Source organism: Bacillus rossius, chromosome 3 (assembly GCF_032445375.1).
Source record: "Bacillus rossius redtenbacheri isolate Brsri chromosome 3, Brsri_v3, whole genome shotgun sequence".
Classification (NCBI taxonomy): Eukaryota; Metazoa; Arthropoda; class Insecta; order Phasmatodea; family Bacillidae; genus Bacillus; species Bacillus rossius.
The window spans coordinates 31,644,269-31,769,960 of NC_086332.1; the positions used below are offsets into that span (position 1 = coordinate 31,644,269).

At 41.5% G+C, this 125,692-nt stretch overlaps 1 protein-coding gene across 1 annotated transcript; it reads left to right on the forward strand.

Moving 5' to 3' along the window:
- The first annotated feature begins 60,065 nt into the window (after positions 1–60,065).
- On the forward strand, positions 60,066–121,048 carry LOC134531260 (kinesin-like protein KIF26B). The gene is made up of 15 exons (XM_063366952.1): positions 60,066–60,104; positions 60,867–61,058; positions 76,982–77,075; positions 89,566–89,767; positions 102,359–102,573; positions 104,701–104,839; positions 105,268–105,430; positions 107,736–108,915; positions 109,038–109,297; positions 110,079–110,214; positions 111,798–112,925; positions 113,798–113,968; positions 115,310–115,530; positions 117,440–117,578; positions 119,940–121,048. Exons 1-13 carry the CDS (start codon positions 60,066–60,068, stop codon positions 115,462–115,464), a joined length of 4,074 nt encoding a protein of 1,357 aa, XP_063223022.1. The 3' UTR covers positions 115,465–115,530; positions 117,440–117,578; positions 119,940–121,048.
- The last annotated feature ends 4,644 nt before the right edge of the window (positions 121,049–125,692 follow it).

Sequence of the window (125,692 nt, forward strand, 5' to 3'; positions counted from 1 at the left end):
AATCCTGAGTCATGCATTCAGGGAATTATTGTTTGCTCAAGTAGTTTTGCAAACATCGTTTACATTTGTGTAACAATAATTTAATGGTTCTAACTTCATTATACCTATTATGTGAAATAATAAATAATTTAAAATTTGTGAATAATATTTCCTTGCCTAAATAAATGTTGGCTGGATGACGTATACTTCGTGTTATCTGCAAGTTTTCTTTAAATTCGCCTGTATTGTATTTTAATAAAATAAAACCGTGTAGTATTTATTGTAGAAAATATCCTAAATGCATTCCCACAGAATCTCAGTAGGGCTGCACACAAACTTAGAAAATTAAGGGCTTGTACGTAAGACGCATGATAAGAGTTCGTCTTGTGCATATGCACAGTATTTAATGAATCTGCATGTACCAATATAATCAAAAGCTATTGTAGCTCACTCTGTGCTCAGTAAGAAATAAAAGGTTATTTGGACGCAGTTGTGAATTAAGAAATCAAATGCAATTTTTTAAAATTTGTGAAAATATTGATGTGATCAAAAATATAGTTTTCAATTTTAAAATCATGTTTATGAAATTGGAAATAGCTAAAAAAATATATATATTTTTGTTTTTTTGTTTCTCATTTGTATGACTTCGTACAATTGTGTTTGTTCAACAAGAGCTCACCAAACATGTTGCGAGTTGTACTTTGCTGCCAGTGCTCCCGCAGTGCGAGAGCGCCAGCGAGAGGCAACTCTGTGTGCTGTGTGTGGAAGCAGAGAGGGCGAACAGAGCCCACCCCCTCCACCTGCCGCCCCCTCCCTCCTCCAGGCAGACTTATCACGGGGGATGAGCCCACCTGGTGCGGCGCGCGCCGTCCATCCATCTCGGTATGATTTCCGAGGGGGTCGGACGAACCCTGGGAGACACCGGCGCTATCGGCAATCCATCATGCCCCGCAGACGCAACCCCTGGTCGGGGCCCGATTGAAACAATCCCTCCCTCCACCCTTCCCCGGGAACTCCTCCTTCGAGCTGTTCTTCGGAGCCTTCTCGCGAGGCCCGACGACCGCCGGACATCCCAGCGGCAGTCCATTCAGGCCCGTCTCTGGCCGCAACACAGCCAAGCTTGCGCCCTGGCAACGGTTGCTCTTCTTGCGGGCTCTAGCCGCGTCGAAGGATTCGGTGCGACTATAACCCACAAGCCAGGCAACCTCAGAACATGGCCGCAAATAACCTACGATCCTTATTGCAACCTGACAAGTTGGTAGTGAATCAAGAAATCACCGTTTTGTTTAGTGTGCTACATTAATGAAGTCGGTTAAAAATTTGTTTCCATACCAATAAAATATTTTTATATTTTAATTTTTGTTAATAAAATGTTGACTAATATTGAATGTGAAAGTTTTATTAGTAGTTGGAAATGGGGGGTTCAAGCACAGGCGCAGGAGCCAGGAGCCCGCCATCTTGGATGACGTCATCGGCGGCCATCTTGGATGACGTCATCGGCGGCCATCTTGGATGACGTCATCGGCGGCCATCTTGGATGACGTCATCATGACCTTTGACCTTGACCTTGTCAATCTATGCTAATCCGCTAATCCGCAAATCCGCAAATTCGCAAATCCGCAAATTCGTAAATTCGCAAATCTGCTAATCCGGAGATCCGCAAATCCGCAAATTCACAAATCCGCAAATCCGCAAATCGCAAATCCGCAAATCCGCCATTTTGTATTTCTAGAAATTTCCACCAACTTCGAATCGTGACGTCATGATTCTGTGTCGTCTGCTGGAGGCCGCCATCTTGATTTTTCCTGGTCGCCATCTTGTTTCGTCTGCTGGAGGCTGCCATCTTGATTTTTCCTGGTCGCCATCTTGTTTCGTCTGCTGGAGGCTGCCATCTTGATTTTTCCTGGTCGCCATCTTGTTTCGTCTGCTGGAGGCCGCCATCTTGATTTTTCCTGGTCGCCATCTTGTTTCGTCTGCTGGAGGCAGCCATCTTGTGACGTCATATAGTTCTGTTGGTCGCCACCAGATAGCAGCAGGGATTATTTTATTTTTTTTCTTTAACTAAAATAATTTCAGTGCCGAGGCTGGGATTCGATCCATGGGACGTGAAAACGTCCAGGATGTCGTGGTTACGAGGCGGACACCTTGACCACTAGACCACGAGACCAATTGGGATATATTGGAATAAATAATCTATATATGCCACGTACTGACGTCAAGTTTTATGATAAAAGGGGGGAGGGTGTCTTTGCCTTCCCAAATGCATGAAATTCAAATTATTATTATACCATCGCCATCTTTAATTCCAGCACAGACTACCAGATGGCGCCAAATTCAAAATATTAGTTAGGGAGTCGGCAGGCAGGTGTCGCATGCCGCCATCTGGGTTCTCAAGTTGGCTGGTAGATGTCGCTAGTATCGCGCGCCAAATTCAAAAATTAGTTGCCAGAGGCGCCGCCATCTTGGTTCTCAAGTTGGCTGGTAGATGTCGCTAGTATCGCGCGCCAAATTCAAAAATTAGTTGCCAGAGGCGCCGCCATCTTGGTTCTCAAATTGGCTGGTAGATGTCGCTAGTATCGCGCGCCAAATTCAAAAATTAGTTGCCAGAGGCGCCGCCATCTTGGTTCTCAAGTTGGCTGGTAGATGGCGCCACCGTCGCCATATTTTAGTTCATACAATCGATACCAGATGACGCCACCATCGCCATCTTTAGTTCCTAGTGTTGCTACCAGAGTGTGCCACCGTCGCCATCTTTAATTCCTAAAGTTACCGCCGGAGCGCGCCACCATCGCCATCTTTAATTCATAAAGTCGCTACCGGATGGCACCACTGTCGGCCATCTTTAATTCAAGGTATTGTCGCCGGATGGTGCCAAGTTTGAATTTAAAAACCTACAAGTGTTATGCAATGTGTAACCAGTCGAGATAAGTTTGGAACCTGTAGCCATATTATTATTATTATTTATTAATGTATGTTTATTAAATATGATAGAGTATTTATAAAATATTGGTGTTGTGTAGAGTCTCTCTCTCTTCTCGTAGTGGCGGAAGACATCTCGAAGGTAGTGTTAGAATTTATGTATTAAAGCAATCACTCTAGCTGAGGAGACTAATAACTTATAGTTACAATTCAATAATAGCGGCAATTAAATGTTTTGAAAATAAAGCAAACAACGTAAATGTTAAACACATATTTATTTAAATCTTATTACAAACAGCAAGGGGTAAGAACAATCGATGATTTAAAAGAAGTAAATAACGAGTAATAAAATCACATAATATTCACACACTACACATCATAGTGACAAAGGCAACATTAACTCGAGACCCAATACCTAAATATTAAGCATAACTACAAGTTACATAGAGTATAATAAACTCTGAAATACATATTAAAGAGAAAATTGATATAAATAACATTATACTTTGCTCAATAGTCCCAGAAGTAATGAACGTACAGCTACACGGGCAATCTCAACAGTTCTTTCATCACTAGTGTTTTCTGTGGAACATACTTGAGTGGTGTCTTCACTGATCGGACCTAGATGACTGAGATCTCGGGTTCGACTCTTGCGAGATGTAGGAAGGCGAAGCTGACGCCGGCGTTTAGGCTGGACTGCTACTGATGTAGTAGGTGCTGGCGATGTAGCACCCATCTGGGTACAGGCAGTTGATGTCTGTACTGGCGAAGTCTGGCCACATGCAGATGCTGGTGGTGACCGAATAGCTGGTAGGTTGAATGCATGTGCGAAAACCTCTTCAGGTGTTGCAGGGAGAACTGTATCGTCTCTCATCATATTCTGCAGAGAAATAATGACATTTTTTTTGCCAGTACTCACGATAACTGATGTGTGAAGCTGTGCTAGCTCTGCAAGGCTGATGCTAGTTCTACAGGTATGACTGCAAGGCTGCAGTGCTGATGTTGTCTCTAGGATGCTGAATGTCAGACTGGTTGTAACAACCTTTGGTGTCGTAGTACACACAAATTTACAATTCGTCTTCATCACTATCCCCCAAGCCACTATCCGTTCCTTCATCCACATCTTCGTTCACCTCTTGCGCTTCCTTCGCGGCCTCGATGCAGGTCATAACAGCATGATATAAATAGGTAATAAATACCTCTTCTTCAGGGAACTCAGTGAGAATGTTGAGGGTGGAGGATGTAAGGTGGTAATGTATATCATTAAAGTCCATACCTATGTAGCGACGTACTACATCCATTACAAATTCCCGAACATCGTCCATCGTAACACTGTTTAAATTACAATCGCAAACACTCTCCGCGTAAACACTGGTGGAAGCCATGATGATGAGAGCGTGGTTAGAAGCAGACTACCACGTTAGCGGAGCGATGCTGTGAGGCCCCAGAACTCGCTCGAAATAACCTGCACAACACATTCCAAAAACATGACGTAGCCTATGGTTGACGGCACAAACACCCTGAGTGGCTCTGCGTGTTTCCTCCTGCCCGAACACGCGCTGCTGTGAAAGCCTCTTCCCAAGCACAGACGTCACCCCCGCAGCAGACAAAACAGGCGTATGCTACAGGAGCTAGAACAATTGAATAGCCAAATATATATTTAGACTACCCAACTTCATAAATGACATGAGATAATTCCTGTGCGATAATCATACTTTAAATGTTGTAATGTATGTATAAACAATAATCATGACTAAGTACTTGAAAAAAAAATGTAAGTGAGGTGTTATTCACCTTTAGCGCTTCTCGATTTCTGTATCTGCTACCCACGAATTAAATTGAGACGGGAAACCCCACAATTTCACAAAAGACCGACCATTTCTTCGTTTGAGAACTTTCTCCACCAAATATGTGTCCGGATACATCGTAGACTGGATCTCTTCAGCATAGAAGCCACCACGAATAGGCTTGTGGTCCAAGTCTTCGAGGTAGTAGGTCCTGGGTTCCGATTCACGAACGTGTGTCACACGGAAAAGTTCAGAACTCCAATTCGCCGTGAAACCTTTCTCAAAGACACCTTTCTGCTTGGAGATTCTCACAATGTCACCAACATTAGCTTTATGCTTGCGTGTATCTTTCTTCTTCGTGTTGGTGAATACAGCCCCAAGTAGACGATCATCCTTTACATCTTTAGGCTTCATTTTCGTGGTAGAATGCACTGTGGAATTATATTCACTTATAAGTTTCGACAAAAGATCCAACCAAAAACAACTCAAAGTCTTTTACAAACATAATATTTATTACTCAATTTCTATCCTACTACAGAATCACTTGCGAAAGCCAGCAATCTTATAAACATTTAGCCCTGCATAGACGTGCAACAACTACTTCTTAGCTCCAAATGGCTCCAAATGCTCCAAACGGCCTTCAAATGCTCCAACAGCTCCAAAAAAAGGCTCCAAATGCTTGACAGCTCCAAATGGCTCCAAATGCTCCAAACGGCTCCAAATGCTCCAAATGCCTCCAAATGGCTCCAAATGCTCCAAACGCTCCAAATGTCTCCAAAAGACTCCAAATGCTTCAAAAGACTCCAAATGCTCCAACAGCTCCAAAAAAAGGCTCCAAATGCTTAACACAGCTCCAAATGGCTCCAAATGCTCCAAATGGCTCCAACAGCTCCAAAAGGCTCCAAATGCTTGACAGCTCCAAATGCTCCAAATGGCTCCAAATGCTCCAAATGGCTCCAACAGCTCCAAAAGGCTCCAAATGCTTCAAAAGGCTCCAATTGTTCCAAGAGCTCCATCTTCAATTGGTTCCAACTGATTCCAATTACTTTTCTTATCGAACTTGGCATGATTACTAACATGTCTTTATTAGTATACATTTTGACTGGCAGTGGTAACGTATTTTGCACCTTTAAGTTATAAGTTTTATTTAGAAATCATATTTCGATAAATGGTAGATACCATTTGGAAAGAAAATATATTAATTTATCTTTAAGTTTATACACATACATTTAATTTAAGCCATTATTGTATGTAGCCAGCTTCCCTCAGTTCTTTGAGTATGAAGGATATTTCTTTAATGTTCGAATAGTTTCCTGCACAAAGCGATCCATGTAGTAGTCGTAGCCTGTCAACCAATATGTTAGGATCTCCCCATGAGGTATAATCAAACTCTTCTGCTGCGTTCATCATCCTTGCATGTTTATAATAAATATTATCTCTGGTGTCTATCGTTTTAACACCAACCTCAAGGTCACTTTCGTCATCGTGCCAGAAATTATCACAAGCTTGATCAGGATAATTTATTTTATTACGACGTTTCCATCGTTTTGGTCTCAAACCACCATCAGTCTTCACTCTTGCATGCTTTTGGTGCTTCAGCACAATACTCAATCATGTCAGCCTTAGATGTGTCAGCACAGTCTTCGTTCACGCCAGCTTCTGATGTGTCACCACAGTCTTCAATCATGTCAGCACCACAAACTTGATCAGGATAATTTATTTTATTACGTCGTTTCCATCGTTTTGGTCTCAGACCGCCATCACAGTCTTCGATCTTACCTGCTTTAGGTGCTTCAGTACAGTACTCAATCATGTCAGCCTCAGATGTGTCACCACATTCTTCAATCATGCACGCTTCAGATGATTCATCAAAGTCTTCGACCTTGTAAGCTTCAGATGGTTCTCCATCTTTCTCATTTTCATGGAGACGACTAGATATTGGAGTAAATATATTTTCATTTCTAATGTGGTTACAACTACCTTCGTTTGTTTTAAATTTTAAATTATTATCTTCATCTAGATCAGTAATTTTAGCATTAGCTTTTTCGCCTTCGTTCCTCTTCCGCGATGTTGTAGCCCAGTCTTCGTTATCTTTATTCATCTTAATTGTACAGGTCTTGTAATGTCTATCCAAGTAATATCTTCTACCAAAGGATTTCTGACACTGACTGCAATGAAACGGTTTTTGACAAGGACCCAAATTACACTCGCTTCTCTCATGTCGTTTAGCATTCTTTCTCAAGGTAAACACCTTGCTACAGTATCTACAGTGATGACGTTTCGTTACAGCGTCAGATCCTAAATCGGAATTCATATTAGTTACCGAGACTAATGCCAGATGCAAACTAAGAGTTTTAAATTAGATATATTACTTAAATAGAATTTTTTTAATTATATCATCAGCGAGAATTAATTTATCTCATTCAAAGGTACTTGTTGCAAGTAGTTCTGCTTTTCAACAACAGATGTCGACACGTATTGCTTGCAGGTAAATATTATTTCTTTCTTTCATGCGGGATGCAGGATTCTCACTAACGATCGCAATAGAGGGATGGCATCGCTATACTCCAAGGAGAAGGTAGTTTGTTCTTCCAGTTAGTGTTTCTCAGGGTATATATTATTATTTGACTGAATAATGATTTTTTTTTTAAATTCCACCTAATAAAAATAAAATAGAAGCACTCAGAGTAAACCATCAGGGATGATGTCGGTTATAAACATCATAAATTACCAATTTTTTTTTTAAAAAGTCCAAATTTAATCCTACTTAAGCAACATGAGAGTTCTAGCACAAGCCCGCTTGTGAACTCTTTGCTTAAGCAACATGAGAGTTCTAGCACAAGCGGGCTTGTGAACTCTTTGCTTAAGCAACACGAGAGTTCTAGCACAAGCGGGCTTGTGAACTCTTTGCTTAAGCAACATGAGAGTTCTAGCACAAGCGGGCTTGTGCTAGAACTCTCATGTTGCTTAAGTAGGATTAAATTTGGACTTTTTTAAAAAAAAAATTGGTAATTTATGATGTTTATAACCGACATCATCCCTGATGGTTTACTCTGAGTGCTTCTATTTTATTTAAATTGGTGGAATTTAAAAAAAAGTCATTATTCAGTCAAATAATAATATATACCCTGAGAAACACTAACTGGAAGAACAAACTACCTTCTCCTTGGAGTATAGCGATGCCATCCCTCTATTGCGATCGTTAGTGAGAATCCTGCATCCCGCATGAAAGAAAGAAATAATATTTACCTGCAAGCAATACGTGTCGACATCTGTTGTTGAAAAGCAGAACTACTTGCAACAAGTACCTTTGAATGAGATAAATTAATTCTCGCTGATGAAATAATTAAAAAAATTCTATTTAAGTAATATATCTAATTTAAAACTCTTAGTTTGCATCTGGCATTAGTCTCGGTAACTAATATGAATTCCGATTTAGGATCTGACGCTGTAACGAAACGTCATCACTGTAGATACTGTAGCAAGGTGTTTACCTTGAGAAAGAATGCTAAACGACATGAGAGAAGCGAGTGTAATTTGGGTCCTTGTCAAAAACCGTTTCATTGCAGTCAGTGTCAGAAATCCTTTGGTAGAAGATATTACTTGGATAGACATTACAAGACCTGTACAATTAAGATGAATAAAGATAACGAAGACTGGGCTACAACATCGCGGAAGAGGAACGAAGGCGAAAAAGCTAATGCTAAAATTACTGATCTAGATGAAGATAATAATTTAAAATTTAAAACAAACGAAGGTAGTTGTAACCACATTAGAAATGAAAATATATTTACTCCAATATCTAGTCGTCTCCATGAAAATGAGAAAGATGGAGAACCATCTGAAGCTTACAAGGTCGAAGACTTTGATGAATCATCTGAAGCGTGCATGATTGAAGAATGTGGTGACACATCTGAGGCTGACATGATTGAGTACTGTACTGAAGCACCTAAAGCAGGTAAGATCGAAGACTGTGATGGCGGTCTGAGACCAAAACGATGGAAACGACGTAATAAAATAAATTATCCTGATCAAGTTTGTGGTGCTGACATGATTGAAGACTGTGGTGACACATCAGAAGCTGGCGTGAACGAAGACTGTGCTGACACATCTAAGGCTGACATGATTGAGTATTGTGCTGAAGCACCAAAAGCATGCAAGAGTGAAGACTGTGATGGTGGTTTGAGACCAAAACGATGGAAACGTCGTAATAAAATAAATTATCCTGATCAAGCTTGTGATAATTTCTGGCACGATGACGAAAGTGACCTTGAGGTTGGTGTTAAAACGATAGACACCAGAGATAATATTTATTATAAACATGCAAGGATGATGAACGCAGCAGAAGAGTTTGATTATACCTCATGGGGAGATCCTAACATATTGGTTGACAGGCTACGACTACTACATGGATCGCTTTGTGCAGGAAACTATTCGAACATTAAAGAAATATCCTTCATACTCAAAGAACTGAGGGAAGCTGGCTACATACAATAATGGCTTAAATTAAATGTATGTGTATAAACTTAAAGATAAATTAATATATTTTCTTTCCAAATGGTATCTACCATTTATCGAAATATGATTTCTAAATAAAACTTATAACTTAAAGGTGCAAAATACGTTACCACTGCCAGTCAAAATGTATACTAATAAAGACATGTTAGTAATCATGCCAAGTTCGATAAGAAAAGTAATTGGAATCAGTTGGAACCAATTGAAGATGGAGCTCTTGGAACAATTGGAGCCTTTTGAAGCATTTGGAGCCTTTTGGAGCTGTTGGAGCCATTTGGAGCATTTGGAGCCATTTGGAGCATTTGGAGCTGTCAAGCATTTGGAGCCTTTTGGAGCTGTTGGAGCCATTTGGAGCATTTGGAGCCATTTGGAGCTGTGTTAAGCATTTGGAGCCTTTTTTTGGAGCTGTTGGAGCATTTGGAGTCTTTTGAAGCATTTGGAGGCTTTTGGAGACGTTTGGAGCATTTGGAGCCATTTGGAGGCATTTGGAGCATTTGGAGCCGTTTGGAGCATTTGGAGCCATTTGGAGCTGTCAAGCATTTGGAGCCTTTTTTTGGAGCTGTTGGAGCATTTGAAGGCCGTTTGGAGCATTTGGAGCCATTTGGAGCTAAGAAGTAGTTGTTGCACGTCTATGCAGGGCTAAATGTTTATAAGATTGCTGGCTTTCGCAAGTGATTCTGTAGTAGGATAGAAATTGAGTAATAAATATTATGTTTGTAAAAGACTTTGAGTTGTTTTTGGTTGGATCTTTTGTCGAAACTTATAAGTGAATATAATTCCACAGTGCATTCTACCACGAAAATGAAGCCTAAAGATGTAAAGGATGATCGTCTACTTGGGGCTGTATTCACCAACACGAAGAAGAAAGATACACGCAAGCATAAAGCTAATGTTGGTGACATTGTGAGAATCTCCAAGCAGAAAGGTGTCTTTGAGAAAGGTTTCACGGCGAATTGGAGTTCTGAACTTTTCCGTGTGACACACGTTCGTGAATCGGAACCCAGGACCTACTACCTCGAAGACTTGGACCACAAGCCTATTCGTGGTGGCTTCTATGCTGAAGAGATCCAGTCTACGATGTATCCGGACACATATTTGGTGGAGAAAGTTCTCAAACGAAGAAATGGTCGGTCTTTTGTGAAATGGTGGGGTTTCCCGTCTCAATTTAATTCGTGGGTAGCAGATACAGAAATCGAGAAGCGTTAAAGGTGAATAACACCTCACTTACATTTTTTTTTCAAGTACTTAGTCATGATTATTGTTTATACATACATTACAACATTTAAAGTATGATTATCGCACAGGAATTATCTCATGTCATTTATGAAGTTGGGTAGTCTAAATATATATTTGGCTATTCAATTGTTCTAGCTCCTGTAGCATACGCCTGTTTTGTCTGCTGCGGGGGTGACGTCTGTGCTTGGGAAGAGGCTTTCACAGCAGCGCGTGTTCGGGCAGGAGGAAACACGCAGAGCCACTCAGGGTGTTTGTGCCGTCAACCATAGGCTACGTCATGTTTTTGGAATGTGTTGTGCAGGTTATTTCGAGCGAGTTCTGGGGCCTCACAGCATCGCTCCGCTAACGTGGTAGTCTGCTTCTAACCACGCTCTCATCATCATGGCTTCCACCAGTGTTTACGCGGAGAGTGTTTGCGATTGTAATTTAAACAGTGTTACGATGGACGATGTTCGGGAATTTGTAATGGATGTAGTACGTCGCTACATAGGTATGGACTTTAATGATATACATTACCACCTTACATCCTCCACCCTCAACATTCTCACTGAGTTCCCTGAAGAAGAGGTATTTATTACCTATTTATATCATGCTGTTATGACCTGCATCGAGGCCGCAAAGGAAGCGCAAGAGGTGAACGAAGATGTGGATGAAGGAACGGATAGTGGCTTGGGGGATAGTGATGAAGACGAATTGTAAATTTGTGTGTACTACGACACCAAAGGTTGTTACAACCAGTCTGACATTCAGCATCCTAGAGACAACATCAGCACTGCAGCCTTGCAGTCATACCTGTAGAACTAGCATCAGCCTTGCAGAGCTAGCACAGCTTCACACATCAGTTATCGTGAGTACTGGCAAAAAAAAATGTCATTATTTCTCTGCAGAATATGATGAGAGACGATACAGTTCTCCCTGCAACACCTGAAGAGGTTTTCGCACATGCATTCAACCTACCAGCTATTCGGTCACCACCAGCATCTGCATGTGGCCAGACTTCGCCAGTACAGACATCAACTGCCTGTACCCAGATGGGTGCTACATCGCCAGCACCTACTACATCAGTAGCAGTCCAGCCTAAACGCCGGCGTCAGCTTCGCCTTCCTACATCTCGCAAGAGTCGAACCCGAGATCTCAGTCATCTAGGTCCGATCAGTGAAGACACCACTCAAGTATGTTCCACAGAAAACACTAGTGATGAAAGAACTGTTGAGATTGCCCGTGTAGCTGTACGTTCATTACTTCTGGGACTATTGAGCAAAGTATAATGTTATTTATATCAATTTTCTCTTTAATATGTATTTCAGAGTTTATTATACTCTATGTAACTTGTAGTTATGCTTAATATTTAGGTATTGGGTCTCGAGTTAATGTTGCCTTTGTCACTATGATGTGTAGTGTGTGAATATTATGTGATTTTATTACTCGTTATTTACTTCTTTTAAATCATCGATTGTTCTTACCCCTTGCTGTTTGTAATAAGATTTAAATAAATATGTGTTTAACATTTACGTTGTTTGCTTTATTTTCAAAACATTTAATTGCCGCTATTATTGAATTGTAACTATAAGTTATTAGTCTCCTCAGCTAGAGTGATTGCTTTAATACATAAATTCTAACACTACCTTCGAGATGTCTTCCGCCACTACGAGAAGAGAGAGAGACTCTACACAACACCAATATTTTATAAATACTCTATCATATTTAATAAACATACATTAATAAATAATAATAATAATATGGCTACAGGTTCCAAACTTATCTCGACTGGTTACACATTGCATAACACTTGTAGGTTTTTAAATTCAAACTTGGCACCATCCGGCGACAATACCTTGAATTAAAGATGGCCGACAGTGGTGCCATCCGGTAGCGACTTTATGAATTAAAGATGGCGATGGTGGCGCGCTCCGGCGGTAACTTTAGGAATTAAAGATGGCGACGGTGGCACACTCTGGTAGCAACACTAGGAACTAAAGATGGCGATGGTGGCGTCATCTGGTATCGATTGTATGAACTAAAATATGGCGACGGTGGCGCCATCTACCAGCCAACTTGAGAACCAAGATGGCGACGCCTCTGGCAACTAATTTTTGAATTTGGCGCGCGATACTAGCGACATCTACCAGCCAACTTGAGAACCAAGATGGCGGCGTCTCTGGTAACTAATTTTTGAATTTGGCGCGCGATACTAGCGACATCTACCAGCCAACTTGAGAACCAAGATGGCGGCATGCGACACCTGCCTGCCGACTCCCTAACTAATATTTGAATTTGGCGCCATCTGGTAGTCTGTGCTGGAATTAAAGATGGCGATGGTATAATAATAATTTGAATTTCATGCATTTGGGAAGGCAAAGACACCCTCCCCCCTTTTATCATAAAACTTGACGTCAGTACGTGGCATATATAGATTATTTATTCCACCATATCCCAATTGGTCTCGTGGTCTAGTGCTACCTCGACATCACGGCCTTCCCTACCGTGAAGAGGCGGGCGGCTGTGTGGCTGATGGCGAATTTGATAGCTTTTGTGCTCAAAACTCAAGTGCCATACTTCTTGCGGGACTTCATATCCCAGCTACGACGTGACAGATGGTCTATGGTAAAAAAACAATACGTTAAGAAGGAGGTTTGGACATTACCTTTTCATGTTTTGAAATTTGTACAGATGGTGTGGGACTTTGTTAATCCGCAGGGGCGAGGTATCAGTATCGTGTAACCCATTTGTGCTGACTGTAATCTGATGTGAGCTGTAATGTTATGTACATGCACCTGATATCACAATAAACTAATAAACTAATAAACTAAAAAAAAAAAAAAAAAAGTGGTCAAGGTGTCCGCCTCGTAACCACGACATCCTGGACGTTTTCACGTCCCATGGATCGAATCCCAGCCTCGTCACTGAAATTATTTTAGTTAAAGAAAAAAAATAAAATAATCCCTGCTGCTATCGGGTGGCGACCAACAGAACTATATGACGTCGCAAGATGGCTGCCTCCAGCAGACGGAAACAAGATGCCGGCCTGCAGCAGACGAAACAAGATGGCGGCCACCAGCAGACGAAAACAAGATGGCGGCCACCAGCAGACGAAGACAAGATGGCGGTTGATGTTTACATCGAATTTCAAAGTTCGAAAAAAAAAATTCAAATCCAAGATGGCGCCCGTGACACAAAGTGCAACGGTGACGTCATGATTCGAAGTTGGTGGAAATTTCTAGAAATACAAAATGGTGGATGGATTAGCATGGATTGGCATACAGATTAGCATGGATTAGCATAGATTAGCGTAGATTGGCATGGATTAGCATAGATTAGCATACGGATTGGCATAGATTGGCATAGATTAGCATAGATTAGCATAGATTGACAAGGTCAAGGTCAAAGGTCATGATGACGTCATCCAAGATGGTCGCCGATGACGTCATCCAAGATGGCGGGCTCCTGGCTCCTGCGCCTGTGCTTGAACCCCCCATTTCCAACTACTTTTATTATTTTTATTTTTGTGACGAAGTGGCAGTTCTACGTATGTTTGTCGTTGCGACGCATGTATGCAAGTCGCACTGGGAGGATGGACATGTTGAAATTTCCATCTGGCGAAGGGATGCCGAAATAGGTTTTGAGCAGTGTTTTCACAAATTTTAAATTAAAGTTGAATCGACTGTACAGGCGTATTTAGTTTGTGGGGTGAGATGATAGGTGTAGGGCTCTCTGGGACACAGAGCACGGTATCGTCTCTGGACTGAACCGTATACTGTCTTTACGTAAGCGCACTGAGCGCTACGCACTTTCGAGTTGTGACCTTAGCATTTTATGGCGTACAAATTAAGTAAAGTTGTGTAGATCGAATTCCGATAGAAAGCAAAATACGTCATTTGAGGACATGGTAGCTCACAATTTTTATCGTTTAGTATTGTAAAAAAGAGAGAACCAATTTATAAATTCACTGAGATTGTAAAAGTTTGGTGATACATGTCATAACTCTTAGAGTCGTTCTCAAAATAAACTTGATACTGGTGCCTTGTTATTTCACAAGATAAAGCTAGTTTTGTTGCAACCAATCGTAGTGAACTTATAGCAGTCCATGCAAATATTTTCTATGCCATGACTTTTTCCAATGTTCAGTCATGAGCAAATTGAAATTACCTAAAAATTTGCTCTCTAAATACGAATCGGTGTAATGTTAGTAACTGAAAATACAGGTTACTGTCAACACTAAGCTATGAAATGAGATTAAAGAGTGCGACTCACTGGAAGATTATTGAACTCAACTGATGAAACAATGACACTGAGTTAAAAAAAAGAAACATGCCGCATCAATACACAGATTAAAGTGGAGCAGTTCCAAATAATTTAAATTTTTTTAGTGTTTTTAGATTTTCACTTATCTTGACTAAAATTTGACAGTTCCCAAATATGGCGTCAGTGATGCCCATTTTTCCAAATTTCACTTGCAAAACATAATGTGATGTTTGTTCACAAAGTTAATTAAATTCTGTTAACAGGAATTTTTGACAGAACAGCAGTGGCAGAAGAATACGTATGCCATCGGTATTATTTTTAGAACTGTTAATTTTGGGATAAGCTACATGATACAGACTTAAATCCGATATGATATTATAGTTATTATTTGGCTGTTTCAATACCTGTCTTCCTTGCAAAGAGAGAGAGGCGAAAAAGATCACCTTCCCGCGCGGAAAGACGTGAAGTGTGCTGTGTGTTCCTCCCGGCGGCCCCTCCACAACCTGACGCGCTCGTCAGCGGAGAGTGTGCGACCACCCCCCGTGTCCCCCGCCCGGGGGGACGGAATCTATCAGCGGCGGCGCAACAATGGACACCTCGACAACAATGGCTCCCTGGTCATCGCGAAGAGATCTCTCGTCGCCGCAGGGGTGGGTGGGTGGGTGGAGGGTCGTTGTCCGCTCTTCAGGGGAGGTTCTGTCCGCACGCGAGAGACAGCGCCTTCTTAACAACACTTACCAACAACTGAGAATCAATCTTATGCCAAGAATAACATCGTGCAAAACATTCGAATGTTCCGGATCATTTTATGTTTTTGACATCATAGGAGCAGGCATTTCTGAAAAGAAAAGAAAATTGGGAGACCGTCTGAATTCATTTATATGAGAGAAAAGTACAATTACCTAAACTCGCGCTCTAATTCTAAAGAAAACGTTGATTAAATGATCTAAATCGTCCTACGAAGAGAGTTTCCGTAGATTTAAATCACTGATATTATATTTTCTCTTCATTACAAGGCATGACGAGGGACTGGAAAAAAAAAATCGCGTTTTCAATAACCGCAAGGATAGCCTCCGGCAAATGTTACCTGTCCACTGGCTGTTGTCTTGCAAGGCGCCTCAATTGGGTAGTCGGCGATTCGATACTGCTTTTATTAAGAGATTCTCAATGGCCCAGAGACCTCCGGTTGAACTATGGGCCAATAGCTGAATCGGCACGAAGATGCAAGCATTTTAATTTCAGCCTATCGCGAAATGAAACTGCGAATGTTTCCGATCTCTAGGCATTGCTAATTCAACTAATACTCCTACTGAAAGACAAAAAGTATTCGGTAGCTTGGGCAATCATGTAAGAACTGCTGTGCTTTCGCACTGATTTTCTATTAGATTAACTGCAATTTCGATCAATTGCGCTTCACTCATTCAATTCGTCTATTCACCTAGGAAGTGCAGCATGCGTTATGAAAATTACTTTTACAAAACTTAGCATGCTCAAACTTAAAAGCATTTATTCGTAATTTTATTGTTGGTAGATTTTGTGCAGCCGAAAGACGAACTCTTAAGTCGTTTCACCATGATGTTGATGCACTGTAAAATAATTAAAATAAACCTACATTTAATGGAACAGATTTTTTTAACGATTGCGATACCAGTCATAAAATAAAGCTGCATCATCTAGGAGGTGTTTCACAATCGGCTGGAGTCAGTTCAGTTACATATTTCCTCCCTTTCACTCCCCCGGGACCTCTTTTGGAACCTTTTATAGCATCATTACGACAGTCGTAAAACAGACTCAGTGTACTTTACGAAGCGAGATTCATAAACATTCACTCATGAAATAACATGTCATTTTAGTGTATTTAGTACTTTATCTTTATTGCGCGTAATTTATTTTGCGCTATGAAATCAGACGGTAGAAATGTTGCAGTTAATGATAGTTTGGTTACTGAGAACGTCGTTATGGTTTAGAGGAGATCTTCGTTCAATTTAGGAAATTTTTGAAGACTTAATAATCGATTAAAAAAGTACTTTATTTATCAGAACTAAAACATTGAATACATTTTTGTTTCAAGTTTCTTTTGTAGTGAAATTAAATCTTTTGCTGCGTCTTTTTTCAACTTTTTTCTTTCTTTCTATGGAAACATCATAAAGGTTCCTAAGAGTTTGCTCATATAAACCTAAATATTTTCAATTTGTGATTGATGAGAAGTTCAAAACCTTCTATATTAAATTATTTTTACTTATATGTAGTTAAATTACCAATATCTTAAATTTTTAATATTCTAAGTTTAATAACTTGACACGTAAGTAAATGAGCTACACACGCGTAAGTAATAAGTGGGATTTAACTGAGTTTATAGTGTACTTCCGTATTTATTTTACTAAGCCCTAACTTTTATTTGTGTGCATGGGTGAGAACCGCTTAGTTTTCCAATTATTAGTTTTTCTTGTGTGTGGAAGGTTAGGGTTTGGAAAAAAAAGGGGGGGGGGGAGGGGAGGTTCAAGGAATAAATGACAACAAATATTACGTAAGTGCCTCTTTGCTAACGCTTCAAAATAGAAGAATGGTTTACAACAAACTATGCACGTTAAGGCAACAAACATTACTAACAGTTAAATTATTAAAATAAACTGTTTATGTCACATCGAATAATATTTTATAATCTACAAGCTAAACCCGGCCACACTTCGCTGTGGCTCAGTCTGAAATGAAATGAATAGAAAAGTAAATCAAACTATTCTAGCGAACATAGATTCCCCGAGGAAACACATCATGCCTTTTAATACCCTTCTTTACGTTTCTGTGGCTGTGCTGTGGAATGAAAGGAAAGGAAGAAAAAATAATTTTTTCACTTAAAATAATTTTTTTTATTGAAAATCTAGATGATGGACTACATAAATTTCTTGATTGTCCGTTTCCTGCATAAACATGATCAGATGGTTTACCGACTCTTGAGCATGCTTCCCCCGAGAGAAGCGTTCGTTTTCTAAATTCAAACCGCACACTTGCATAGATTGCCCTTGAGCTTTATTGATAATCACAGCGAACGCAAAGCGTATTGGAAATTAAAACCGTTTTAACTCGAACTCTTAATTAGGTCGGAATGAGTGGTACTTGTGTAAGTAGTACGTCTTCAACTTTACGAGGTCCAATCGGAATTATTGCTTCAGTTGGATTGTTATCATTAAAATACTAATAGTGAGCTACTGCATAGCTGATTTCGGAGTAATAAGTATAATTGGCACTCCAATTTTCAAATTCAGATTGTGTGACGGTAATCCGGTAACATCGAGTGAATTAAGAAATTCCATTGGAAAATGGAACTACACTTGGTTTATCACGAAGTCAATGTATTTGTATGTCACTGTTTCACCTGCGATTCTGTTTAGAATGATGATGTTCATATCGTTAACGTCGACATTTTTAACCGCTGGAATGGCTCTTCCGTTTAACCATGGGTGATTTAGATAATTTGAGTTTATGCTTTAGAAAACCTTGTCTAATAATTCCTTTTTTGAATTCACGATATTACAAAAATTAAATGGGAAGGTGAAATTTTACCGGTTTTTGGATTTGTAGTCACAGTGCTGTTACGAACCACGAGTAATCATCTTGAAAATCTGTCAGCTGTTGGGTCGGTTTAAAGTTGATTGCTCATATTTTTTGTTGGATACATGTTTGTTTTTTTACTGTGCTCCAAAAAAGTTGAATATTTCAAAAAGGCATGCAATTCATCAGTTGGTGTTGAGCGAGGTATAACTGAAAGCGTTTGGCTGAAGTCATCGGATAGTACACAAATGCTCCACCAAATTTAACTTGAAAATTTTGCAAGTCTTTCAATGTATCCTATAATGCTTTTAATGACTTCTTGTGAGCCAACTCGTAAAACGCGTATTATGGCAAGCGAAAATAAAAGACGGCGTTAAAAGACTTTTTTTACGCTCGCATTCCAAGGAGAATATAGTATTACGTGAAGAGTCTAATCTCCTTTCTCGATAGACCTTCCAAAGTTATTAGGTTCTAAACTACGTATTAGCAGAATGTAAATAAAACGTATAAAAATTATATTAAAAACGTATATATTATTTTCTTTTCAAAAAACGCTAAGACCTGTATATGTTTATTTCTAACCGAACACCATAATGTCAAAATCATGTATCTTACTTTTAAAATGACGGACTTCCCGGAAAATTTCCTGTTTTTATTTTTTTTATTTTTACTATAAAAACACTAGCGTATTGAAATGCAACGTTGTTTAAACATTTAAAGTCAATCGATCGACTACTTTTCGAGTTTTGCGAGCACAAACATACGGAGGCTGAATTTATATTTATATATATTATATTTTATATTTAACTGATTACAAACAAATTTTAGAATTTTGATAAACCGGGAAAAAATATCTTGTTTGTAACTAAATGTCTCAAGCAAGAGAAAATGGATTTTGCATTTTCATCAAATATGGAATGTACGATTGAGTTGAGAAAACAATTTTTAGAGGTTAATCTTCATGAAAAGCGAATATTTGGTGTAATGAACATTGATGTGTTTGATTGGCTGCCCACAAGACTTGCTATCAGTGACGGCCACCCCTCGACGGGGGCTCGTCGGGGCTGATGGGAGCTATTTAGCGACGGCGCTATCGGGGCGTGGCGAGGAGCGAGAGAGGTCGCCCCGACCACCCCGCGCCCCCGACACCCCTGCTGGTGACAGGCGCGTTGATAAACTACCCTGGGGCCGTGGATTCGCCCCACGGCGGCTTGTTCGCCCGCCAGCAATTAGACAAGCCACCGCCGAGGCGACCTCTTCGCCGCTTCCCCTGACACTGTCGTGTGCTTGCGACGTGCCCGTAGTCCGTCAACACGCAATAAATCATTTTAAAGGTTTCTATTGAAAACGTTTTCATAAATTGGCTTCAGTCGAGTGTTGCTATAACGTATAGGGAATAATAACCTCGCACTTAACTTAACACGCAGTTGTGCTCTACAATGTGTAGTTAGGTTGAGTGTACTCAACTTTCTGCCCTTGGCTCTGCCTTTAATTCTCTGGGGGTCTTTGTTTCGTTAATGCGAAGTGGGGAAGTGTTTAAGGTTAAAAATGGAGTGATGGAGGGAAGTGGGGGTGGAAGAGATAAAATTTCTCTCCCCTTGCGAGCGAAGATTAATCTTTCAGCGCGGGCCGGAAGTTTAGGTAAAGTGTCTGACGCCCCGGTTCCTCCTGGCTGGCCATGAATTATTGCGCATGCGCGCCAGTGACTGGAGGCTGCGCCCGGCCTGCGCTCTGTCGGCGGCCGGGGGAAATGATGGATGTTCCGGGGACGAATTCCTGGGAGGGTGGCAGGTGAACTTAAAACCCAGAAGATGATTTTTAACCTCTCTCTCCGCCACTCCCTTCCACCAAGTTACCTCACGCAAAAGCGTGAAAACTTCTAGTTCATCAATTCAAATATCACCTTCATCTCTGGATAGCCTTTACGATTCGCTTCGCAAGTTTTTATTATTGGTTGGGGCTTGCGTAATCAAGTCATAATTATCTCTTTTTTTATTTTTTTGTGTTAAAACAGCAATAGTAAATCATTGCTCGCGGATTTAAAAAAAACAACTTGCAAATAAAATCTCCAGGAGTGTAAATGTGGATCAGCTGTCGGAATTCTTAACTTTATGAGAAGTTTAAACTATTTTTTTTTTTACTAATTTTATTGAAGTAGCCACGGAAATGTCTGTTTATCTTATTTATGATTCACAAAGTTACTGAAATTACCGTTTTAACGGAAATTTACGTAAAAACATTTTGAACGAGGTAAGTTAAATTGTTATGAAAATGACATCGCTCGCTCTGCTGTCTTAAAATTCGACAAGCGTTTTGCAAAGATTGGTTTTGCGCTACGTCAGCATTCGCAGTTCTGCCGGCTGGCTCCAGACAAGTGTAGCGGCGGAACGGAGCTAACACTTACCTCTTCCACGTCGCTGAGCGAGCGCCGGGCTGATTGGACGAGACAAGCGGCCGGGAGGCGGGGGGGGGGGGGGGGTCGCCGTGGAACGCCCCGGTGTTGGTTTAGGCGGGCGTGTTTAGGGAAGAGGGCGAACCAGCACTAGCTCGTCGGCCGCTGCCAGAAGCTCTCCTGCGGAAAGGCAACATTGATGGCCCCGCTCGCGCGTCCATGAAGGACAGGCGCGCACTTGTTCTCTAATCTAATCTGTCGACATTTCCCTTATTTAATCCACGGAATTCATCTTAAACGCTAGCTGCCCATGTTGTTTACCATTTCAAGATAGCAGCAATAAATAAAACGTCATTCAATTTATTACTATCTTGATACAGATTGTTCCAACATTCTCACGTTCCCCTCCCACATATGCGCCCTATCAGGGTAGGGTGGGAGAAATTTCCAGTTAGATTTATTTACATTCCAGAGCATAATTTAAACAGAACTGTTAAGGATCACTCCCTCTTGTTTGATCGGGAGGGTATTAGAGCTTCGGCAATGACCAGCGGCTAGGGCCACCAAGCCAGCATAGTCACCGCCTCAGCCCCGTACCTCGCTTAGCTGACCAAACAGTTGGCTGTGTCACGAGCCCTAAGACTTTATACAACAGTAATGTTTAGAGGCAGGCATTTATCGCGAGAAAAAAAAATCTGAACGCTTATTAGACTGCAGCAAGGTATACCCGCACCAGCGGTTTCTTCCTTGCGATTGGCGGCCGTCTGCGAGAGAAGTCGTTTGCCTTGTTTGACCGAGCCACTCAGGACGCGTTTCCTTCAGCACTGAATAACTGTTATTGGTGTTCTAACACTAGATATTTACCTCAAAGAAACTCACCCAATCACGAAAAAATATTTTATGCTACAGTGTTCTAACTTTCAGATAGACTCGGAATCTTTTTGCGAAATATGATGCCCCTAGTAATCTTCCATTAGTGTTATCCAGTTGATATGGAGTTGAGTGTTTAAGTTATGTCTCTCCGGAAACAGGATTAAATATGGACGTCAAATTGTGGGTCCGCACATCCTGGATGACGTAATTCCTGCCATATCCTTGATACGGTCGCCACGTAAGATGACGTCATCGCTTTAATTTTGAATGATTTTGACTCCGGTCGCCAGTTTGGTTGAAGTCACTGTCGCCACACTTAACCATTTTTTTTCAGACAAAACAATGATGCTAATGTGGTACCTGCCAATAAACCAGACAAGTGCGAGTTGGACGTTAGCACTCAGGGGTCCGTAGCGTGAACTTGGCAACTTACTGAATATTGTTGACGTATTTTTAGTTCAAGAACACCTGCAATGAACATGCATCTAAAACGCCTACCATGTCTTTTTTTTCACTCGTATCCATTATACAAAAACGATCTTGAAATTAGGCACATTTTAAAATTTTGCTACGTAGGCATCCAATAAGAACTTTTTTTACGAAAATCAGCTCAAGTATGTAAGGGACATGCGTATTTTGCGAAATTATTCCGAGACTAGCGGAAAGTTAAAACACTGTAGCATCGTCTGCGTTTCGTGATTGGGTGAGTTTGTTTCAGGTACATGTCAGGTATTACAACAGCAATCACAGTTAAGTCAGTGCGGAAACAAACGCGTCCTGAGTGGCTCGGTCAAACAAGGCAACGACTTCACTCTCAGACACGGTCGCCGATCACGAGGAGGAAACCGCTGGTGCGGGTGTACCTTGTTGCAGTCTAATAGGCGTTCAGATTTTTTTTCGCTAAAAATACCTGCCCCTACTTACATGTCTTGGCAGACGTGAAACTCGACAGGGATGTTCCTTGTATCACATAGCCATAAACGGAAAACTGTTTTTTTTTTTTTGACGTGGCAACGTTTAATAAATAGATGAACGCCGACTGCACGCACGAAAAAGTGTCCCATTACGCACATTGTCCCGTTACGTTGTGTCCCGTTACGCTCATTGTACGCTTGCGCCATATCTATCTCTCTTCCACTCGATTGGAACAACCATCGATTTGACTTTTTGGAGGCACATTAAACTTGAAACACTCCCATTCGTGTCCCACTTTTCCTATCATCGTCCTGTCCTTAACAGAATAACACAGATTGGAAGAAGTTAAATAGCAAACATGTATAAAGGTTATAGTTAAAATAATCTCTTACTTAAAGTAATAAACATATTTGAATTAATGAGTGCAAATAAAAGTAAATTTATCTATTAAATTGTAGATTTCATTTCACTCCTTCTTTGTATCCATACAAAATAGTGATAATTCAATAAAAAAAGGTTCAATTTTATTCATAAGAGTATGCAATAATTTCATCAATGTTTTGTTATGACGTCACGTTAAACTATCGTCCGTAAACCGAATTCACAGACAACCAATTTTTTTTTTCTTTCGGAAATCAGCTGGCAAGGGTGTTTCAGCCCGGGCAGCGCCGGGTACTTCAACTAGCGTGTGTCTGAACCACGTGACCCCTCCTCGCGGCTACTGGTATCACCTCGCGCCGTCCAGGCGACGAGCAAGGGTTGCAGCCGAGCCCTCCGCCGTCCAACGTGTCCTGGAAGGGCTCTGCCTCGTCGCTACATTATGAATGAGGTGAGAATGCTGCGTTGGGGGCCGTCAATTGGAGCCCGGGGTGTGAAGGGGGGGTGTGGGGTAGGAAGGGAGAGTCAAGGGAAGCTGGGCCGTAAATGTGATGTGACAGGTGGCGGCCCGTGGGGTACAGTCTGCTCCGCGGCAGACTGGAGCAGATCGTCCCGTAGTCGTAGAGGGCGGTGTCTCCTTGCCGCGCGATGCTGACGTCTACGTGTCACGAAACCTACTGTATAATAGTCTACTAGCAGGGGTGCAACAACTAAATTTCCAAAGGGGGGGGGTGGGCATTATACCTTTTTATAAAGGGGAAATTTGTATTTCAAGGTGGAAAATGGTGCTATTTAAGCAGTTTTACTATCTAAAAATTGATTACACAGCACTTTCTTTGCCCCTGTTTGCCCCCACTTCAAGCTTTCAGAGGGGGGGGCAATTACCCTTGCCCCCCCCCCCTTTTGTTGCGCCCCTGAATAATAGCATGTACAAGTAAGTCGTGATCAGGATTTAATTTATATTTATATATATGCATATTTTTTAATACTTCACTTGCATCATGAATAAGGTTAAATTAATGTTATGTTTTGAATGCAATATAAATTTTCATAAAAAAATTTGTTTAAATAATACACTGTAGGTAAAATTTAAATAAATAAACTTGTGCGTGTACTTAGATACGCACGTTAGAAGTTATACTTACTTGTTGTGATAAAAAAAAACTGAATTTAATTTTGTATGTAAATAATTAATAGAAATAAAATAAATGACTGGAGTTATATTATATATACGGTTGATAAAATATTAATTCAATATAAAAATTGAAATAAATACTTAGTATTCAATATTAATATAAACACTTTTATCAAGTTAATTTTTTAATTTAGTAAAATAATCAAGATAAATTTTAATTAACTATGAAAATTAATAAATATGCTACATTTCATTCTAATTTATTAATTGGAATGATTTAATAAATAATGATACGATAATTTATATTATATAATGAAAATAAATTATTTATACGGTAACATAACCTTACTTGCGTAAATACAATTATAAAAATCCACACAATTTCAATCAGAAATATTCACAATAAATAAATGGGTTTTTTATTATAGGGGCCAGTATTTAATGGAAATCACTAAAGAATATGATTTTAAAGAGCATGTATTTTTTTATGTAGCCTTTTATTGATACTGTCAATTATTGTTGCATGCTTGTACGTGCATCGTAAAAATTTAACGTCGTCATACCCGCCTTAAAACGTGTAACATTACCTCACTTACATAGATACATTTGAAATGGTTTATAAACATAATTTCTATTACTAATATTCACAATAAATAAATGTTTTTTAATTATATAAACGAATATCCCATGTCAAACAATAAAGTATAATATTTAAAAACACATATAATTTGTATTTGTATATAGCTGATAATTTACCTTTTATTTTCATCCTCTGAATATTTCATTTCATGGTGCGCGCGAATCTCATAAATTCACTGACGTCATTTTTCCATAACGCGCCTAAATACTATAACTTCACAAATTTATGCCAAACTTTGCAGGGAAATATTGAGAGTGATGCTGCGTGGTCGATATTATTTGTAATCTGACATTTAGAAGTTGATAAGTCGGGACCGACATGCAACCATGAAATAATTGCTTTCATTGGAAGCAGTGAAAAATAAAATTGAAGGTACGATGGAGGAAGGACAATCGCGAACGTATGTATCATCACTCAATGATGTTGACAATATTGGAAAAAGAAACAAGCATTGCCTGGTTTTCTCGTCGAATCAGAAGCATGTATTTAAAAATTATATATATGTCCCCTTTTAGAAAACATTTTTGGTATGACATAAATGCTGTGAAATTCAACGCGAGCTCTAACGTCATCAAAGGAAAGGTGAATACTACAACGACGAGTACATTTCCATGAGAATAAAAGGCAAAAACTGAAAGCAGAAAAATAGACGCGTCAGAAATTAACATGTGAATTAAAAATGCCAAGTGAAAAGAAGCAGCGCTTCGAGGGAAACAGCGCAATATTGTATTACTTTTTTTTTAGTCCTGTCCGTCTCCCACTCCACTTCCTTTTCGTTCCGGGACCAGCGAAGCATAGTCAAAGAGAGACGATACGATACCATCTGGTACAATTGGTTGGGAAGGAGGGGGGAAGGGAAAGAGAGAAAATCATATTCTCGCGCTTTTCATATTTCACGTTTGTATGAATGCATTGAGGGTGTCGGTAAGGCTTCCCGCCTGCGAACACACGGCTAAAAATAACTCAAATAATGGAATGTGCGTGTTTGAGATTCATAGCTCTCCTCATCCCGGATCTGCTGCTGCGCTGGTCAAACAGCCCGCCGTAATACTGCGAGGATTAATGTTTATTCCTGTATCTTTTACCAACGCTTTTACACGGCTTAAACACACACTGTGGAAAGTTCACGTTAGTCGAAAAAAATATTGAAGCAACTGTTTTAGGCTACTCTATCATTTCTATATTACGCATTACCTTATATATGTGTGTGTTTGTGTGTGTGTTTCCATACAGTGGGAAAATTCACTCGCGGTTTTTGCAGACTATAATAATGTTGTTTTTTTATTCTTACTGCATTCGCTGAAAACGTAGTGAACAAATCTTTTTCTTTTAGCACACATGCCTCATCAAATCCATTATTTTCTGGTGTGTAAATAGTCATTTGAGTCTCGTCTTGTACATGGGTGTTGTGACATTTTGAATTCGAAGGAAACTTTTCCTCCATTAGGAAAGTGAGGTGTGAGCTAGTTTCTAAGTTACATTAGTTTTAAATGTATATTGCTCAGATGAAAAATACATAGGGGGTACGAATTATTTTTTGAATTATATAAATGTCAATTTGCAAGTTAGTTTTACATTAAAATGTAAATGTTCGACCCATAGGATTCGATGTCTGCGTAGAGTTTGCAACATCAAAACTTGCGTATTTACAAGCTAACACTTAATTATGACTGTTTTGTGTAAATACTGTTCTAATTAATCGCGCTACTTTCTGCAGGTCTATATCATTTTAAATTGATAACATATGATTTAGCCGTTGACGTGATTCTTCCTAGCCGTTTGCAGTGCATTTTACAATGCTCTGTAAATATATAAAAATGATCGATTTTTAATGCTAATAGGCCTTTTTTTTTTAGTAAATGACACTTCCTTAAGTATTAAGAAAATATCTAGTTGTTGTAGAGCTAACTATTAACAATTAGTTAAATTCCAGTTTGGAAACCGCATAACAGCTATGACTATTATTTTTACTCTTGTTACGACGTAGTTAAACTGGGTATGCTGTAATTCTGACTACAGCAGCCAGAGGTTTGTTTCATAGATGTCCGTCGCGCTGAACCAGAATTTTGTGTATGAAATAAATAATAATATTTAACAAAGTTTATGTTGCTTTATTTGTTGAGGTGAATTCGATGAAAGTCTTACATGTACCTACTTGACGGTCGAGCGGCCACGCCAGAAAAATTGCGACACCAAACCGCGACATACTCGGCCCATCACTCACAACCATCGGCTAAACCGACTCCATACCAACATCAGAATCATCAGAGAGCATATCCACGTCCCGTTATCAAACAAGTTTCTGCATTCCCCGTCGCTTCTCGCGAGGCAGACGGCTGAGGCTCGCTCGAGCGGAAATTTCACGCCTCGTTCGGGGGCTCGTTTTGCCCCACTGGCTCATTTCTCTCGGCTACTTTTTGCCTCACTCGATACCTGCGGCACTTTTCTGCATTTTTAATTGCTTCTGCTGGGGCAATTTCGTGTTTTTCTTTCTTTTTTCTCTAACATAACCTATTTCGCTTAGGCATTTTGCGATTAATGGCTCCAATACCAAATTTAGTAATTTGACAGTTATTCTACTGGACTAGCGCCACTCATTGTTCACTCTTGAGCAACTTAAACTTTAAATCATGCAAATCGGTCTATTACTTTCGGAGTTACAGCTCTCAACGCTCAATACATCATCACTGCAAATGGGTGAGTCATACGTAACGACCACGTGCAAAGTCTGCTCTACTAATTTATAGTTACTTCAACTCTGTAGCTTTCATAGTTTACGAGTTTTAAGCTGTGTCGAATCTAAAGCCGAAGTGACACCCAACCTGAGAAAAACATTCATATTGCTGTTGGAAATTCATGTCAAAAAATCTTACTTAGGCTTTACTGTAGGTATTAATTCATGATATGTGATCTAAATGTTACACTCTTAGATGAAAATAAATTATACTCACTGAATATTTTCTAACTTATTCTCGTTCGACTGATGATGACAAATCGACGTAATGCTGTAAGACTCTGAGCCAGAAACACCGTGCATCCAAAGAAATCAGTCACCGAAAGCAGCCAACGGGATAAACGTGACTACATTTTGGAGACGTTTAAACTAGTTTCTACCGATGTTCGTGCCGCTTTTATAAGTAACCGTCAAACGATTAACTGCAGCAAATTGTAAGGGATAATTAATTTGAAGTGAGGGCTTATCAGACATATTACGGAAGTAAAATGATGACGTCGTCATAGTGAACACTCGAAGTTTGGAAAAAGCTTTCGTTTTACCAAACATTTTAATTTATATATTAAACAACTTCTTTGCCGTGTACATCGGGGAAGCGTTTCGACGGGGCTGACTAATGGACCGGCAGAAACGGGGGGGTTGATTTATGCAGTCACGGCAAGCCGTCAACGAAGGGGTGAAGGGTTGTGATATCCGTCGAAGACGGACGTGTGTGTGCGTGGTCGGAGGGTTGGTTGGATGGGGGGGAAAGGGATACCGTACTCAAGAGTGCTAGCCGCCAGTGAAGAGGCGCGGAGTGGCGGTATCGACGGACGAGCGGGTGACGCCACCCCCACCCTCCCCCCTCAACGTGGTAAAAGCAACGCGGCTGGCGTTCCGACACGACCGCCTCCGGAGTGTCGACGTGCTGAAATTCCAGCCCGTCACTCATCTCTCAGGACACCCCTCCCCTCCTTTCCCCGGAGCTACCACGCAGTCAACTGAGGGCCTCCTCGCGTCCATACCGGCATTTTTATCTCTTCCGCCGCCGAAGATCTCCCGTCCCACGCCCGAGTCGGTGACATGCAGCTTGTCTCAAAGTTTGACACTCCTCAACTGTTTGCCAACTGTCACCTCGCCAAGCAATCCCGCGATGTTTGCTACAAACATCGGTGGCAGGATACGCACGTTATTGGTGCCATTTTTGAGAACCGCCAGATTTGAGACGAGATACGTGGCACAAACCCGTGCATACTTTACGGTGGCGCTGCCTAGTAGCACAACTTTGTTGATCCCCAAACGTTTAAGTGTTCCTTGTGACACAATAAATTGTTTTGACAGTGCTTGCTTGTACACCATTTAAATTCGTTCATGATGCTACGTGATCTCTAGAAATAGTAAAAGGTTCGTTTGCAAGTTACGTCATGCTTAATGTAAACAGAAAGGAAAATAGCAAGTATTAACATCTTACCGATAAATATTTTTAAAAAAATTCATCTAAATTTCTGCGTTAATTCACCAATTGTATTGCTCTCAGATAAGTGTGTGTATATATATAATTTCATATGTTTACTACTCTGTTCTCGATACAATTTATTCTACAAGATGTGTATAAAAATATGGGTGCATACGCAGGACAAGAACAAGAGGCATACACAGGTCCGAAAATGCTTGTTTGTTGCCACATTTGTTACAGCGTACAATGAGATTTACGCTGGTTCGCTGTATGTGTGGGCTGTTATGTAGGTGATCGTGTGTACGGCACTTGACACACCGTGCGAGTGGTTGGTTGTGTATCTTGTAGGTATGGCATCCCACGTAATAATGATCCGGGTGTATATCATTGTACACGGTAACGGCCCTGGCGAAAAGAAAAGTAAGAGCTCAAAACAACAGCATTTCCGGGCTTCTGTTCATGTGTATGTTTGCCCCCCTCTACATTGTGCAGAATGTAACTATTAAATAGTTCAGTATGCACAAACCTGAAGAGTACTACAATGAACTGCGAGGCTGAACGGCGCGAGTGACTGTGTGGCTGTTATGTAGGATCCCTACGAGCCTGTGTTGTTGCAAGGGCCGGGATCGAAGGGGTATGTGTGGTCCCACTACAAGGGCTTCGCCCCTCTGTCAAAACAACGGCCCGCCATTGGCCAGGATCCTGCCTGCCCCTCGGGTACCAGAACCCTTCCCCCGGACTGGCCACGGTTCGAGATGCGGTGACCTCTGGCAAGTGACGTGTCCACTCTTGCCGCTCGCTACGTCTTCAGTTACTTCTTTTTGGCTTCTGGTTCGAGACCACGTCCGTTGTGGGCATGATCATCTGCGCCTCGACCTACAAGCCAACAAGTAGTTGGCGATTCTGGCCAAAAAAAAATATAGTTGGATGAGGCCTGCGCGTAAAACCAGTTCGTGTTTTTGATGAGTAAACATCTTAGCTCTCGGTGTACGGCTTTAGGTAGGAGAACATAATTTTGGGAATGTAACGGAAGTCGATGATGAATGGAAATGTGTGGCAAAGATGGTGGACACACGTGAACCCGCATATCGTCACTTTTGTAAAAAAAAAAAAAATATATATATATATATATTCTACGTACCAAACCTATTGGTGTACCAAATTAAACTTTATGATAGTGAAATTACCTTGGAATATTTTTTTAAACTGAAATAGCCAAAGTAAAATAATTCTAAGTTTAAAAATTCCTTAGAAAAATGTAATTACACTGTTGATAATATATAGTCTCCTTCATAACCAGAATTGTCCCGATAGCTTAGTGGTAGAACACGAGCTTGTTAAACTGAAGGGACGTGGCTCAAATATCGTCACTGAGTTTTTTTTTTTAATTTTTAAGGATTATTTAATATTATGAAAATGTTTAATTAGCTCAATGAGGTTAATATTTGTTTATAGGAAGTATTTACAGACTGATTTCAATCGTTTACGCAAAAACAAATTTACAAGCGTATACTTTGTGTTATAATTTGTGTTTTAAAATGTTTCAGGTCAATATTTTAGTAATGCCGTAGAAATATAACTTCAAACGACTGCGAAAACATTATAGTATTAACTATTTAGTGAATTTTAACAAGTTGGACAGTATTTTAATGAAATTTCTTGTCGTAAATCAAGTCGAAAGTCGGGATCTATTGGCCTGCAACTTTTAGTTTGAAAAATAGGTGATAGATGACGCCAAGTTTGTAATTCTTTAGAGAACCAATAAAATGTTAAATATCTCTGAAGCCATGTTCGTCTCAACATAATTTGCCTGGTTGGTAAATGATAAGTATTTTTAATTGCTGAACTATTTCTTTATGGTTTTCCCTAAAAATTTTACTTTGCCTATATTTATCACGCTCGGCGTTATTTTTAAGAATTCTACATTAAATTTGGTGTCCAAGTTTTGTATCATAAGTTATTTGTAGAGACCTGCAAAATTCGCGGATTCATTGACCTCTAGGATAGACTCCACAGTCCTTTAAATAATCGCGGAAATGACACCTGTTCATTGGCTACTGACGCGTGAGACGTCTCAACTAGGCTGTCCATAATTCGGCACTTTCTTGGTTTAGTGTTTCCCATTGGCTCACAGTTTCCCGGATAAAATGTGGGCCAATCGCAGAAGCGGTACGAAGGTATAGTTGTTTTGATGCTAGCCTATCGCGAAATCAATCCGCGAATTTTGCATGTCTCTAGTTATTTGCAACATAATAACACAAGAATTTGCTCGTTACCGAGGTTAAATGTTTACACACCACTGGGGAGTACTGAAAAACTCGCTCGATTTTTTTAAGTGTTACACTAGGATATATATTCAGGATATATATTTAAAAAAAATTAATGTTAAAAGTATTTTATTAGCCGTTTTCAAATGAAGTTCCACGTAACGATGAGTTCTGAAACGCAATCACAGTTCTGGTCTATATTACAGTTATGATGTCTTGAACTCCTACTAATTGTCAAGATTATAGCTTAATCTGTCTTGTTGGTATTCATTAAATTTAGCTAATGCTAGATTTATGTTGAAAAATATTTTACAAGTGGTACTGTAGACGTTCTTGTGCATTACCCAAGTTCTAGGAACATGGAAAATCACTTCTACCTTGAAGCAGTTAGTCAGATAAAAAGTATTGGTTATCAGCACGTGCCTGGCAAGTTTATTTCGTAAAAGAACGCAAATGTTGCTCACAACGAACGATTCCACCCGAGATGTCCTTCAACAAAAGTGAGAGTGAAACCAAACAGAGTCTCGGTCGTTTTTGACGGAGACTGTGCGGGGCGTATTTTCCTTCTTTACACCGCGCAGTCCCGCTTACTTCGAAACAAAAATCTTTCGATTTATGCTAACGAGTGTGGCGCGATCCTGGGGAAGTTTCCAGCCAGCCCAGCGGTTTAATGCCGAATAGGGATTCGGAAGATAAATAGTTTAAGACACGCCTTGTTGGATTTTATATTCCCGCGGTGCTCGAAGGAATGAGTCTGTGTTCGGGACTTGGCCCCGTGATAAGGAGGGGGGGGGGGGTACAAGGCGGTCGGAATGGCTTCTCGAGCCCAGCACAATGTGTGTGGGGGGGGGGGGGGGAGGGTCACAGTTGCGATAAGTAAGGGGTTTGATGGTGGAACGGGGGGGGGGGGGGGGGGCAGAGAGGACAGGGCGCCTCTTGATAAATCGTCATTCTCTCTCGAACCGTTCCTTCGCGCTTCCCTCTTTTGTTGCGCTGATCTTCTGTTAATGCTTCGTTTTTTTTTTCCCCTCCCCTTTCATCTTCCGCCTTTCTTGATCGCCTGCTAAATCCTACCGACTGCGAGCTATGGAGGTTTTCTCTTTTATTCCGGCTTTTTTTATTTTTATTTATGTGTTAACTCCTTAACACGAGTTCATGAAATATTAAGTTAATTATTGCGACTTTGCTAGCAGATACACCAAAGGCAATGTGAGAAGAAAACAATTTTAAAGTAGATAAAAAAATATTCATCACAATAGGTGTACTTAGTTTTAATATATATAAAATCTAGCTTTATTTTATATTTATTGTAAATTTTTGTGTACTTTTTTATTCTCCTGTTGAAAGAAAATACTGATTGAATTATATCAATGAATAATAACTAAAAACAAAATTATTATTAATCCTACTGTCTTTATGGAAGTGCACTGCGATTAATATTTTGTTTTATTTTATATTAATAAGATTATATCAAGGTTGTCAACCACATAAATTCATAGATAATCATATCATTTCAACATCATGACAATGGTTTTACCTGTGTGATTCGCGAGAAAAAATGTGGCAAATTCGAAGGAAAAAATCCTTTAACTTTTAAGGATAGTGCAAAAAACTACAAATAAAGATGTCTCGAATCTACTGAGGTTTCAGTGAGTGAGCGCTAATGGAGTATATATTTTTGTTCCCTTAGTCAATATTCTACTCAAGCAGAGTCAATATGTAACAGAGATAGGGTGTGGCAAAAGAAAAAAAAATTCATGGGCACGTTTTTTATCTGTTTATACAATCGCAGACAATATTAACCTTAATTCTGTACCTCAGAACCAAACGAGTCTATGTCCAAATTAATCTATTTTTGTCTTGAAATTTCGTTTCAAATCGAACCAAAATTATGTTACTTGAATATTTTAAAAACATTTTGTGAGAGTCATAAAAGTCCAAGTTCAAAGCTTTAGCCTATCCAAACTTAAGTTACATTGTATGTGTATGATTACCGGTGTCTGTTGGAAAGTCTATCATTTGGAAGAAACAGATCATTAGTTCATTCCTGCCGGCCACGTGCATAAGCACGGTATCACTGAGAGAGCAATTTTTATTCAACTCTCCTGTCAATTTTTCCAATTTGAGAAACTCTTTTGGTTCAGAGGTAGAGCATTGTTAGTATTAAAGTATTTAGGAGAAAATAGACAGAGTTATTTTTTGGCAGTGCCGATTTGGAGTTCGCGCGCCTCCGCCCGTGCGCGTGTCTAAAAGCGGAAATGCTAATGAGACGACTCCGACCGGGGGAAATAGCCGCAAGCAGGCGGGGGCGATCGATCCGAACGGCAGCCTCCACCCGGGGGGGGGGGGGGGGGGGGCGGTCCCTCCCCTCCCGCCGCGGCGCGCCGTCAGGTTGGCTGCACTGTCTGTCAGCTGTCAGATGTTGGCAGCCCGGTCACGCGACTTGGCGGCGGCGAGGGCTGCATCAATCCCCATTATCCCTCCCCCCCCCCCTCCCCCTCCCGCCCGGGCAAGTCCCTCCCTGCGAGGTGGTTCGCGCCGCAAGTCCGCAACTCACGAACTCCAGCTCCTGAAGACTCCTCCCCCCTCCCCTCCCAACATTTCCCCGCGCAGTAGAAAAAAAAATAAAAGAAAAAAAACGACGCCTTTAGTTGAATTTGTTCCTCCCGCGCGGGTGACAAAGTTCCCGGCGCGAGGCAGCAAAATAACGTTCTCCGCTATTTTTAACTTTTCTTAGCAACGTGGGGAAAAAAAATGCCCCATAATTTCGCTGGCTTGTTTCTTTATGACTGTTCAAGAACCACTCCGATGATTTAGTTTTATTTTTACTAATTTGAGATTATTATGAAAAAAATATATATATTTTACAAAAAAAAAAAAGAGGCATGAGCAGTTTTGTTCACGTTTCTGAATGGTGGAAACATAAGAAAATGAATACCTGCTGAGTCACTGTGACACAATTATTCAGGCAAAAATTGTAATATCAAAAAAAAATTCCTGACATTTTACAAAAAGCAGATAACATGATGTTGGTATTTATCTGGCGGGGAAAAAAAGCTACATAACATCAAATAATAAATGGTTAGACAGTGTAACATCCTTATAAACCTTGTAGAACACGTAGAAATGGTTTGAAATTGTAATAAGCAATAATGTCTTAAGCTACAACAACTAGCTATAGCCGAAAAATTCTCGGATTTATTTCACGATGGGTTAGAATTCCAATCATTGTACATCTAAGCTGCTTCTTCGATTTGCACACAGATAAGCTGGAGGACCGTGAGCCAATGAGAAATCACGACAATCCAGTTAATACCTCTTATAGGTAAATCAGGATCCAACGAACAAGGGACATTCGTCTCAGAGGACTTTGGAATCCATCCTGGAGGTCTTTGAACCCTCAAATTATTCCAGTCTCTAAAAATCGCGTTTTTTTACCGATGGGTTAATGTTCTGAATGGAGGTAGATGGCGCAGTGGTAAGACACTCTACTTTCTTCCAGAGGACACGAACTTGAATCTCCTGATTTCTGGTTTCCAAGATTTTCCCGAGTACAGTACAGGCAAATGCTCGGATGTTTCCCCGCTACAGAGCCATGACTTTCCCCGTCGCAACCGAACATCTTTGTTGTGTGCAGTGAGTTATCATCTGTAATGACTTCCATGCCGATGAGACATTAAACTAAAAACAACTCACATTATTGTGATGTGCAATTAGAAATAGGATCTTTAAATGATTTAGTCAATGGGGTATTTTGATTTAATACACTTCTTTGGACATACGCCATTGCAGTTTTGCACTGCTTGTCGTGGAAAAAATAATTCAAAGACTAACACAGTGTGCTAACAATGATGAGACAGTTTAAACAATAACAGTTAATGCAGACAAACAAGATCCTGGACAACACAGCAATCATACGAGCACAGAGATGAAAATAAACAGATATTATGGACAACACAACGATACAGCACCGACGAACACAGTAATCTTCCTATGACAAAACAGTTGCTATAATATACGTATATGAAATGTATATAATACCTATTCAGTTTCATCGTTGAGTCCATCCGTTCGCGGTGTTGTCCATCGTTTCTTATTTTTGTATTCTTGAATTTTTTTCCATGACAGACAGTGCAAAACTTCAATCGCTTATGTCCAAATAATTATATGAGATCAGTTATGAATATGTTACTGTTTACCGTTTTAGGTTAGCCACAATACATTCCACGTGGCACTTTGTGTTATTGTAATACGACAGCAACGTTCCTGCCATATGCCCGTGGAGGGAGTGGGGGAATTAATGGGTAACGGTTTATAAAATGACTTATCCTACACTCATATCACAGAAATTTAAACCTTGCACGTCCTGTAGACTACCGCGGAGACTAAAAAATAAAAGTTAAAATTAATAAAAAGTGTAATCTTGGATGAACTCACCATGACACTTCACCTTGGTCTAGGTCGAAATTTGGGCTTCAAAATTTTATATAATCCAATATGGCGGCCGTGGTGTCATCCACGATGGCAGTCTCACACCTATAACCCCATTTACGAAAATCCTATTTGATACTATAACGTGATTATATTCTTGTTGTTAGTCAACATGTAAATATTTTCTGAGCAAATGCTCATATATTCATTACACAACTATGAAATGAAAAAAAAAATCTTGTTCATCACTTACGAATGCTAATTTTGGCTTGCTCGATACTTTGAATCTCAAAAAGTCACTTATAATATGTTTGATATTAATTTATTGGTTACTAAATTATCATCACCGCTCTGTTGCAATGTTAAACGTGATTTTTCACTAATAACATGAACTTCAATAAGGAACTTTTCTCTCTCTCTCTTTCAGTGGTTTCTAATTGTTAAATGTCCCTCCTGGTGGCCTACTTGTTATTAGTTTCTGGCTGGCGCGTCGAAGCTCCTGGATTAAATTTCCGGTAGTGTCAGTGAATAAAATTAAAAAAAAAAAAGCGACCCTCCGCGGAAAAATATTTAAAAAAAAGCGTAGGAGTTCGGAAATTTTTACCGGAAAAATATTTACGAGCGATACTTCTGGTCGAGGCGTGCGATTCAACTTTGCGGCAAGGGTAAATTTCCCCCTCCTATTCCCCCCTCCCCATGGAATTTCCTCCCCTCCGGGGCTACTCGTTTCCCGTTCGCGGCGGCGCGAAAATTAAGTTTACCGCCTATTCGCGAGCAGGGTGTCGGTGGGGGAAGGGGGGGGGGGAAGTGTCGTGTAGCTGAGGGACTAGCTGGAGGGGTGTTGACCCGGCGCGGGGTGAAGAGGGCGGCGCGTTGTTTATTAACACGGGAAAGAGCCGGGGAGTGGGTTGGCGGAGGGGGTTACCACGTCAAGGGGATGGAGGGGGGGGGGGGCGTGATGTAATTATGGACCGCGCCCGGGCGCAGGGACCTATACCTCGTCCGCCCAGCGCAGCGCGGCGCCGGGCCAGGCCGTGCTGGGAGGGGACGGGGTGTGTTTTCCAGTCGGACGGTTCGCCGCGTTCGTTTAGGCCCGGTCTGCAGTGACGGATCTCCCGAAACATCTCACTATCGCGTCAGCCGCCTTCCACGGTTAACGGAAACGTTAACAAATGACAACCGATGAGATAGAATTTCATGGTTTCGAAAAAAAACGAAAAAAAACATTAAATTAAAAAAAAACATTCTCTTTCGAGAACATAACACGATCAGGATTTACATATATAGATATATAAATAAAAATTCAAATTTTAGTTCGTTCAAAATATTTTAATCTTCATAAGTACTTCACCGATTGCTTTGTATTTTTGACACAGCGTTGCATTCGAATACGCGCGTGTTTTTAAATACATTTGTAATACCTGTGACAGGTAAATGACGGATTAAAATATAGATAGGTAAAAACATTTCATTTAAAATTTTTCATTGCTACAGAGTGACATAAATAGAGGTATAGAGAGATACAGATAAATGTATATATATAGGAGAGACATATATAGAGATATATAGAGAAATAGACAGATTGCGAGATGACTAGAGATAGAGAGAGGATATATGTATGTTGATATAAAGTGATAGATTGAGAATTAGAGATAGATAGATTCTTTGAATATGTGTACCTACTTAAACAATTTACAAAAAAAAATTGAGGCATTGCAAATGAATGCCGAGCATTAGCCTAGTATAAAATAAAAGTAAACCCAAAGTTATGATAGATCACTATATGTGCTTGTTTTTGGAACCATTTTTTTTTACTTTGTTTAAAATGACTACCACCGCAGCTAAATGATCTGCTTCTGTTGGTCGCAAGGAATATCGTAAACAGAAGAGCTCAGGAGATACTCCCTTCTGCGCTCGTGTCACTGTACAGCGGGCCTCGGATCTGTTCCTCTTGACCACGGGACCTGTGGACACCCCTGCCCCTTGCGCCGCGGTTATCCCCCGCCTCCCTTGCCAAAGGACGGGACATTGTCCGCGCGGAATGGCGCGCGGGACAAAGGAAAAAGGCCCGTCGGCCAGATAGCGAGTGCTCCCTTGGGAGGGTCAAGCACGTGGATGACGAGGGGCGTAAGGGCGGGGCCGCGACCTCCCAGGTACATGATGTACGCCCTAATGGGATTTGGGACGCTGCCGTTATTTGCGTTCACAACGACGCCATCAGGTGAAACAACGTTCCTGGCCTTAGAGGAGGGGAGCGAGTTGGGGGGGGGGGGGGGTTGAGAGATGCGAAAAATACGCTTGTTTTCCTTTGTTCCGGGATGACTACTCTCGTTACGCGTTATTTACGACAAAGACTCGACGCCAACCATCCCCACCCCCTCCCCCCTCACTTTCCCGCTTCACCTACCCCGCTCCGAATGCTTTTTTTTTTGTTGGTGCACAGAACATTTTGCCGAACATTTGTACCTACTTGTGACGTTCCGACACGACAGAGCACGGGGGAAAAAAAAAGAGGGAGGATTAGCTATGGAATGAATGTTTTAGGATTTTGTTTGTTCAACAGCGGAACGATCTGCAATCGCTCCAAACTGTTTTCAACTGAAAACTCCCATCATTATGGGCACGGTATAATAACCAAGATAATTTCAAAAATGTAACTATGTATTTTTTTTAATTTACAATGTATTGAATCTTAATGGACATAGAATAAAATTTGTTAGGTAATCATAACGTGATGGATCGACGTTTTCTTATGGCTCTAGCCGTAAAATGGCAAAAGTCGAGCTTTTAAAGAAAATGCTGTTAAAAGTAGAAAACGTTCTTTATTTAAAATTAAATATTGCCATCTAAAACAGTTTTACAATTGTGAGGCGTAGCCCCTGGTAGAGGATGACGGAATAAATATTTCTCCTTTCCATTTCTAAGAAACTCCGTGGAATATAGATAGATGTTGCTTAAGTGCACTTAAAACACTTTTATTTAATTCGTTATCTTTATCCTATATTGTGCTAGGTTGTGATTAAAAAGTTATTTTTTAGGATTTCAAATAGAATTAAATCGGCATATGTATAAAACAACAATCTTCTCCCCGTTCTGTAATAAACTCCTGGCTAACGTCCCTGTTCAAGCCAAGAGAAACCTTTTTGTGTGGTATGGAACCCTCTGTCCGTGAGTTTGACTCGCTCTTAACCCATGTGCATCTACAAGCGTACTAGTACGCAGCTGTTTTTCTGGCCGATAACACCATAGGCATACTGGTACACAAAATGGCTAATCTGCCCGAAAAACTTGAAAAAATCCCTTTGGAATGAAAATAACCCCTCAGAGTAGCTAGTATTGTTATAACAAAGGTATATTATCGTGAAACTTAAACTATTTTTGAAATTTTATTTAAAGAATAAAAAAATTAATGAAAATAGAAATAACTTTAATAATAGTAATATATAAAAAAGTTTATGGATTCCATGGTATATCTAACATTAAAGTGAGTGGATGCAAAAGGGTTAAGCACTACTCTCTCTGTTATTATAGATTATGATATGGGTTTTCTCTAGGTGACATACACAGATGGAAGTAATACTCCACACCAAGAACTAATTCTTAATTAAAATTTTAATGTCGGCGAATCCTAATGACATGGTTGCGCAGCCACCTCGCCTGTTAGACGTGTACCTTCACAAATATTTGGGTGAAGGGGGGGAGGGGAAACCTTAACACGTATGCGAGTGCGTGAGAATGTGTGAAAACGGGTCCGAGTGCGGAAGTATGCGAGTGAGTAGTCGTGGAAGTGTGCTGTAGCGCAAACGCATCATCGAGCGCCCCCGTTCGCCAAGAACCCCTTGGTCGTCGGGAGCCAAACCCCTGGTTGCTTCGCTGTGCCCATGGCGGGTCGTCGCCTCGATCCCGTCCCCACCGCGCGAACACGCGAGAGGCTGTCGCCCCGCGCCACTCGGCGAGCGGCGATGACCCCTGGAGGAAGTCGCGGTGACCCGCGCGCACTAGTCAGCACTAGCCGGCACTAGCCGCCTGCGAGGCGAGCGGTGACATCCCCTGGAGGAAGTCGCGGTGACCCGCGCGCACTAGCCGGCACTAACCCACACTAGCCGGCACTAGCCAGCACTAGCCAGCACTAGCCGGCACTAGTCAGCACTAGTCAGCACTAGCCGGCACTAGCCCACACTAGCCGGCACTAGCCAGCACTAGTCAGCACTAGCCGGCACTAGCCGGCACTAGCCCACACTAGCCGGCACTAGCCCACACTAGCCGGCACTAGTCAGCACTAGTCAGCACTAGCCAGCACTAGCCGGCACTAGCCCACACTAGCCGGCACTAGCCAGCACTAGTCAGCACTAGCCGGCACTAGCCGCCCGCGAGGCGAGCGGTGACATCCCCTGGAGGAAGTCGCGGTGACCCGCGCGCACTAGACAGCACTAGCCCACACTAGCCAGCACTAGCCGGCACTAGTCAGCACTAGTCAGCACTAGCCGGCACTAGCCCACACTAGCCGGCACTAGCCAGCACTAGTCAGCACTCGCCGGCACTAGCCGGCACTAGCCCACACTAGCCGGCACTAGCCCACACTAGCCGGCACTAGTCAGCACTAGTCAGCACTAGCCAGCACTAGCCGGCACTAGCCCACACTAGCCGGCACTAGTCAGCACTAGTCAGCACTAGCCAGCACTAGCCGGCACTAGCCCACACTAGCCGGCACTAGCCAGCACTAGACAGCACTAGCCGGCACTAGCCGCCCGCGAGGCGAGCGGTGACAACCCCTGGAGGAAGTCGCGGTGACCCGCGCGCACTAGCCGGCACTAGCCCACACTAGCCGGCACTAGCCAGCACTAGACAGCACTAGCCGCCCGCGAGGCGAGCGGTGACATCCCCTGGAGGAAGTCGCGGTGACCCGCGCGCACTAGCCGGCACTAGCCCACACTAGCCGGCACTAGCCAGCACTAGCCAGCACTAGCAGGCACTAGCCCACACTAGCCAGCACTAGACAGCACTAGCAGGCACTAGCCGCCCGCGAGGCGAGCGGTGACATCCCCTGGAGGAAGTCGCGGTGACCCGCGCGCACTAGCCGGCACTAGCCCACACTAGCCGGCACTAGCCAGCACTAGTCAGCACTAGCCGGCACTAGCCGCCTGCGAGGCGAGCGGTGACATCCCCTGGAGGAAGTCGCGGTGAACCGCGCGCACTAGCCGGCACTAGCAAGCACTAGCCCACACTAGCCGGCACTAGCCAGCACTAGCCAGCACTAGCCGGCACTAGCCGCCCGCGAGGCGAGCGGTGACATCCCCTGAAGGAAGTCGCGGTGACCCGCGCGCACTAGACAGCACTAGCCGGCACTAGCCGCCCACGAGGCGAGCGGTGACATACCCTGGAGGAAGTCGCGGTGACCCGCGCGCACTAGACAGCACTAGCCGGCACTAGCCGCCCACGAGGCGAGCGGTGACATCCCCTGGAGGAATTCGCGGTGACCCGCGCGCACTAGACAGCACTAGCCGGCACTAGCCGCCCACGAGGCGAGCGGTGACATACCCTGGAGGAAGTCGCGGTGACCCGCGCGCACTAGCCGGCACTAGCCCACACTAGCCGGCACTAGCCAGCACTAGACAGCACTAGCCGGCACTAGCCGCCCGCGAGGCGAGCGGTGACATCCCCTGGAGGAAGTCGCGGTGACCCGCGCGCACTAGCCAGCACTAGCCGGCACTAGCCGCCCGCGAGGCGAGCGGTGACATCCCCTGGAGGAAGTCGCGGTGACCCGCGCGCACTAGACAGCACTAGCCGGCACTAGCCGCCCGCGAGGCGAGCGGTGACATACCCTGGAGGAAGTCGCGGTGACCCGCGCGAACTAGCCGGCACTAGCCCACACTAGCCGGCACTAGCCGGCACTAGCCAGCACTAGACAGCACTAGCCGGCACTAGCCGCCCGCGAGGTGAGCGGTGACATCCCCTGGAGGAAGTCGCGGTGACCCGCGCGCACTAGACAGCACTAGCCGGCACTAGCCGCCCGCGAGGCGAGCGGTGACATACCCTGGAGGAAGTCGCGGTGACCCGCGCGCACTAGACAGCACTAGCCCACACTAGCCGGCACTAGCCAGCACTAGCCAGCACTAGCCGCCCGCGAGGCGAGCGGTGACATCCCCTGGAGGAAGTCGCGGTGATCCGCGCGCACTAGCCAGCACTAGCCCACACTAGCCGGCACTAGCCAGCACTAGACAGCACTAGCCGGCACTAGCCGCCCGCGAGGCGAGCGGTGACATCCCCTGGAGGAAGTCGCGGTGACCCGCGCGCACTAGCCGGCACTAGCCCACACTAGCCGGCACTAGCCAGCACTAGACAGCACTAGCCGGCACTAGCCGCCCGCGAGGCGAGCGGTGACATCCCCTGGAGGAAGTCGCGGTGACCCGCGCGCACTAGCCGGCACTAGCCCACACTAGCCGGCACTAGCCAGCACTAGACAGCACTAGCCGGAACTAGCCGCCCGCGAGGCGAGCGGTGACATCCCCTGGAGGAAGTCGCGGTGACCCGCGCGCACTAGCCGGCACTAGCCCACACTAGCCGGCACTAGCCAGCACTAGCCAGCACTAGCCAGCACTAGCCGCCCGCGAGGCGAGCGGTGACATCCCCTGGAGGAGTCGCGGTGACCCGCGCGGCACTAGCCCACACTAGCCGGTACTAGCCGGTACTAGCCAGCACTAGCCAGCACTAGCCGCCCGCAAGGCGAGCGGTGACATCCCCTGGAGGAAGTCGCGGTGACCCGCGCGCACTAGCCGGCACTAGCCCACACAAGCCGGCACTAGCCAGCACTAGACAGCACTAGCCGGCACTAGCCGCCCGCGAGGCGAGCGGTGACATCCCCTGGAGGAAGTCGCGGTGACCCGCGCGCACTAGCCGGCACTAGCCCACACTAGCCGGCACTAGCCAGCACTAGACAGCACTAGCCGGCACTAGCCGCCCGCGAGGCGAGCGGTGACATCCCCTGGAGGAAGTCGCGGTGACCCGCGCGCACTAGCCGGCACTAGCCCACACTAGCCGGCACTAGCCAGCACTAGACAGCACTAGCCGGCACTAGCTGCCCGCGAGGCGAGCGGTGACATCCCCTGGAGGAAGTCGCGGTGACCCGCGCGCACTAGCCGGCACTAGCCCACACTAGCCGGCACTAGCCAGCACTAGACAGCACTAGCCGGCACTAGCCGCCCGCGAGGCGAGCGGTGACATCCCCTGGAGGAAGTCGCGGTGACCCGCGCGCACTAGCCGGCACTAGCCCACACTAGCCGGCACTAGCCAGCACTAGACAGCACTAGCCGGCACTAGCCGCCCGCGAGGCGAGCGGTGACATCCCCTGGAGGAAGTCGCGGTGACCCGCGCGCACTAGACAGCACTAGCCGGCACTAGCCGCCCGCGAGGCGAGCGGTGACATACCCTGGAGGAAGTCGCGGTGACCCTGGCGCACTAGACAGCACTAGCCCACACTAGCCGGCACTAGCCAGCACTAGCCAGCACTAGCCGCCCGCGAGGCGAGCGGTGACATCCCCTGGAGGAAGTCGCGGTGATCCGCGCGCACTAGCCGGCACTAGCCCACACTAGCCGGCACTAGCCAGCACTAGACAGCACTAGCCGGAATTGCCGCCCGCGAGGCGAGCGGTGACATCCCCTGGAGGAAGTCGCGGTGACCCGCGCGCACTAGCCGGCACTAGCCCACACTAGCCGGCACTAGCCAGCACTAGACAGCAATAGCCGCCCGCGATGCGAGCGGCGATGACCCCTAGTGGAGATGCCATGACCCGCGCGACACTAGCCGGCACTAGCCAGCACTAGCCAGCACTAGTCGCCCGCGAGGCGAGCGGTGACATCCCCTGGAGGAAGTCGCGGTGACCCGCGCGCACTAGCCGGCACTAGCCCACACTAGCCGGCACTAGCCAGCACTAGACAGCACTAGCCGGCACTAGCCGCCCGCGAGGCGAGCGGTGACATCCCCTGGATGAAGTCGCGGTGACCCGCGCGCACTAGCCGGCACTAGCCCACACTAGCCGGCACTAGCCAGCACTAGCCAGCACTAGCCGGCACTAGCCGCCCGCGAGGCGAGCGGTGACATCCCCTGGAGGAAGTCGCGGTAACTCGCGCGCACTAGACAGCACTAGCCGGCACTAGCCGCCCGCGAGGCGAGCGGTGACATCCCCTGGAGGAAGTCGCGGTGACCCGCGCGCACTAGACAGCACTAGCCGGCACTAGCCGCCCACGAGGCGAGCGGTGACATACCCTGGAGGAAGTCGCGGTGACCCGCGCGCACTAGACAGCACTAGCCGGCACTAGCCGCCCACGAGGCGAGCGGTGACATCCCCTGGAGGAAGTCGCGGTGACCCGCGCGCACTAGCCGGCACTAGCCCACACTAGCCGGCACTAGCCAGCACTAGACAGCACTAGCCGGAACTAGCCGCCCGCGAGGCGAGCGGTGACATCCCCTGGAGGAAGTCGCGGTGACCCGCGCGCACTTGCCGGCACTAGCCAGCACTAGCCAGCACTAGACAGCACTAGCCGGAACTAGCCGCCCGCGAGGCGAGCGGTGACATCCCCTGGAGGAAGTCGCGGTGACCCGCGCGCACTAGCCGGCACTAGCCCACACTAGCCGGCACTAGCCAGCACTAGCCAGCACTAGCCGGCACTAGCCGCCCGCGAGGCGAGCGGTGACATCCCCTGGAGGAAGTCGCGGTAACTCGCGCGCACTAGACAGCACTAGCCGGCACTAGCCGCCCGCGAGGCGAGCGGTGACATCCCCTGGAGGAAGTCGCGGTGACCCGCGCGCACTAGACAGCACTAGCCGGCACTAGCCGCCCACGAGGCGAGCGGTGACATACCCTGGAGGAAGTCGCGGTGACCCGCGCGCACTAGACAGCACTAGCCGGCACTAGCCGCCCACGAGGCGAGCGGTGACATCCCCTGGAGGAAGTCGCGGTGACCCGCGCGCACTAGCCGGCACTAGCCCACACTAGCCGGCACTAGCCAGCACTAGACAGCACTAGCCGGAACTAGCCGCCCGCGAGGCGAGCGGTGACATCCCCTGGAGGAAGTCGCGGTGACCCGCGCGCACTTGCCGGCACTAGCCAGCACTAGCCAGCACTAGACAGCACTAGCCGGAACTAGCCGCCCGCGAGGCGAGCGGTGACATCCCCTGGAGGAAGTCGCGGTGACCCGCGCGCACTAGCCGGCACTAGCCAGCACTAGCCAGCACTAGCCAGCACTAGACAGCACTAGCCGAAACTAGCCGCCCGCGAGGCGAGCGGTGACATCCCCTGGAGGAAGTCGCGGTGACCCGCGCGCACTAGCCGGCACTAGCCCACACTAGCCTTCACTAGCCGGCACTAGCCAGCACTTGCCAGCACTATCCGGCACTAGCCGCCCGCGAGGCGAGCGGTGACATCCCCTGGAGGAAGTCGCGGTGACCCGCGCGCACTATACAGCACTAGCCGGCACTAGCCGCCCGCGAGGCGAGCGGTGACATCCCCTGGAGGAAGTCGCGGTGACCCGCGCGCACTAGACAGCACTAGCCGGCACTAGCCGCCCGCGAGGCGAGCGGTGACATCCCCTGGAGGAAGTCGCGGTGAACCGCGCGCACTAGCCGGCACTAGCCCACACTAGCCGGCACTAGCCAGCACTAGACAGCACTAGCCGGAACTAGCCGCCCGCGAGGCGAGCGGTGACATCCCCTGGAGGAAGTCGCGGTGACCCGCGCGCACTAGCCGGCACTAGCCAGCACTAGCCGGCACTAGCCAGCACTAGACAGCACTAGACAGCACTAGCCGGAACTAGCCGCCCGCGAGGCGAGCGGTGACATCCCCTGGAGGAAGTCGCGGTGACCCGCGCGCACTAGCCGGCACTAGCCCACACTAGCCGGCACTAGCCAGCACTAGACAGCACTAGCCGGAACTAGCCGCCCGCGAGGCGAGCGGTGACATCCCCTGGAGGAAGTCGCGGTGACCCGCGCGCACTAGCCAACACTAGCCGGCACTAGCCGCCCGCGAGGCGAGCGGTGACATCCCCTGGAGGAAGTCGCGGTGACCCGCGCGCACTAGACAGCACTAGCCGGCACTAGCCGCCCGCGAGGCGAGCGGTGACATACCCTGGAGGAAGTCGCGGTGACCCGCGCGCACTAGCCGGCACTAGCCCACACTAGCCGGCACTAGCCAGCACTAGACAGCACTAGCCGGCACTAGCCGCCCGCGAGGCGAGCGGTGACATCCCCTGGAGGAAGTCGCGGTGACCCGCGCGCACTAGACAGCACTAGCCGGCACTAGCCGCCCGCGAGGCGAGCGGTGACATACCCTGGAGGAAGTCGCGGTGACCCGCGCGCACTAGACAGCACTAGCCCACACTAGCCGGCACTAGCCAGCACTAGCCAGCACTAGCCGCCCGCGAGGCGAGCGGTGACATCCCCTGGAGGAAGTCGCGGTGATCCGCGCGCACTAGCCGGCACTAGCCCACACTAGCCGGCACTAGCCAGCACTAGACAGCACTAGCCGGCACTAGCCGCCCGCGAGGCGAGCGGTGACATCCCCTGGAGGAAGTCGCGGTGACCCGCGCGCACTAGCCGGCACTAGCCCACACTAGCCGGCACTAGCCAGCACTAGACAGCATTAGCCGCCCGCGATGCGAGCGGCGATGACCCCTAGTGGAGATGCCATGACCCGCGCGACACTAGCCGGCACTAGCCAGCACTAGCCAGCACTAGTCGCCCGCGAGGCGAGCGGTGACATCCCCTGAAGGAAGTCGCGGTGACCCGCGCGCACTAGCCGGCACTAGCCCACACTAGCCGGCACTAGCCAGCACTAGACAGCACTAGCCGGCACTAGCCGCCCGCGAGGCGAGCGGTGACATCCCCTGGAGGAAGTCGCGGTGACCCGCGCGCACTAGCCGGCACTAGCCCACACTAGCCGGCACTAGCCAGCACTAGACAGCACTAGCCGGCACTAGCCGCCCGCGAGGCGAGCGGTGACATCCCCTGGAGGAAGTCGCGGTGACCCGCGCGCACTAGCCGGCACTAGCCCACACTAGCCGGCACTAGCCAGCACTAGACAGCACTAGCCGGAACTAGCCGCCCGCGCGGCGAGCGGTGACATCCCCTGGAGGAAGTCGCGGTGACCCGCGCGCACTAGCCGGCACTAGCCCACACTAGCCGGCACTAGCCAGCACTAGCCAGCACTAGCCAGCACTAGCCGCCCGCGAGGCGAGCGGTGACATCCCCTGGAGGAGTCGCGGTGACCCGCGCGGCACTAGCCCACACTAGCCGGTACTAGCCGGTACTAGCCAGCACTAGCCAGCACTAGCCGCCCGCGAGGCGAGCGGTGACATCCCCTGGAGGAAGTCGCGGTGACCCGCGCGCACTAGCCGGCACTAGCCCACACTAGCCGGCACTAGCCAGCACTAGACAGCACTAGCCGGCACTAGCCGCCCGCGAGGCGAGCGGTGACATCCCCTGGAGGAAGTCGCGGTGACCCGCGCGCACTAGCCGGCACTAGCCCACACTAGCCGGCACAAGCCAGCACTAGACAGCACTAGCCGGCACTAGCCGCCCGCGAGGCGAGCGGTGACATCCCCTGGAGGAAGTCGCGGTGACCCGCGCGCACTAGCCGGCACTAGCCCACACTAGCCGGCACTAGCCAGCACTAGACAGCACTAGCCGGCACTAGCTGCCCGCGAGGCGAGCGGTGACATATCCTGGAGGAAGTCGCGGTGATCCGCGCGCACTAGCCGGCACTAGCCCACACTAGCCGGCACTAGCCAGCACTAGACAGCACTAGCCGGCACTAGCCGCCCGCGAGGCGAGCGGTGACATCCCCTGGAGGAAGTCGCGGTGACCCGCGCGCACTAGCCGGCACTAGCCCACACTAGCCGGCACTAGCCAGCACTAGCCAGCACTAGCCAGCACTAGCCAGCACTAGCCGCCCGCGAGGCGAGCGGTGACATCCCCTGGAGGAGTCGCGGTGACCCGCGCGGCACTAGCCCACACTAGCCGGTACTAGCCAGCACTAGCCAGCACTAGCCAGCACTAGCCAGCACTAGCCGCCCGCGAGGCGAGCGGTGACATCCCCTGGAGGAGTCGCGGTGACCCGCGCGGCACTAGCCCACACTAGCCGGTACTAGCCAGCACTAGCCAGCACTAGCCGCCCGCGAGGCGAGCGAGGCGAGCCCGCGGCTCCGGGGCCGGAGTGATTGGATGAGCCGATACTTGGAGGAATCACGGGCCGCTGCGTCTGCCCCGTTGTTTGCTTTCCATTAACCTGGCACGGGGCGCCAGAGCGACGCAACCGCCGCGCGCTCCACGACGCCTCTGCTGCCCTCAGCTCGGGGTGTGCATCAGCTCCGATTATAGTCGTGTTGGAGGGGGGAGGAATGCCTAAAGTGGATATGGCGGCCGTTTCTATACAAACGTATCAGCTTTACCTGTATCGGAGTTTAATTCGGAGGAAAAAAAATATGTCAACTTAATTTGCATTACGAATATTCGTTTTGGACATTTAATATATAAATTTAAAAAAATATCAACCAGTAATATTTTGATCCAATTTTCTTCCGAGCAGGCTAGAACAGTTGAGACTAATATAAACAAACATCCGCCATAGTATGGTATGTGAAAAACCAGAAAAAATTTTCTATTTCTGCTCACACGTTACATGTTTATGTTCTAGGCAGGAGATTAACTTTCCAGTTAACTTTTCGCTTTCGGGTTACAGTAGTAGATTTTCAGATTGTATTAACGTAACAAATATAAATAAAATAACTGAAACTACGATTTAACTAATATGCGCACATTTGTAAACAAAATCTTACATTTATTTTTGTATTATTTTGTTACGTAATATTTAAGTACGTTAATTTAGTTTATGTATTTAAGTTTAGTTAGGCAATTGCTGTCAGTTTGGCTAAATAAGCTCGGTTTTAATTGGTAGTTTTATTAACGTATTGTAAAGCTGTTATAAAAATTTACATTTAAACTGCCGTTGTTCATAAAATACAGTTATAAACAAAAAAGGTTCATATATATATATATATATATATTTATATATATATATATTTCACTAGCTACCATATGAGTCTTCGTATGTGTTACTTGTCGCTATCATCACTCGATGGCCAATCATACAACGCCAGGTTGCCACACGGCGATGTGTACGATAAAGTGTGCACATTCTTGTCCGAACGTGGTACGCTTCAGAGCTGTTTGCTGGTGGGGGTGAAAACATTTTCGTACCTTCGTTAAGGCACTTACATTCAAACCCGTGGAAGTCATTTCGTTCTGTTCTACGAGTATTACTACTTTTAGGGTAAAACTTTGGGCTGGAGCCAGTCAAAACGGAAGGAAATTGAATAGACAGAATTTTTGGGCAAAAAATAAATGCGAATACCAACAATATATTCTGTAAAAATATATAACATTTGTTCACTAGGAAACTCAAATAAGTGCTAAGCAGGCGGATCCTTTATAACATTAAGTCATGTGTATACATATCCAAATGTATTTTGCTTAGGATTGGACCATAAACTTCAGTAGTAAAACGTTTGATACTAACCTTTAAATACTTAAATAATATCTACTGAACTTATCAGTGTATACTTTATTTGATATTCCGTTTGTATTTTACAACTTCTTGATAAACATCCACAACGTTGGTACTACAATCCTTTTCAGCAGAACTTAATAGGGTGTTAATTGTTGTTTACTGAAATGTTCTTCACCTGTAAATCTTCTGTATCCTGCTCGAACTTTCTATACTTGGTTGAGTTTTTTAGTCGAAATTATTACAATCCAATACCTAGTAATGTTGCTATTTTAGTTTGTGTTATCGGTTTGTACGTAATCACGCAATTGGTTGTCTTATCATCCGTGTTCATATATACTATTCAGTTTGTGTGCAGGCTTTGTTATGTAAATGTGTTATTTGCAGGATTGAAGCGATTGTTCTCATGTTTCTAACACGATGTTTAGGTTCATAAATGCCACAAAACGTACTAGAAATTTTGGGAATTGTTTTAATAATTGTCTAAAGGATATGTTTAGCGTCGCCTAGTACTTCAGGGTGAGTGTTCACGCTTAACACGGAAGTTCACCGCGTTGCCTATCCACGAAGGCTGTTCAATTGCTCCTGTTAGTGTAGCCAGCAGTTTTAGATTAGCGGCACGACGTTCACGACAAAAGTCAAAAACTGTGAAATAGTTTTAGGTTGCCAGTTTTATCAATATATTCCTCTTAAGCGTTACATTCTTAATTAATTTTAATGAACAAATTATTATTTTTTCTGTGAAATTATTAATTTTGCAGAAAATTGTTTCGTCATTATTCCGAATATTCAATTAAAATTATTAACGCCTATTAAGATTTTAGTAACGATTTCTATTTGTTTAGCTGGATAATACGCTGATGTTTCATAATATTTATAAATAACAGCATTTATTAAATAATTTTTGTTTTAAAAATTATGTTATTTGGATTTACTACCGTTAATATGTTAAAATTTGTAATGAAAATGAGTAAGTTTTGTTTAGTTTCAGCGAGAATTTAAATGATGCATGTGAACCTATATTTATTTTTATTCCGTGGCTATTGGAGGATTTACCAAGTTAAAAAAAAAGCTTATAGGTATCGCTTAAATCGTCACGTAAGACAAGGTTTTATAAAAGTGTGTGCATTTTATTTACTTTATCGTCTTGCAGCTAAACAGTGCAAATCTGAAGAGAATTTATTTGCAATCACCAGGAGATTTCTGTCCCATTTTCACTGTAGGATATTGGTTTGCGTATGATTTTCATACACTGTTGGAAATTACCGTTAATTAACGGATTTTTCAACAGAGTATCAACCTCAAATAAACGAAGAGTTCTCCGTAATTTCAAACAACCTAATCTTCTAGAAAAAAACACACGTTTTTTTATATTTCCTAGTTTTATGTTACGTTTTCTAAACAAAGCTAAACACACACGTGGGCAAAGTAAGAGTATCCTTAACACATATTTGAAAGTTTTTTTTTATGCCGAGAATATTATTTTGATATTCTTGCGAATTCGTGTTCAAAGAAAGTGAACTCAGTATCCGTAAATGTACGAGGATCCCTGGATAATTTGCAGCCAGTGTTCTTCGTGAGTTGAAGGCGAGAACTCGTGAGAGTGCGCGCGACGACAAAGGTCGCCGCGTGAGAAGGAACCCCGGGGAACACTCGGTGGGCCGTGGAGCGACTCGGCGACAGTAGGTGCCACTCGCAGCGGACGTCAGCAAGTCTGAGTAGTTCGCGGGTATAGCGTCCAGTCCCGCGGCGAGAGCATTTCACCTCCACGCGCCATCTTGGCGGTCTCATTATTGTGGGACTACCTCCGTCCAAACCACGTCTTTCGTTTGATATACCACTATAACGCTTTTAATTTCGTCCTTGCGTATTTTGTCACCAGGAATTTACTATAAACATCGTTTTATTTTATTTATTTTTAATTAATTACATCTCTCTGTTGACCCCTATACATGTATGTAATACAATTGGAGTATTGAGAACTTCAATAATTGCACATATAAATTATAACAAAGATTACAAATTGATAAAAACAAATACGACATATTAACAAATCATAATCACGATACAAACATGATACAAAAAAGACAACATTTGTTTGTGAGCTGCAAAATTTCATGCAATTAGAAAAAATGTTATTTCATGCTTTTGGTAAATATGTGTTAGTATACATAAACGCAAGAGAGCTATCGTTTTACGACTGCGAGATATCGATGGCAAAAGAAAATTAAACACCCAATGTGCCACGCGATACCGAAACTTCAGGTGTGGTGGTCTCCATCTTGAAAATGTATGTGAGGTTTTTTTTTCGTAATTTTGTGACAGGATTTTAGTTCACGTGGTTATGCACAGTGGCTTAAGGTGACGGAACCCCTTGATTTAAAATGGGCGTCCGAACCGCTTAGCTATTGTTTCGGTGCTCATACGTTTGAGTAATACTGAGGTGTTTGGATTGAACACACGACCCTTGCCACGCGGTTGCAAATGAACTACTTAAATAATCAAAATATTTCATCGCATTCTTAATTATTCAAAATATTATTTTCTTCTGTTATAACAGATTGATAAACTTCAATTTTTTCCCTTTTGCGTTAGAAAAAAATATTATTTTTTTCATTTGTTTACATACTTAACAAAACAAGTGCAATTAAATATTACTAATATTAGGAGGACAGTGGCAATGTCTTTCGGGCCCTGCAGCGACAAAAAAAAATGTTATGCTTAGCCAAAACACTAAGCAAGATTCTAAGATGGTTGCGACCATCATATGTTGGCCAACTTTGTTTTAGATTTTGTAGAAACTCTCCAAATTATTAATCTTGTTTAAAATCATATTAAACTGTCGTTAGCTTCTATGCATTTAATTTTTTTCTATGTGCCCTTTAAAGTCACTTTGCTTTTCACATTCCACGGTTTTTTTTTTATCAGCCTTCTTACTGAGAACAATGACGTCTATGATCTTAACCTAAGGTTACTTAACTAATTTTAAATGACGGTTTGTAAAATGTATCATTCAAGCATAAACTCTTAGTTAGGTCCATCGATTTGAATCGTTGACGTATCGTCCCTGTGACATTTTTAATGAGGATAAACTGTGAATATTGGAAAATTTCAGTAAAACACGCCTTAAATCATCATAAATTGCCGTTTAAGGCTTGGAGTTTAAGGGGTTGTACTCGTTAGTGCTTTGATAGAAAAAGAAGGTTGGCCGTTGTTTATTTGACTAGCTCAATATGAGCAAAACAAGCCTTTTCCTCCCATTAAAATACGAGAGTACCGCATTTTAGCAGTTTTCAAAAAATAACTGAGCTGGATTATTTTTTTCCCCTCTACCCTTATTAACAATGGAAAGTGTGCGATCTGATATCATTTTCTTTTTAACGAACGAGAAAAAAAAAGGCTGTATCGTGAATTAAGTCGCAGCGAATGAGCACAGCGCTGGGCCTCGGGGCTACAGTTTCAAAAACAGACGTAGAACCATCCGGGTGGGAGGGTGGGATGAATGAGGGGGTTAGGAACGGGCCGGGTAATCCTTTGTTTACGAGTTTAAAGTGAATCGGGCGCGGGAAATTTTTTTGGACATTCTTAATCCGCCCTTGATGGACGCGGTCGGCGGCGCCATTAAAGCAGATTACGCGATCGGACGTTTCCCAGCCGGTAATCAGATTATTCAATATTGTAGTCGACCGCGGGCGGGGCGGGGCGGGTTGCGGGCGTAAACCGCGCATGCGCAGTGCCGAGGGGCAAATAAAGACATTTTTTTAATAAAAGAAGAAACAAGCGCCTTTCGCTTTTTATTTTTCTAAAACCGTCGGCGTGGCTGAGTACCCGCAAGAAACTTGGCCGCCAGCAAAGCGAGATTAATCAAAGATTTTTTTTTCTTTTTCGTTTTTGTAAGAGTGGTTTGTGGAGGAAATGGGTTAAGTATCGGATTACGTAAGACTTAATCCCGCTGTGTTTTTAACGTTTTTAAAATCCACCTTTAAAATAATCCGTTGCTTGTGTCTATCGTGAGTTTTTATAAACGTGAAGTCCAATATGGTGAAATATAATAGTAGCGTTATTCGCTATGCGCACGTGAACAGACACATTAGACCCAGCTGCGACTATAAGCTCTGTATTTTATCCTAGCGAGATTGGTTTTTCCATTTTGAGCCTTTTTAAATGGATAATTTTCATGACATTAAAAAAATATATGACTGCATAATGTTTTGCAGGTGTTGAAGTGCCACTTACATATTGGGTACCTGCCGTAAAAAGAACTTAATGAAATTAAAAATTTGAGCATTTCAGGTCAAAAGTAATAGGCTATTTTTTAACATGATTACTTTTTGGCTTGAACATACATATTTTGAGAAACATTTTGATTTCATAATAAATCTAAAAATATTTTTCTCTGAGAAACAACGTAATTGTGACATTAAGAAACCAATAGCTTCCCCCCTCTCTTCTTTGGCCGAAACACGAATTCTGTAGGGTGTCATAGCTTGTCACCATGCTAGTTTTTGAAGTTATGCTTTCTTAGGGGCGTTGTTGGTAATGAAATGTTTAGCTGTCAACTACTCGTACGCATGCGCTAACGAAAGTGCTAGCTAATAGGATATACAGTATGTGAATACTTTTATTTGAATTGTCAAAATAACCTATATAGACTTGTGAGATAGACTTTATAAGTGTAATTTATGTTCGATTGAAGTGGTTTTTTTTTTTGTTCTTTTATTTTATTCAGTTGGAGATCGGGATTTGACATCACGACTAAAATTAATAAAAATACAAGCAAAAAAAGAGGTATTATCAAAGGCAACCAACGTGTGAATAAACCACTAAAATAGGGGCCAAAAAGTGCCAGTGAACGGATGCGGGGGAAAAAGGTATTATTTTTTAATTTGAGATCAAACCTGCACCCTTACTATTCTCAATTAATATCTCTTGTTCAGTAAAAAAAAAAATACTAATAATTTATATACATATCGATACCTAATAAGCAAGAAGTGTCACTTCTGTCGCGCATGGACTCCACGCACACATTTTAATTTTTATTATCAAACTTCACTCCTTTTACAGTTCTACTTTAATAAACTTTTAGCATGCGTGTTAACTCTCAGTTTGTTAATGATGCCAAATGTTTAACTTCTACCTCCCCCCCCCCCCCCCCCCCCGTAATGGTGGTTCGACGTCAGCCGACGCCGACGGTGGCGCAGCGAGGTGGTGACGGCCAGGCAGAGCGCCGCAGAAACCCGGAACCCGCTCGTGCGGTCTCGCGGCTAGCGCCCGCGGAGGCCGTGCGCACGTGACCGCGGGGGCCGGCGGCACGTTCCGGCGCTCGCCGCAGCGCGCGCCACCGTCGAGGCCGCTGGGGTCGCCCTGCTCCCCTTCCTCCCCTTCTCACCCCTTCCATCCCTTCCTCCCTTGCCTCCCAGGCCCACGCAGCCTCTGCGCGCCAGGCACCGAGTTGGAGTGCTGTCACCCTGCAACTACAAGCTGAAATACCCTAGATAAAGTTTCCCTGTTTGTCCTCGGGTTTATAATATTTCAAAACCTACAAATATCTGTAAAAGAACCCTCTTTAGCCTTTTTTTACTTTCCAAAAATAAAAGCATGTCAAATACGAAACAATGGGACGAAGTTTGCATAGACAAGCGCAATGGCTCTTGAAGTCTATTCGTAATGAGACACTTTCAAGAAATCTTCAACGGTTTTGTAAGTAGCGCGTTATCATCTGGAGCTCTGCCCCGTCCTAGTCAAGGTTGTATAGGCTAATTGTGTTGGTATGGCGGGATGATAAGTGCGATGCTCTCTGGCGCTTCTAGCGCGTTGTCGCCTTTGGTGACTGGCGCGCAGTCTTTACGCCGTGCATAAGGCAACTGTGAGATTTCAGTGGTGTCCGTAACATTTTGTGGTGGATAAATTCAGATTAAGGGTCTAATTCAAGTCCATTGGGTTCTTTCAAGAATCTGTAACGTGTGTTTCATGCCTTAAAATTACTCCGAAAACATTTTTTTTTAAGCCATTATCGCTCTCCTATGAATACAGTTGAAAAACGGAGTACGGAAACAAGATGTACTCATTCGCCCTCTGTGGTGTATTCCTAAGTGATTTCGTAAACAGGCGCCACGCAGATATCTTGAGCAGTTTTCAAACCTTACATGTGCCGTTATTTCTCAGCCGCGGCACGGCACCGAGATGAGACCAGGCTTGGAAAAAAAACTGGGCTTTTTAAAACCAAACATGTATTTTTGTTTAAAACAGCTTTTCTTATTACTTTAGTTTTTTTTTTTTTGTTCTCACCATGTTCATATTAAAGTCATACAACATCCCGCTTTCTGCAACTCATGTTGAACCAGAAAAGTTATACCATCAAAGAACTGAAGTCCAGAAAATCTAAAAATCTGACTGGGACTTGAACACAGAAAGGGTATTTCCCCATCAGGTACAGGTTTCTCCAAAGAATGGGTGTTTCCCAAAGAATGGGGATTTACAGTACAGTAGGGGATTTCCCACAGAATATACATAAACTATTTAATATTTTTAATTGTAGATGAATATTTAGCTAGGTATAATTTATAACTTATTCAGATAATTTAAACGATAAGATATTAATTAGTGTATAATTTTTTTTGTTCCTGTAAATCACAAGAAACATTTATGGGCAAATTTTTGTTGTTATTGGAGTGAAATCGGACATTTTGTTTTTAAAAAGTTAAGATATTCTGTTTTGAATACATTAAAAAAAACACCATTTGGTGGCTTTATAAGAACCACTTGGTTTAAACCGTGGTTTAAATCAGCCAACCCTGGAGGGGACTGTCGGTGGACGCGCGCTGCAACTCTGTCCTTGTCGCTGTTCTTCTCCATCCCTCCCCCTTCCCTTCTACACCACACCGTCATAGCCCTGTTTCCCTCGGTACTCGGCCGCAGCTGATTGTGGCTCAGTCGGCTTCTTGTGACTGCGCTGAATGCACGTCGCATCGTCAGTCAAAACCAGAAGCTGAATGTGTATTCAAAAAAAATTAATGGTTTTCATGTGCCAGTTTTATGCTAATTAGAACTTTGTATCAGATGTTCATTTTTAATCTGCATTTAAAAAAAAATTATCACAAAGTATTGACTTATTCATACAATTATTTTCTAAAAAAAAAGCTTATATGGAAATTTGATCGCATTGATCTGGAAAAGGTTACTAAATAAAACAAGAAATTAAAAAAATATTTGTGTCAAAATATCCTTTTCCACGCTCGTTTGAGCACATGTTTTGAATGCGACTTGGGAGAATGAGGTTCGCCCAAGAGTAATTGCACCACCTATGGAACTGATAGACTTATGAGTTAGGATGGAGCGAAATTTAGGGTTGGAGTTATTGGAGTATTCCGGGTAAACCTACCAGTTCGTTGCAAAGCCCTCCTCATTTGTCACTTGATGAAGTTCGGGCTAGAGTTGCTTAAAATCAAAATAGTCATTTTGACGATCTTGCCGCTGCTCCAGCGATTCTCCCAGAGAATAACTGTTAGGTAACATCTCAGTGAATGGTGGTTGAAGTCTAGGCGAAGTATAGCAGTGGGTTTTATAAAGTCAAAATTCTGAATTTGAAAACTAAATTTGAAAATCAAATATTCAAAGGACGTGGGCCCGATTCACCAACGTCTACATTTTAGAATCCGTGCAAAGTAACGATTTAACACGGAGATTTGCATCGGAAATTATTCATGAGATGTTTGCTTCCTTTCCATTTACGTGACGCGGGTGGCAAATGTTTACATTCGTCATGTCTACCTCGGGCACTTGGCATTCATGTCTTGTCATATTGAAACGCATTTGTTTTATTGACATCAGCGTATGTTTTCCGTGTTTATGGTTTCGTTTATTGTAACTTTTCTGTCACGGTTTCTTGAAAACTTGTCAAGATGTACAATGAGAAACTTATATTTAGCACACACTAACACACATATATATAAACATATATATGTAAGTATTACTGATGCTTCAGCAGTTGAAAAAGTTTTAGATACCTAATGATTAAACGTAAGAAGTAATTTGACTCAAATCTTTTGAAGACTTATCATCAGTAATTTTATTATGTGTGATATCTCAGACTGAAGACATGTTTTGGTATTATTTGCACTAATACATAAATGAAAAAAGAATATTTAAAAACAATTTTAATCAATCATGAGACATAGCATATTTTTTTGATATAGGTACAGAAAAAACGCCGCAGCAGTAAAACGCTGGACTTGCATTCTGGAGGACATGGATTCTAATTGAAGTCCAGGCGTCATCCTTAATTTTATCTCGGTTTCCTTAGATTGCGACCATGGTCGAGTCCTCGGTATTTTCTTCTCCAGTGACCTTGAAGGCCATTAAGTAAACAAATAAATAATAATCATGCCTTCTTTAAAATTTCAAATTGTCTCTGGGAGAAACTTTCGTTTTCTCTCAGACAGTAAGTAGGCTATTAAAGCTATTCAATGAGACAGTTTTGGACAGCTGCTGCAGAACTTACGAGCCCAACTTCGGAAACTGAAAATTATATCTGGATATTAAATAAAAGTCTTTATTGCTGGTGTAGGCGTCGACATCACCAAGTTTCCGGAATAAAACGAGACTTCCTTATCTGTCTTAAGTTGGCAATCACCACGCTACTTGCAGTGAGTTAAGCGTATAATTGAGTGATGTCTTTAGCAAACAAACAAAGGCTCAAAACAACTGTGTCATTTAATTTGTATGATATTTTTCTGCAGTTGTTTGTGTTTGAAACATTAACAGTACAGTGATTCCTGAATGAGCGTGAAAAGTCTGTTGTTCTGTTACTTTTTTATTATTCTTTTCACTTTCAGTATTAATTGGAATTTGTTAAAAAAGAACACTTACTTAGTATCTCTTAAATGCGTCTCTACTGATGAAAATTCTCAACAATGAATAAAGGAAACTGCGATGATGGGGTGCTCAAAGAATGAAGGGGGCTTTCCACTTGATTGAAATTTTCACTCTTTGATATGGATGGCTAAGCTAAAAACTTTTAATTCATTGTTAAGTTTATCACTGTTATTATAGGCCTATTATATTATTTTCATGCAAGGCATGCATTAAAGCATTTGATAATCAAATAAATAAAAATTACATTCAGTGGATAGTTATTGCAATTACTAAAGCTTTAATTAGGCCTAAAAATAAGGTGTAAAAATTAATGTGACACGAAAAATGTTTACCATTGTATATCCGTTATTCATTTTAAAGCATGAAGAAATATATATATTACATGATTTTAACATTTCGTATGAACTAAGGAATTATTTTTTTTTTGTGTATAAATCGAGTTTAATCCTGGGAAATGTTTCTTTCGAAGATATATGGTTACCCTTTTCGTAATCATCACATAGAAACCTATTTTTATAGCTGCTGAATGTTTATTTTTAAATAAGTCATTCATTACGTGCCACAAACTGTATCAGAGCCAAAAATAAAATGTTCATGTAACTTTCGATTTATTACAAGTAAGAAATTTATAGCATTAAATTCCAATAACGATTCTTACGTACTAATTGCATGCAGTGTACACTGAAACAAGTTCAAAGACAATTTCTAATTTTTTTTTCGTTTTGACGATTAAAGTAATGCGCGGTTTCATTTCCGCGCGAGGCCGTTCCCGCTATCTCTGCAGGCCTCTGCAGAGCTGTTCGATAAGCGGCGTTGTCAGATTTATATCTCTGGTCATGTCTGACCACTCACCGCCGGGCCAAACTCATGTTGTATATCAGTGGTCAATTTAGTTTTTTATCATACTTATTTTTTAAAATATTTCCTACCATAAAATATTTTTTGCAGTGAGACACGCATCTATTGCATAAAACTATCATTGTTTTGAAATTTTAAAAAAATTAACCCAGATACGGTAATAAAAATATTATTACCTTTTTTTATTCGTGTTGAAAAGCTGGCTTAAGCAACAAACAAAAAATTTGATACAATTGTTATTTCAATGCAAAAATTAAGTCAGTTTAATATTTTCTATAAAATAACGATTTGAATTTTAGATTGTAAATCATTCAAATAATCTGATATAACTTGTATTGAGTAAGTTCTATAGGTATTTTATTGATGTGTAAACATCTTAGCTCTCGGTATTTGCTGGAGTATTTTATTTTATAAATGGAACGGAAGTCGATGAACGGAAATGTGACACAGTGATCGTGGATCCGTATATAGTTACTTTCGTGAACATAGGTTACATACCATACGTATTGGTGTGCCAAATGAAACTCTATGAGTATGAAAATATCTGGAATACAAGTATATTAGGTAAACTAAAATATTTATGGTAAAAAGTAACATCAAGTTTTAAAATACCTAACAAAACTGGCATTACAATCATTATAATACATATTATACGTACAATATGTCAACGGGCTCGGTAGCACAGCGGCAGAGCACGCGCTTGTTTACTTCAAATCTCGTCACTGGAATTTTATTAATTTTTTTAATAACATTATAATATTATATTCATTGTCAAAAATCAGGTTCAAAGCCGGGGTTTACTTTTGGTCTTTTTCAAGTCTTTATTTTTTTCGCTTTTATCGGAGCCGTTTGTAATGATTTAAATTTCCGTTTGTTTCATGCTGCCATCCACCAGTGATGGTGGCAATCAACGTTTGCGATTCAGTCAGCGAATTCTAGCGGCGATCGCAGAAAGTACATGTGTGCTTCGCGTTTAGAAATTTTGGGTTGTACTTGAAAAGCGAATATTTTACAGATCAGTATATTAATCACGCTCGGCATTATTTAAAAAAAATTATACTTTAATTTTTGTGTCTTGAGTTTCGTATTATAAGTTTATTTGCAACATGAAGAACATGAGAACACATGAATTTGCTCATTACCGAGGTTAGATGTTTACACATCACTGGCGAGGACTGAAAGACTCACTCACATTTTATAATATAATTTTTTTTGCTGTCTAATAGGTAACATTTCCAATTCGGCGTATTTTAAATATATGTAAGTAATATAAGAAGGCAGAAAAAAGTTTTTTTTTAAAATTACCTTCGATACACCCCTAAACAGATTCACCCCATCTTGCCTAACTACATGCTATACGTGGTTGTGACAATCGCGTCGTACTGGCAAGTGAGCCACTGAGTAACACGTTGGACAAGAAGTGATTTTGTGGTTGTGTGTCATTGTGCTAGTGTGAAAGTGTAGAACTGTACATGTGTGCCAGAGCACAAATGTGCTATAGTGCACAAGCGTGCGAGTGTGCCAGAGCACAAATGTGCCAGAGTACAGTGTACGAGTGTGCCAATGTGCCAGAGTACATGTGCGCCAGTGTACGAGTGTGCCAATGTGCCAGAGTACATGTGCGCCAGTGTACAAGTGTGCCAATGTGCCAGAGTACATGTGCGCCAGTGTACAAGCGTGCCAGTGTGCCAGATCACAAATGTGCCAGAGTACATGTGCGCCAGTGCACAAGTGTGTCAGTGTTCCAGGGCGCAAGTGTGCCCGTGCACAAGAGTGCTAGTGTGTCATTGTGCCAGTGTGAAAATGTAGTACTGTACATATGTCCCAGTGTACAATTGTGGCAGAGCACAAGTGTTCCATAGCGCAAGTGTGCCCGTGCGCAAGCGTGCTAGTGTGTCATTGTGCCAGTGTGAAAGTGTAGTACTGTACATATATGTCCCAGTGTGCAAGTGTGGCAGAGCACAAGTGTGTCAGAGTGGCAGAGCACAATTGTGCCCGTACACAAGCGTGCTAGTGTATCATTGTGCCAGTGTGAAAGTGTAGCACTGTGCATGTGTCCCAGTGTGTCAGTGTGGCAGAGCACATGTAGCGTGCCAGTGCTCCAGTGTGGCCCCGTGCGAGGTGTTGACGGCCGTGGCTCCCGGTGCGCAGGTGAAGGTGATGCTGCGGGTGAGCGAGCACCTCGGGCCCGACTGCCCCGCCTCGCTGAGCGTGGACTCCCGCCGCCGCCAGGTGACGCTCGTCGACCCGTCCGTGCCCGCCGCCTCCGAGGACCGCCGCCTCGGCGTCGCCGCCCCCAAGATGTTCGCCTTCGACGCCGTCTTCACGCGGGACGAGTCGCAGGTCAGGCCTCTCTCCCTCTCCCTGCCTGTCCATACAGTTTCATTCGTGCATTTAAATACAGTCTTTTAAAAACAAAAACAAAAAACACCTGGCGACATTTGTATCGGGGAAATCGGCAATATTAACATTGGAAAAGTGGTAACTCCGGTTTCTTGGAAAAAATGGTTCTCTATCACATATATGGTAATTAAAATGATGTCTTTGTCAGGAAGAAGTCTTACATTTTGAGCATTTTTCTAAATGACCGTTTTAGACATTAACTGATTTGTCAAGTACTATTTTGTCTCACTGTCGGCAAAGAATTCCTGTTGATAGCGCACTTTATTCATGTAACCCCACGCCATGCAGTTTATCCTTTCTAATATGAACACTTTAAAATAAACGTTAGGGAAAAACGCTGGAAATAATTACAAAAATAATAATAATTGAGTAGCTTCATGTAATGTCACCTTGTTAAAAGTCTAAATAACGTACCAAACGGTCTCTGAAGGTGGTTTCTTTTGTTTTAGAGCAGTTATATGTAACAAATATAGCTGTAGTACTTGCCAATTTACGACGCTTATGCTTATATACAATATATAAAAGCGTGGGGTGCTTTTTAAGATATTATCGAAATGATAATCCTTCTACCCATATCTGTTAATAAAATATTTATAACTATTGACACCATGCACCCCACGCTTCTTTTAAATTAAATACATTATTTTGTTATTTACATTATTATTAATTTATATTTATAAAACAATTTACACTATTCTTAATTCAAATTTATTAAAATTTATTTTCTATTTTTTAGTTTGGTTTTCTATATAAAGCGTGTTTTTTTTTTTAGTTTTTTAAACTATTATTTATTTTACTTATTTTTTTAATATTACAAACATTACATACAACTACTCTGTAACCTTTTACCATGATTTTAGTTTGATACGTCATTATTTTATTTTTTAATTTAATTGTTAGATGTTGTGGGCATTGAGGTTATGTTACTTTTGCTTCACGTAAACTGTATAGAAGATAAAGTTGTCACAATTGTAATACTTTTGCCCTTATAATTTCACATTATCACCACAATCAACTTATATATATTAATTTAATGTGTGTATATGTGTATATACATATATAACGCATAGAGTAGGACAGTGAGGTTCTAAAAATCAGTATTGTAATCGAAAACTTTTACATAAGGCGAAATCTGGCATTAATAAAAATTGCATTATGTACATTTACATGTTTAATGACCAAATTACATATTGCAATATACATAGAAATAATTTAATTTTTATTTCTTAGAAGGATGTTTAAGTGGCAAATTCTATACATTTATTCTGTTTTTTAATTCAGCGGTGATTTTTTTATGGAGTCACATATTTTTAATGGCGAAGAGGAATCCTGCTAAGCAAAATAAATTTATTTACTTTGAAAAGTGTATACACATAATTCCAGTTTCCGTTTGGGTTTTAAATTTCTTCCACGGAAATTCTAGGCCTAAAGGAAAACGAACATTGTAAGCGAAGGTGACCTACATAAGAAGATTAACGCTTTAAATCTTACGTCCCAACAAAAATTGCAAGCAGATGTGGGTAGTATTTGGACTTTCTAATTACCAGTTCTCTCGCCACTTGCTACTTCTGGCTAAAATTGTATTGCGGTCCAGGTTCAAGAGAGAGTGAGAGAAAGAGATAGAAACGAATGTTCTTAGTTCCAGTTTTGTGTATTTTGAAGGGGGAAAAACCTCTTAGTTTGATTGTGGTGTTAAATTTTCAGGTACAGAGGTATTAGTGAATGTTAATTTTGCAACTGGTGTAAAACTTATAATGTAGGTACTACGTGCATTATCATAAACTCTATTTATTGGAAAAAAAATACAAAAGCTCTTAATATTAATGTAATTCCTTAAATTTTCTTTGTTTTCATATATTCCGTTTTTGTATTGATAAATAGATTAGTTCTACTTTTATTTTAGAGGTATTATTTAAGGGTCATTTTGGGTGTCCATCTAGTCGAATGCAAACGCATGCAAGGAAATTTGCTCAATTTTTCTGTAGCAAAATTCACAATATCCGTCCAAAATTTAGTCAAAAGTAGCATAAAAAGACTTTAAGGTTATACCAGTGTTTTCTGTTGTATTATCATAACGATAACGACTTAAGGAAACCAAAGAGCAATGTACCAGTCACTCACGTGAGTAATTTTGTTTTAAAAATAAACATTACTATTCAGGACATAAATACACGACAGAAGTTGAATAACATTTCTTATGAACTGCTTCACAGATTGCTTTTAAGCCTGGCTCTCGCATTGCCACGAAACAAAACAAATTGACGATTATTTGAAACTGCTGTTACAACAAACACCAAAACAATGGCTACTAAACATCCATCTGGTACCCAGGCGCTCATGGAATAAAAACAAAATATTTAACCATATGAATTATATCTTTGAAATCTGCTGGGTTCCAAAGTGTTATCACTAACATAATTTATAGGTACAATACTTACAGCGCCGTCTCAGTTGTTTTAAATAAAGTCTTAAAGTCTGTATTTATCAACTCGCCACTCCTTAGCAAACTACCCGTTTTAAGAACTGGTCGCAAAGTTTATGTTAACACGTCATTCATCTCAAATAGCATGTTTAGTCTCGTTATTCGTTTGATTTAAATTTTCAGCGTTCAGCGACAAACCGTCTCAACTCTATGACGGAGTACATATTAAATAGCTTCTCACACTCCGTGATTACTAAACCCCAGCGAGTGGTTGTTGGGTTTCAGGTGATTTTCTACTTGCCTTGAAGACGTAGCGCCTTTTCTGCTTGCTATTCGCCCAATGTCCTGCGAGGAACTCGCAGTGGAGTCTTTCCCTGCTCGTCCAGCGTCACGTAGTGGCGTTCGTCCTCTGAAGGGAACCCGCCGTCAGTAGAGACGACCGCCGGCTCATGAATGACTCCTTAGCACTCGCCCCGCGAGTGGCTCCGACGAGTGGGTCGGCGTCACGAGTACTCGCGTCTCCCATGAGCCAGGCCTTCGACCCGTGGCTCTCTGCCGATTGAACTCGGGCGGCGAATAGCACTCGCTCGGCGGACAACTCGCGTGTGGTGGACGTAACAGCCAGGATCACCGGGACACGTCGGCGATGGTCAGTCTCGAAAGGTTAGGCCCCCTGGTAGGGCGTTGCTGTCGGCCAACACACCCACTGACTGGCGTGGCGAACTTCCCGAGCTGCTGACGCCATCGACGATGACATGCTTCTGACGACAACGAGCAATGGCGATTTCTTCGGCAACTGACTACCGAATATAGAATGTCTCCTCTGCCGGTTACATACCCGCCCGACGTTCTGGAACCAACTCGCATGTCTGGTAAACTTTTCCCTTCTTCTTTTCGCCACGTTGCAAGCCAAATGCGGCCTTTACATGGCCAGACTCAAAGTCGCGTCCAATCAGCGCGCAGCGCTTGCTCTCAAGAGTCCATTCACTGGCTTGCACTACACGGCTCGAACGAGTTCGGGGGCTCAAAATACTCCCGTAACGCCAGCGTAAAACTTCTGAAGTCATTTTAAAATACATTGATATACTGTTTAAAAAAAATTAAAAAAAGAAATAAAAATAAAATTTAAGCATAGTTTTATGTAATTTATAATATTTGCTAGTAAAATAAATGTATATTGAAAAAATAATTTAGTTTAAATAGATTTTTTTTACCATGCCGAAGAAAAACATTCACGGAAATGCAAAAGTAAAGCAACATATTGTTACAAGTTTGGAAAGCAGGTGCGGAAGGATATCCTGGTATATTACAGTTTTATTTATTATTTAATATTACACTATTAATAAAATTATAACAATCTTATTATATTCATTAACAGATCGACCACACCTTCTTAAGTCCACATTTAACTCTTAGCGCGCATCTCGGTCCCGTCACACTGCTGCGCCGTGACTCTGTCCCCCGATGCACCAGTCCTCGATGATCCTATCTTCGCACACACTCGTCGACCGCTATCGCTCGCCAAGGGGTCGCTCACTCTCTTCACTTCGCTGCTCTCGTCTCTCAGAGAACTCGCCGGTGAGACCACCAGCCTCTGTCACTCTCACACACCAGCCGCAGGTCAGCGTACGTCTCTTATATTACCTGCCGAGGTCCCGACCTGGAAAGGTCTCGTAACCCTATGAAGTATCCCGTCGCTCAGGATCTCCGACTTGACACTCGAAGCTGTGAGAACAGTGGCGTCCTAGTTACGCCACTTCGCGCAGTAGGAGCTTTGGGAACGTGCTGTGCTCTCTCGAGAGATTTGGCGAGGCGCCGTGCTAGCGCCCCGCTGGCCAGCGCGCCGGACTGACTGGCCTGCCTCGTCACTAGCCGCGTCATAATAATATCAATACTGATTACACAGGATGTAGAGTTTTATTTTTTTTACGTAATATAAAACTTTTGTGTTAAAGAATAATAATTTAATCGCCCTGTAATTGTGGTCTGAAAGTTAAAATAAACGTTCTCTTATATTTACATTTCTGTAAGTAAAAAATAATTATTTTGGAGAGAAATTTTAATTTTTATCAAATATATACATGTTTTACTCAGAGGATGTTGTACTTGGTATACACGAAAGACATTTCACTCTGCCCCAACCTCCCAAGAATAATCATCTGTGTACGTGGCCAGCGAGTTGTCACGCGTTTTTAAGCCTACGCCTTGTGACGAGGATGCGTATAGTTTACAGATCTCGCGAAAGACTCCCGAGAATGAAAAAAAAAAAAAAGTAGAATAAAATAAAAGGTTCGTTTGAACGCCGGCCCCAAAGCCATATCTCCGAGGAACCTCCTGTGCGGCAATTTCTCCGTCTCCGTTCTTTGCTCTTTGTCCGTAGTATCCGCCCATCTCTCTGCACCAACAGTCGACACGCGGTCATAAAGTTGCCAGCCCTGGGAGGCGTCCTTCCCGTCCCCCCCCCCCCTTTACCTTCTTCTCACCCCGCTGTCACACGACAGGGCCCTGGCGTGCCGAATGGTTTAGGACGCGCCCCGCCAGGTGGACGGAAGTACACAATTCACGGACCCTCCCCTCCCCTCACCCTCCCGCGGGCGTCGCGAGGGCAGAGGGTGCGTGAGTTTTACCCCCCACCCCTCTTTTCCCCTCCGCAGCTCTTCTAACTTTTGTTTTTTGCCACCTGCGCCATTACCAGCGCCATCATTCAGGGGTTATATCTGCATGAGCACCTCTTCTCTGCCTCCCAGCCCTGATACTTCCCCGCCTCCAGTAGCCGCGTATGCTCGCGCGGTAACGAAACCAATTCCGTAGTCGCTGCAACAAGGGAGCATCGGAGCGCTGTGCCCTTCGCCGCGGGCCGTCGTCGAACTGTGCCCGCATCCCCGATGTAGAGCTGATCGCACCGTGCAAAAATCTGTTTTCATGATTTTGTGGTAACATTTCCTCGTTCCAAAACTGGACTCGCCGTGCCACCGGTATGGACAGACGCATTCGCGAAATTTGGGTGGTTCATTCCCTTAAGAAAATCCTGAGCGATCACCACCAATTCAGCTTTGCAAAACCATGTCTTCAAGATCTCAGGGATACCATCCATAATCGTGACCGATAATGGTTCCCAATTCCCGTAGAACCAGGGTCTCCTGTTAAGGGATGGACGTGAAACGTGGTGCAAGTCTCCATCAATATTTCATGTCTTATAACTTAAGGCCACACCTTTTTTTTCCTGCAAGACGAGACTTCGTTCAAAGTTAATAAACGGAAATGTAAATACTCTTCCACACAAAATCAAGTGACTTTCATTCGGATTTAAAATTATTATTTTTTTTACTTTTCTTTATAAACGTATATTTTTTCTTAAACAATGTTATAATTTAATTGTATTTAAATTAATTTCTCGTTTTAACTTCAAACTTAATAAAAACTAATGTAAGATTTCTTGAGTTTTTTTTTTTACTTTTTAATTTGTTGATTGTTACAATTTTTAAAATGTTTACATTAGTCAAAATACCGAACGTAGATTAAAGTGACTAGAAGCACACAAAAGCTTGTTTTATTGAATGATAAATTTTCCTGTTTAATTTAGTGATTTGTAGTCAAGTGGAGAAAAAAGGGAAAATAAAAAAATAAATTATCAGATTATCAGCCATTTTATCCGAGGAGTCTAATGCATTTTAAAAATTACGATTATTTCTCTTTGTTAGTATTAAATTTTATATAATGTATTCCAGATTGATTTTGCTATCACAAAAATTTATTTGGCACACCGATACGCTTGGTATGTCCCCCGATGTTCACGTTAGTGAACATATACAGGTTAATGCCGCCACACGCGGTCGGCTGTCTGGATGAATTCGGCTCGTGGATGCAGCAGAAACGCGCATGCGCATTAAGCCTCATCATGTTAAACTTCCTTCATTGCATTTCCGTTGCTTGCTACAATCTTACCCCTCAACAAGTCTAAAAAAGTGTAATTTAAAATAGCAGGAGGAACGCAAAACATAGCAAAAGTATGCTGCAGAGGTGACGGTGTTTGTCCTGTTCCCGCGGGATGTTCCAGAAACCTTAATGAGCGTAGTGATTTTCGTCTAATAGTTTTAATTAAAGCGTGGGTTGTGTGGTGAAGGGGTAGAATGTAGAGGGTGGAGTGTAGAGGGGGATGTCTCCACCCTTCCCCGCGCAGACACCCGAGGCGTGGCGCTGCTCTTCTGTAGCGCACCGTCGTTAACACGGAGAGCGAGGCAGCGCTTGGGGGGGGGGGGGGGGGGCGAAGGTAGGTATCACTTCCGAGCAGATGTTTGACTTGCAGCGGGTCCTTGGAATGTCGCGCAATATTCCCGCAGCCTCTTCCTGCTCCCCTCTCCCCCCCCTTCCCTGCTGATGCCGGAGTTTGATCACGTTCCGCGTCCCCCCTCCCCACCCCGCCCTTTTCCTCGAGCGCCACGGCCTCCGCCCGGCCCGACAATAAACCGCATCTGCCGGCGCCGCGTACTGCTGGGCGTCTTATCGCGCGCGGCGCGGGCTATCAAACAGTCGTTTCGCCGCCTCTCCCCCCCTCCTGCCCCTGCGGCCCCGCCCGCCGCTGACAGGAGAGCCTTCAGCCCGAGGTGCGCTCCCCTGGGTACGAGCTTCTGCAGCCAATTAAGGCGGGTCTCGCGCCGGCGTCCTCCGAAGGCTCTTCTTCCCCGACGATGGCGATGCTGATAAGATTAATTCGTTCGGGAGAGGAGACGAGCTCCTGACAAGAGGAGTAGGGGGGGAGGGGGTAGTTGGGGTGTTGCAGGGATTTGGGGGGTGAAAGATGCTTCCCCAATAAATTGCGGGATTATTCCTCGGGATTACCTCCTCTTTTCTGTCGCGCTCACGTAAACTGCGTCCTCGCCCTTCTTTGCTTTCCCCCCCCCCCCTTCCTTCATGTCACCTAGACGCAACGGGGAGTGCGGCGACGCGAGGCGGGTTGCGTGCCGTTACAGGCGCTCGCCCGAGTCTTGTGGAGTTATTGATGAGGAGATAGAAAAAAAAAATCGTGATCGTAAAAGAACTTGACAACTAACCAGCCCAACGTACCAATCAATAATTAATGTTGCTTCTTATCATTGCCTCGTGACGTACAACTTCACACCAGACTCTCCAATTGCGCCGCTTCTCCTAGTTATATGGATGGAACTAAATTTTGTGTTCAGTGGCTCTTTAATGGCTAAGGAGTTTTCCGCCATTTTGTGTTTGGAAATTGTGGTTGATTTTTTATTGATAGTGGCGGTGACAATTTCAGTGTTGGGTTCAACTTCTTTGTTGGCTAAGCTATATAATTGTGGACGTCGTAAAATTTCTTGTAGAGAATGCAGTAGTATATCAATAAAAGTATTTTATAACTTATTCATTAATTCAATCTACGTTTCGATAGTGCATTGCAAACATTCAATCGCGTTTCCATCACTGACATCATGTTATCATTTTTTACAATATTATTTTAGTTCTGAGTTTTTAATTCATCATTAAGTCATCATTATTTAAAATAAAACATAGTCCAATGTAACTCTTTAGTGATAATATGAGCTGGTTAGGAGAAATCTAGCTGACTTTTGTTGAAATTATTTTTAATGTGGTCTAAATTGTTTTGATAAGTTCTTCTAGACTTCCGTGAGGCTTGTAAGAAAAATTAACATGGACAAGTTTATGTATGTTACTTTTTTCTATGTGTGTGATGTATCACTTATGTTAGTAACTTGACATTTTTGACGTGACAACGTCTAATAAATCGATGAACGCCGGCTGCACGCACGAAAAAGTGTCCGGTTACGCACATTTTCCCATTACGCTGTGTCCCGTTACGCTCATTGTACGCTTGCACCGCATCTATCTCTCTTCCACTCGATTGGAACAACCATCGATTTGACTTTTTCGAGGCACATTAAACTTGAAACACTCCCATTCGTTTCCTACTTTTCCTATCATCGTCCTATCCTTAACAGAATAACACAGATTGGAATAAGTTAAATAGCAAACATGTATAAAAGTTATAGTTAAAATAATCTCTTCGTTAAAGTAATAAACTTATTTGAATTAATGAGTGTAAATAAAAGTAAATCTAGCAATTAAATTGTAGATTTCATTTCACTCCTTCTTTGTATCCATATAAAATAATGATAATTCAATAAAAATGATTCAATTTTATTCATAAAAGTATGCAATCATTTCATCAATGTTTTGTTATGACGTCACGTTAAACTATCGTCCGTAAACCGACTTTACAGACAACCAATTTTTTTGTTGTGCATATCGTACACAATCCTGTGAGCAACTCTGTGTTGTGGCGTGCGGTCGCGCTGGAGGACTCGTCAACTGGAGGTTGTCGCGAGCTCCGGCGAAGCCTCGCGGCTGTCCTGAACTCCTGAACCATTCCCGATATCCTGTGCGAAGGCTGCAGGTGCCAGGAAGAAGTGCGTGCGTGTGTTGGGGGTGGCGCGATGTGTCCGATATCCCCAGCGCCGTCGACGGTGTTATCTAGGCTCTTCCACCGCGCGAAGGAAACACTTCATGTCCTCTACAGCTATCAACACTCTGTGTGCCACATTTTATTTTAAACCGTATACGTAAGTTGGTCTAAACTATTATATACGACACGTTTTACAACATACAAAAAAAAACTAACCATGCATTTTAACAATCGGGAACAATTTTCTGTTGTTTATGATGAATCTGCATCTACAGAAATACCATTTTATGTTTTGCAACAATGTGTTATATTTTCGTGCAAATAAAATGTGCTTTGGCCACTTGTAAAACAAAATCCCTTTCGGTTCAGCCTACAGGCGTACGTATATTTCGAATTACCTATTTATTATGGGAATGTTTTGGAAACTTCTGTAAACTCCTATGACATTTTAGGAACCTAATTATACTATAAGTTTGTCAGTATAAAGAATATATTAAACATTTTCTCATATTCCATGCAGCCAAATATATATATATATATATAAATTAATGCATCCAGCATTGAATGTCTTAACGATTTTCATATTATGCCTTATAAGGTAATCGTGAAATAATTATTCTCCCTTTACACACCACTTTTCATCCCATTCACTATTACGTGGTCGTATAAAATTATTTTGACAAATGTTTCAGGTAATATTAAGATGAGTAAAATAAATTCTGACGTAAATAATACTAAGGAAGTTTTAATTTTTTTTTTATTTCAAACACTTTTTTTCTGTAATAGTTCTTTTCACCAAAAATTGTTTCAACAATGGTTACAGATAATTTTACAATAAATTATAACGTATTTGATAGTATATCTATTGTAAAAATCTAATGACCGTTTTGTGTTGCTATTCTTGTATTTTCACCCCTTGCAGTAATGATTTATTACATAAAATTTACTTTAGACAAAAGTTTCCAACAATAGTTAAAAATTTAAACAAAAATTAAAATTTATTCGATAGAGTGTATGATAGAGAAGATTTATTTATTTTATTATCCCCAGGTTTTTTCAACCCCTTGCAGTAATGTTTCCTATTATATAAAAATTGTTTCAAACACATTTTCTGAAATAAATTCAAAATGTATCATTACTTTTAAACCTGTAAGGTTCAGTTCAAAAATATTTCTAATTATCTTTATTTTTGTTGCGCCCCAAAAACGCAAAAAAAAATGTAACGTTGGCAGCTAATTAAATTATTTTAATCTTGTGAAAGCTAAGAACAATAAAAAGTATAAACTTTAACAGTGTTTCACGTAAATTTAAAATAATGGCCTGAAACGGGACGCTCGTACCTAACCAGATAGCATCGTCACAGTTTCGAACCCGCGGACGAAGCAAGGCCCCGCGCCCCCAGCAGATCGACGATGATCGAGGGAGCTCCAGAAATCGTTATCGGGGGGCTGGCTGGGGGGTGTAGGCACCGCCCTATGAATAGTGGGGCTGTCTGGTGTCCCGGGGCTGCGGGAGGGTGGTTTCCTTCCCTCTTCGCCCGCCCCGCTGTCAGACGCACAGATGTTCCTCCAGGCGGCCGGGAACAAGAGTTTTACATTTCCCCCCGCGCCCCTGTCGGCCGCGGCGTCGCTGCCGGCGCACGATCGACGCCTAACGTCCCGGAATAATTGGTATTCAATACGTGTTAAAAGTGAAGTGGCGAGGAGGCAGCCGGCCATCCATCATGTTCGCCTCCCGGCCGAGATAATGGACTGCCTTATTGCCCCAGGTCATGCACCGCTGCGAAAAGATCGTCCATCACGCGGCAGGAAAAGTTTATTTTCTCTCTCTCTCTATCTCTATCTCTATCTCTATCTCTATCTCTCTCTCTCTCTCGTGTTATTTCTTTCGAGCTGCCGTTTCTCCGCGGTTCGAGATCGCGGTCCCTTCAGCTCCGTCGCTCGCGGATCCCAACGGCGAGCGCCCAGGTCGACCTGATAGGCTTGTCATCGTGCACGTTAGACACGGGAGTCGGGAAAACACGTGTTTGTGTCGTTGTAGTTTCGGGCAGGTGATTTTCTCAGTGATTGATCTCAGAAGTGTTTTTTATTAGAGAAAAATTATTGAAAACATCTCAAACCAGTGTTAGCTGTTAATCAATCGTCTCATAATGTGATGATTATTTGTAATTAAATTTGTTTTTTTTTTCTGCGTTAATACTGTACACGGTCAGGCCCAGCAGTTAAGATTTGTGATTTGTGAATATATATAGAATTTCGGTTGTCTCTAAAAGCTAGACTATAAAAGACTGGCTGTATTTTCTATACCAGAATTGTTTGTTTGCATACCTTGAAAAATAAGATTTTCATTCTTACTATTCATTTTTTTCCCGTATGTTTGTCATTGGTTAAAAATCGTAGAACTTTCAGCTCATAAACGTAATTAAGAAAGTGAAATGTTTATAAAGTATTTTAGTTTGCATGTTGATGGCCTATTTTATTTTAAAAGTTGGCGCTTCAGGCTCGCGTCCGTGCAATTGAATTTCCTTCATTCTCCTGGGCTAATCATCGTGTTTGTGTTCTCAGTTATGGAGCAGTAAAACGCTGTCAACGGTACTGTTGTTTTTTTCATGACCAATGAGAAGTTTGATAAGCGTTTTCTCGTATATGTCCTTGACTGTTAGATTTATTTTAGTCAATCCTTTGATTTGGTGCCCGTCTACCGTGAATCTGAACGACGCAGCGGTGTTAGTCTGGGAGCTTCAACATCGCGATGCAGTATTGATCCCTGGGTTCCCAATGAGAAATTTCCACCGGATTCAAGTTGGAATTCCGTGGGATGATTTTTACGGTCGTGAGATGCCCTGGTGGCACTCTGGGGGGGTGGGGGGGCCAACCCGAGCACGTAGTCGGAGCCACTATCTCTCCCGACGTCTCGGGAGGGACATTGCTTACCGTCGCGGGCGGCTACCTTAATTAACTCCGTCCCGAGCCGCCTCTGGCCCCGACCTCCCCGACCCCTTGGAAGGGGGGGGGGGCCTAACTCCGAGCATCGTCACCGCAGCGATACGACTGCTGCGAGCCGACTCGCCGGCTCCAGCCACGAACTTAGAATAAAGCTGAGCTCACAATTTAAAAAGAAAAAAAGGGCAAAACGGCAGAGAGAGAGAGAGAGAAAGTAGAAAAATTTTCTATAAATAATACAGCGCTGGGTGTTTTAACCCCTCATTTATTTTTCAAGTATTTAAGAATCGTGACATTTTATTATTTATTAGATATTCGATTTAAAAACAATAGCGCGTGTAACTCTGTACACGTGACAAAAGTGAAACTTCTTTCGCAATTCAAACCTCGAGTCTTGAGTATATCGTAATAGGTAAACCGGACAGAGAGAGAAAAGAGAAAGAAGACAACTCGCTAAAAAATTTGATAGGATTTAAGGAAAGTATTTAAAGTATCGAAATTAAAAAGTTGTAGTTAAATTATCAGTTAAATTTGCAATTTATTTCCTCAATTTTTGCGATTCCAAATTCGTGTCAATTGAGCATCTATTGTAGTTCCAGTTATTGTTATTGCCATTTCAGGATCAATATTCGTTTTTTAGATTAAATTTTTCATGTAGAAAGTGGTATCGAATCATCAGATGCAAAATTCACTTTAAAATCACCACCCAAAATAAGTGGTATTTTATCATATTCTGTCCCAAGAAGAGCAGCACCGCTGTAACAGTATGCAAGTAACTGATTTGTAAAATAATGATAAATAAACACAAAATATTACGCACTATTTAAATACACACACTAAAAATAACTGTGCTTGTTACTGTTTCTTCAAACAATTCTGCCATTTGGAACAGGCAAAAATCTCTAAACTAAATATGAAATTCATAACAGGTAGCGTTATCTATGCGTGAAATGCAGCAATGTCTCTCAAATGTCTCAACAGCGCTCTCTACGCTGCTGGTCGACCAAGGGGGAACGTGAGTGCGCTGGTAGCAAATATAAAATTCAAGGCATTTACAGCTGACTGTATAGGAAATATAAAGTGAGTGAGTGTTGTGCCGGAAATTAGGCATTTCGTCACCTTTTTTTAATTTTTTCTATAATTTTAAATTTTTTTGGGGTTTCTTATTTTTTTTAATTTATCTGGTTGTTAATGGGGGTGTTTACTTTTGTTAGGCCGGTGTACGCCACGGATTTAAACTTTGTGCCAGTGGACCGAAGCCCCTTTCCAGGGGGCCTATCTGATATTTTGCTGTCTAATGTGGACATGGTCAGTCCGGTTGAAATTTCTCTCGCCTGCAGTCACGTCCCGAGTTTGTAATTTTAATTCCCTGCATGACCAAAACTGCATAGAGCAGCTTCTGGGCTGCAAGCTGCTACTTCTCAGAGAGCTGCTGAGAGAAGTAAGTCTGGTCACGAATACGTATTAGGTTCTCTCCTCGAAAAGCACGTCATGGACGCTTGTTCTCAGCGTCGTTGCACTTTTGCTCCCCCCCCCCCTCCTCTTTCGGTTCTAAGAATTCGCCTAAGGCCAATGACAGGTCAGAAACCCCAGCAGACAGCGACCGTCTCCCAGGATGCCTTGCATAAAAAAATGTGTGTGTCAAGATGGACCACCCCGCGACACCTAGCGGCAAACTCGCTAACCACCCAGCCAACTTACCCTGTAGGCCGCCAGAGTGTAGCACTAGACTGCGCCCTTTAACCCTTGGTTTAAGCAGACGCCTTGGGCGAGTCGATCCTTTTTTTTTTAATTTCAGACAGCCCTCAACAGGTAGCGCTAAAGTCGACGCAATGCTACCAGCTTCGAGACTTCAATCAGAGTTTTTTTGTATGGCCCTCACTCGGGGAACTTCGGGACCTTTCGGTCCGGACTCCCAGTCCTCCCCTCCACTTTTGATTCAAGTTTTACTTTTAATTACGAGATGCGTTTCTCCGCGGGAGACTTCGCGCCGCGACTGCAGACGGACCGTTTGATTATCGGCGAGTCGACGAGACTCTGCAAGACTTCCATCCGGCCGCAACCGACTATGTAGTCACCTAAATGAGGAATGCTATCCCTATAATCTTTTTCAAGTAGTTTAGTCCGTCTGCGTAGTATAAAATGTAATAGTTATTTTTTGTCTTTTAATTTTTTTTTTAAATTAGAAAACGACCGCGCCCAGCCGCGTATTCGCGGGATCCAGTTCCTGGCTGGCGACGCATCTGTAAATAGAAGTCAACTTCCCTGTCTGACAGGGTCGAAGTTACGGAGGGAGAAATTGCCCCCGCATGATCTTCGGGACCTCCAGCTGATCCCCCCCCCCCCCCTTGTTAGAAGAGTTTGGCCCGCAGTCCGAGGTCCTCCTGGAAAGACCCGGGTGATATGAGATATATATTTTTTTTTTCACTTAAATAGAAGGAACTAAAACAAAGATACCAGCGAGCAGTGCTTTAAGGACGTCATCTTCAAGAATCTGTAAAATCGAGGAAACTCATATATATATGTAATTGTTGGGACATTCAAATTTGGTGCAATTTTTAAATTTTTGATTATGTAATAATTTTTTGTTAAGGTGTAATATGTATTATTTTAAATAATCCTGGGGCGCCCCCCTTTAACTTTGTTAATTACTAAGATTTTTATTGTCAGGTTTGAATAATACGAACAAAAAATTCCTTAATAATAAACCAGGGAACCTATAGACCAAGCTACTTGTGTAGTGTTAATTTATTTATGATATACCTTCTTCCCTTAAAAGATCCACCAGCTCCCAAGTTGCTTGTGTCAGGGAGATCCAAATTATTTTGTTCTCCACCTCGTGCCACCTCTGGTCAATAACTTTATTTTTCTTATTTTTCTTACCCAGCAGTTTCCAAGGCTCTTTTTAATTAATTTAAAATAATTTAATTTTGAGGCACGAGGGGCGTTACAGTGTGTGTATATATATATAACAGGTGCATGCGCATACTCTCTATCTTATTCTTTCGTTCATCTATCTCTTTGGTTCTATTTGTTTGGTTGGCGTATGAATTATTACACAAAGAGGAGAACGGAAAAAGCCCTCCAATGTATATAGCATAGTGTTTACTTTATATTTCTTTAGCCAAGATTATAGTCTCTGTCCTTTTCGTGTTAGAAACATTTCACAACAATGTTTCACGAAAAAGTTGCATAAATTCGGCCTTAAAATTTTATTCTCATCGCGCCCAAAGAAGTTTCACTTCAAAAACACAAGAGAATTTATATCAGACCAAGCACACTACTGTGCACACGACCTGTGCAAAATCGGTTCGCAATTGAAATCTTACTGTTGACATCAGCAAAGGAAATTTCACGATATATTCGACATATGTTGGTAGTGTCAGTAAATAACTATATTAAATACCGAATGATTATCCCACGACATCTGATAAGTAAATTGTGAACACAGATTTTCAACATAATAATTTAATTTGGATTATGTAAAGGTTTTTAGTTTACCATTCTACCTGCATTAATTTCTAGTGACGTTTTAAAAGTACACTGTTAGAAATAACAGTAAATTTACAGACTTTTTACGAAGAATTTAACTTAAATAAACGAAGAGTTCTTCGTCATTCCAAATAACATATCTTCGTTGAAACCATGGGATATTAAGAATTCCGAGTTGCAATGTTTCGATTCAATGGTGGACAAATGAGTATTTTTACTGTAGACTTAACCATAAAATATTATGGCCACCTATGCGCCTCACTGAAACAGATACACCGCTGACCAGGCGAGCTCCTTAAATCTCTTATGCAGTCAGTTAAATACTAACAAAGCTAATTCTTCTTTCTTACAACCTGCTATCGTTACAAGCCTACATCACCAATGCTATCATACACTTAACTGAGATAATTATTGATGTGGCATATCATCCCTATTTCATTTCATTCCTAATGATGTCAGGCGTCTGCGAGACATCTCAGAAACCCTACCGTAAGGTACATCCACACTTTTTTTTTCTCGTTTTTTCGTTTACTTTTGTACTGGAGTGTGAACGTTGTGTGGTTGGTGTCCACAGACAGAGGTGTGCTCGGGGGCTCTCACTGACGTCATCCACGCGGTCATAAACGGCACGGATGGCTGCGTCTTCTGCTTCGGACACGCTCGGCTAGGTAAGTGCTGCCTCGTTATACTTTCATATACATTTATAACGTTCAGTTTATATTTTATTCTGTATTTTATTTCTACGATGTGTGGTATGGAAGTGGTGTAGCACTAATCTGTGGCGAACACAAGGTAATGTGGCCGATACTAGTCGTCTTTTGTGTTCATTGTGACGTTTTAGAACATAATTATTTGTAAAACCATCAAGTGCTACTGTAGTAGCCTCGAGGTTAATTAACCATTTATAAATTAATCCACACAGATAATAAATATTTTGTACTTTTAATAAAAATTCTTCTGGAAACCAGTTGCCAAGATATAGTTAGTAGGCCTAATACTAAAAGAACATTTTTGTAACTTTGTACAACACATGGCTATGGTTATTTTTCGTAAATGTAAAACTTTTTCGAGATAATACTGAGTATTTCTTAAGAAAATTGTCACATAATTTAATATTTTAATTGATGTTTAATTCAAGCTAATTTTTTTTTCAAACCACGGAATAGATAATAGAATATTTTACAATTTGACTTTATTTTGTTGTATCGTGCTTATTAGATGCGCAGTTAATACTGGAAAGCTATTCAGGGAATAGTTTACAAATTAATTTAACTATTGGAAGTATAGGGACAACATAAACATAAATGCCTGGGTAAGAATCCAAACTCAGAATTACTGCGAAGACTATTTTGTAGTGGTACAATCGTTTTCATCGAAATGTACAAATTTACAAATGTCTGTAATTTTACGTGAATATTTCGGTATAATTAAAAAAAAAATACAGTGTACTTTATAGAGTACTTTATCTCATGTTAGAGTCTGTTGTGTATCCATTCTTGACGCAAGAATACTACTGTTACCACGCGGCTGGTGTCCTTCGTCCCTGCGTGGCCGCGGTACTGGAGTGCACACCAATCAGGGGTGCCGGTCTGTCCGCTCGGCGCGGGGATTGGCTGGTACTCCTCGCGAGCCGTTGTGTCGAGGTGCTACTGCTTCTTCCTCGCCTCTTCGTCCTCCGACACTCTGCATGACCTCTGTGTTTGTCGGGACGTCAGGACCTGGGGCCCACCGCTACTTGCTCTGTGCCTGGCTCTCGTATTTGTGAATCAACAAAATTAGCCTATTTATCTGCAAATTAATTCTTGCTGAAATACGCATGAAAGCGTGAATAAACCTGTTGACTGTTTTCGAACTCAATACTTCGGCAAACATCGAACTTGTTTTGTTTTATTAGTAGTTAACATGTTCAGCCAAGGTTTTACAAGCAGAAGCGCGCATTATCTGTGAATAATAATCAATCTATGTAATTAATAGCTAGTTAGTAGCAGTTAACAGAATGTCATGTAATGTTTTATCTGCTACCCGTGATTGTAATTCTAGTTTAAAATTCTTCAACTACGGAACCATTTTGACCGTGACAGCTAGGGCCTAATGGCCACATGTCTCGTAGTCGGTTTCCGAGTGTCTCGGACTTCAATCTTTTAGCCTCCGTCGCCTCAAGAGGTATTAGGCCTCGCCATCGTGCAATTACAAATATTTTGATACTGCTTGCAATAAAACTACCATGCTAATGCACAGGACTTAGATTTGGCTGTTTGTTGAAGTCAGCGCTTGTGAACTGGTGTGATTACCACGACGGTTGTAATCACACGCGAGAATAAGTATTTTCCTCGCGGCGCTGACAGACTAGAGCCTGTTAGTAAATGTGTGTTTGCAACAAGGTACAGAAGGTCTGGGAGATATGATTAATGCCTTTACTTGTCGGAAATTGAGATAAATAGTTCAAAATTCAGAATTATATTTTAAAAAAAGATGGGGAAAAAATCCAAGATGGCGGGACCTAATCCCGCCTTAAGTATCCATGTGCGCGTTTGTGAGACACGCCATCTTCCCTTCCTCCAGCAGATGTGCTCTGAGCAAATAGAACACACAACCGGCTTTAGTGCGATGTTTCCCTGCCGCCGTACATCGGGGGTGGGCTTGCAGGTTTCCAGTGTGAAGTATTGTAATCGTGGCTGGGGGGGCTTAGGGAAAGTGCGGAGCGTCCAGATGCTGCGATAGCGAATGTTTAGTCAGGGAAGGGACTTGCAGGGAAGAGCCCTCGACGGGCGACACATGTTGCCGTGAAGTAACTGCTAACTAGGGAGTTGGGGGGGGGGGGAAGGGGGCGCCCCCGCCAGATTGCACGCCACTGTCTCTCCGGCGCTGCAGCGTTATGCCGCGTGTAAACAGGGGCGGGAATATGGCATTTGGAGGGGCGGGCCTGGGGGGTCCCGCGATACCGCCCGTAACTTGCCGGTCGCGTCTTGGCGGGTGGGGGGGGGAGGGATTGTCTTTGTCCTCCGGGTAAATGGCCCATTTACATGCTAACATGATCCCCCTTCCGCGCGCTGCTACTCGCCGTGCCAATAACGTCGGGCTCCTTCGCGTCCGTGACGTGATTACACATCTTCCCCGTCTCGGGGCGCTCGCGTGCCGTTTGTCTTCCTGCGGCGGGTTGTCTGCGGTTACGCCTCGCACACACACACACACATCGCCGCCAGGGGGAGGGGCGCGTCTCGAGGAGACGTCGTTTACGACCGGCGAGACCGTCGCCAAAAATTCCTTATTCTCGAAGTCATGCTCGTGAAAGTTCCCTCGTTCGGCATGGATTACTTGCGTAGCCTCGCGTGATGTGAATGTCGTTGAAACCGATGCACGTTCATTGTATGTGAATGCACGCACAATAAACATTTTGACGTTTTACAGCTTGTCCAGTTTTTTTTTATTGAGGTTACATCTCGTCAACAGCGATGTAATTATAGAGACAAACACATATACGGCTTTGAAGTTGGAGATGAAAACTGGTTTATTACAAATAATATTTTTAAAAATTGGGTGCGTGTACTTATGTACGCGTGTTAGAAATTACACTTACTTGGCATAATTAAAAAAAAAAACTAACTTTAATTTTGCATGCAAATAATTCATACAAATCAAATAATAAAATGATTTGAGTGCTATTATAAATACGGCTGGTAAGGTATAAATTCAAACCTATTAAAAAAATTAAATAAATACTCAGTATTCAATATTAATATAAAACGTGTATAAAATTAATTATTTAATCTAGTAAAATAATCGGGATTAATGTCAATAAATAATTAAAATCAATAAATATGCTGAATGTTTATTCTAATTTATTAATTTGAATTATTTATAATGTAATAATTTATAATATGAATAAATTTTACATATGGAAACAACCCTCACACAAAAAAAATTGAAAAGTTTTATAAACACTTTTTAAATCGCTAATATTCACATCAAATATGTAATTTATTATATGGACCAGTATTTAATATCAATCACAAAATTATATGACTTAAACCCGTATAGATAAAATTTTTATTTTTATGTAGCCATATTTCTTCCTGTCAATTTTTTTCATGCTAAGTGCGCATCGTAAAAATTAATTCTCATAATTTGTTCATAATGCTACTAAAAAAAATTTTCAAAAAATATTTAAATAGAACAGTCTGCATAATGTTTTACTGCACAAAGTTCTACTAACACGGGAAAAAAATACCACTGTCATAAAATAATTTCGTTGAAATCATTGATTTTTTTTTTCTATGTAGCAGCTGGGTGCTGTACGTGTAGCACACCTGCCAGGCGTTTTATATTTGAATTTTTCGGAACTATACAGATACTTAGTGTTCCATTTTAAATACTTCCTGTTCTTTTATATAATAAACCAGTTATTCAGCCCCACTTCAAAAGGCACACCATGGGGTTAGGAACCATTTCAGACCATAATATGTCGTAAAAATGTTCATAACTTTTTTTTTTTTGCGATGAACCTAAGCCAAAGTTTGCCGCTGTAATTCATACTTATCCTTTATATTTATTACGACGCAGTGGAAATATATGGTAAGTGTAAGGGTAAGCCATGCCCAATAGACGTGGCGGCCAACCCATGACTAGAACAGTTGACTCGCCGTGATAACAAAAATATTTCCGAGAAAAATACGTACATAATTTGAGAGAGGAAAAATACTGGCTAGTCCAGTTGTTAAGAAAACAAAGTAGATTATGTTATTGAATGTAATAATTTGCGGAGGATGACAGCTGTATGTCCCACGTGAATACGTGCAGTGTAAATTGCTTGTTTGTAAATTAAACAGAAATATTCATGTAAAATTACAGATATTTGTAAATTTGTACATTTACATGAAAAACAACTGTATCACTACAAAATAGTGTTCGTAGGTATACTAGTTTCGGATTCTTACCCGGGAATTTATGCTTTATTTTTTTGTCACAGTACCTCCAATAGTTCAAGTTATTTGTTAACCGTTCCCTGAATAGTTTTCCAATATTAACTGCGCACATAAATAAGCACGATAAAACAAAACAAAAAAAAAATCCTATTATTGAATATTTGATTAGGAATCTTTTCCATGTTTTAAATAATATTATGCTTGAATGAAACATCAATTATCTAAAAAAAAAACGTATTTAATATATGTAGAAAACTAACTTTATCTGTGTGTTGTGCAAAGCTACAATATCCTTCATTAGTATTATAACCTATTTCTTGGCTCTTCACACGTGGCTTCCAAAGGAATCTTTTGTATAAGTACAGAAGATGTTTTTCTGTACATAACCGGGTACGAATCTGCCGACACTGTTCGCGTGGGCTGGCGAGGCGCTCGGAGACCGGGCACGGCCCCGATGCTCGCTCCGGGGCCGGGGCGACGCTGCTCGCTCCGGGGCCGGGGTTACGCGCCGCCTCCCGCGCATGTCACACCCGAACGGGACGCAGACGTGACGTGTCGCGACCACCATTCTCCCCGGCTCCATCCTTGTTGGCAGTGAGCGCTGAGACCAAGACCGGTGGTGTTAAGCTCAGTATTAAAATTCATATTGTGTATCATTTATAAAAAAAAATTAGCGTTGCAGGACACGATACGTTTTGCCCGGAGTTATTACACAATCTTCAGCATTTTCTCCGTTAGATGTTGCAGCAAATTCACGGGCTTTTCAACGACTAACTAACTTTAAAAAAACGAATAGTTCTTCGTAGTTTCAGAACGCCCAATTGCGACTTCCGAGTTCTTTGTTTCGTTGCAAACACGGCGTAAAATCTCGCAATAGGAACAAGAGTGTTTTTTTTTTTAGAATTTAAAGGTTTATAAAGATTTCGTTTTCTCCAAGATGATTCTAATGATTTCGTGCTAAAACTAAGCAAACTTAGCTTCCGTAAATTCACAAAGACACTACTATATTCTGTAACCAGTGTTCTTGGGAAATTTAATATGAAATTTTTAACCGTGTAAACGACGCTCTAGGAGTATTTACATGGGTCTATGACGTAATAGTAGACCGTCCATTTTAGAATGGATCCTATTTTTTAAACATAGTTTCTCTTTTCAGTTCTTCGTAATCTTGAAGTGAAAAATCTTTACTAAGGGTGCAATAATTTTCGAGCGTTATGAAAATTCCGATCGCATGAGGAGAATAGTTAGGTACGTGGTGGGGGGAACCGGTAGATCAGGAGAGTGCGTCAGCGGCGACGCCACTCCAACGCATGCACTAGCGGTGGAATGGGATGACCTCAAAAGGGGGGGGGGAGGATAGGTACGTAGCGGAGCATGCCATATGCAATTTGTAACGGCCGAAAAGTAAGTCGGCAGGGGAGAGGAGAAATGACGCAGCAGTAATGCTATGGAATTCTCGTAACGCTGATTGTGTTTGTCTACTTCGCAGTTATCGTAACGGCTGACGATTGACGCTGCCATATTTATTTTATTTTATTTAAAGAATCTACAATTTATTTATTCGTGTGGAAAAGAATTATTGATATGTGCAATTGAGTTTATAATCATCAGTCATTTTTATGTGGATAGTTTGATGGAAAATTAAAATAATTTATCCCTACATGTACCTAAAAATCAATCAGTTTCACTTCTGTCGTGCGTGGACTTCACTCGCATAATTCCTTTTTTTCTATTGTAAACGTATCTGTAGGCTTTTAATTTTAAAAAAAAATTCTGTACCAAACCAACGTGAGAAATACATTTTTCTCTTTTTTTGGTTAGTAAAAATAATTTAACACACTGGTATTTGCGCAGCGAAATTTTCATTGCACAGCTATATTTTAGACTTTTAATTTCAGTCAAAGGAACCTGGGGATAACGTTTTCCTTCGTGGGCTCCAGGTGGCAGTGCAAAGTGGCGGTGAGTGTAGTCCAGGAGCCATGGTGACGACCAGCGCTGTGTGGCGAGCGAAGCAGCGGCTGGCTTCACGAACCGGCAGTTTGATTTAAGAGTTATAAATATTCGAACCTCCCGACGACGGAGCTGCTGCCACCTGCCGCGAGCGAGCGCCGGCTCAAAGGAAAGAGGAAAAAAGAAATACATGCGGCGTTTAACTTAATTATTTACGTAGCCCCCGTCTCGGGCGCAAAGCCGGCTGGAAATTAGTTTGAAGACGTTAATTGACAAACGAGCTCTAGTTGAAAAGGAGGCAGCCAGTTGACTCTTGCTAATTGCCTCTTCAATTAAAGCAGACTTAAGGGCGGAAGGGGAAAGGTGCAAAGTGTCGGCGCAGACTTTTGATGAGTTTTCAACCATGCTTCTTTCCCGCGTCGGCAGTGTTTTGCTGAACAAACAAAAATTGCGGTGGCATGAAAGACACTGCGGTTTGCTAAGTGCCCTTCTCAGGAGCGACACATGTCAACAGTTTTTTTTTTTAACACAAGCCTTGCAAAGGTGTTTTTCTAAGGCTGCTGTCTCTTTGAGTTATAAGAAAACGTGCTCCAGAGCCTGTTTTAAAGTACTGCAGCAAATATATTTGCGGTCTCGCTAGACTATATATTTTACACATTCCGTGCGAAATTTATTTTGTATTTCATACGTTACAACAGTGTTGTCACTGATTCTAAAATATATATATATATTATACTCTTTTATTAGCAAATACTAGACAGTATAATGGATTCTACAAATTTAATTTTGCCATCGCAGAAATATATGTTGATCAAAACACTAGTTTTGTAACAACTACAATTTATTTTAATTTATGTCATTCGTGTGCTATTCATTTTGTAAAAAAATATTATTTTTCGCGGTAAATCCTGGCAGTTCTATTTACATTTATCCACTTTTTACTAAAATGCGTTTGCATCGTTTAGCATAGCGGAACATCGACGAACAATACTAAATGTGTTCACCAATTACGATCTGAACATAGGCAATATGGTCCATACTTAACTTAATTAAATAGTAAGCTTTCACAGTTTTTTTTATATATCTGTAAATCATAATCATACAATTTTTCAAAAAATTAATTGCCTGTGCTTTTGAGGTTTACAGTAAGGGTTTAAACATTCGCCCGACGCAATGCAATAAGCATCAACGAATTTTAGAAAAGGTAATCTGTCAGTGTAAAATTTTTTTCCCGTGAATGTTTGTTTACGTTGATGTAAAATAGAAGGTTAGCCAACTTTATACTCGCTAGATGTACAGTCGAGCTTATACAGCACACGTCCGATTGCCCGGCACGTTCGGGCCTCTGCAGGAGCCGAATTACTGGTTATCTCCGGGTTATCTCCCGCGATCGCCGAACGCTTAGTTGTAGAGAAAACGCAAGATGATGTTTGGCTGCAAATACTGTCCAGCAGGCACGCAGGGATAAACATTTCAACACACAGGTGAACGCTAAACGTTGCGCCAACGATCGCCTATAGTTATCTGAAGGAACGAGATTTGAAATGGGATACGGAAACGAGAAGCGCGCCGATCTCTTACGACCACAACTTATACGTGCGCACTACAAAAAAACGTTTTCGACCTTAACTATGAATTACAGGTTTTCAGCTTAAGTTCGCTTGGTTGGCTATAGCCCGTACATTCCTTCTCCAGTGCCGGACCATTAGCATTCCGGGCCGTTGGATGCCGGACTGTCCAGAGTATACTTTAACATCACCTGCTGTTTTCAATCAGGTCTCGCAGTAACTGAGGTGTTGGTGTTCGTGTGCACGTCCAAAAGGCGAGTCCAAGAGGAGTTAAGGGGCTGGAGGAAACTTTGGGGGGGGGGGAAGGGCAATTGTTCCTGAACTCTCCAATTCCCCCCTCCCTTTTTACACGAGTCTCTGGACCCACCACCGAACGCACGTCCTCTGCCCGGGAGCGGGGGTCGCGCGCCGCTAATTGCCCCTCCCCCCTCCTCGGCCGTGGGATCCCGCGCGCGCGCTACTTCCGGTCGACGCGGCCCGCGAACTTCCGGCTGTAATCCTTTCCTAACGACGTCCCCGGCCTCGCCGCACACAGAGGAGGCTCTGACACAGACCCTTTCTCGGACGCTCGCCCCCCCCCCCCCTTCTCCTCCCCCCCCCCCCCCCCCAAATCCGCCCAAGAGCTAAGGCACGTAGGTGCTCCCGTGCGGTATTTCATCACCACGCCGAAAGCGCCAATCAAAACTTTCCTATACACATCACTTCTCATAAAAAAAATATTATTGCAACATAACCTTAGTATTTGATATAATACATACAAGTAAGTGTCGTATTTGTTTATAATTGTGCTATCTGAATGAATAAAAAATAATAAAAACAATAACACCGAAATCTCTTGTTTTAAAAACGAACTTGGCCTAAAAATAAAACCTATAAGATTTTGTCTCTAGCCACAGCTCATGTCACTCGTGTTAGGCAGGAGCCGGGTTCGAACCCCAGTGCGGTCGTCTTCGTGCATTTCAATCATCCATGGTTCCTCAAACACACCAGGAGAACTGACGGAGTGTTTCCTAGCAATAGGCCATGGGTAACTCCAACATTACCTGAGGAGGCTAAAACTGCTATATCCTCTGGAATAAAAACAACATATTAGTTTGATAATTACGAATCACACTTCCAATACCATGTACATTTATTTATCAGAAATACCAACCACTGATGTCCAACTGTTTTTTGCACGGTAACCTGATAAATTATAATGAAATTAAGTCAATTATATGTGCGCGTTGGCCAAAAAATATTAATGTTTTTAAAGCGAACTTTTTAAATTGTACGGAATAGGTTTTTGCACCAAAAAAAAATACCTCTTCAGACTTGTAAATTCATGAAATTTCGTATCTGATAAACGTAATGTAAAACCTTAAAAAAAACATGAAAATTAAGTCATATTTCATACTTATTTATCTTAATAACTTTAAACTGGGGGCTCACGAAACTATACCCAAAGGAATTTTCGTTGAAATTTGATACACTCATAGCCGGAAACGAAATGACAGGGTCGATCGCTTTAAAGTGACAGTATCCTAAATTATTTTGGTTATAATTGCTCGTGTTTAAGCACATGATTTTAAATAAATTCACAATATTTTATAGTTTATTAAAAGCTTATTCTGATTAGCAAGATTATATTTAATTTTCTTTGTGAACTCAATGGCACGTTTCTATGTCAGTCCTTGGCATGCACTGAAAGTTAGGATTAACCGTTAGTTTGTAGCCTTCGTCTTGAAACTCTTTATTTTTACTTTATCATTCATAAATAATTAAAAATTATTTTTCACCAAAAGCCTGAGAATATTTATTGAGATATGAATGGTTTGCTAAAAAATAAAGTGTTAAAGAAGGCTACATACGAACGTTCGGTTCAAAACTGTATCCCAAACTATTCCATGTTTTAAGTACATGCTAGGATATATACATAAAAATTTGCCTTTGAGTTAAAGAAAGCATTAAACAAGTACTTATAAACAATTCAATGTGCAAAAACACGAAATATTGAAAGCCAAATAGATCAGGATACCCACCACTGAAGACCGTTGAGGCACGCAGTGCTACGAAGGGACCACATGCCCGCTTCTTGCCTTGCGCATACGGGCGACTGGACGCTTGTTGCGCGCGTTGGTGTCGCTCTTATGACCCTTACTCACGGGCGACTTTCTATCGCTCTGTCACGGCGATTTTAACGTCTCTCTTGAAAGAACCAATGCTTTGTAACTGATACAATGCACACGAGTGACTTTTTTTTTATCGCCGCGTTAAAAAGACGCAACTGGTTCCATTTCTGTCGCGAGTCGCCGCGTGCAGACAGTCGCCAGCGACCGCCAAGGACAGTGAAACACTCGTGTTCTAACCTGTTCCTTAACACGGGTGACTTAAATGTAGCAGCGACTGCCGCGTCAGTGCAACCGACAAGGGCGTCGCCAGCTGATGGCCTAAGGGGGGGGGGGGGGGAGGCAAGTTGTGGAAAAAGTATGTTTTTTTTTTTGCATTTGGCTACATTTTTCGAATCTCTAAGGCTCTAAGGGGGGTAACTGCCCCCCCCTACCCCTCCCCCCCTGGCAACGCCCTTGGCAACCGACACGTCAGAGTAGGGTGGTCGTGCCTTGGGTGCATTGACACGGCATTCAACGATGAATATAGGAACGGAACCCATTAAAGATAATTTAAAGTGATAAGAAAATTGAAAACAAAGTTGTGGGCGGATGTGTGTAAGAGTGTTATCACAAAATGGGATGACTTGGGTGTAGAAGAGAAGAAAGAGAAAAGATTTTAAAAAAGTCGCTGACTTACTGGCGGATCAACCATTGCCGTCCTGGTTTTTTTTTCTTCTAAGCACGCGCGTTCCGTGAAAGGAGTACAGTAGGGCGTGCTAACTCTACGAGATCCATCTCGATACTGCGACAAAGAGACGCTCGTGCGCAAGGGCGGGGGACTGTCGCCTGGAGCCGCGACCTTCTGTCGCTCAGTCGCTGCGACAGAAAGTCGCCCTTGTCGGGGCCTCCAGCCTCGGGGTGCAGGTGACGTGAGATGCTGCGTGGACGTGGAGTCCTGAAGGTTGGGGGGGGAGGGGGGAACAAGAGGGGCTGAGTGAGGTCTGGGGAAATTAATGGTGTTTTTATGGTCGCTGAATTTGAATGAGGGTACAGCTGGAGGCCCCCGCCTCAGATCAATACAGGCTCCGAAGGAAGAGAAAAAAAAGTCAGATGGAGTGCATAACTAGTTTTAACACTTCATCCACTCGGTCTCTTCTAATGCACTCCCCTTTATCTTCGTGTTTTTTTATCTGACAGTAGCACCAGGGAGCATACATTTAATAATAATTTTAAGAACCTAATGATTGTTATGTATAGGTACACTGATTTTAACCTATAAAATACAAAAATAAATTTATAATTCCCTTAGTAGGCATATCACCAAATCCGTTCACAATGTTTGTAAATCTTATAAGTTGTTATCTAAAACGTTTGTTTGAACAAACCTGGAGTTAAAATAAGAAAATAAATAAAACTTCTATACCATGTACTCTATCGAATTAAAGTTTATTTTTGTTTAAATTTTTAAATATTGTTTGTCTAAAGTAAATATTATGTTACAAACCATTACTGCAAAAGGTGGAAAAACAAGGATAGAAAGTCAAAGAAGGTCATTACTTTTATTTAATAGATAGATTAACAAATACGTTATAATTTATTGTAAAACTCTCAAACTTTATCTAAAACCTTTGGCTGAAAACATTTTTTTTTTTTGGTTTAACGAACTATTACCAAAAAAATAAACAGGGTGTTATATTTAAAGAATTAAGACTTTCTTATTATCAGTTTCGTCAGAATTTATTTTTAACCATCTTAATATTACCTTAAACCTTTGTCATAAAAAAATTATATAAGACTACGTATTAGTGCATGGGATGAAAAATAGTCTGTGGTGGGACAAAAATAATTGCATGATTACCTTAGTAGGCATAATATGAAAATCGCTTAGACATTCAATGCTGGATGCATTTAGTTTTTAAAAATAAAAAATCAAAATATTTTGGCTGCATGGAATATGAGAAAATGTTAAATCTATCATTTTTTTTTTTAATATTGGCGAGTTTCCAAAACATTTCCAGAATAAATGGGTACTTCGAAATCTACCTACGCCTGTAGGCTGTGCCGAAAGGGATTTTTTAATCTGTAGCACTGCAGTAAAATAATAAATTTAGTAAATCTGAAAATTGTTCAGGGTTAATTGGTTTTTGGTGGGGGGGGGGGGGGGGAGGAGGGTGAGATGCCGCTATGAACCCGCCTCCCTCTCTGGGTCCGACAGTGCTCACAAGTCGAGAGGAGAAGTCTGTCCAGAGCAGGGTGTCCACAGTTAGTACTTTCGTACTAGATCTAGTACTTTTTTAGTGGTCTAATACATTTACGTTCAGATCTAGTACATTTTTTCTTTAATATAATCATATTATAGTAACTCCAACATGTTTTATTATTAAGCGTAATTATTTTTAAAAACTATGGAATGCATGTGTGTGTGTGTGGTGTGATATTTAAGTTCGAGCATTGCATTGTCATAATAACTTCCTAAATTGTTAAAAACCATAACAAATTATAATCTAGTACTTTTTTCTCGCCTAAGTTGGTACGAAATATTTTTTTTCCCCTTGTGGACGCCCTGGATCCAGAGGATCGTCGGTGAGGATGTGAGGATGTGAGGATGTGAGGATGACGTGTGCGCAGGCAAGACGCACTCGATGGTGGGCGGCGCGGACTGCGCGGGCTCCATGGGCGCCATGCCGTGCGCCATCTCGTGGCTGTTCCGCGGCATCGCGGAGCAGAAGCAGCGCACGGGGTCGCGCTTCTCCGTGCGCGTGTCGGCGGGCGAGGTGGCGGCGCCGGCGCACCAGTTGGCAGACCTGCTCGCCGGCCACGCCAGCGGTACGTCCCCACATCCCTGCGTCCTTCGCAAACACCTCCTTACAAGCGATGGGCTGCCCTTCCAAGGGGCAACAATTCAGACAACCTTTCAAAAACACTACTGTTAGAAAAATCCTGATGGGCTGCCCTTCCAAGGGGCAACAATTCAGACAACCTTTCAAAAACAATACTGTTAGAAAAATCCTGAAGGGCTGCACTTCCAAGGGGCAACAATTCAGACAACCTTTCAAAAACACTACTGTTAGAAAAATCCTGATGGGCTGCCCATCCAAGGGGCAAGTTTTCAGGATTATTTAAACTCTTAAAGGAGCGTGTTTTCAGAAATTGGATGGGCTGCCCTTACAGTCTCTGTACAAATAAACCACTGTCAGAAAAATCCTGAAGGGCTGCCCTTCCAATGGGCAACAATTCAGTCGCCCCCAAGCGACAACAGCAAGTCTTGCGCACAAGGTTTTTTTTTTCTATCGGTGTGAAATTACGACAATAATCAAAACAAATCTCGTCAACTTTCATACTATTAGCACGTGATATTTTAAATCTCGCAAATAACGGTTATTAATCATGTGGTAACAAAATTTGTAACCAAAAAACATAAAAAGTAAGAAAGTTATCGTGGCGAATTTACTACTATCAATGACAATATTAAGTACCTACTGTTAATGACTATAAAACGTAATAACCAAAATGACGAGTGAGAATAAGACTTAGGTCGTATAAAAACATTTATAACTAGTGAAAAAAAAAACTTTGAGAGTTTTTCTTTCACGTGGTATATAATTTGTTACATAATTCTTAGCCATTTCACGGTATCGATTTTTTGAAATGTTTCACGGACTTTATAATTACCCTGTGTATTTATTGATTATCTGCCAACTTGACAGGTTGTAAACCTGACCATGTTTGCCTAGAATTATATGCAGTCACGGGCAGGGATTTTTTTTCCCATGTGTAGATACATTTCGAAAGTGTTGATATAGGCCTGAATGGACCGTAGCTTGCATGGTGTTGGTTAGGTACAGTACATTACATACATGGAATAGTAAAATGTTTGTTTCGAGGCGCGTGCTTTGAGCGGCGGTGCCGTAGGGTTTTGTTTACTTTTATATTATATTAAGTTATATATGTATAATACGTGAGTCTCTAAGCGAAAGGCTCTGAACTGGCGCGCAGTAGGACAACTATAATATATGAGCAGTAAGCATAACAGTATACGGGGGAGGAATAAAGATAAAGGTGTGATGAAAGTCCCTTAAGTTCTTTCAAGAATCTGTACCGGTTTTTTATGGCAAAAAAATTACCTTGAAAACACGCCTTTTAGCGATTTTAATTTAAAAAATATAGTTTAAAAACTTAAGCGAAAACCAAACTAGTTATCGGTCCTCAGCGAATTCTCGCATATAATGAGAAGTTTTAAAATCGCGTTGTTTTTCGTGAAGCTCTGCACACCGTATGTGTGCCCGGGTGGGCGGGGAGCCTTAAAACGCAACTGGCGTCTGCGATCGCTCATTCGATCGGAAATGTTACAATTATTTATTTGCTTGCGGCGATCTGTTCACAGCGCCCGTATGAGCCGGGTTAGAATCTCGGTGGTCGGTGGTCACGTGATCACATTCCTCACCTCGCAGCAAAATCTCAAACTCGAAGTTTCGACGAGGGAGAAACGTGGCGGACGTTGCCACGAGCCAGTGGGTTTTATACAAGCGCTCCCGATGAAACTGCTTTGCGCAAGCGCAGGCCCCCAATTAAGCGATTATCAATTCCCAAAACAGAGCTAAATGTTTCAGATACATTTCAAAAATATAAAATTACTGAGTCTGCAACATCACATGAATGTACCTACCTGAAACTTCAATTTGGCGTGGTTCATAGATAGGATTTTAATAAATGTATGTTATCGTGAACTGTGTAAGAATTTCGTGCCCTTTTTATTTTGTGTCCTTGCAACGACATAGCTAGAGACGATGTTCAAGGGGTCAGAGCACCAGAATTTTTTTTACACCTGCGGTCGTGGGTTCTGATCCAGTTGCCTCGGACAAGTTTTGGGTGGGGCTTTAAAAATATTTCGTTTGCTCTAGCGGGTCAGATCAAAGTTTCCACCCACGCGCATAACGTAAACAAATTCAGCAAATGGGCACATGCATCAAAGTCAGCGAACGTGTGCGCACCTGAGTCAAAGGCACGTCCGCGCCATTGCACTTCTGTGCCGGTGCTTGTTCTGCGGCCAGGGTCGAACATCTGCAGCGCCTGCGAATGGAGCATCTGTCTTTATGTCCCGACCATCTTGCTGGAATCCCCGTGGTTTTTGTGGCCCGAGGGGGGGGGGGGAGAAGAGATGATTTCCCAATGCCTGTTCTTTCCCTTGCCACTTGATTCCTTTTCCAATTTTTGACTTTCAGTGGATTTCTTGCGAGCGAAGGAAACAGACGTTTCCGATGAAAACGGAAGCAGTCACGAGAGTGGTTGAACCGGCGAATATTTTCTTTTCCTCCCCCTTCTCCGTTTAGCCCCTTTCTTTCCTGTAAATGGGAATGGAGTGACTGGAAACGAGGTAATTTTTCTGCATGTTGGAACCTCTCGGCGCGAATTGCGAATAATAATAAAAAAGAAAGAAAATTTGTTTGCCATTGAGTCACTTTTATATTACTTCTTAACTTTCAGTTTCTGTTCTTTATTCCTTTTCATATGTGAAAGTTTTTGTTTCTTAACAGCGGTATCATACGTTGTTGACACTTGAACGTTTTAAAGTCACAACATTAGAGTTCGTTTTTCAGTCTTTCGCTACGTGATGGTGTGATTGTATATGATGATCACTTTTTTCTTTTTTTCTTTTTTTTGTGATTACATTTTCAAGCCGTATTCCCGCGGTTGCAACTTTTTAAAAAATATTTTCCAAATGTGTTTAATGAATATTGAGAATTATTTTGAACTACCTGAACTAAAATGTATTTATAGATACTAGCAGATCTGGGATTTAAAAATTTATGTTATTAACAAAATGAAATACTATAACATATCTGCGGTTAGTATAAAAATATAAATTTTGGGTGGCAAGTAACTCATTTTACTATTTGTTATTAATTCGTACTAAATTTGTTTGAAATGCATGCCTCAGTGCTCGAAAGCAAAACACGACTCTGAAAGAAAAAAGAGTCCATGGTAGTTTTTTATGCATAAATGGTTTCAACCTAGGTATTATTATGAGCTGATCAATAATATAGCCTATCTATGTTGATATCTTCACACAAGACAGAAAAGCACATTGCTGCAAAAAAAATTATCCTGCCCAGGGGAAAAAAAATTGCCCAGGCAGGGTGACACCGATGCATAGAGGGTTTTGGTGGATGATGAAGGGAGAGGGGGGGGGGTGAGGGGAGGGGAGATGGGTCGGTAATCCGCGCAGGACGTGCGAAGTCATGCCGGTGAGGGCAGGATCCGTTTCAAGCGGTTCTATTTTTAACCGCCCGCGCCTCCCTTCGAGAGGCACTTTCCCTCCGACGCGCCACTTTATGGCCCGGATAATTCCAGCTCACCCCCCCCCCCCCTCCAACAATCCCCTACCAGAACAATCGCCCCTCCCCTTCTCGAAAAACCTTCGCTCGACGACGCTCGGACGCGACGCCCTAATCTCAGTCGTTTCTCTCAGACTTTGCGGGCGCGACGCTCGATAACGCGTTTAGGGAATGCTCCGGGACTCGCTTCCACCCTTGCGACCCCTCGTTCACCCTTCCCCCCTCTACGCTCCCATCAACGTGCCCACGCCCTCCCACGCATCGATACACTGCTCTGTATTCCCCGCCGAGCTCGGCTGCGCAGTTCCCCGCGACAATAAAGACGGAAAGCACCCGGTATTCATAAATATTCTTCTTCCTGCGGCTCCGTGCAGAGCAGAGCCGGGCACTCCCGACTAGCTGCAACACGGACATGGTCCCGTGAGTGCCTTTTCGACCCCTGTAGGTGTCGACATCTCTGTACACCTTTTGCTTCCTTATTCATCAGGAGCGGGGAAGTTTGTCAGTCCTTGAAACCATTTCAATCTAGGTCCTTTCGCCTAGAATTTAATATATATTTTTTTTAATTACAATATGTGTAAATTTGAGACATTTTATTTCTGGTTAATTCTTGTTAGTTAAAACAGTCAAATTATTTTTGTTATGTCATGTACTAAAGTGAGGCCTTCCTTTTTATTGTATAAAGGTTCTCTGTAGCACAGCGAAGATGCACTGCTATGAATTTTTTTTTTCCTCGATGAAACCTATGGAAAATGGGGTGGAGGGTAATTGGATGTAATTAATTCAGACGGGTCTGGAAGAGTTAATATAAATAGTATGCTTTTTTTTTCCACTAGCTATCGGATTCTCTTCTAGCGTTTAAGTCTATCAGACAATACACTGTTCAAGCCGTTGTATCTTAGAATTTTTGTCATGAATTTTATTCGTCTGTTAAGTTCAATCTTCTGTGATTTTCCGTTACTATAATATTACGTATTGAGTTTTTCTCTAGTTTTTTTTTTTTTTTTTTTTTTTTTTTTTTTTTTTTTTTTTTTTTTTTTTTTGGTATTTTAAGTTTGTGGTATTTTAAATTCGTTATTGCATGATTGACCACTAAATCCAATACGGCGTCCGTCAAGCTGTTTTGTTAGAGCGCAAGATGCGATAAATAGTTTGTTACGGGAGCGCAGTAAGTGGTGGCGGGCGGACGAACCGAGCAGTAGTTCCGCGAGTTGCCGCGCAGAGCGCTTCGGCAGTCCGAGTGCGGTCGGGCCGACAGCTGCCGAACACGAACTCTACGGTGTGGGGGAGAGCGGAAAGGAGGGGGAGGGGTGGCGCAGATCGCGCGCCTTTGTTCCCGCCGCTCCGAATTGCATTAGTTCCTAATTACCGTAATGCGTGCTTCGGCCGCCTGGCTAACGGCACCACCTCCCCACCCCCCCCCCCCCCCTCTACTTGTCACCGGAGTTTCAGTTCCACAATTAGTCACAGCCCGCCCCTTCCACGCACTCCTTCCCGGAGCGGCGGCAAACAAAACCTCGCCGCGGGAAGTTCCTGTGACCCCGCGTTCGGGGGAAGTGTTGGTGGAGGGGGGGGGGGAGGATGTTATTTTAGCGTTTCTCTTTCTCGGGTCCAATCAGCGCAGACGTACGTGTCATTCATTTGGGATCGACGCAATCCAGCCTGCTTTCCAGCTCTAGGGATTTACACGTGCAGTACTCACGCACTGTCGATACTTATACACATATTGCCATACGCATTTCTTTTATCACTTTGATCAACTTCAAACAATATAAAATTACATTTTCTTGCACTATTTTGTAAAGGAAATCAATATGTTAGCATTTTTATTATTATTATAATGCAATTATTTTACCTTTGGGGTATTATTTTGATGGAATTTAAGTATTAATACTCACGTTTGTGCTAAAACTATTTGTTTGCTGACTTTTTAAGGTTATAAATATAGGGAAAGAATTTTTCAGTCAATTTTTAAAACTTTTATCGTTGTAGAAGTTGAGTAGGACTGAAGGGACACGTAGATACCTTTGACGGAATGGTATCCTCGTCAGTATAACTTGTCATTTGAAAGCACGCTAGAACGATTGCAAGAAATTTATTATTCAGTAGCTGAAGTACCCGGCGTTGCCCAGGCCTAACACATCGTAATATAAGGAACATCACTACCGAATTTCAAGTCTGTAGGACGTACACTCGAACAACGGGAAAATTTGGTTTTATAGTCCCATTTATTGCACAGTCTCGGTGCATCAAGCAAAACCGGGACGCCAATCTTCAGCTCATTTTGTGGGATGGCAGGTAACTCCTAGGCACACATAGTGACGGACGCACAAAACGATAACGCGTTACGAATTCAAGGCAACGCCATCTATTTTCTAAGATATAAACTAAAATATGATTAGCGCCTTTAGTTCGTTAGCAGTTTCACTAAGCGGATGGGTTTCGCCAAGGAGGATAGAAATTTACCACACCTTACTATATGATCGTGTAGCAGAAACAGAGAAATGACACAAACTCACTGTTTACGTGTCTCTACCTCCCATGATTTTCTATTAAAAAATGGAATTTACCCCTTTTTCACTCCCTTAGGGATGGAATTTCATAATTATGTATAGTCTTGTCACTCTCCGGCCCATAAACAATCTATATGGAGAAAAAAAGAATTGGTTGTCTGTAAAGTCGGTTTACGGACGATATTTTAACGTGACGTCATAACAAAACATTGATGAAATGATTGCATACTTTTATGAATAAAATTGAATTATCACTATTTTGTATGGATACAAAGAAGGAGTGAAATGAAATCTACAATTTAATTGATAAATTTACTTTTATTTTCACTCATTAATTCAAATATGTTTATTACTTTAACGAAGAGATTATTTTAACTATAACTCTTATACATATTTGCTATTTAACTTCTTCCAATCTGTGTTATTATGTTAAGGATAGGACGATGATAGGAAAAGTAGCAAACGAATGGGAGTGTTTCAAGTTTAATGTGCCTCGAAAAAGTCAAATCGGTGGTTGTTCCAATCGAGTGGAAGAAGATGCGGCGCAAGCGTACAATGAGCGTAACGGGACACTTTTTCGTGCGTGCATCCGGCGTTCATCGATTTATTAGACGTTGTCACATCAAAATCATTTCGATCCGTTGCTCACTTGCTGCGTGAAAGGACAGACAAACGCACTCTCGTATTTGTAACAATAGAAGGGATTAGTCGAGATGTGGACGTGAACGTGCTCGTGGGTAGGCGACCCGGCCGAGCAGAGGAGTCGTCGGGGCAGGCGGCCGGCGTTAGCAACAGCGTGACGGCGCCATGCCAAGATGGCGATGCGCCAGCAAAATATCGCGTTATTGTGAACACGCTGCTCTTACCCTCGCGACAACCAACAATAAACGATTGTATATTAATGGCTGGTACATACGCAACACGAGAACCTCCAATGATGACAAGTTTTTATTTTATTTTTTAAATTGAATCCTTTGAGATAAATTGGTTTAATTCAAATTTAACATTCAGTTGTAAAATTCACTGCGTAAACCATTTCAGAGATTTCACATATACACTTAGTAAACAAAACCTTAAAAATGCAATCTATACTAATATTATAAAGCTGAAGAGTTTGTTTGTTTGTTTGTTTGAACGCGCTAATCTCAGGAACCACTGGTCCGATTTGAAAAAGTCTCAGTGTTGGATAGTACAATTATCGAGGAAGGCTATAGGCTATATTATATTATCAATAACATTAGGGATCCTTACTAAAAGTCCAATTTAGAATTTAATGCGTTGGAGGTGGTAGATACAATATGCAGTACACGTACGAAGTGTGTGTTGACAATGCCGCAGGCGCTAGAACTTTATTTCATATTGCCTATTAACATTTTTGCCACGCACTAGATGCCTTATCGTTCTTAATTGTCCCATACAAGTAAAAAACACCCGTGTGATATTAACAACGAAGCAATCAGTACCCTCATAAGAGTTCAATTAGTATTTAAATATTTTTTATCACTTTAAATCGCAAACCTAAACTATTGTTTTTTTTTCCTCTCTCTGTGTTTAATTTGTTTTTTATTGCCCTTTTTTTCAAGTATATATATTTTACAGACTTGAAACTTCACAGTAATGTTCCTTATGTTACGCAGGATGACATTTTCCGAAAATTAGATCCCATGGCTGGTTAAAACCAGACAACAGTGGGTACTTTGTCTGCATGAGAACAGGATTTTGCATTGTTCATGCCTTCTGCGTCTCCATGGCAACGGGCATCGCGCGGCAGTGGCGTACCCACAAGGAGGGGCATGTATAATGAGCGGCGCAAGAGTGATCTGCCTGTAGTCTGCCGTAGCGAAGTACGGGTACATCAGTTGTACGTTGCGTGCACGAGTCGGGAAACCATCGGCGCTATTCATTTTCTCTCCGGTACATTATACAGCATTGTAATAAATTTTAACTGAATTTTTTTATTTACCATTTCTGTAAATGAGAGATGTGGCTTAATTTTTTTCCATTAGTATAGCCGTGCGAAGCCGGGTCGGGCAGCTAGTAATAATATAATTACCAACGCACATGTTTAACCATCTATCGAAAACACGCGTTTCAGCTACGCCGCGCCAGCAACGCCAAGGAAACATAAACTATTTATAATGGGGAAGACTGCCGCAACCGCCATTTTTTTGTGGTGTTGGTGTCATATTTGTGTTCGTTGAACGTGATTGGTTAGATGACTTCGTCGCGCTACTATTCCAGCATTAGGACCGTGTGTTATGGGGCAGGGCGGATATCGAATACGGGGTTGGCTTTGTTGCAGCTCAGAGATCAGTCGTCCATCATTATGCTTGACGGTCACTTCATTCCTTGAATTACTTCATAGCTTGTATGACGTGGCAACGGTTTTTTTAAATTTATGTTTTCTAATTTATTGGTGACGCTGTCTCGTAAATACTGTGCTGGTAGTGGAATGTCACGAATTCTTTCATATCAACTAAATTCATTAAATTTATAATTGTGACGGCTTGTCGACATAACCGCACAATTCCAAGAATTTAATGTTCCAGAAATTATTACTTTTTTTTAAATGCAGGATTATAATATCTAATTTTTGTCAATAAATAGAGCCGTTGCATAACGGACAGCATAGTGACAAACCCGAAAAAAAATTGTAATACCAAATCATAATGTTTGCGATAGCACACGAAGTTAGCTCTTTACGATTGTGAATTAGTCATGATTTCGGGGGGGGGGGGGGGGTGGTAGCGCTTTTTCTGTATGCCTTTTAAGGGACAATGTACAAGCTGAACAAGACTGAACTTGCGCCTCTTGCCTCACGTATTTACAATGATCATTTGGTTTGCACTGTCAGCCAGCGTTTGCAGCAAAGTTGCGGAACTGCGACCGACAGGGAAAATTTTAACAGTGACGGTCGTAGTTTAATTCCATTTTCTCAATAACTTCTCGGATACCCAAAATCATAAAATTAATTATCCTTACATAAAAAAGCTCCATATTTTAAATTTTGCTTTTTGATCATCAGTATAATTGTTTTAGTTTTATAAGAATTTGTTACGTAGGTACTTCGAATGGTTCTTGCAATGCAATGGATCAGATTGATTTTTATGTTTTATTGAACATACGCCATTTTTTACACACTGTGTGGCATAAGAATTCTCATTAACGGACAAAAATTCACAGAAGACCAGCCAAAATTAGTCGATGAGAAAAAAAAAAGACAGCACAGAAAATTCCGTTGAAGGAATTAATCAGAATATCATTGCAGCACAGATGGACGGATTGACGACGATAAACTTGCGACACGAACAGTGACTACTAACAAAACAACTTCAGACAACACAGCGACACAGAAGAACCCAATGATAATTCAAAACAGATAATATAGACAGCACAGCGACAATGCAGCTACGTACATGCGAGTCCAACAAAGAAATTAATCATATATTCTGACAACAAAACGAAGACAACACAGACGAACAAAGTAGGTTGATACAACATTGCGATTTTTCGGAAAAACACACACGCATATATTAGATTCTAAATAGGATATAAACACATCCAGTGTACTTAAATTGAAAAGGTTATGTGTGTGAATATGATTCAGCCTCCATACATTATATCAACTTTCTCTCCCAATGTAAAAAAAATATATGTATTCTATGTTTTCAAAGGTATATAATTTTCCAAATGCTTTCAAAATATATTATTTTTAAACTTGCAATAAGCGGTTATAAAATTTCGGCTTGACGCAAACCAAGACGAACTCTTAATCACCGGTTCTACATAGATATCATGAATTATTCACACACGCACACAAACTTTTGCCGGTTAAAAGACTCGTCAGGTAACCTAACCGTCGAGCTCGCATTTCTCATTCGGCATTCATGAGCGGCGTGCGTAATTCATGGGTCGACGGAAGTTGATTGCCAACAAACTTGCTTGCCAAACACTGGCGGCGCGCGTCTCCGGGCCTCGGCGAGGTGTTTGCGGAGGTTGGGTTCCCCCCCCCCCCTCCCTACCCACACCCCTCAACCAGGCCTACCACAAACCCGCGCGATGGAGGGAAGTTTTGGGCTGCCAAATGTCGCGGGAAGTTCGTTCGCGCGTCGCTGCGCCCGTCCTGGTTCACAACCCCGAAAAATACGCGTCCGTGCAATTCATGCAACTTTGGAAAAAAAATCCCCCCCTCCCTCTCCGGAACTACCTATAGCAACAGTTCTGCCCTTATTAATATGGCTGACGTAAACTTCACCAACCTTTCACGTAAGTCGTGAGCTCTTGGACCTTTCAGAAAGGGGGGGGGGGGGGGGGGGGGGAAGGCACAGTTTAGGAGTTCCGGGGAAGACCTATGTGCACTTTTCCCCAATCATTTTTTAAAATGATAGTTTTGTGGGTGTTATATTTGTGCAACAAAAAAAATATATTTTGATATTTAACAAAGGGATGACTCCTTTATTTTTCTGTCATTACGTGTAACAGCTATATGTTTATGGCGCGCGTGAAAAGTAAAATATTTTCTTTTGTTGGTGGAAATGATTGGTTTTAAAAAACGTGGTAGATCTCTACTGATAAAACAAGAAGACTTAAATTATTTAATTAATTATTAAAATAAAAAAGCACATGGACAAGTGCGTTGGCGGGCGGTGCGATGGCAGGACATTCTTCGTGATTGTGTCGTTTGATTTCGTAAGGCACTTTTTTTTTGTGCTGTGGCAGCGCTGTGAGTTGTGGAGTCGTAAAATCCTGTGAAAAGAGCCGCATGCGGCTCGCGAGCCGCGGTCTTCCAACCCCTGGTCTAAGAAGTGGGTGCCTGTTCTGAAGCTGAAGGCAACTGGTTAGCAAAACAAATTGTAGCTCTATAAAGACAATTTTTGCTTCGGTTTTTTTAATAGCTTGAAAATAACTCGCTAGGAAGAATCGTAGCTAAAGATGCCATAATGTAGCGTACATTACTAAACAAACATAATACCAACACATCTGCAAGAAATTAGCGTTTAACTTAATTATAACAATTAATAGATATGAAAAGGGGTGGAGATAAGTTCCCATTTTGACTTCAGGTATTCAAATGGCAAATATTGTACACACCAACTCCCTTACTTCTTACCTGCATCAAGTATTGTAGAAGGCAATAGAGGAAACTCAGGCCCGTTAACACGGGCGAGGCACGAGACGAGACACATTATTACAACGATCATAGCAGCGTAAGCTATAATCATATGTGAAAAGTGGTATTGCTGTACGTATGCATCTACTCGTTGCTACCTCCATGGATTTTCAGCTGGAATTCTTGGAAGGCTACACTTCACCGAATATAGTAGTAGAAGCCATAAAGAATGCAACATTGTTTACCTCGCTAAGTACAGCTCATGCCACCCGGATCGCTGCCATCACTTGTCTCGCGGAATTTCGACGATTTTCCCACATTGCCTTACTGAAATATTTGCCTCTTGGTATGGCCTAGTTCTTTGGAAAACAAAGTACTTTGCAAACAATATAGTTGGGTATTCCGCAAAAATTGACACCGACCATAGCATTAACCCTCTCTTTTCTATGCCCGTGTGAGACCACGTCTGCATGATTGCGTGGTGTGTGGAGCCTTCCCCCCCCCCCCCCCTTATTTAATTGCTGCGCCATACTGGCTATATGTCTAAAACATTAGTGTTTGCATTGAGGAAACAATTTAAAAATTACTTCTTTTTTTTTGTTGTTGTGAAAGTGACTTTTTAAAGACGGAGATTCTAATTCATACTTACTAACCATCAACAAACATTACCAAGCACCATTACGACTATGTTTTGAGTGGAAAAATATGACAATGACGAGGTTAAAAAGTGACTTCAACTACATCACAGCATGCTCTCTCCTGATAATTCCTAACTTCTTGGCTGTAACCATAGAAAAGGGAAATATACATATTGAGCATAATGTCCGATTCTTGGTGAGGGAGGGGGGAAGCCTACGATGTACATTCTGTATTGCACAGACCCGAACAAGCCCGAATATCTACCTTCGGCCAACGTCGGCATTAAAATGATTTGACAGTATTTTTAATGTAGCTATACTAACCTAACATAACCAACCATCCACAATTTTGTAAAGTAATAAACAAAAAAAACTGACGAAGTTGGCCGAAGGTAGATATTCGGGCTTGTTCGGGTCTGTGCAATACAGAATGTACATAATAGGCTCTTCAAAGGATGGTGAAGTTAAAAGGGGAGGGGAATTTCAGTGTATTACACATACCAATATGGCAGCCGTTTGCTTACAAATGTATCAGCTTTGCCTGTATTGGGAAAAATGTCAGATCATTACATTTGTATTATGAAGATTCGCTTTGAACTTTTAATATAAATAAACATATCAACCAATTTTCTTCGGAACATCTTAACTACAGCCATTAATAAAAGCAGGCTAGAACAGCCGATACAAATATTTAAAAAAACGTCCGCCATATTGGTATGTGAAAATCAGAAGAAGAAGAAGAAGAAAACCGGCTTCACGTGTGACGCTGTGGCAGTGTGAGCAGTGTGAGCAGTGTGAGCAGTGTGAGCAGTGTGAGTTGTTGAGCGGCCTGCCCGCAGACTCGGACCAGTCGCCGGGCGTGTACCTGAGGGACGACCCGCTGTTCGGCACCCAGCTCCAGCACCAGAGCGAGCTGCGCGCCTCGTCGGCGGAGCGGGCTGCCTACTACCTGGACGCCGCGGTGGCCGCGCGCTCCGGCGACGCCCACTTCTTCTACACGCTGCACGTCTACCAGTACAACGTGGCCGGCAAGGGCGGCGGTGGGTGGTCTTTCCCAGCAGGCCTTTTGCAGAGGGGCTTACTGGGGAGCTGACAAGTTGTTACAAGTACCTACTTACAACTTTGTCCTGTGACCAATTTTCTCTAGATCTTATCATGGAATTTGGTACCCGCCATTGGGCAGTTAGGAATTTCGCAATGCCTGCAGTCCAAAAATAAATAAATGTCATCAGACCCTTCCTTCACACCAACTTTAAAAAATGTCCTTCAACAGGGCTGACCTACAACAACTCTTACTGGAGAGTTGCTACTTAGCATTGGCTAAGACTTCCTCTTTAGAGATTGCAATTGATTTCTCAATTGATGCCCCAGGAAATTTTTTAATATTATTTATTTTAAATAATGTTTTAAGCCCACCTGGTACTAAACTTTCGACAATGGTTTTGCTAATTCATCTTAATGAATAGGTATTGATATTTTTTCCTTATAAAATATAGGTAGGTACCTACTCAAGTTAGTTTTATAAATGCTAAAGATCAAAATGCAATGAAATCCACCAATATCTAAGGAAGTTGTGAATGTTATTCACAGAAAACTAGACAAACAAGGAAAATGAAAATTAAAAGGTCCAGTGTGGGACACTGGGCGGTCGCCTTGCTTACCCTGACCTGGAGCCATCCCTGTCCTTTTATTAACCTTATGGTATATCTAGTGTCATGTAAGAATGTACATAGTGCTGAAAATAAACAGAACACGCACAATATACTTCATACATCAAGCACAAGGCAACTTGCAAACAAAACTTTTATTGTGTCATACAGATAAGTCCTGTAACAAAGTATACAAATTTAAATGGTTGAGAGCAACACCAAAACAGTTTTACTGCATCACAAGGAAAACTAACACAAGTTTTGTATGCTACTTTGTCGTGTCATTGTTATGTCTGTGTGGTCTGTGATTTGTAACTTGTTTATGATTTTAGTTTCCCAAAAATTATAACAATTTTGTATGTATCCTTCTGCCACTGTTTTTTTTAAAAAACTTCATGTGGTTGTCTGTGATCATACGTCATGTGTTGCTTTGAAAGTGACTGAACTGCTCGTACTACATTTGGGACAAAATACGTGACACAGACTATATATTAATACTTATATACCACAAAGGAGTCAAGTTTACTGACAGGTAACTTTCTAAATGTTTCTAGTTTGGAAACTAAATATTTTTTCATCATTTCTAAAAATAAAATAAAATAAAAATGTTGATAAATGGTAAAATGGTAAATGTTGATTCAGCCTTGTTCTATGGAAAAACAAAGTATTTAATTTTACTTAATGAAACAATTGGTTTGAGAAACTACAGCTTATTGCCTCACATTAATCTACCATAAAAAAATTTCAATCATACATTGGATAAACTAAAATGTTTGAAGGGGTAGTATGTGTTTTATTTCAATTTATAACATGGTGGTGGTAATTTCAGGTGATTAACAGTTGAGACTTATATAAAATAAATTAATCTATGTATAAAAAATATTAGCATATGACAGTTAAGTAAGGTATCAAGCAACAAACTTTACCAAAAAGGAGTTTTAGTTATATTGCTAAATTGTATATCAACCTTTGTGTCAAAGAAACACTGATTCAAACAAGTCTTGGAGAAATCAATGGTATAAACTTGAAAATTGCAAAATGCCTACCTAACCAATGTGAAAGTCAATGGCAAGTACATAATTCCATAATAAGATCTCAAAAAAATTGTTTACAGAACAAAGTTGTTACTTGTAAAACAAAATGTCATCTAGAAGTGTATTGCAAATCAAATAATTGCTTTTATTCAATTAAACTAAATATTTCTAAACCATGCAAAAATTAAGGTTTTAGTATTGTCATTGTACGTGTTGTATAAATATAGTAAATTGTCATTTTACATTGAAACAATTTATAATAAAATTTTTAATGCTTTTTGTTACTGAATTTAGAGTGAATATAGTAGCAGAGTAGTGTTTTCATCATGCGGAAAGTAAATGACATTTAAAAATTTTGGAGACTGAAAATCTTTACCTTTCTTTCAACATGGACTAAAGATTAAATAACCCCAATGGTTTAGCTGGTTTTAAATGTATTAAAAGTTAAATTTTAATGACCATTTTTATGTTTTCTTGTTTACAGTGGCAGGAGGGCGGAGTCGACTCCACCTCATCGACCTAAGTAGCTGCGAGAAAGGAAAAGCGAGTGGTGGGATCCCTCTCTCTGGATTGGGAAACGTCCTGCTTGCAATCTTCAATGGCCAAAAGCATCTTCCGTACAGGTAGCATTTCTCATTCTTGTCGCTTTGTCCATGTAATCAAGTATTTATGTAGTAACAACTCCAAAATGAACTGGACATGCCATCTTGACTTAAATTAAAATAATACAGTGCTTAATTTGTTTTCTATTGACATTTGAAAGGTTTCCATCAAACATATAAATTTCCTTAAATTATTTCTTACTCTGGAACCCAATATTAAGTTTATTATAAATCAGGTCACCCAGAGTTTATTACTTTAGGCTACTTGTCAACTGTAAATTACATTTAATGTTCACCATTTTTAATAAAAAAAATTATGTTTTTTTTTAAATAGAATTGAAGTTTTATTTGTGGCAGGAGATGCATGCTAATTTTTTCTACTTATAAAAAATGTCAGATTTTGAGGACCATAAAGCAGAGCTGACATTGCCTTTTTTGTTATTTTGCAGAGAACATAAGATAACACAGCTACTGAAGGAATGTCTGAGCTCCCTGACATGCCATGCGGCAATGATCGCCCATGTATCGCCTCTCGCTCAACATTACACCGACACGCTGGCCACGATTCAGTTGGCATCCAGGATACATCGCATGAGACGACGAAAAATAAAGGTAACTTGAAGTAAAGATGTAATATCTGCCAACTACATTTATAGTGCTTTGTAGTTTAAATTTAACTATGTCAGTAAGAATGTTAGTACAGTAGAAAGAACCTTGACATAATGTTTTTCAAGTGGTCAAAAGGGAAAAAAAAATCATAATATAAGCAGGACATATCAAATTAGCACGTGTCAGTGTTTGAACCTTTTTACCGATGGAGGACTCTTCAAGCTTTGTAAACAAATGTCATGTTAAAACCACTGATAGGTACTCTCAATGCTCAAATTTTCTTAAATCAAGCCAACTTCGTCATGCTTCTAGATTACATTTTCTTTGTCTTCACGGAAACACTGCCACATTTCGGGGATATTCTTTCACAGTTCACAACAATGGTGTTTAGAGAGGAAATCCCTATATCTGACTCCTTCACCATTTAAACATGTTTTTTTTTTTTGTGGATTAAAATCTAAAATTGAAATAAATTACAACTCTATCAGCAATAGAAAAACTTTGTTTTTTTTTATGCCTCGTGGAATGATTGGAGAACTAAAATAAAATAGAACGTGTATCTGAAAAATCACCAGAATGGCGAGGGATGGAATAATTTGTCATTTTGTTTTCCAAGAGGAAGGCGCTAACAGACACATAACTGCAAACGCATGTACCTTTGATATATCAAATACATAGCGTTAGCCATTGTTAACATGTAGCGCTAATATTCAGGCACACTACCAATTTGTTTTTGCATACAATCTTAGTTGAACAGTCTACATTTAAAGTATAACAGCGATTGTAAAAAAAATTTACGTAAATTGTAAATGGTTTAATGTGATAAACTTCACAGGCGAGATAAGTGATGGAATAGTTAAGTTGTTGAACAGTTGTTTGCATTTATTGAATTTTAGAAAACAACATTGTAGGAAGTAAATGCATAATTCATGAAACATTATACTCAGGATATAAATACATTGTACTTATGGGGAAAATGTTGGGACTTAAAAATATGATGTTATAAGCAGGAAACATTATAAAAGGGTTCTAATGTACTTAGTTTTACACATGCATTTATATGTACTGCCTAAAATGTTTTCAATGTAAATGGCAAACGCGAAAGCTTTTGTAAGTGTAACAGGAAAATACAATAGGGATGCTACCTTTGGAGAACAGGATTATTCATTAGTAAATTCTTATAAGTGCTAAAGAATAAAATAAAAAAATTTTCTGGAGTGGTTTCTGTAATTAGTTTTGGAAACATGTTAATTTTCATACTGACAGTTTTGCATTACCATACTGTCCAAAAATAGACCTACCTTAAATGTAGACTGATCTTGCTTCTCATTATCTATAAATAAAACTACGATAGTTTGAAATAGGGCTAATGTTTGGACATGCAAATTTTTATAAACATAACTTTTACATGTACATTAATTAATAAAATAAACAAAAAGAATAACAGTTGAATAGCCAATGGCACAAAATCAGTAGACGTGTGGGCCAAGACACACATGACCTGGTCTAGAAAAGTGAATATCATTAATTTCGAAAATCCATAATTGGAATTAAACTATTTAAGTTAAACAGTCTACCACCTGTTATATGTCTCAAGGATAATATAACAAATTTAGAGATACTTTTTCGAACGGCAGATGATAAAAGATCAGATGTACCAAAGTTGAGGTCCTTGAGGTACGATGATGGCGTCCTACCCGGGTGTCGAGAGAAAGAGACTGGGAGTTGGTCAAGGTGTTAAGGCCAAAAGCCCTAAAGACCGTTAAGTCGTATTTAAAATTGTGCAGTGGGAATACATTATCAACCCTTTCAATCCTTTCTGACTTGATTACAAGTAGCTATAAACAATATTGGAAATGCAGCACCTGCATCAGGGGATTTTAAGAAAATAAAAAAGAAGTAATTGGATAGTAAAGAAAACTGCCACACATTGTATTAAGGATAATTTCTAATCATTTTTTTCTCAGTCCTACCCTGATGACATGAATGAGGCACTTAGCATCTCAACGGCTCAGTTAGTTTCAGTGGGTCACGACATAAAATTTTGTTGGTGTTTCCACAAAATATTTTATTTTATATCTGTTACTAAATTCACATGCACATATGCTTACATATAACTTAATATATACATAATTAAAATATAAATATGAAAATGTATATATTTTTTTTAAGTGTTTTATAGTCTACCTACTTTTTTTAAAATTATATTTGATAAAATTATACAGTACCTTGATAATACAATTTAAAATTTGAAAAAGGGTTTCTTAAAAAATGTGTCCAAACCATACATTTGTTTGTAACTTTTCAGTTCATGGGAGGAACTTCCACTGGTTCTGGTGGGAGCTCCGGGGATGAGACTCGACCCCACGGACACGAGAATGGCCACTCCACAGGCAGCAGCGATGTCGATCCCTCCAGCAGCGAGCAGAGCGCAGACACCGTCATTTACGTCGGCCGCTCCGATGACGCCACGGACGGAGAACATCCGCCGGTGTACATTCCCAGCCTGAACTCTGGAGACAATCGCTGTGCCATGGGCAAGGCTCTCAGGGGGTCGGGAGCTGAGCACAAGAGCACGTCCCCTGCGAAGCAGAAGATACCGAACGGTCATGTTGTCGAGGATAAGAGCAGTCCTTCCCACAAAGGCGGGAAAATGGCGCAGCAAGCGGGGCATGGCGGCAGCAAACTTCCTACCTCCAGTCACGGGGGCTCCAAGTGTTCACCTGTCCGAACCGGCAAGTGCGCTTCCACCAAACCTGCCACTAGTGAAAACACTCCACCGTTGGGGCAGTCCAGCAAGATACCCGTCCCTTACGGCTGCTCCAACGGACCAGTGGTCTCTGGAAGTGACGAGCAGTGGATCGACGGCCCGAGAATATCGAAATCTCGTGTCGTCGAGGCTCGTAACCTTTTGAAAGAAGGTGGCCACAAGAAGAAAGAAACATGGGTGGACGGTCCTCTTCAGGCAGGGAAGACGACAGCCCACGGGGCAGGTTACGGTTTCATGGACAACCACAAGAAGAGCATGATTCGTAAATGGGTGGAGAACCAAACGACCCAAATTCAAAAGCAGACAGGTGCCAAGCACGAACCCAGGCCTCCAGTCACAGGAGGCTCTACACAGCCAGCATTGAAAGAACTTACTGCATTTAAGACGTGTAATGACGAAGTTGATGAAACTTCGGTACCGCTACCTCAGGACCAGGTACCTACCAATGTACCTCCTTCTAATGCTCCTGAAGACAACCTACTATTAGAAGATGAGATCTGCACTACAGCTCCAGAAGAGATAGATCAAAATCAAGATGGTGGAATTCGAGTGGATGGTAATGGATTCTCGGATGAAAACAAATCAAAAAGTTGTTTATTTGATAATCTAGATGAAAAGGAACCCCGGAATGACAACATTGAAGGAGAAGAAGACAGTACAACTGAAGAGAAGGCTTTTTCAAAAATGCTTCAACCATGCAACAAAGAAATCAGCATAGGTAAGTACTTTGCATGTCACTGATCTGTCAAATGTAGTGTATGGTTTGTTTTCTATCATTGTGCTTTGAAACAAAAAAAAATATGCTAACCCTTCTATAAAATTTTTCCAACTGTTCAATAGATGTTTTGACCAACAACTTTGATGTGAGACTCCGCATTCTCGAAGACAATCACCAGAATCTAGATCATAGTCGAGATTCTAAACTTGAAGCCAATAGTGAGCACAAGCTAAATAATTGTGAGATGTGTGACCCAGAGGAAGACACTGAGGAGGTGGGAGACTTTGATGATGATGATGATGAACTTGATATGAATGATGTTGAGATCATAGAAGTTGAAGAACCTTTGGAACCAGTGCCAATGCAAGACTGCTGTTTACAAGTACGTTTACAAGTAGGCTAGTTAATACACTGCATTCACATGTTTTTCGTTTTTGTACCCTACAAACTTATTTTTGTATTTAATTTACATGAAAGCTTAACTTAATTGTTTAAAGGCAAAAAGAAAGCAATAACTAACTGGTGCTAAGATATCATGTGATCTAGAGTAGTATTATGTGTGCAGTGAAGAGCTGTCTCAAAGGATGGGTATGTTGTGAGCCAGACTAAAGGATAAGAGGAGAGGTAGAACCATAATACGTCTGAGGATAGGGAAGAAAACGGGAATACCCCAACAAAATGCCCAAACTCCACCCATACCACATCACCTTAGCTAAATTCTTGGTCCGCTGGAACCTAGGATTGAACCGGGATCCCAGCGATACAAATCCTGTATCCAAGCACTCAATGAACTGTTTTAGTTATCTTGAGGAATAGTTACTATTCACCCAAACCCAGTGGATGCCGTTTAATACCATACATGTTCTTATTCTAAATATTTGTGAGCTTGAAAATAAATGTAAATGGGTTTAAATGTCCCTCATTTAAACTTCACTCTTTCACCACCATTTATGTGCATGTCACTATTGTCCTGATATTTAATCTAATAGTAAGGATTTCTGGTGGGTCTGGGGTTCAAGAATTGGAGCTTTATTGTCCCTCCACCTGTGTCCTGCAGTGAACCTTGACAGACACTGTGGAAGCCTCAGATACCATGTGTGGCACAGTGTTACCTGGGATCATCATGCTCACACATTCAGCAGTGAGGGTTCATTGTGTTGCAGGTGACAGAAGAGGACATTGCCTTGTGCATGGCAGGGCTGGATAATGCTTTCCGCAATGTGGATTCTGAGAACGAGGAGGAGCACCCACTCCGTGTTCTAAGTCAAGAAAACCTGACTGTTGTGTCTACTTTCACAGGTTACACCACCTTATGTTTTATTGCCATTAGTGTACCTAACCTTTTTGATAACTTTATTGCTAGCTTATAACCTCTTTTAAAAATACACAGGCAACATATTTGTGTTGTTTTCTTGTTGTGTACTGAGCGTAGTGGTGGGTGGTATGCTGTAATGTTGTTTTCATGTTAGTTCCGAAATAGCGGGAACTCGGGTACATGCTATTGGGGGCTGTATAAATAAGTGGTGTCATGAACCCGAGCTTTGTAGGAAGTCGTTGCGCCATGCCACACGGGCGCTCCGCTACAAACGATAGTGCTTGACTTATTAAGTCGGTATCCCCTCATTGCCAATGGTAACTATCACAATGATGATACGCAAACGACATCCTACGAAGCTCGCGTTCACGATATTGTTGGCTTAAAATAGGATGGCATTTTTCAATGTTGCAACTTTCAGTTACTTACATATTATTAATTTTCCATGTATGTTAAGCATGGCTTGCAATTGATCTTAAAATAATCAGTTTTATAACTGACCCTCTCCAAGGTACAAATCAGGACTAACAAGGGGAGGTCGGCTACTCGTAATCAGCGATTTCGTCCGAATTCACAGAACATGTAGAGCTTGACTAGAATATAAAGTGGCACAAGTGGGAGTTCCAGGTGGCCAAGCGTTTAGGAAATAAAATTTTTGAGGCAGACCAGTCAGTTCATGTATTTTATGTTTGCATTATTTTAAAGCAGTGGTTGGTGCAGTAGCAAGAGTTCAGATTCATAATGCAAGGGTCATGGGTTCGAGTCCCTTTAATTGTCAAAATTATGCCACACATGAACCAAAATAATGCATAATGTAGTACATACATTTATTTTAACAGGCCCAAAATCATAAAAATTTGGGATTGTGAATTATGTTCCAAAAATGAATTGTAATTATTAAAATAATTAAAAACTAAAAATTGAAGCCGTATACCTTTTGTTAAAATATAAATGAATACAAAAATTATGCATTATTTTGATTCATTTGTGGCTCCAGTATTGTAAAAATTAAAAAGAAGCAAACAAAAGTTTTCACGTAAGGACTCAAACTCGTGACCTTCATATTATGAATCCAAACTCTTGCCGCTTCACCTACCACTGCTTGGAAATTATGCTAACATATAAGACCTAGTACTCACCAATCTGCCTCAAAAGTTTTATTTCCTAAACACTTAGCCATCTGGAACTCCCACTTACATCACTTTTATTTCTAGTCAAGCCCTGCATATACCCTGAATCCGGACGAAATAGGTGATGACAAGTAGCCGACCTGCTCTTGTAAGTGATAATCTGATAAAATTGTATTTTTACTTTAAGAAATTGTTTTTAGACATGTAACTGTTTTACGAAAAAAAAAATATATATATTCTTTTTATGCTTCAGTTATGAGATATTTAGAAAGCATGGCATTATGGTAAAGAGGCTTTGTGTGATAGAAAATGCTGTAATTTCATCATTTATTACCACTGCAAGATATTTGTATTGCCTTTGGTAAACTGTAATGGTTGAGAACTTACAGTCTGTTGTGGAAATAATATAATCTGATTTTGTTGTGTTTTTGTTGCAGACTCACTGTCAGTAGCTACTGATCTTGAAAGGAATTTCCCAAGGCACCAGTTCCACCCTGCAACGGCTAACAACTCAAATTTCAGTTCCCAAAGACCTTATAGTTTGCATGAGCTTCAAGATAACTACCTAGAACAAAACAGACTGTGGTTGATGGACACAAACACTACACCTAGCTGTGAAACTAAGCGACAAATGAATGGTGACGTTCACTACAGAGATCAGTTGGCAAAACTGCATGAGGCGTACAGGTCGAAACTAGCTCAAGTAGGATCGTCACGTTCATCATTACTCAACGCTCAATATCGTCAGCAGCCTTCCCGTTGCCAGTCACTATCGTTGAATGACATGCTTTACGGTTCTGAATACAATGATGGTCAGAAAACGGACGCAAACTACGGGGCGTGCAAAGATAACAGCAGCATCTACAGCGAGCCTGTGTACAACCACTTCCGGCACGAGAAGACTCCCGAAGCAAAAATATGTGACAACTGTAAAAAGAGTCTCAACCCTGCTGGAACCTCGGTGAAATTGTGGTACCAACCGTTGCTCTCAGGTAGCAGGGACCAATTGTTGGGGCTTCCGAAAGGAGTCCACACATCTCTTTGTGGTAAAAATGGTCACAGGTTTTGTACAAAACTGACAGGAAGTAGTTACAACATTTCATCTCTGAGACATCCTGATGGTGCATCGAATCCAGACTTGAAAGAAGAAGTGAAACGGGTCCCGGGAAATGGGTCGTCTGGTTCCGATAGGGAATTGGAGCTGAAAGGTTCCCACAGGCACTTGTTGAAAGGTGACCTAAGGACAGTTACGGGTAAAGAGAACGACGAAGATGACGATGACGAACCTCCGCCGACGTTACCGCCGCCACTACCCACGAGACTACACTCTCGCCTGTTCAGCAGGACGAACGGTAGCAATCTTGTGGGTTACGACAGTGGACACGAGTCCGGCAGTCCACGCCCAACGAAAATTGGGCCGCCCCTGCTCGGCCGACCCGGTCACTGCGAGAGCTCTGGGTACGAGAGTTTTCCACGAGATAGCGAGTGCTCCAGTCTGGGTTCCAGTCACGACTTCAACCCAGGAGTCTCCACGTCCAGGGGCAGCATGGATGACTCTAAAAAAGGTAAATGAAAACCTACACTGTGTTGAACCTCTAAGATTTTATGACTCAAACCAGAATTCTTCTCAAGTTGGAATGATTGGAGACCTTTTATGTATACTTTCATTCCTATCACCACTGCATGCACATTTCATCTCGCCTCATTCATACGTCGAGTCAGACAGAAGCCTGTCCCTCTAGAATGGCAGACAGCTCCAGTTTGTGCTAGCCTTCTAGTGCCAACTGCACTTGAGCAGGACATTATTGTAGATGTTAATTTATACCATACATCCATACAGAATTGGTTATGGCTTGCAGGACAATGAGATCAAGTTTCGAGTGTTCGTTTGTAGTAAAACTTACGTTAAAGCAGTTGTTTCAACTTTCACTATTTAAATTTCATTTTTCACTACATTTTATTGGGAAAATATGCTTTCGCACAAAAGCAAGAGTCACTAACCCTGTTTAGCTCATCTTCATTTTTAACCTTTTTCCCAACATTTCAGTCCCTTTCAATTTCTCCACCTACCCATCTAGTTTGTTCTGCTCCCACCTTGACCCCATGAGGTGTCTTCTGTTCTCCTCTGAAACATCTGCCCTATCCACCTGTATTTTTCCCTCCCTCGTGTTAAATAAATATGTTTCCAGGGTTACATATAGAATGCTTGTTATAAATTGAACTTTTCTTGTACGTTAGTGATTAAAAAAGTATAATATTTTTGAACAATCATTTGACAAAAAGGTTATTGTTCTCATGTAACAGCTTAGCAGTAAATTAATGATTTTAAGTGTCAAGTTCTTCTTGATAGATGTACATTTGGAAATTACCCAAGCTCCAAGGACTCTAGATAATGACATGACATGGTAACAGTGCTTCAGTTGTGTCATGTTGGCAGTGGCCGTACTGCAGTACTGTCGTGAAGATGTGGAAAGGCTGGAACGCAGATGGTCTGAAGCACGAGGAGGAAAAATCAGAGAGCTCAAACAACAACAACAAGAACTGAAGACAGAGCTGGAAGCTGCCAAAAACAGGCTGCTGATACCACCCTCGCGGTGGAGCTTCGAACGTACGTGAGTTCGTTTTTTTATTCTTTTAAAGTGAAGTGTGTTTTGTCTTTTTTTAGTATTGCTAAAGTTAAACTTTTTTAAACTGTTTCTATTACATTAGTTGAATGTTTTAGGTACTAGTTGCATGTAGTTGTGCTACCTTATGGATTTTTTTCACAAGGTTCAATGTAATGCAAATAAAAAAGTACACCTTACAAAAAAAAATTTATAACTATAAGCAATAACCAATTGATTTTGTTGAATTTTTGCCTTGCTTCTTCCCAAGTAGTTAACTGCAATTTTGAATGCTGAAGAAGAAAATATTAAAAATTCTGAACACAACACTTTTTCTCTCAGAATTGTGAGAAAACGACCCTATTACAACATTCCAGTTTTTAATCTTTTTCCGAGTATTAGACTTTGTTCAAGCAATCCCCAAAACTGATTTCCCATAAAATTATTCCATTGCAGTAAATGTATTTCATAAAAAATGTTAATTCTCAAGTTTCTTCAAAAACGTTACAACAGCGTTCCACTTTTTAATACTCTTCATCAACATTGGCTGATTATAATTTAGTAATTTATTTCAGCCCTGCATGAGAATACCAGCTGCAAGGACAAATGCAGCTCTATTTTCTTAAAAATACTGAGCTATTGCATATGACTACTGACTTGCTGATGTGCTCGTTTGAACACAACCCCAGTAGGCATAAGCGTTATGCTAGTGTATGACTACTGACTTGCTGATGTGATGTGCTCGTGTGGACACAACCCTAGTAGGCATGAGCATTGTGCTAGTGTGTGACTGCTAACTTGCTGATGTGCTCATGTGGATACAACCCTAGAAGGCATAAGCAATGTGCTAGTGTGTGACTACTGACTTGCTGATGTGCTCGTGTGGACACAACCCTATTAGGCATAAGCATTGTGCTAGTGTATTACTACTGACTTGCTGATGTGCTCATGTGGACACAACCCTAGTAGGCATGAGCATTGTGTTAGTGTGTGACTACTAACTTGCTGATGTGCTCATGTGGACACAACCCTAGTAGGCATGAGCATTGTGTTAGTGTGTGACTACTAACTTGCTGATGTGCTCATGTGGACACAACCCTAGTAGGCATGAGCGTTATGCTGGTGTATGACTACTACTTGCTGATATGCTTGTGTGGACACAACCCTAGTAGGCATGAGCGTTATGCTGGTGTATGACTAATGACTACTACTTGCTGATATGCTTGTGTGGACACAATCCCAGTCGACATGAGTACTATTGTGCTAGTGTGTGAGTACTGACTTGCTGATGTGCTCTTGTGGACACAACCCCAAGTCGGCATGAGCGTTGTGCTGGTGTGTGGCAGTTCACGTGGAGGCGAGCATGGACCAACGGGAGCCCAGTTTTGTGGAGGCGTTGGAGCGAGAGACGCTGATCCTCAGGAAGAGAGTTGAAGCTTGCAAGTCCCGCATCCTCATCGTCACTTGCTTCGACTCCGTCACCAAACCACCACATGACTAACGACAGCAGCACAGCATCCACGCGTGGGGACCAACAAATTCCCCAAAGTAGAAAAGACATTCCCAAGTATGTTACTGTTTACAGAGTAGTGATCTTCAAAAATGTTGTAGTTGGCAATGTTTTTTCCTGTTTCAGTATTAATATATCCACTTATTCACAGGGAGACTGAGTTGCAAGACACTGGAATCACATTGCAGAGGCCCTGGGTTCAAGTTCCAGTCCAGCCAACCTGTTTTACGTTTGCCATGGTTTTCCAAAATAACTTCAACCAAATACTGGGCTCATAAGTCGTTAATATAGACGAAGAGTCAGCAGACTTTTCAGTTAGTTGAGCCAAATATTAAGTAAACAGATTCTCCAATTTTTTTTTAGAGAGCCGAAACATGTATTTTCTCTGTATTTACATGAAATTTTAATACGATAAAAAAAAAAAAAAAAAATCAAAATATTTTATTTGCAAGTTCATAATAAAATCTTAAAAATAAAGGTAACTTAGGAAGAAAACACTCAAACGTAAAACATGATAGTCATTACTATAGCTCTGCTGATAAAACAAAAAACACTAAGTTATTTTAATTAATTGATTATTAAAAAAGCAGCTGAGAGAGTGTGGGGCTGGCGGTGTGATGGTAGGTTTGAACGCACAGGTTGAGGACATGCATTGTAATTGCGCCGTTTGATTTTGTTCAGATTTTTTTTGTACTTTTTTTTTTTTTTTTTTTTTTGTGTTTTGCAACACAGTGAGTTGTAGAGCCGTGAAATCCTGTGTAAAGGGCCGCATGCATCTCGTGAGTTGCGGTCTGCCGACCCCTGATGTAGACCTTGTTGTCAACAAGACATTATAAAAAAGGAGGGGGGAAGAACAGCATAGCATAAAAATAAATACAGTGATGTTGGCCTCTCACATACTGTGTTAAGGTATAAGAACTAAACTTAGATTCTTACTGGAAATATCACGTACAGTTTGATGGTTGTAAATTGTCATGTCCAAGAGTCGTTTAAAAAAGTGACAAGGCACTAATCAGTTTTCAGGATGCCATGTGACCTGACTTTCTAAACTGTCAACAGGCAGCTCGCCAACTAAGAACATGAGGACGTTAACTGACGCATTGAGCATTCGAGCAGTTGTTGAAGTCCATAGCTGAAAGCAGCTGAGTTGGTACATGTTGTTATAGAGTGATGGCATTCCTTCGATAGCTATAAAACCATCTGTGGCTGGCAAAAACCAGTCTCATGCCCTAGTCAAACTATAAGAAAGGCCTTTGAATATTTTTATTTGAATATCTGTAGCATGTCTTTATGGTGTGGTACATCAATGTACTGAACAATGACATCCATAAATGTTTTTTTTTGCATTGAATTTGAGAGTATGGCCTTTTTTCACAGAATTTATGCGAACGTTTTCAGGAGCCCATGTGTTTTGGATCATTTTTGTTCCTAATGAAAAAATTATAAATTTAAAAATTATGCTGCTGACAAATTTAGATAGTAATTATAGAGTGAGTGACTTGGTATCAACAATAGGGCGACCAAAACCTTGTTGGTCCACATTTATTTAGTTCTTACCAAAAAAAATCATTCCTTCTTATAACCATTTTACTCTCCAAAAAAAATTATCCTTGCAACCCCCTTGCACTCTCAAGAGTTGTTCTGAGCAACACTCCCACCAGTGCTATATTTCCTCCATGAACAGAGATAGTGCTTAATTGACTGGGAAGCGTAAGTCAAGCCAAAGTGTCAAGTTATGTCAGCCATACTTATTTATGAAATTGACTAATGTTGTCCAACAGATGTCAACCAAATGAGAAATAACTTCCATTGAGATTATTCGTATGCAGTACCTGAGATTTCTGTAGTGTTAACGAGACACACTGGTTTGCTTGTAATTGGAAAAATAGTTTTTGTCACATTGTGCTTGAGATGAATGTAAACTTTTTATGCTTTAATTCTAAGGTACAAATGATTATGTTTGCAGACTGGCAATGCGTGGATGCTGTGATGGCTTCGATTCTGAGTTGTACTGTGGCAGTTCTTCGAGACGTAGCAGTTACAGGAAGAGATCAGAAATTTAAAACAGCCAGCATGACATACAACAATAATCATGCCTTTCAAATGTGAGTTACTTTGTGTGTGCGTTTAGTGAGCATATATGAGTAAAAATATTGAGGTGCAACTTTATTGCCTTCATTGTCCTTCGAGACCATTATGGAATGTCAACCACCCAACCAGTAGGCCATAGGAATTCCGGAGTTATGTCTACGAGGAAAGCCTGGCTGTAGGTCACCAGGCATGCCATGAATGATAACACAAATGCTGAGGACTGACACCTTATTTAATAAAGCAACAATGAACGAAAATAAGGCACCTCGTCATTTCCTGAAATAGCTAAACTGACTCAGTGTATTACAAACAAAATATATACACACTTTAAAAGTACATGGTCATAGGCTGAACAGGTGTCGCATAAAGTCTATATACAAATACAGTTAAAAACACAATCGTCTCTAGCCTGCAAGCGAAACTGGTTGCAGACAAAAGACGTCGAAAGATAAATAGTTCCACATGAATCACCAAGCTCTCGCCAATCTTGAGCGAGGCAAGTCGCAGGAGTTCCTGGGTGACGTCGGCCTCCTCTCGTGGGCAAGCTGCCAACCTACGGTGAAAATGCTCACAAGCACGCCACACACTAACACTAATTAGGGCAATGATGCAACTTACCACAACAAAGTTGCTACTTAATTTGAAAATGCACAATATTACAAAGCACAATACCCTCAGAATAACATAATACATTGTTGTAATCTCGGAGGGTGGTTTTGACTCGACAAGTTGCTAAATGGGCTCCACAGTATGTTTAGGGGCAAACGGACCCGGCTGAGACTTCCTCAGGGCGTGACGTCGCCCGTGAGGAAGCGAGATTTGACCTTTCCTGTGTGAACAACCTTACCAGGACCTGGCCCGCTTTTAGCCTCAGGCACGCTATGGACACAGTATGCTACAGTGAGCTCTTGAGGCGTCCCACACGCCTACCAAGTGCAGGTGGTCATCATGTGGTCAAGAAATATCACAGAATTCCACAACATGTATTTTAATGGCAATTTCAAATTACAGCTCTCTCGTTTGAAGTATAACAGATAAAAAGCCGCTTGGCACAAATCAGTTGAGGTGAGGTACAGACCACCCTCATGGTCATGTAAAGTAACTTCACAGTTGTTTTCAAAGTCCCGTCGAGGGGAAACTAATATTTAAATAAGCAGACTGCCACCCGAGGCAGGCCCCAAAGACATGAAGCAAGTAATTGAAATTATTAAATAATCAGAACAAAATTACTTAAAAGTTGTCATGACTCTTCTCGCTACACACTCGCCGCAGCACTTGAATATGTCAACCCAAATTAATATGACTATGAGACAGAGCCCTGTGGCCCAAACTTATTTAAGCAATTAAAGTAGCAACTAGAATGCAATGCAAACCACAGAAAAAACAGGGGAGAGGAGGACAAAAGACAAGGAAGGAGGAGGTGGCAAACATGATGGCGGGGAAAGAAAGTAATGACACGAAAAACATAAAAATGTCCCACGAAAAAAATCTTCTTCTATGAAATAACTACTAAGTGATCATAGAAATTTTTCCACAGTAAGATTAAATGTGTTATTACTAGAGACAAGAATTTTTTTTTGTTTTATTTTTAGTCCAATTTCATTTTTAAAACATTGGCTTTCTTTGTTATTGGTTTTATTTTTATAAAAGCTTTTTTGTGATTGATACTCCACCAAAATAATGGTAAAATTTAAGTGCTCCATTTTTACGATAAAATAATTAGTAATAAATTGTTCCAAAACAGATACATTCACAACAATAAAAAAAAATTGCAAGCATTTGTGGTTTAAAAGTGATTCAATAAAGGATGCACAGTAATACAAACTAAATAAAATTTTCTGATCCATGAACTTTGGTACAATTTATTGTCTGGACCTTTCTTGAATTTCAAACATTCAGAGATTACCTTTTTTATAATTTGGATTGAATTTTGTTTAAATGCTTCTTAATTCCATGATATAACTTGTATTTTGGTGCTATATGGTGTTTTGAAACGCTTTTCGGTGTTATTTCGGTTTCATCAACATTCACCATATAAACTAGTCCGTAGTTATTAGAGCTATGTATTGCATGCACAATAACGTTGAGGAATATATATTACGTATTTTTTCTTTGGTGTACCTGTTAAAACTATGTCAATGTTCAAAAATCCAGCCAAACTGATTATACAACATGGCCTAGTCCTAATAATGCTGGATGAAAGTGCATCTACTCTGCAAAACTCACCCTTGTTAAAAAAAAAAAAGAATAATTAATTTCCCTGTAACTTCACTGTGTGGGCCAATGCTGTAAAAGAGAGTACATGTACAGACCTCAGAGAATGTAATCACAAGGATTAAATTTAAGTTCCTAATAAAACAATTTGATTGTTTAAGGTAAGTTGCAGGACATCATGTGGTGGTACCCCGTACGAGGGAAACAATGTCGCGGCACCTTACGATGAGAAGAACATCTTACAAGATGCATTACTGGACCAATGCCCGTGCTCGCTTCTAGCCTGAAGCAAGAGACTCTTATTACCAGCATTTAGACCAAGAAAGTTTTGTAAAATAAACATACACCATTTTCAGGCTAAACTAAAAAAAAAATTTCACAGTGCCAGTTGATTGAAATTGTATTTTCAATTAGTGACATAATCATTGTTTGTGCAAGATGCCTATTTAAAATTATACTTCAAGACATGAAATTTCATTTTTTTGAAGGAGAGAGAAACTTTACTTGGAGACTGCAGAAATGTAGTAGGAAATAAAAATTATCTTGCAAACTTTTATCAATACTACATATTTTTTAAATAAACGGATATACGTATGAGCTTTTGTATGATGGTCTAAAGCAATCACATTACAATACAGATATAATTTGTGTGATGTGAGTAAATAAAGTCTTATTCTTCCAGTTCCTTGGTGCAAATGATTGTCATATGTATTTGCATTGCTGTTGCTGCAACTTTAATCACTTGCAGTATCATACGTGTATGCACAAATGTAGTGTTTATTGTATGTGTTCATCAACCGACTTGTGACAATATCTGTGATATCCTCATTGTAAAATAGACTAGGGTGTATATAAGAAACTGTCTTGGGCTGCAGTGTTATTGTTCTCTTGCTTGCCTCATATTTAATATCATTTTGTTTTCCTAGTGCTTTGTATTTAGAGATATCTAAGAAATTAATTCTGTAATTAAAGCATTTTTACTATTGTTCCTCTGTGTTTGTAATGTACTGTGGTAGGAAAATCAGCACTGTGTTGTATTGGTATGTCATTTCTGCATAAATACCCATGTGTGATCAATTCTTTAAACATATTGCTGTCAGGACAAGCTTTACCATTAACGTGAAACTTTTATACATCAGTATCTACATAAAGTAACATTATAGATGTTTTAATTTATTTCATTTGTCATAATCTGATATTTTTATACTGTTAACTTAATTTTTGTGAACACAATTAGCCTTATATAAAACATTATGGCCATCAATCGAAACCACGTGTCCAGGGGCAAATTATTTTGTCGGTTCCCTCCCTAATATTAATTTAACAACTTTTCAAACCCAACAGTAAAAAAAAAAATCTAAATACTGTAGATATTAATGTGGCTCTAACTATAAATATAATATGTGCATGTCACATTACATTTTAGGTGTCCTGTAAATTCTATTAACAATAGACTCATAATTTTAGTCCTATCATGGTAAACTCAAGCATAAAAAAAAATCTCGAAATACAGCTGAGGAGTTCCCCTGGTGCCCAAGTGCCAAGTGCCATGAATTTTGCCTTCCCCCCCCCCCCCCCCCCCCCCCCCCCCCCCCAACTCGTCCTTTCCTCATTGACCACTGTGAGACTGGGTTTGATTGTGTATGAATGTTATGACCATAATCAAGCCAAACACGTGCAAATCTTCAGAATTTTGTTCTATCAAGGTTTTTTTTTTTAAGTGAGACTTTTTGTTTTCAATGGTCTTGATTATCCAACTTCAAAATGAAAAAGGCAGTGGAAGTAAATGACGAACTTTAAGGATTACTAACGGTATTAACCGTTGGACACACAGCTTGCAGTCGCGAGGAATATGTTCTAAAACTTTCTGCTTTCATTAAATCCAATTTATTTATTTTTATTTTGATAGTAATGTTAATTCCCAGGGAAAAAAACTTTCATAGAAAAATTATTTTAGTTGGAAACAAATATTCTGAAAAACAGCACCCTAGAAGGTACATAGCACTCCACTTGATGCCAACAGAAGAAAAAAAACAGAGAAATTTTTATATTTTATCAAGCATAAAAGCCCTTTTCAGTGGTTTGCAGGGACATCAGATTATTTACTTTTAAATGTGGAGTTATTTCAGTTACTCGACATCTTTGCTGAGTCCAACATTTAAATATACTTAATTTTATTTCTTAAATATGCAGTATTAAAATGATAACACATATTTGGTGATAACATAAAGTATGAGTTGTAAATATTATAGTTGGCTGCTCTGCAGGAAGACACAGGAGAGTAACTCACTGCTACTTGCAGTCTGTGTTGCAAGGCTGAATGCACACACAGGATAAAAAAAACCTTGCATTTTATAACTACATTACTTCTCACCATTATTGGCTTCTATAACCTCCTCCCTCCTCCAATACACTTTCCTTGGAATGAGACGATAGCCAATAATGTGATGTACAATGAAATGGTCTAAAAGAAAATGTTAACACAAAAAGGCTTGCCCAGAAAAGTTGACATCAAACAAACTCTCAGGACCTTTAGTTGATAGAAAAAAATGTGGAAATAAATGCAGTTATGACTTGTAGTAAAATATTGGAGGCAAATTATAAGACAAAGGATAATCAAGACTATTTTCAAACTGTCTCTTATAAAATAAGAATTTACCTAATATTATCATGACCAACTATTTTACAACTTATTGAAATGTTATTTTAAAAAATCATTCAGTATCATTTTTGTGTGATCTTTATCTAATTTATTAAATGTCCCGCAAGCCATATTGCCTACAAAATTACAAAGTAAAAAAAATAATTTTGTATTTAAAAAAAGTTCAAGGTTCATGTCTACAATATTGCTGATGGTAAACACATGCAATTTTTTTTTTCCTTCCCAGAATGCAGTGTTAACTGAAGCTTTTAGGACCGAATGTTGAACTAACTCGTCTTGTACGTAATTGTGTAATTTTGTGGAAAGTGCAAAACGTTTGCTTCCTTGGAGCGCTCATCCCACTGTGTTTACACAGTATTTGTGTGTAGCTGTCATAACTATTTTTGTAAGATACTAATTTTTGTATGGCTAATTGTTCATTCAAATGTCTTATAACTGGGTGAATTTTTAGAAGTGACTATCATTCAGATCCTGATGTATTCCATCCAAACATGAAACAGTTGTTCTTGTAGCCTCTGGTTTGATGTTGCACTTAATTAAACAGAGTTAGAATCTCAGTCAATTGTTACATCAATGACAATGACCAGATCTAAATTCTGCAATGTAGAAAAAAATGGGCAGCTCCAGGAAGACTTTTCGGAAAGGGCTATTGTGCATTTGCAAAACATGACATTAAATTATTAAAAGTTTGGTCTTGGAATATTTACAAATTTCTGGTCTAAAATACTTAAATTTAGTACTTTAATACAACTTTTGGAAGTTGAAAACATGAATTTTAAGTATACAAATAAACAATAATATACTCTCTCTCCAACATAAAATAAAAATTTAATTCAAATTAAATTCAGGCTCCGGAGAGACTATTGCCCCTACCGCCCACCCTCACCTCCCACCTTTTGCAGCAGTGCTTGATAAAAAAAATGGATTTAAGGTCAGTGTTAAAAGATCAAAGCTTCACATAATCTTGACCTGTGAACTATGAGCCTTCAGTTCCGTGCTTTGAAACATCACAGTGCTTGCCAGTACTGCACATAGGTACTAGTCCAAGACCCCTTGTTAGGACATATTGTCATTGTGTACGGAACACAATTTTTCAACTTCGTAACTTTAATTGATTACACTTAAAACCTGTGGCAGCACCATCCGACTCTTTAGCGGATGTGCTCTGCAAAATCAGACATCCAACCAGGAGATAGGCCTACATAGTATTCAAACCAAACTTAAATATTCTGACTGGAAGTGTCCACAAAGCTACCTGCCAATGATATGATGCCAACACCCCAAAAATATAAAAACAATCTCTGCCCTGTTGTTTGACGATGACTGCACTCGCAGCCTGCACCACCTAGGCTTCCAACAGATGCAACTCCTTTATGCGCCGAAAACAGCCTGCTTCGTGCTCCTGCACCTCTATGGGAACACACACACCCGTCTCAATAGGGGTCATTTTCACTCTTAGCCGCGGCGGCGTAGTCTGGCTCGGTGCTTAGGGTGGCCGCCGTGAGAGCTGTCGCGGGCACCAGACAAGTCCACCTCGCAACTACACCCCAGATCCAAGACCAACCTTCATCGCTTTTTAAGTCATACTTAATAACTAAATGTACAAACACAATCGTTAAATAATTGATCAAAATACTTCTTTAACCTAAAGGTTATAAACAACAATTAAATACTTTCACTTTACATTATGACTTTCAAAATTTCTACCAAAAGTTGTACATTTAATAAATGTTTTGTAGAAAAAGAATTCTACTTTCAGAATTAGGTAATATAGAGGTTTATTTTTTGGTTTTAAGTGGTATTTTATAACAGAAACTACCATATTTATTTAGTTAAAATGATAAACATTGTTAAACATATAAAGATATAAAATAAACTTTTAGTTCGCCCCTATATTTCTTGATAACTATACTGACATTTTTGTATGAGTAATATTTTAAAAACTGATAATAAAATATAAAATAAAAACAGTAACGCCTTTGTACAAAGAAAAAATTAAACTAAGTTGTATGCCAACACATATAATGCGAACTTTTAAAATGCAATAGCTGGCATACTACAATTTTTTAATTTTATAATTTTTTTTTTTTGCCAAGGAGATAAAATTAGTAACTATATGCAATAAAATAAATGCATTAGCCTACTTATTTACCCAAACCTTGTTTGAAGAATTACTTTTCGCAATAAATTATATTTAATTGTAAATTAAATTGAATGCTTTTAAGTAGACCTAAAGTAAAATAATTAAGAGACTACAGAAACAAAATGAAGGTTTTGCAATTGCATTATGCACCTGTATTCAGAAGTAATAAATAATATTATGCAATATTACAATGTATTTGGATTCTAATTCTGTATGTGGTTTCTTTTTTTCTTTTTTTTATGTGAAATAATTTTGTTCACATTTTGTAAACTTGATTATGAAGGAAAACCTTTTAATACATTTGATAAATAAAAAAATAAAGAACTTGATTTGTGGCAGTACTTAATTTCATTTACCAGTAGTTTGATTTTTTTTGTTTAGTTGGTAACTAAGCCGTATGGTTCTGCACAAATGCAACAAGTCCTCCAGCATTAGTGTGGGTTCCTAAAAATATCCAGAGGGCGGCAAGGGGATGAAGCTGCCTTCACTTCTGAAGTAGAAAAAATACATATGAGGGGAGGGACCCAAAAATAACTAGAATCGTAATGTTGCACGTCATGTACTTATAGCATCGGTTTTTCCCGCTAAGGAGCTGTTGTAGGACTTCTCCTGAGTCAGTCTACCAAGTGGCAGCGGAAACTTCACCGCCGCACGTTGTTCGTGAGAATCAACCATTTTTTCAGGTCACGAGTACACTAAAGACACACACACACAGAACTGCAAGAAAAACCACTTTCGTCGTTTTCGGATGACGCCACTTGGCAGACTGACTCATGAGAGGTCCTGCAACTTTCAAAAAACTACTATTCAAACTTTTAAAAAATTTACTTTTTTTTAAAATAAATTTTGTCCTTTCTTTTGTTATTCTTTATTATTGTACAGCTCCATGAACAGGAGTGTACACAGGAAGGGGGGAGGAAATAAGGAGAATCCAATCTTAAAATCCATTATTCCCACCAACAAATAGAAAGAATTTGAAAGCAAACAGCGGGCAAAGTGTTTCTATCTCCTCTCCCCACCAAATGAATTTCTGCATGGGCTTCTGACCATGGACCTCCTTACCCATGAAAGAGGTTGAATTTCAAAAAATCACTTTCCCACCCCCCTTC

Bases quoted from the DNA above. Each gene is read 5' to 3' on its own strand.
- LOC134531260 (XM_063366952.1), top strand. From the start codon at position 60,066: ATGCTATACGTGGTTGTGACAATCGCGTCGTACTGGCAA. The intron at 89,768-102,358 runs GTCCCCACATCC...TGAGTTGTTGAG, and splicing joins GCCGGCCACGCCAGCGGTAC to CGGCCTGCCCGCAGACTCGG. The intron at 112,926-113,797 runs GTAAATGAAAAC...TCATGTTGGCAG, and splicing joins CATGGATGACTCTAAAAAAG to TGGCCGTACTGCAGTACTGT.